Below are 144,179 nucleotides of genomic sequence, written 5' to 3' on the forward strand. Positions count from 1 at the left end.
TGCAATCAAAACAGGTTACTATCTCTCTACTCTTTTGCGCAATCAAATAAAACTTGCAAAACCCCTTTAATTTACTCGTTTTATTTAATTTAATTGTTTTTGTTTTCTGTTCTATTAAGTAATGCTAGTTGCTAAGTTGAAATGACGATCCATGTGGAGATGATCTTATTTATCACATTATTACTTGTGAACGATTTGGTACACTTGTCAAAATTGTTCATCTAATAGCTAGGAATCTATGTAGTACTTTTAATCTGACTTTTTGTGTATGATTTATGCATTCAATATAATTTTTAGTTTAAATTCCTTCTCAATGCTTTGCTGGCAATGTAGTGTTCCGCAATTAATCTTTTGATTTAGTCTGAGCCTAGTCAGCTTGACTATCTAAAGGACATGGTTTAAATTATGTATAGGTATTAGGTGCTATCATCCTAAAGATAGTGGGTAGGTCTATATTCATGTATAACTATCCGAGCTTATGTCATAGAAACAATCAACTATTTTGTCACTGATGTATCAGAGGTCAGTTGTATCTCTAGAACTCGCGTCGTTAACCTTAGCAGGAGACGTATGCTGAGAGATAGGTGGAGGTAAATCTGATGCATAAAAAGTATACAATCGATTAACTGGAAATATACGAGAAGTAGGTATTGAATTTCAATCCCATCACAACTTTATCTATTTTGTTTCTGTTTTCTTTGATTCATCTCGCTAAAACACTTTTATAAACATTTGTTAAAAAAATGTGTTACAAAAATAAATCGAGCTAAACACGGTCTCTATGAATTCGATATTTTATTTTTTCATAAGAACCGGCATACTTACTAGTATGCCGAGGAAAGAAGAAATCCTTTTTATGACAATAGATGTCCCCTTTTATTTATACAACTTAAAATGAGCGTTTCTTTTCTGATGTATCAACTAAACTCATTAAAGTGAGGAATTTTTAGAATAATGTTATTGGAACACAAATGTTTTACACACATACAAACCCATGTTTAAAACTAATTAAGTACTACTTAATTAGGAACAGAATCCCACCATATCAGACCAAGTATGCTTCCTTGCAACTAAGCTTCCTTTTTCCTGCAAAACTAATCTCAGGAGTTCCTTTCTGTTTTCCTCAATAACATCCTTCATCTTATCAATGGCGTCTTCGTAAGTAACAGCTCCATTACCATGAATCATATGCAAAGCCAATACATTCAGTTTCCCTTGCTCGTATTCTCGCTAACAGAACAGCAGAGCCAAAATATTAGTCACTACGAAAGACTACAAACTAAACATAGAATCGCGAGGAAGGAATGGAGAATGTAATGTATCTCCTCCAAGAAGGCGCGCGCGAGTTGGAAAGCATTCACGACATACTCTGCAAACAAGATTTTTCACTTTGATGGAGCTTTAATCTACCATATAGAATTTGTACATATCCGATATGCACTTCAAACAGAATACCGACCCTTCGCTTTTCCCTTCCAGTCCAAAGTATCAATAGTAAGTTGGGGGAGAAAGAGGAGTATTTAAGATTAAATTTGTAGTATGTTGATCGAGTAGAGAAGAAACAAGATTGGTTTTCCATGTCTTAGACGGCAAATCAATCAGTTCACTAACATAAATTGAGCAAAATTATGTGTTACATGTCTGTGTTGGCGAGATGATATCACCTGTTATTAGCAAAGGATGGTCCATCAACAGATACACCATTTGGCACTTTGCTTCACCACATCCTTGGCACTAAAGATACTTTTCCAAACATAACTTGGGCTTGTTCCAATTTTCGCACCAAAGAAATCGGTGCGTGGAAAGTTAACACACTTATGAGTTGCACTTTAACTTGTTTACATAACTTTATTGTAAGCGGATAACTTTATTTTTCAAGGGAAACCTCTGGGTTTGAGGCAAGGAAGTCCTCAAGCTTAAGGAATAAAATCCTCCAAGTGCGAAGGGCCCAGCTTAGCTCGGCCAAGTTGTGGAGTGAACCAGGATAACTTTTGTAAGCGCTTCTTAATTAAATGAACAAAATCATACAAGTGAAGATAATTAGTGTAAATAATAATCGATTATTGTTAGTTAAATTTATAGGGAATTTAGTTAAAAATGCAGTTACTTGCATAAGAAGTCATCATCATGTATATACCTTGTTCGTACACCACAATGAACTAATGAGAATCAATGTATCTTTTCATTTCTTTTGTGCTCTCACTCTCACAAATTCTTTGCTCATAATATGGTATTAGACACAAACCTTGTGATTCTCTCTGATTTTCATTGATTTCATCAACATTCTCTTCGTTTTTCATCTATCTTTCTCTGAATTTCTTCGAAATTCTTTGAACCATCTCTTCTCAATGTTGCAATTTTTTGTTTTTTTCATCTGATCCTTGTGAATTTTTCTATAAATTGCTTTTATTTAGGAATTGATGGAGTATAAATCAGTAGTATAGATGGCATGGCATATTGCATCCAAGTCAACGTACGTAAGGCCTTTCATAGTTCGTACTAACGATGAATTGAAGGAACTGTGTAGATCTGGTCAAACCATTCAATTGATTGATAACATGTAAAATTCTAATGCGACTTAGCTAGTATATTATCTTTAGTAGCTTTTATATCTTTTGGGTAATATTTTGCCTTAAAAGTACAAGGGCAGTGGATCCTTTTTTTGAAATAAGACAGAAACTATAATGAGTTATAATCGTGTTATGTTTTCTTTTTACGTACCAAATTAGGTGGCACATCTGATTGTGTCTTTCTTTGCCCTAATTTAGATACGTGTTTAGGCTTAGAATTAAGTGTTTTTTTTAATTAAAAGAGTATATGATTTTAAATTTTATCTATAATAGTCCTTCCGCATATTCAAAATAGTTCATGGCGTTGAAATGCTTTGTTAATATTGTTATATCGGTCTCTCGATATACTTTATTTAGTGTCATACTAATTTTATAAAGGAGAAAACTTAGGTACAATTCCTTAGGTGCTTTTCGTATGGTTCTTAATTAAATTTACCATGATTTCCTCAAATCCATAATTTTCTCAAAGTTTGTTATATCCAAAAAATATGTATTTTTAGTTAAGAACCATACAAAAAACAACTAAGGAATTGTACCTAAGTTTTCTCCTTTTATAAATACTTATTTATTATCATATATGTCTCTATAAAAAAAGAGTTATTATCGGTATTAAAAAACCATTTTAAATTAGCGACTATTTTGACTGACCGGAATCAATCAAGCACTATTACTAAATTTCAAACGAAAATGTTCTAAAAAGGCTAAATTATACCAAAAATCTTTGAGAATTGTTGTTCCCACATTTGGTTTGGCCGTTAACTGCCGAGGAAAACTTCGGCAGTTAACTGCCGAGGAATTTCAAACCTGAAATTAAATAAGGAAATACACCTAAATTTTCCTTAATTAAATTTAATTCTTTAATCCTTTTAAGGAATTAAACATAATTATTTTTATGATTTCATTCATATATTTTGTTGCCATAAATGAAGAAATATGAGAGATGAAAAATATCTGCAATCGGTCGTTAATGGACCTAATAAGTGTAAAAATTAAGCATTTGAATATTGTTTTGCAAATTACTTAAAAAAAAAAAATTGTTCACAATTATTTTAATGTAGAAAATATAAAAACATATTATACCTTAAAAAAAATCGTTGTGCACAATTATTTTAACAATTTTTTATTATTATTTTTATTTAAGTAATGTGGAAAACAATATTCAAATCCTTAATTTTTACATTGATTTAAATGTTATTCTTAATAAGATATATACGAATAAGTATAATATTGCAATTGTTTGAAACGTACCAAAATAATGATTGAAACATTCAAAATCAATAAATATTAGTATTAATGACAATTTATAGTTTTTGTCAAAAAAAAAAAAAAACAGGGTTGAGGTTTCCTCGGCAGTTAACTGCCGAAGTTTTCAGTTTTTCTCAGTAGTTTACTGCCGAAGTTTTCCTCAGTAGTTAACTGCAGCCGCTTCTATTATTCGACAGTTAACTGCCGAGGGACATTTGAATAATTTACTCGTATTTCTCGACCAATGACAATGTGTGAACGGCAATTCTCAAAATCTTTTGAGTAATGATAAACAAACACACAAATTGTGACACAAAATCTCCTCTTCCTCTTTCCCTGCATTCATCCTCCATCTCAACATCTCCGTCCTCGCCACCATCCTTCATCCTAGCCAGCAACCACCACCTCAGTCCTCACCACCACCATAGTCCTCGTCAGTTACCACCATCTTACCACCACACCTTTCGTCTTCTTCACCACCGTTGTTCTCGCCGTTACGACGTCCTCACCACCGTTGTTCTCGCTGTTACGCCGTCCTCACCACCATAGTATTCGATCCTCAAAACCATTGTCGTCCTTCATATCTGAAAACGGAGTCGTCCTCACCTCACCTCACCTGTCACGGTCATCCATCACCATTGTTGCGGTTTACCGGAGGTTAAGTGAGACATAGGAGTTGCAGAGGACGGTGGAGTCGACAGCTGATACACGGTAGCTGGAGATCGAAGTTGCATAGAAGAGATATATCTTTTGAACGGTAAATACGGTGTCGTATTTGTGTCCACTTATCCTCCCAAAAAATTAGATTTTTATGCAATTGATTGTCGCAAACCGAAAAGTCTATCCTCCCAAACCAAACCACTTCTGTTCTGTCGTTTCGTTCGTTACCTCCCTCCGGTGTAGTTCCATATGCTTCATGCGTGTGGAACCCAATGGCATCAACGGTCTCTCTCTCAAACACAATCGGACTCTGTCACACCAAACACCACCACAATATAGTTAAACTAAACTACACTTCAAATATACTTCAAATCAACACATTTTCGCGTCCAAAAATTGGACATGATGATCATAGATGCTTTCGGTTATATTGTCTTTCTGGACCTAGAAAGGAAAACAATCAGAAAAGTGATTATGATGCAACTTCCAAGGTTAGTTAACTTTGTTTTCTCTTCACTCAATGTTATTGAGCTCGTTAAAATCTTTATTGGAATAAAACATTTGTCTTTTTGTTGGAAATTCCGCTTTCATTGCGGTCTGTTTCCCCTAGCTGCTTAATTGTGACATTTGGGTTGCCTTCATTGCAGCCTCCAATACCTTCGTTATGTTGGTTGTAAGGGTAGATTTAGTCCCGAATTATCTAGAAATACGACATGTGTGGTGTTTGTAAAGCTTGGTCAACACTCACCTCACAAGCCGGTTTTGTAAGATTCAGTTAGGTCCAACCCAAACTATAAGATTGTTTCACGCTCTAGTTGTCTTAGTCCTGGGCGCAGGATGCGTGTTAGGAGTACCGCATTGGATGAGATAAGGTCTGAACATGAGTTTAATTAGGCCCGACCCAAAATTCTAAGACGGTATCAAAGCATACCTTAGTCTGTTGTTGGGCTTCCTGCATCGTACACACTTTAGATAATTTTATTTTGGAGACACTGTGACAATTGTATTTTGGAGACTTTTGAAAAATGTCAAATGAAATATTGAGATAAGAATTACTAGATATGCAGACCTTTAATAACACAATGATATCTCAAGAATAGAAATACTCTTCTAAAGAGCACAGGGTTTCGATGCTGCTAACTCATTTCTTCTTCTGTGAGAACTTGTCATACAGTGTGAGTTAAGTTTCTTAGAAAACCACACTTACAGAATCTATTTTTCATTCTCTAATACTAATAGTACGAGTCTCTCAAGCACATGACATCTAAACTTCCAGTACTCCTTCCATTTGACGCATGTTTTTCAATTCAGAGTTTGTGCTTTAGCAGCGCAAGCCCACGGTGTGGAGGGTCTATGTTAGGAGGAAAAAAGGGGAAGCTAGCCAAGAATGATCAGGTGGTATAGAGGAGAAGAGGAGCGAGCTTTAGCGCGAGGGAACTTTGTTATATGAGGTAGTATGGGGAGGGAACTTTCTTTGGTTGACATATTGATTCATTTCTATCTACTAGATCTCCCACCCGTGCTGCCGCACGGGTCATATATAATGTGTAATAAAAGAAAGTAGAATATAACATATAATATATGTAGATGTCGGAGAAAGTCAAGTACAAAATAAGCTCCAAGGCTATGATATATAGCGTCTAATAAAATAAAGCATAATATGACCTATAAAATCTGTATATGCCGGAGAAAGTCAAGTACAAAATAATCTCAAAGGCTCTCATATTGTTTTTAGATGTCCATACATTTTGGAATACTTTGTATACAACATTGGTTGTATTATCAATGCAATCACCATTTTCATCAATCATGAGTATTTTCAAACCATTCCTTGATGATACCCTCGAAATTGCGACATATAATTGGCCGTGAGAGAATACTTCACGATTGTAGAAAAAAATGCACGCCAAAATGAAAAAAAAAATCAACTGAGAACAAAGCTGACAACAAAAAGTTCTTTTAAGAGTGAAATTTACCCATGGAAAAGAGCTAAAAGCAATTGAAAAAGTTTCAATTCAGTAATCCTTAAGAAATCCTTAAGAAAATTGATCTTTTAAAATGTATCAACTTTAAAATGAGCACATGAGCATTATGTTTTAAAAGAAACCTTCTCAACCTTGCGTTTAGCTTTGAATGATATAAAAACTGAATAAACATGCATCTGCATAATCATATAAAAGATTCATATAATTCAGATATCATCTCTAATACTGATACAAACTGATCAACTGGAGGATAACACCAAAAAACAGCAAAAACAGGCCGTCCAACCCCGAAAACAGCAGATGACAGCAGCCAGCCAGCACAGAAATTGCTGCTGACAGCAGCATACTCACGGCTGACAACCGCACCAAAACAGCCAAAACCACCCGAACCAGCCAAAAAAACAGACCTGCAACCAAACAGATACTGAAAAAATAAACAATTAGATACAAACAACACATTCATCTCTGTTCACTCTCACACTCAATTTCACATTTCTCTTCTCTTTTATCTCTGTTCACTCTCACTCAATTTCACAGTTCTCACGTTGATCTCCAATGAAGTGGCAGAATTAATAGCTGGTACACTTCATAATCATTTACCATCAGTATTGACATCCATTCCAAAGACCAGAAAAAACTCAAATCAGCTTATCATTGAATGATATAAAAACTACAAAATAAAAAATAGAAAAGGAAGAGTAAGATGAGAAATTATAATTTGTCAAAAGCATCAAAAAAGTTGATTTGAATAAAAAGAATAGAAGAATAATAACTCATCAGTATAGATATCCATTCCAAAGACCAGAGATATAAATAAAATGTACAACGTGAAACATAATGAGGGAAAGTGTTTCTAAGAAAATTCTACATATGATATTATCAAATAAGAAAACTGAACTAATATAGAGTTCAAAGAGGTGGTACAATGATTGGTCGAGTTTTAAAAGCCATATACATGACATGAATAAGTAAATCCTGTGCTTTTTGAAAGTAAAACATAGGAGAATGGGATCAGTCAAAGACTCCTTGTTATCATTAACATTTGTAGCTACTGAAGGAATCTTGCTTAATTTTTTGCTACAATGTTCACCATGATATAAGAAACATAATTGCAATATATCAGGGAAAAAATCATACAGAATCACGTCGATATTCAAAAAACAAATATTGCAGATTCACACATAAACATCAACAATACTTCATTTTTTGCATGTGTGTGTGAAAATTGAAATGGGTGTGAAAATTGAACAAAAAGAACAGGATCTAAAATGGTGCGAATGCCTAATTAACAAAGAATAACTGTAATAGACAATCTCAAGGCGAAGGGTGTTTGATCCAAGGCAAAAAGTAAGCTAAAATATTAGTAAAACACAAAGTTGCTTAGATGTGGGTGCGAAGTGCAGCAAGGCGTAAACAGTGATGCTAATAAGAGGTTGAAAATTGTTAGAAAACGACTTACTATCATCACTCAACAATAGCTATATGACATTGTAGCTTCAAGTAAACATCACTGCAACAACAACAAAAAAAGAATAAAGAAATACATTACTAATAAACAATCAATTAACCAAACCATCAATTGTCAGCATACTTAGACGTTCTTGTGATTTTTATCACTACCTAAGAGAGAAGAAAATTTGAAATAAAATTTATTTACATAGTTCATGATAGCACTTAATTTATTTACATTGTTTATCATAGCCCTTTATTTTTAAAGAAAACTTGATGCACTTTAATGGCACAAAGAGTAGGTGTTCCATGAGAGTCATGTGGAGAGAGGAATTTGTTTATTTTAGTACCAAAGTTTCTAGATGAGGAAAAGTTAATTTACAGAGAGAAATTTGTTTTACCATTGTTGCTTATGTCTTCCACATCTAGTAGTTGTTGCTTGTTCTCATGAGTATTTATCAAGGATGAAACAAAAACCAAAACACTATAAGTAACAAAATCAAAGTAAAATAAAAAGCAAAACATAGTGAGAAAACTCACAAAAAAAGGCCTAATCACATATTAGAAATTCTATAAAACAGAGATCAAAACCCCACTTCGTTCTTCAACTAATTTTAACCGATCTAGCAAATGTTTTTTTTTTTTTTTAATCGGCATATGTAAATTAGAGCCACACAGCAGAAGTGCTAATAAGGCAAGCTGCTCCAATACAAAAGAAAGCCACTGTCCACTGTTACAAAACAGCAAAAGCATAGGCCAGTGCAGAAAAAAAAACACAGCAACAGGAAGCACCAAATAACTCCAAATAACAAATGTACACAGGCACTCCTTAAAACCGAACCAGCAATAAAAAACCTACACTAACAGCTGAGGTATCCGAAAAAACACAAACACCTATAGCAGATCTAGCAAATGGGTTGGTTCAATATTTCACAAATGAACAGAAAAACCAACAGTTTTGATTTGAAAAAGTTCATTCTTTTCCTCTAGAAAAAAAAAAAAAACATATTTCTTGCAAATTTTTAGGTTGAAAAGAACACAACTGAATTAAAAAACTCCAATATCTGGAAACCCCAATTGCTCTATTCTGGTCTTTGTCAAATAGCTCCATTTCTTCCCAAAGAAAACTCTGGTTTTAAATTCAATTTGATATAAACCATTTGAGAGAGACTACCTAAAACTGATGCAACGTCCATCTGAAAATTGCAAAAATTCAGCTAGTTGTTCAAACTTAGAGCATAATGAAAGAAGAGAGAAGAGTAGTGAAAGTGGTGGGGGATCGATAAGTGCAATGTCAATCTTGGAATTGTAGGAAAATTAATTTCTCATAAGCCAATAAAATAAATGTCATCGGAAAATGCTAAAAGTATGGGTGCCGTTTTTTTCATTGGAACAGTATCCTAGGGCATTTGAAAGAAGTAGTACATAATTAGAGGGAATAATTAAATGGCTTAGAAATAACGGTGGAGATGCATTTGGTGCATAAATCAATGGTCATTATTCAATAGCGCCAAAATAAGTAGGATTAGGGTTGGCACAATTTGTTAACAATGCTATTCATATTAGAAATAAGTATGATTATCTGTTACTGTTAGTTTTCTGGTTTCTAACAATATCAATCGACAAGCTGATCCGTAGAGCAAAAGAAGGGAAATTTGATGATCTAAGAGAGGATTTTTTATTTGATTGTAATGACATAGGTACATAGTCGACTAGTTATCACACACCAGTCCCACGGGGATGACACATAACTGAATCTTTCAAAGCGAATACTTTAGCTACAAGAGTGTAGATGTGGTGTGATCCCTAGAGTGATTTTTGTGATGTATATGTTTGTGCCCTTTTTATGTTTTTCCAAGTTGAGTTGGTTAGCCTTTGTTTTTTTCTTAAGTCAGTGTGTGGATGGAGGATTTTGGAGAGGAACGGAGGACTTATTTTTCTTTTCTAAATTAACAAAGATATAAAATGTTTCTAAAACATGAATTATGTGCGATTGAAATGTTATATGATCATCTGACATGTAACTCTTTAATTCTTGTAAAATCTCAAATATATACCAAAATCTAGACTTAGGCTTCCAAAACCCTTCATCCAAACATACCTGTTTTCCTTTTAAAAGTTAAAGGGGGAACTTTATTTGTATAATTATATGAATATTTTGTATATTTGATGGGGTTTTTAGCATAATCATGTCACTGGTTAGTTGTACTTAATGTGAAAATGTTCTTCAACTCCTTGGTATTTCTATATCTATTCATTATCCGGATTTGGTGAATTACATTACCGATATCAGTGTATTAATTGGTAGTTGTGGTTTTGTTTGTTATTAAATTTTAATAAATATGATTCTTAGGTAACTCGATTCGGAAACCACCAACCCATAAGAACAGAAATAACTGAGGCAGCTATGGAATTGAGGCCAAAATAAAGTAAACAATTAAACTGATCCTATGATACTGATAATATATAAGGATAGCAAAAACTATTTGGTTGAAAGGGATTGAATGTTTAAAATAATAAACAAATATTCACCTATTCAGAGATACCAGATACAAATTTTTGGCATATTTATATTGCTTGATTGAGGTGGGGAAGAAACAAATTTCTTAACCTAGCATTTTGACCATTATAAATCGGGTCAAGTTTTCATTGAGTTTTTGTCATTTGGCTTAAAATGAAAATTGCTTCATTTAATACACACTAACAAAAGTGCTCTGCTAAATTAGTTGTCTTTCATAACATGACAAGCCATAATAAACTGGCTATTAGAATTTTTATGCACTAGTAAAAAGTCCAGTGCAATATTGCAGATGTAGGAAAAAAAGGATGAAAAATAGAAATGTGAAATTCCATCACATGTCATTAGAGGAAGACATATTTTAGAATCGATAGAAAACAAAGTCCTTGTGTTTTATTGCTATTAGAGATCAATTCTTTTGCAACTGAACTGCTTATAAACACAACCAATATAAAAACAAAGCAAACTCATTTCAGCAAGAGCTTTGTTGTGTTTCTTGTCATTATTTTATCGTGCTCTGAGTTGGCTTTCAATTCGTTGTGCCTTCAGAGTTTTGGTGTTGCCCTTACTAGAATTAGCCTTCTAGAATGGATACAATTTGGCTAGAATTAGGTTCAACTCTTGATTCCTCTGTATATAACTGTTTTGTTTTACTCTTCCTTCATCTCATTTTTACAAGCAGGACAGTGGCAGTAAGAATAGAAATGAAATGCCTCAAAATGCTGATTTTCATCGTCATTATTCGAGAAAGGAGAAGAAGCCTTTTCCAGTTCCCATTGTTGAACTGTGACGGGCAGCTAGGGAGAGGATAAAGAAGATGAAAGATGAGCCAAGGAGAAAACCAATGCCGGCGCCAAAGAATGGATTGCTAGTGAAGAACCTTATACCAGAAGCATATGACGTGTATAATGCCAGGATCACTTTGATTAATAATTTGAAAAAACTGCTCAAAGTAGTACCCGTGCATGCTTGTGGGTAATTATATTATTCCTTCCTATCCTCTAGCATACTATTGACAAACTACACAAAATTTCATGTTTTGGTTTTGATTGAGTAGCTGTGGTAATACAGACCGCTGTTGTTTCTGGCTTCATAAGATATTCCAGATACTTGATGTAATCAACAAAAATGTTAGACCTGCCAATAAATTTTCTCTATTTCATTTAAGTTTTGTATATTATTTTCACTGAATAAACATAGTTTAATGCCTCCTACTCAAAAAATGTGCTTTGATATCCTTACTCATGTTGGAAAAATTATGCAGGTGGTGCAGTGAAATCCATGTAGGCCCTGTTGGACATCCATTCAAGTCATGTAAAGGTACACAATCGAACATCCGCAAGGGCATTCATGAATGGACAAATGCACATGTGGAAGACATATTAATACCGATTGACGCATTTCACCTCTATGATCGTCTTGGAAAGCGGATTACTCATGAACAGAGATTCTCCATCCCTCGGATTCCAGCAGTGGTTGAGCTCTGCATTCAAGCTGGCGTTAAAATTCGAGAGTTTCCCACAAAAAGGAGAAGAAAGCCAATAATTCGTATTGGGAAGAAGGAATTTGTGGATGCTGATGAAAGTGAACTACCAGATGAAGTCCCAGATAACCCTACGCAACCATTGATAGCTGAAATACCGGATTCAGATATAGTTGCTCCAGTGAACAAGGAGGAAGTAGTCCACCTTGCCGAGGAAACACTCCAAGCATGGGAACAAATGAGGAAAGGCACCAAGAGACTAATGAGGATGTACCACGTGAGGGTCTGTGGATATTGCCCTGAAATTCATGTTGGCCCTAGCGGGCACAAAGCTCAAAATTGTGGGGCACACAAACACCAACAACGCAATGGGCAGCATGGTTGGCAATCTGCAGTGCTTGATGACTTGATACCACCGAGATTTGTGTGGCATGTTCCTGATGTAAATGGACCACCACTGGAACGAGAGCTTAAGAATTTCTACGGGCAGGCTCCAGCTGTGGTGGAAATGTGCATTCAGGCTGGTGCTGCTTTACCCGAACAATATAAATCAACCATGCGCCTTGATGTCGGGATCCCTTCAACTCTTAGAGAAGCTGAAATGGTAGTTTGAGATTTAAGTGTAAATGCATGTTTTATGTAGAAAGTCAAAATGAATGTACTTGGAAAATACTAGAATAACATTATGTGGGTAGTTCTGGTTGGGGTATTTTTTTCTCCCAGTTAAAATACACTTTGTGTCATCTACTGTCCTCACCACATTGTAGAAGACCAACAAAATTGGTGTCAGATTGATGGAGCAAAAATAACTTGATCCAAGCTTCCTTGCAATCTTTTCCTGTCAACTTTTTAAGAAGGCTAGGAGGGTACCTGTTTGGAAATTTTTTGCTTGCTGGACATTAAAAAAATAATTGGTATGCCATGATTAATCTCAATTATGAAAAGGCTAGTACTTTGTTATTGTAATGCTTCAAGATCCACTTGTTGTAAAAGTATGACATGGCTTTAATCTAATTTCTAGGTAAAGGTAAATCTTGTAACATTCTTTGGGTCTTTTCTAAAATAAAAACCGTATTGGTGAAAAGACAAATAGTGTCTACGGAGTACAGAGAAGGAAAAAAAACGGGATATAAGATTGGTTTGATGGCTAGAGTGGGAGGTTAAAGAGCCGAGTGATGAGGATGTCGATTGTTCAATGAATTTCATCACTAGTTCTATTAAGGGCTTGATTTAGTTTGACTTCTTTAAAAAAAAAGACTGGATTTATTCAAATTTAAGGAGTAAAATTGACATGTCTGCGGATATATATTGGTCGATTCGCTACCATTTCACCGTCTTGTTAATTGATTTGAAAGAAATCATGCAGTTTTCCATGCATAAGGTGATTCTTATGGCTCGTGAGTTTTAAAACTAAAGTGTAATGTAGAGGGTTTTGTTTTGGATACTATATAGCTGCTTGTGGTGTTTATTGCAATATAATTAAGTAACATTTATCTATAAAAAAAAAAAAAGTGATAGAAGTGAGATTACTAGATTATGTAGACGATTGAGCTTAAAGTAAAGACATGTTAGACCAACGTCTGGATTCGATCTACAACCACTTAGGTTGGTTGGTTGTTTGGGATCAAAACATAAATGTTTTCGTGGTTGTCTTCCACATAAATAATTCATCCATCCACAAAATTACACAATAACATTATTGTCTTGCCAACGATTGTTTTAAGAGAGCATTTTAAGCTTTCACGATAACGTGGTATTCTGCCGTAATTTCATTTTATGTGACGCCATACCAAACGCACATTTTGCCTATTTGTAAATTTCATGAATAAAAAATGATGGGTCTTTATAAATTCGGTGATCAAAATGTCGATATATTTTTCCTGCAGACAATATTATATTTGCATGATCATGGATCGAGAAGGAAAATATATTCATATTAGTGTTACCCCTCCGTCCCATAATAACTGAGTCGTTTTTCATAAAAAAATGTTCTAAAATAAATGAGTCATTTCACTTTTTAATATATTATTAATTTTTTCCTTTTATAACTCTAATTAATACTACTTTCATCACTCTCAATTCAATATATTTCACTTTGCATTTATGATAGTGGAGAATAGACCAATACTTAACAAGAGCACTTAAAACCATTTTTCTCTTTCCTTCATTTATACATTTGTCTTAATATATGTGATTTGAGCAAATGGCTTAGTTAATCCGGGACGGAGGGAGTATTAGTTTATTCTTGTTCTCATTTTTGTTTTTTTTTTTTTTTTTTTACATTCAATGTTGTATTGATCTTTGAAAGTGACATTTAAATTGAAACAAAATTTTTCTTCAAAAGAGACACTTAAGGTGGAATCTATCTCAAAGATGATGACATCTCTGCACTACAAGGGTTATAGTAGCCTAAGTTGCAGTAAAAGTCATTAAAAAATAGCTAAAAAGGTCTGAGCTCCCTGTTGATTTAAAAAGACAAACAATATTTATACAACTATTTTATGATAATTTTTTGAAAAATTTCTCTCTCATATTTGCACGTTCTTATCTTATCTTTTCATTTTTCTTTCTTCATTGTTTTTGACTAATAAGAAAAGATAAAAACATAGTTGTCATCAAAATTATCATTAAATAGATGTACAAGTATAAATTATCATTAAATAGATGTACAAGTATCTTTGTTCATTTAAAAATTTCAACTAAACTCATTTTGACGAGAAAATATATACTCCCTATACAATACACGGTTTTGGTTGCCTTTTTCACATTCAATTATACTTTTACAAAAGTTTGACTATAAAAAATGTTTTTTTTTTGTGTTATTCAAAAAAATAAGTTTTTTTTTGTCAAGTAGTCTAATGGTTAGAACTCACACAATTTATTTGTGGAGAAGTGAAGTATCCTACCAACTGAGCTAAGCTCACATGGATAAAAAGATAAGAATTTTTTATTACATTTTTTATATTGTTGATGTTATTGAAAAATATATAGTTTATAGCAATTAAAAATAGCACAAGAATGTGGGTGTTTTTTTTATTATAAAAAATAAAATAAAATAAATAAAAGAACAAAATTGGAAGAAAATATAAAAAGCTACAAGCTAAAAGCTCAAAAGCTACTTGAAGAAAATAAAAATAATAAAATTCTTTTATGTCATGTGTAATTTATGAAGATGATCGTTAGTATAAAAATAATGTGTTTGGTAAAAATAAAATACCACACAAATTTGATTCTGAATGTGTATTGAAGATGATTTAAGTTGCTAACGATCAAATCTTATGTGCTACGTATCCCTCGTGTGCTACGTATCCACACAAATTTGATTCTGAATGTGTATTGAAGATGATTTAAGTTGCTAACAAAATAGGTCTACTTGTTTTGTTCTAATCATACTGTTTAGCAACTAATCATATCCTATTGGGTCCACTCATCCATGGTATCAAGAAAATTAAGTGGAATTGTTTATTAAAAAGCAAGCTCCAGAAGTGTGCATGTGCTTTGAGTCGGGGAGTAGGGAGGATTGGTGATGCATATAAAAAGAATATTCACTGCCTTAAGCAGGGATCAAATCAGCTTGTGTAAAATACATTTGATCCCATTGTTCAATGGGCACGCTGTTCTCATAATGAATAAGAAAACTAAATCAATGCACTCCAAGTTTACAGCCCTAATATAAACACCTGGAAGCGTCAAAAAAATTGCCCTCCTTAAGAAGGGATTATTTCCTACTTATAGGAAATTATTCGCATTTCTCACATTTTATTATCACTTGCATTTAATATTTCTAATCAACGATGACTTCACTTCTTAATGAGGTTCCTGATCACATAGGGAAGAATGCCTCCATGGTTAAAGTACTCCAATTCCACCTGAAAATATGGGCAGGTTAACAAACTGGCGCAAGGAAAGATATAAATTTCTGAGACAAGTTTTTCAAAATGCTGAATAAATGCTCTATCCTGAGAAATCCCAATGATGGATCACATTAGGATATAAGTTGCATCAGCAAAACACATACACATTAATCAATGACATGCTTCAATTACCTCAGTGTCAAAGCGAGCTGTGCATGTGAAAGATTTTCCGGTATCAGTTGTGACGGTGACATCTTGGCCAGGCTTTATCTCGCTGATTTTGTTTGGAAGGTCAATGGTATATCGTTCGTGACCAGTCAATCCCAAGGTGTCAGCATCCTCACCGGATTTGAAGCAAAGGGGAATAATACCCATTCCTACCAAATTACTACGATGAATTCTCTCAAAACTTTTGGATATCACAGCTTTGACTCCCTGTCAAAAAAATAACATCAGATATGTCAGGAATATTGGTATCCCAGATGTATTAAGAAAACCATATAGTCGTGGAAAATCAAATAACATGCTATAACAAATGGAGGGACTTACCAATAGCATGGGACCCTTGGTGGCCCAATCCCTGGAACTTCCACTGCCGTATTCAGCTCCAGCCAGCACAATGGTGGCATGCCCTGAAGCCTTGTATCTCTGTCAGATGAGAACAAATCCAAGGGATCAGAAACTTAACAGCGCTAAAATCAAAGGCATCTATCCCACCAATTCTTTTTTATGTCCTTTTGAAGTATGGAGGCTAGTGAATGCATGTTGAGTTGGGGTCCCATGAATACAGCTTCTCAGCAGGAACTTGTAGTTCGTTCCACATAGGGTTACCCTTAGTAATAGCTTCATATGTTCTTCTGACATGTCAGGTAACACGCTGGATTGGACAGTCTAGGAATCAAGCAAAAACCAAGGTTAATTTTTCTGTACACATCATCATATCAGGAGAATATTCAAGCAATATTTTTATTTTTATTTTTTAAAAAAAGGAGAATATTAAAGCAAGCAATTTTTTTAGGAAAAAAAAGTGAATGTCAAAGCAACTGGGATTAAGGCAATATTTGAAAGGAGAGAACCTTAAAAATTAAAAAAGAAAGGGGTTAAAGAAGTTTTTGGTCTCTATAAATTTTTAAATTTCGCTTCTAGTGCCTCTAAAAAATTTAATCTATTTTTGGTCCTCCAAATATTTTCCGTCGCCACTTTTGGTCTCTGCTTTAAGTCAAATCATGTGTATCATTCTAAATTATGAATTTTTTTTTACAGTCATGTTTAGTAGTACATTATAGAATTCTCTCTTTCAAAAGTAGAATTTTTTAACAAGGATGAATTTAAATATGAATTTTTATGTTTCTTGCGGTTAAAAATTCATATTTAATACGTGTTTTCTTAAAAAGTCTAAAACTTTCTGGAAGAAATTCTTATAGTATTCTAAATATTCCTAGAAGAAAAAAAAAATCATTCTGAAATATGAAGGATACACATGACATGGCTTAAAAGCAGGGAGCAAAAGTGGTAATAGGAAATATTTAGAGCAAAAATTTAAGAAATTTTTTAGAGGGAGCAAAATTTGGAAATTTTATAGGGACTAAAATTTATTTAACACAAAAATAAAAGTAGATATGGTAGAAAGCATTGGATTGAGCTCGAGTTCGATACATTACATACAACATGGAGCTGAACACATAAAAGAAAAGGTTGGACATGAAACAACTAGCAGACAGTATAAATACACATGGTCATGATTGGGTGGCCCTGTTTAGTTGTTACTTTAGTTCGGGAGATATAAGGTGGTTGAGGTGGGGGTGTTAAGGAGTGGAGGAATAAGGTTGTTGTGGGTTCAACCCCTACCCACAACAAAAAACTAACACAAACAATTAACATGCTTAACATTTGCCATTCGAAAAAGAAAAAAAAAAAGACTATCAATTCTTGTGATTAGCCTCCAATAATTTTAACACTTGTCAGTTTTGTTTTGTCTGACCAAGTCTTTTAATCCTTGGCATTAATAATCTTTGAAGCAATAACAAAAATAAGACAACAAGAGAATATGGAAAAAACAAAAACTGGAAACCATTCATATATTACATATAATAGACATTTAAATGAATTAGGCATACATACCGTGCCAGCAAGAGCATAAGCAACAACCAATGGAGGCGAGGCAAGATAGTTAGCGCGTGTCAAGGGATGCACTCGGCCCTCAAAATTACGGTTCCTGGACAGCACAGCAGATGCTACTATGTCTGCACCAAACCATACAAGACTAAATCAACACAACATTTTAAAGCAGAATATGATCTACAAAATACAAACAAGAAAGAAAAAAAGAGTAAAGAATGCATAAAAATCAGCTTTAGATATAGACATTAAATTTCATATGATCTATCAGATACCATTTTCTGAGATAGCAGAAGCAACTGATTCGTCAAGATCCCCTGAATTGCCAATACATGTGGTACAGCCGAATCGAACAAAATTGAAACCTTGCTCATTCAGATATTTTTGTAGACCACTGTGCAAAAATTAAACAAACAAATTAAAATTCAGTATACATCTTTGCAAACTTGTGAAGACTGAAGAGGGAAAAGTACATTATAAATCTATGCTACAAATGACAGAATTAATGATCTAATATTAATAAGCGTGAAATACCTCTGAAGTAGATACTTGGTAACAACTCCAGAACCAAGAGCAAGACTTGTTTTTACCCAAGGCTTAACCTGACAAACAGTGAAAACATCTACAGTTAAAATCAAGATGAGGACAGCATACACGGAGGACAATGTCTTTTTATTAGTGGCAGGAAAGTGGAGCACATCAGAGTAAGGTTGTTGTGTTGAAAAACAGCAATAGCTTTATTACGTAATATAATCAGTGGCTAACCTTCAAACCTAAGTCATGCGCCTTCTTTGCAACAAGACCAGCTCCAAGCATAACACTTGGGTTTGATGTATTTGTACAACTTGTGATTGCAGCAATCACAACACTGCCATGTTTTAGCTCAGCTGGCTGCCCATGGAAATCGAATTTTGCAACTTTGCCTTGTGCTTCTTTTGGTATAGCAAACCCCTGTATTCAAAGCAAACATTAAGGATGACTACATTAATGCATGTTTTGCGTTTCCAAATGAGTGATGTGTCTTCATGTTGAAGGTCAACGAGTTGAAACAATCAGAAGTACTAGTATTAGAAAAAGAATTTGTTCATTGCATTCTAATTATTACAACAATCATAGGAAGTGAGAAAGATGACGAGACAGAAGAATGGTCAGGAAATTGGACTGACTTCCAGTAAATATCAAACGCTTCATATTCTGTTTTAAAAAATAGGTGATTTCTTTTCCCTTAACATAATGTTTTCCTTTTGAATTATTCAAGTTAGCCAAAAGTTATTTACTTTTCTGAACAGTGAACCAATTTGCATAAGATACAACAACTTTAACTTGGCTTTGTGATTATATCAACTTGGACATACTAGTATGCTAGTCAATGCAGACAAACACAGTTAGAAAGTGACACCAAAGTTATCCTGTTTAGCATATTCTCGCAAAGCAAAAACAACCAAATGAGCAGACAATAATGTTTTTTCTTACTGAGAACTAATACAAGATATAATAACCAACTATCAAAACATCATTTCTTGAGAGACATGAGAAAAAATGTTTGATTAATACATCATTACTGACCTTGAATCCCACTTTGTTATCAAGACAAGAATGCCAATCGGACTTCATTTCTTTCAAAGGCACCCGATCATGAGGTCTGGCATTAGTAACATTTAGCATGAATTATTATATAGATGATACAATAGTCACATTAAACTATTAGGAAGCGTGTAAAAGGGCAGTATCTTACCTCTTTGGTCCTGAGATACATGGTTCTGACTTCGTCAAGATTCAATTCAAGATATGATGAATAAGCTTTGTCTTGTTGAGGCTGAATTAATACAAAAACAAATCAGCATTCTATAACCTTAACATATGCACACATTTGTTTTGTTCAAATGGAGTGTGTATTCATCTGGTATTACCTCATTATAGTCGACAAACAATTTGTTTGCCCTGAGATAGGCCTCTATCATTGCCACCTACATTTGGCCAAAAATAAAGGTTAAGTAGTCATTTAAGCATTTCGCACCATTCAGAAACAATAATGATCGGGTACTCACAGTTGATGAGTCATTTATTGTTTATTTTAATATGTTTTTTAGTTTAGTTTTATTTAGATTTTATATATTTTTATATTAGTATTATTTCCTTTTTAGGATAGTTTACTTTAAATTGCAATTTATTATATTTCAGGGAAGAATATTGGATGGATTGAATCTTGGAGCAAAAGAAAGGGGTTTGGAGCAAATTGGACACAAAAATATAAAGATTGAGAGACAAATTATGTCTCCCATAAGTCAGAAGCCTGGCACGGCCCGTGCTAGCCTTGGCACGGCCGTGCCACCCTCCAGAGCACCTTTTGCTGCTTTTGCTTGGATTCTAAGCTATTCTATTTTGGCGCACAATCTACCGTGGAATATTCTTGGAATATACTTGCTTAGATTTTAAGTCAATTGTGTACTATAAATAGAGTAGTTAGCCATCACAAATATTCATCTTTACTTGGAATACAATAAGTGACAATTGCTTTTCTAAATAAAGTTCTTTTCCTTTCCTTTATTTTCATGTCTTTTACTTTCATGCTTTCTCTCTTCTCCCCCATGTCTACGATGAACATGAGTGAGTAGACTTCTTCTTGTCTTGGGATTGTTGGATAAGTCTAAATGACATAATCCTAATCAAACCAAGCCCTAAGCCTTAATCTTATGTAACCCTAATTTCTTATCTGAATTCACCGTCTTAACATGGATTAACCATTATCAAACTGTGGAAACGAAAGTGGAGGGTTTGATAATTGTTCGTCCATTATTCCAAATATCAATTCATAAAACGAAAGTGGAGCTTTGATATTCGAACAAGTGAATTCAGACAAGGATTGCAAAGTCAGCGAAATAGGCTTTGCAATCTTTGAGACATATAGTTTCGATCTTCAAGGGAACTAATAACAATCAAGTCAGCGAAATAGGCTTGGTTGTTAGAGGAACCAAAATCCAATAGTAATCAAGTCAGCGAAATAGGCTTGGTTGCTAGAGGAACTTAAGAGAAACTGTCTTGAGAAATTAGGTCTAACATAACATTATAAGCTTATGGTTTTGGTTTGAGAATGACTTGTTATTTAGATGAAACCAACGATCCCAAAGCTCTTTTATTATATTGCTTTTTAACCGTTTAAAAACCCCCAACTTACAATTCTCTTCTCTCTTCTAATCATCTCTAAAGGTTAATTAAATTGAACTACTCCCTGTCGGAACGATACTCTTTTATACTACTTCGGTAAGACCGTGCACTTGCGGTTTTATCTCATCAAGTTTTTGGCGCCGCTGCTGGGGAGTAAAACTAATTTGATTAACTCTTTCTTTGTGATTAGAACTCTTTTCTCTCCCCTCTTCTTCCCTTCTTCTTTTTTTTTTTTCTTTTCCTACACTTGATTTGGGTGGCTTAAAGATAATAGATAACATGGCTGAGGAACGCACTCTTAAGGAGTATTCGATCCCTTCTTCGGATGAGCCATGCACTATTATAGTCTACCCAACAGTTCAAGGTAGCAACTTCAAAATAAAACCTGCACTACTTATTCTGGTGCAACAAAACCAGTTCTCTGGATCACCTTCCAAGGACCCAAATTTACATATCTCAACCTTTTGGAGACTTAGTGTAACTTGCAAGGACGACCAAGAAACCGTCAGGCTACATCTCTTCCCTTTTTCTCTAAAAGATAAAGCCAGCAATTGGTTCAACTCTTTGAAACCTGGTTCCATTACCTCATGGGACCAACTGAGGCGAGAGTTCCTTTGCCGTTTCTTTCCCCCATCCAAAACTGCCCAACTTAGGGGAAAGCTTTACCAATTTACTCAAAAGAACGGGGAATCTCTTTTCGATGTGTGGGAACTTTTTAAAGAAATACTTAGACGTTGTCCCCATCACGGTCTAGAAAAATGGTTAATTATCCACACCTTTTATAATGGTCTAACATCTAGCACTAAATTGACTATTGATGCAGCTGCAGGTGGTGCCCTAATGAACAAAGACTTCACAACAGCTTATGCGTTAATTGAGAACATGGCTCTAAACCTCTTCCAATGGACAGAAGAAAAAGCAACCATCGATCCTTCACCCTCTAAAAAAGAGGCAGGTATGGATGAAACCTCTTCCATTGACTATTTATCTACCAAGGTGAATGCATTATCTCAAAGACTTGATCGCATGAGCACACCTACCTTCTCACCTCCTTGTGAAGCATGTGGCCTATCTAGTCATTCTAACACCGATTGCAACCTAAGTAGTGTTGAGCAGTAAAATTTTGTTCAGAATGGCCAAAGAGTTGTTCAAAAATCTCACATTGAACTTTTAATGGAAAACTATTTTCTTAAACAATCCGAACAACTCCAAGAGCTCAAGGATCAAACTAGACTTTTGAACAACTCTCTTGCTACTCTCACAACAAAGATAGACTCCATCTCCTCTCACAACAAAATTTCTGAAACTCAGCTCTCCCAGGTAGTTCGTAAAGTTGACCACCCCAATAAAATGAATGTTGTTACACTTAGGAGTGGTAAGCCACTCGAAGACCCCATAAGGAGAACCGAGACCAATGACAGTGAGAAAGAAATCCGCGAACCACCATCTAGGGAAACCAGGGCAGAAAGAGAGGAACCACGAGTTGAGGAAAACACGCCACCTCCCTTTAAGCCAAAAATCCCCTTCCCACAAAGGTTTGCCAAATCTAAGCTCGATGAGCAATTCAAAAAGTTCATGGAGATGATGAACAAGATATATATTGATGTGCCATTTACCGAGGTCCTAACCCAAATGCCCACATATGCTAAATTTTTGAAAGAAATCCTCTCTAAAAAGAGAAAGATTGAGGAAAGTGAGACGGTTAACCTTACGGAAGAATGTAGTGCCATCATCCAAAATAAATTGCCACCAAAGCTTAAAGATCCAGGTAGTTTTTCCATACCCTGTGTCATAGGGTCGGAAGTTGTGAAGAAAGCTATGTGTGATCTAGGAGCCAGTGTCAGCCTAATGCCCTTATCACTTTATGAGAGGTTGGGAATAGGGGAACTTAAATCAACAAGGATGACCCTACAACTAGCAGACCGTTCTGTTAAGTATCCAGTTGGAATCATAGAAGATGTCCCCGTTAAGGTAGGAGAGGTATATATCCCCGCCGATTTTGTTGTGATGGAAATGGAGGAAGACAATCAGGTACCAATTCTTTTGGGAAGACCTTTCCTGGCCAATGCAGAAGCTATCATTGATGTAAAAAAGGGTAAGCTTGCCTTCAATGTAGGTAAGGAAACTGTTGAATTTGAACTTGCTAAACTAATGAAAGGTCCCTCCATTAAGGACTCTTGTTGCATGATAGACATAATCGACCATTGCGTGAAAGAATGCTCTTCAGCATCAACTACACATGATGGTTTGGAAGTATGCTTGGTTAACAATGCAGGTACAAAACTGGAAGGGGAGGCAAAAGCTTATGAAGAACTGTTAGATAGAACTCCTCCAATGAAAGGTCTAAGTGTGGAGGAGTTAGTAAAAGAAGAACCAACACTTCTACCCAAGGAGGCACCGAAAGTAGAACTCAAAACACTTCCATCAAATCTAGGATATGAATTCTTGGGCCCTAACTCCACTTATCCTGTTATTGTAAATGCAAGTCTCGATGAAGTAGAAACTGAAAAATTGCTTTATGTCCTCAAGAAATATCCTAAAGCCATAGGTTACACCATTGATGACATTAAAGGAATAAATCCTTCATTATGCATGCATAGGATACTTCTTGAAGAAGACTATAAACCCTCCATTGAACACCAAAGAAGACTAAATCCCAATATGAAAGAAGTTGTGAAAAAGGAAGTCTTAAAACTCCTAGATGCAGGTGTTATTTATCCAATTTCTGACTCCAAATGGGTTAGCCCCGTGCAAGTTGTACCAAAGAAGGGTGGTCTCACAGTTATTAAAAATGATAAAAATGAATCCATTGCCACTAGAACCGTCACCGGTTGGAGAATGTGTATTGATTATAGGAAGCTTAATAAAGCAACCCGTAAAGATCACTTCCCTCTCCCTTTTATAGACCAAATGTTAGAAAGGTTAGCTAAGCATTCGCATTTTTGTTACCTAGATGGCTATTCTGGATTTTTCCAAATACCCATTCACCCTAATGACCAAGAAAAGACAACTTTTACATGTCCCTTCGGGACCTTTGCTTATAGAAGAATGCCTTTTGGTCTTTATGGATGATTTTTCTGTGCATGGTTCTAATTTTGATGATTGTTTGACTAACCTTGAAAAAGTTTTGGAAAGATGTGAACAGGTGAACCTAGTCTTAAATTGGGAGAAATGTCACTTCATGGTAAGAGAAGGAATTGTCCTAGGACACTTGGTTTCCGACAGAGGTATAGAGGTCGACAAAGCAAAAATCGAAATTATTGAAAAAATGCTACCTCCCACCTCAGCCAAAGAAATTAGAAGTTTCCTAGGACATGCAGGGTTCTACCGTCGTTTCATCAAAGATTTTTCATCAATCACTAAGCCGCTAACCAGCCTGCTTCTCAAGGATGCAGACTTTACCTTTGATGATTCTTGTTTGCAGGCATTTTGCAGGTTGAAGGAAGCACTAATTACCGCCCCAATCATACAACCACCAGATTGGAACTTGCCTTTTGAAATAATGTGTGATGCAAGCGACTATGCGGTTGGGGCAGTATTAGGTCAAAGAAGGGACAAAAAGATGCATGCCATATACTATGCCAATAAGACCCTAGATGGGGCACAGGTAAACTATGCCACGACAGAAAAAGAATTGCTAGCAGTTGTCTACGCCATTGACAAATTTCGGCAATACTTGGTGGGATCAAAAATCATTGTTTATACAGATCACTCGGCCATAAAATACTTGCTAAACAAAAAAGATGCCAAACCGAGATTGATCCGATGGATTTTGCTCCTCCAAGAATTTAACCTTGAAATAAAAGATAAAAAGGGCGTAGAAAATGTTGTCGCTGACCACTTGTCCCGACTTCGGGAGACCAATAAGGATGAGCTACCCTTGGATGACTCATTCCCAGATGACCAACTATTCTTATTGGCACAAACTGACGCACCTTGGTATGCAGATTTTGTTAACTTTCTTGCAGCAGGAGTACTACCACCCGAGTTAAACTACCAACAAAAGAAGAAATTCTTCAATGATCTCAAGCACTACTATTGGGACGAGCCCTACCTCTTCCGAAGAGGCTCAGATGGGATTTTCAGGCGATGCATTCCTGAAAACAAGGTAAGTAGTATTCTAACTCATTGTCACTCCTCTTCTTATGGCGGCCACGCCAGTACACAAAAGACTTCTTTCAAAATTCTTCATTCTGGTTTCTGGTGGCCATCACTTTTCAAAGATGTGCATCTCTTTATCTCTAAATGTGACAAATGTCAACGCACCGGTAGCATTACAAAAAGAAATGAAATGCCTTTGAATAACATCCTTGAAGTGGAAATTTTTGATGTTTGGGGTATTGACTTTATGGGACCTTTCCCTTCCTCTTTTGGGAATCAGTACATATTAGTAGCCGTTGACTATGTGTCCAAATGGGTTGAGGCCATTGCTTCCCCCCACTAATGATGCACAGGTAGTTATAAAAATGTTTAAGAAAGTCATCTTCCCTAGATTCGGAGTGCCACGAGTTGTGATAAGCGATGGAGGGTCTCACTTCATTTCAAGACATTTTGAAAAACTTTTGCAAAAACTTGGAGTGAGGCACAAAATTGCGACACCCTATCACCCCCAAACTAGCGGACAAGTGGAGGTCTCAAACAGACAAATTAAAGCTATCCTTGAAAAAACTGTTTCCACCTCTAGAACAGATTGGTCAAATAAGCTTGACGATGCCCTTTGGGCCTATCGAACGGCTTATAAAACCCCCATTGGGATGACCCCTTTTAAACTTGTCTATGGGAAATCTTGTCACCTTCCTGTTGAGCTCGAGCATAAGGCCTATTGGGCAATTAGAAACCTCAACTTAGATCCCAATTTAGCCGGTGACAAAAGAAAACTTCAATTAAACGAGCTAGAAGAACTTAGGATGGATGCCTATGAGAATGCCCGCATTTACAAAGAGAGAACTAAGACCTGGCATGACAAGAAAATCATCAAAAGGCACTTCAAAAGTGGTGACCTTGTGCTGCTCTTTAACACTAGGCTAAAGCTCTTTCCAGGTAAACTGCGATCACGATGGTCCGGTCCTTTCCAAGTTCGCACAGTCTACCCTTATGGGGCGATTTAAATCTTTTCTGAAGAAACAGGATCCTTCACGGTTAATGGCCAACGGCTTAAAATCTATAATACCGGAGAAGTAAATGAAGTAGTGGCTGATTTCACCCTTAGTGACCCACCTTAAGGATTTTCATCCTCACCTTCGTCAAGCTAGTGACGTTAAAAGAGCGCTTCGTGGGAGGCAACCCACCATTTTAATTGCTTTCTTTGTTTTCTGTTATTTCTCTTTATTTTGTAGGTAAGTGTCCGAGATTGATTAAGAAACGCAAGAAAATCAAAGTTCCAAGAACCAGAAAGGTGGCACGGCCCGTGCTTGATTTGGCACGGCCGTGCCAAGAAACACAACCACATCTTCAATAAAGTTGGCAGAATGATGGCACGGCCCATGCTACATCTGGCACGGCCGTGCCAACCTGAAGGCCTCCGGAGTTTAAAATTTCGACAAATTGTGAGCTTTCCGCACCCTTTCTCATTTTTTTCCTTATTTCTTTCGTTTCTATCATTTGAATCATTGAGGAAAATGCTTCTCCTAAGTGTGGGGGGAGCCTACTAAAGTGTCTTTAGTCGTAGTGTTTCCAAACTCCCTTGAACTTTATTCTTTTGTTTCGTTTTATTGTGAAAGGCATGTTTAAGTAGCTAATTTTTATTGAAAATATCGTGACACAAAAATTTTCATTGTCTCCTCTTATTTTGTTGATTCTTGTACATGAAAGCAAACTCTTGTGTTTTTTTAGTCTTCTTGATATACCCACATCTTGTTTTAAAGTGAATAAAGTTCTTCAATGAGAAAAACACAAAGTTGCTTCCCTTGAGTAAATGTATGAATAGGTATTTGAAGGAAACACGTTTTAATCTTAGTGGTGCATTAACCTTTAAAGATTCTCAAAGCGCCAGTAGTATAAGTGAGTATAAGGAAATTCATAAGAAGCCAAAAAGCCAAATAAATTCCAAGATCTCATCACTGAATCTAGATTGGGGAAGGAGGTAGGCCCTCCGACTTCCTACATGAAGGTGATTGTTATCTTGAGAAAAAACTTTAAAAAGCATCATTGAATCTAGATTGGGGAAGGGGGTAGGCCCTCCGACCTCCTACGTGAAGATGTTGTTCCTTAAATAAAGAACTTAAAATGTGCAAATGGCAAAGAACAAAGATTCTCAAATACTCCCATCTCTCTTATATGAATTGTAGAAGGAATCTTTCTTGGTTAGTTTAGTGCTAGGATTAGACCATGTTTCCTCATAATACCTATCTTATACAGGAGCAAGAAAAGGGTTGGACTTCACACACACACACACTTGAAACTTGATCGTTGGGTTGAATAAAGATTTCAAGAAATGCTTAAGTTTGTGATTAGTGTACATTTGGGATTTAAGCCCTTGAGGAGACATGTGATTTAATTGAATTGTCATTTGAATTAACTATTGATGCTACTATGTTTATGCCTTTTGCTTGAGGACAAGCAAAGATTCAAGTGTGGGGGAGTTTGATGAGTCATTTATTGTTTATTTTAATATGCTTTTTAGTTTAGTTTTATTTAGATTTTATATATTTTTATATTAGTATTATTTCCTTTTTAGGATAGTTTACTTTAAATTGCAATTTATTATATTTCAGGGAAGAATATTGGATGGATTGAATCTTGGAGCAAAAGAAAGGGGTTTGGAGCAAATTGGACACAAAAATATAAAGATTGAGAGACAAATTATGTCTCCCATAAGTCAGAAGCCTGGCACGGCCCGTGCTAGCCTTGGCACGGCCGTGCCACCCTCCAGAGCACCTTTTGCTGCTTTTGCTTGGATTCTAAGCTATTATATTTTGGCGCACAATCTACCGTGGAATATTCTTGGAATATACTTGCTTAGATTTTAAGTCAATTGTGTACTATAAATAGAGTAGCTAGCCATCACAAATATTCATCTTTACTTGGAATACAATAAGTGACAATTGCTTTTCTAAATAAAGTTCTTTTCCTTTCCTTTATTTTCATGTCTTTTACTTTCATGCTTTCTCTCTTCTCCCCCATGTCTACGATGAACATGAGTGAGTAGACTTCTTCTTGTCTTGGGATTGTTGGATAAGTCTAAATGACATAATCCTAATCAAACCAAGCCCTAAGCCTTAATCTTATGTAACCCTAATTTCTTATCTGAATTCACCGTCTTAACATGGATTAACCATTATCAAACTGTGGAAACGAAAGTGGAGGGTTTGATAATTGTTCGTCCATTATTCCAAATATCAATTCATAAAACGAAAGTGGAGCTTTGATATTCGAACAAGTGAATTCAGACAAGGATTGCAAAGTCAGCGAAATAGGCTTTGCAATCTTTGAGACATATAGTTTCGATCTTCAAGGGAACTAATAACAATCAAGTCAGCGAAATAGGCTTGGTTGTTAGAGGAACCAAAATCCAATAGTAATCAAGTCAGCGAAATAGGCTTGGTTGCTAGAGGAACTTAAGAGAAACTGTCTTGAGAAATTAGGTCTAACATAACATTATAAGCTTATGGTTTTGGTTTGAGAAGGACTTGTTATTTAGATGAAACCAACGATCCCAAGGCTCTTTTATTATATTGCTTTTTAACCGTTTAAAAACCCCCAACTTACAATTCTCTTCTCTCTTCTAATCATCTCTAAAGGTTAATTAAATTGAACTACTCCCTGTCGGAACGATACTCTTTTATACTACTTCGGTAAGACCGTGCACTTGCGGTTTTATCTCATCAACAGTCTCGTCACTTCTTCCAGTTAGCTTGAGGTATTGTAATGTTACATGATCTACAGGGAAGAAACCCATGGTTGCTCCATATTCAGGAGACATATTGGCAATAGTGGCCCTGCAGCCAACGATAATTCACCCATACCATTGCCTGGAGCAAAGAAACCATGAAACCAGGTAAATAGACCGACACAATCTGATAATAAGGAGGAAATGCAATAGATCTTGATTACCATAAAATTCAACGAATTTCCCTACAACACCATGTTTCCTAAGAATTTGTGTGACAGTTAGAACCAAGTCAGTTGCAGTAACACCATTGCGCAATTTTCCAGACAACTTGAACCCAACAACACCGGGTAACACCATGCTCATAGGCTGTCATTATCACATAACACGCAACGTTAGTATCATCGCTGTAACTAAACTACAGCACATGCCTGTTTTACACATAGGATACAAACATGTAATTCTAATGAATGAACTGTCAGCATTCATTACATTACTTTGGACATAATCAACAGTCATTCGTTAATCATTACAGATAAATCAAAATTCAGAACTAAATGTACCTGGCCAGGCATTGTTGCCTCTGCTTCAATACCCCCAACACCCCATCCAGCGACTCCAAGCCCATCAATCATAGTTGTATGGGAATCAGTCCCAACCACACTGTCAGGATAGAGTAATCCCTCGTTGTTGAAAACAACTCGTCCAAGATATTCAAGATTGACCTGGCATCCAAGACATTATAAGTCCCAGTATCGATAACCAAATAATTATGGTGATGAAAAATATACTCCATGACATGTCTATATGCCCGACTCTGAACATACCTGGTGTACTATACCAGAACCAGGAGGAACAACGAGCATATTACGGAAAGCAGTGGACCCCCATTTAAGAAAAGAAAACCTCTCCTTGTTTCTCTGGAACTCAAGCTCCATATTAGCCTGCACTGCATTCTCTGACCTTGCTACATCAACTTGAACTGAATGATCAACAACTAGATCAACAAGAACCTGGCAATAAGTATTGGTCAGTCTCAGAGCCACTTATACTAAAGAAGAAGCAAACTTAGAAAATATACTACACAACTTCATCAAAAAGAAAGAAAGACTATACAGATATTTTCAATCTGATTCATAAGAGCATTCCTATCAGTTAAAGGAACGAGTCGCTCTACAGGTACAAAACTAAAGTTTTGAAATCACCAGTGTTTGTTTCAAGTTATATTTGTTGATTCCCGGGAATAAAATGATAGGAATATATATGCCTATGTTTGTTACAAGTTTACTGAATTTTATTCCCGGGTATAAAATGTTCCTGGGAATAGAAAATCTTTCCCAAGGAAAAGGGTGGGAATAAAGTTCCCGTGGAGATGGGAATAAATTCATAAATAGTTACCTATTATAATCCCTATTTTCATGGTTCCTAGGAATATTATAAAGTTAACCAAACATATTTTTCCTAAATACCTTGGAATAAAATTCCCATCTTTATATTCCAAGGAATGTTATTCCTATGAATAAATTTGGTAAACTTGAAACAAACACACGTGATTACCATAAAATGAAATCCAATATAAGGAAATCACAAAAAGGAAATAAAATGATTTATACCAGAGGATTGATCTTATTAGAATCACTGCCAAGCCTATTCATAGCATCACGCATACAAGCCAAATCAACAACAGCTGGGACTCCAGTAAAATCCTGGGAAAAGAAATAAGAAATGGTTTAAGGAACAATGCATATCATTTAATAACACCCATTCATGGATCACAATACACTGCATCCAGAATTGAACAAGGTACCTGGAGAAGAACACGAGCAGGCTTGAAAGGGATCTCAACTTGCTTTGCAGAAGTGATTTCCCAGTCAATAATCTTTTCAACATCTGCTTTAATAAGCAAATGCAACAGAGAAAGTCAACTCAGTAAAAGTGACACCAACAAACTCAAGCAACAGAAGATGATATGTGTTGGTCTTATAAGTGGAATCTAACACAAGCACCATAGAGAACGTGCTAAACAACTTAGTACCATTTGGATGCGCCCAAAAAATATCTCTGATATCATCGGAATCAGGATACTTCCCACAATAATACACATACTCATTCTCAACCAATGATTTTAAGAGATGATGCATGTTTGTTCTCGTACCCCTAATGGACTGCCTATACTTGTGACAAGCATTATAAATATGCTTGATAGTAGTTGAAGTTCTATTGTAACTTTTCCTTAAATTAGTATGAATTTGCCTCAGAGGTCTGGCAGTTTTATGACCTTTCAACACATCTTCCATTTCATGGTTGTGTCTACCGTAATCAACTTTGAGGCTCCAATCACAAGCAATCAACAAATAACCTCTCACACTGAACAAACATTCACATTTCACCGAACTAAATATTTTTCCTCTCGATAACTTCTTGTACTCGTTATATGAACCTCCTCTTTTCCATATCATTGTGCCAAATGCATTTATGTTATTTCCACCTATATATGATTTATCAATAACTATTGAAAATCCTAGCTTCCTTACTTACTCTCGAACCCACTCCAATAAATCGTTCTGTGTAGAAAACTTTTGTTTGGTGGTAAACTGTTATCAATGATCATTAGAAACAACAACAGGTCCAACAGATGGATGAGCATCAGCTAAAGGTACAACAAGCATAGGAGCATCCTCTACTTTCGCATCGCTGAAAGGAATATCAACTTTTGGTGGGGGATCCTCAACTTTGGCATTTCTGGAATCATTTATAACTTCAAGTGAAATAGTCGGCAACAATACTGGAGGTTCAATGTCCGGTGCCAATTTGTGGGAGGCATCAACGGGAACATCCATTACTGAAACAGTGCAAAATCATGGTCAGGAAAACTGGGCAGTTTTTTTACTGGTGCTATTCGGATTATACAATCTAAAACATACTGTTGGTTTCGGATTTTATATTCCGAATGATGTCAGTACAATTTGGTTGACATGATCAAAAGGAAAGTCTTAGAAATCAAATGAGGGAGGTTTACATGAACATTACATTTTCATTCAGACAAAAATGATGTTGTAAACGCCCTTTGATGATCAAATTGCTACTCCAAATCACGTTTTCGACCAAAATGGTGTGTTTTTTAAGGTGTAGGGAATGTTTGGTGATAAAGGAGATCAAATTGCTACTCTAGACAAGGATGAGTCTTAACCATGCTTGCCTTCAATTTTTACGATGTTTGGGTTGTATAATCCTACTAGCTTTCAAATTCTAAATTCTAAATAAAGGGTAATTTTAAAGGAAAAAAATAAGGCTTAAAGTGAAAAAAGTAATAATCTAACAAAATTTAGAGAGTCCTACTAAATACATGTTTGATCCACGTTAAAAATATTGAAATTCTTCACATACGGCCATTTTAAATAACTAAGCCATCAAACAACAGTAAATGGACCCCAATCAAATGACTTGCATCTTTCTCCATTCTCCTTCAACGTTTCATAACATTTATACACATCTTCAAACTACCCTTTACATCCACGAGTCCTTTCACTAATTCTTTTCCTTTTTCCTAAACTTTACCGACAGATCACAATAAGTTTTCCAATGAAATTATTGAACAATTTCGATGAACAATTGTAAATTACTAAACTAATGGATTGCTTATTAATTAAATTAATAAAATGGAATATGCTTGTACCTATAATTTTGGAGGAAAACAATCACATGGTTGTTAACGTTAACAAGAACAAGCTGGCATACAAATACAACAAATGCAACTTTGTCAATATCATTATAGTACTAACACTTGTTTCAATATCAATCAGAAAATAATGTGGATAGTGTTCATCACAAATACTAATATTAAATACACACAACAAACCAAAGTCTTCTTTTTAATTGATTGGTCCTAATAATGCCACTTGACACCATGGTTTTAAATTCGATGTCCCAGCCATTTTCTATAAAATTTAGAGATCTTTGCAAAGTGCAATATATCAAATAATGGTAGACTCATTTGTCAATAATTTATTACAACACAAAATAAAAATTTATGATACAACTACAATCACAATTTAAAATCATGTCTTACACGACACAACCAAAAAAATTGTTCTTCTCCCTTTCAAAATTATTCATTCCATTAACTCAGTTAAAGTTAACTGTTGCTTGGTATTTTTCAACTAGAGTTAACTCCTGCTGACACTTTTAAGATCGGTTCAACCAATTTAAAAAGTGATTGAACCGATCTTAAAAGTGCCAACGAGACTTAACCCAGCTAAAAAATACCGATCAAAAGTTAACTTTAACTGCATTAAGGAAATGAACAATTTTGAAAGAGAGGAGAATAATTTTCCACAACCAATGATTTCAAATTTCATCACCAACCCAATTTCTCTTCTGCTTAGGTCCAGTAGGCCCTTCTTCACCTATCAATTCATTGGGCAATTTCAAGCCAGGAACAACCTTCTCCAACTTCTCCAACTCATCACCTAAATTATAAGTAATTTTAGGACCCCATTGTCTAAAAAAATTCACCCAACCTGGCTCAACAATTTGATTCCCCAAATACTCCCCAGAAACAATTTCAAAATTAACTCCAAAATCAATAACCAAATCACTCTTCTTAGTTTCATTCTTTATTCCAATATCACTAGTACCTTGAAGAACCAATCCAGCTTTTGGATAAATAGCATGACCATTTAATGAAGAATAAGCCACTGGTTTATTTCCACTTTGAAATTCAACTTCTGAAGAATCAACCCATTGACCATTACTATGTTGTGAAAAATAAACTCTTTTTAACTCTCCATTGAAATTACTTACCCTTAAAGTTACATGCTCCCAATCACCAATATGTTCACCTATCTTACCAAGTGAAATGTTATCTATGAGTCCAACTTTTAATGTGCCAGGTCCATTAAAAGGGTAAAAAATCCACATGGCCAAATCAGTAAATGTTCCACCAAATATTGGTTTTACATGAAAATAGCCTTGACAATTTTTGAAATCACCTTTTTTGACTCTTTCTCTATTATCTTTATCTTTTGGAAGATCCAACCAATAAGCACCATCGTTGCTTCCACCTTGAGGAAGATTTGAGCCTAATGGATCAATTTCCATTGGATTTGATTCTTCTCCTTTTTTATAAAGCAATGCCCCATTTGTGAAGTACCATTTGATTGAACATGGTTGAAACTTTTCATTTGGATGCAAGTACATGAAAGGAGAATAAGCTTGTGCTAGTGCCTTAATTTGAGGTAAATTAGGCATTGATGAAAAATTCATAAAGTTGATATTTTTCAAACAAGAAATAGGAAGAGGGGTATTTGTAATTTCACCAACATGTGCTAAAAAAGTTCCAACAAGAACACTAGGAGCTTCAATACCTCTATTGATTGGTCTAACATAATGAACATTGAAACCTTTTTCATCAATTTTTTTATCTTTACCCCAAATCCATGAATTAATCTCACATTGATCAGTGAGATCTGATCTCACACATTGGATTCTATCAAGTGAAGGTTTTTCAGGTGTGGTTGTGACAATATGCCCTAAAGGGCTATAACCATTAGGTGCTATTGGTAACCAAATGTAACCATCTTTATCTTGTTTGATTTTTTCTGACTTGCTACTCCAAACAAGTGTGTAATCAATTGGTTTTTTCAATGCTCCATTTGACTCATCTTTGGCAACTAGAACCCAACCAAAGAGAGGTTTGTTGTTTGGTTGACTATAATGTCCTAATGTGAAGAAACCCTGAGGTATTCCTGTTGGTTCAAAGAAAGTTGCTCCTAAGTCACCTTGTCCACCTTCTAAGGTTGTCCAAATTTTGTTGAATGTTGATATTTGTGACACTTTTAGTTCACCTAGATCAATGATTCCATTACCAAATCCACCACCTATACAAACACATATACAAAGTTATCATTAAGAGAAATATATTAGAAATTAGAATGACGCAATTATCACTGCTAGAACAAGAGAATTATCGACAGATGTTTATCTTTTCTGTCGATAATTTCTTGTCGGAATTTGGTGACAATACTATCAAGAAGAAAGTGAAAGAGATGAGTACCTTGTGGCCAAGATGGTATGTTAGCTGGAAGCTTAAATGTGGTGTCAATGGGAAGAGGCTTTTTCTGGTTAGAAGAAGATGAACTGTTCCCCATGATTGAGCTTACTTTAGATAAGAGATTGAATGCTGTGTGGGGCAAGTGTGTGACTAATTGGTCGTTATATATAGAGAAACAGCGAATGCAAGAAGCATATACCTTCACAATCATTTTGGCGTGTTAAAATAGTAATGATATTTTTATATGGGTTTTTTTGTGTTTAGTTTTTCTTTGATATTAAATAAGCAAAGTCCTAGCAAAATGTACAAAATAATTTGGATATAAAATTTAATATTTGTGACTTTTTTAAAGCCAAATTGAATTTAATATGTAAAGTACTAGGAGATACTCCTGATGACTAGGTAAGATAAACACAAATAAAAGAGTGGCACGAGAATATGAGAGTTCGTTTGATAGTTAGGATAAAATAGACATGATAGACATTTATATCATATTTAATTTAATTCACTCTTTGATGAATTAATAGTAGATAGATGGCCTAAAACATGTATTTAATATCATATTTAATTTAATCCATTCTTTGATTAATTAATAGTAGAGAGATGGCAAAAAAACATGTACCCTCGATATACCCATGGATAAAATCTGCCATGAGTATAGGCGGATGGGTTGTTTAATTGGGAGTACTAGCGTGAGGATACAAGGTGAAGACACCACATATTTGGAGTCAATCCTTAGAAACGTATAGTTTTCTCCTGAGTATAAACAAGAAATAATATATGAAATGTGATTTTAGCAAGATGCGAAGTGTTTTTTTTTTACCAAGGTGAAGTGTTTCTAGCTTAGAGGTGAAAGTTGGAGATCATATCACAAGGTACACAATTTATATATTTTGGATCTGTAGTACAAAATGATGGATAAAAAGAAGTAGATGTATACCATTGAATCCAAGCTGAGTGGTTGAAACGGAGGAGTGCCTCATGTATATTGTGTGATACGAAAGCACCGCTAAAGTTGAAGGGCAAATTTTATTAGACAGTTGTAAGATCGGCGATATAGTACCAGACAGTGTGTTCGACAGTAAAGAACCAACACGAACATAAAGTAAGTGTAGCAGAGATGAGAGTATTGCATTACATATTGGTAAGACTAACTTAAGGGCGCATTGAATAAAAAAAAAAGCTTATTATACAACATCATATAAAGTTCACAAAAAAAAAAATACAAAAAATATTGTAATAATACATACCAAAGTGGTTTTGTGTCATGATAATTTTCATATTTATATTAAGATTTCATCTTATATCTCTACTATTATTTTAAATAAAATGCAATAAATTTTTCCTGTAAAAAAATAAATAAACGTACTAGTATACAAAAATTTTAAAATGTTTGATGGAGCGTGACCCATGTTTGGTCCACCTTCTTAGCCTCGTCCTTAAATATATGTCTTATATAAGAAAGTTTTTAAATCTTTTAAGCACATTTTTGAAAGGGAGCTTCTACGGTACACCTCACAAATTGAGGTGTACCGATACTCTGTTTCATAAATTTATAAATTAATGATCATTTTATGAAATAAGTTGTTATTTGTCATTATTTATATTTTAGAAAACACCATTTCATGAGAAAAAAAACATCATTTCATTGTTTATATGAGTTATATTAAATTTTTAACATTTTTTCATAAAAAATAATTAATATTCTTCATTATGAGCAATAAAAATTTAAAAAAAGTAAATTTTATTTCATCGACGCTTTTGGTAAATAAGATTTAATTATTATAATTGTCAATGATAGAAAATAATTATTTTTTCTTCAAAAAACAATCAATTTAATTATTAATTTAATGTTTGGTGTACCGGTACACTCAAAATATTAGATGTACCATAGAATTTACCTTTTCGAAGCCAATAAAATTGTTACGGATTTTCTACTGACAGATAGGATAACTTGTCAACTAAAAAAAAGACCAGATAGGATAATGTAGTGACAAATATATACTATAATAATCACCGATCTTTTTTTTTTTTTTTGAGCAAATCATCAATCGTTATACTTAACTTTATTTTGTTTGAGCATTATAAATATGTTTGATGAACAAAATAATACCAACCTTTGCTAATTTTATATCTTATGCTTTGGTCCATAATCAACTATATATAGTATAATAATGAATGATAAACGTGTAGATCAAAGTTTGTTTTCCCATACGATAAGAAATATCTCGTTGACAAAGGTAGCTTGTCCCACCCTTCCTAAACCTAAAAGCATATCTGTGAAATTTACACGTCTCTCTCTTTCAATTATTTCTGTGGTTGTTGTTGTTCATTATTTATGTTATGAAATAACTCACGTTGCATCTTAAATATATTAAACTTGTAGATCTAGCTGCCAATGTTGACTAAGCAAAACAAAGCATGAGTAACATTTTACTATATATATTTTTTTTTTTTTTTACTTAAACGCATTTTGGTTCCCTATGTTTGCCAACCGTAGCAATTTTTCCTCCCTAACAAAAACAATGCAATTTTGAACCTTTAATTTTGCCAACTATGTTGAGAAGCCGTCACGTGTATCAAAAAATGGGTCATAATCGCAACTATTTTGTAAAGATAAGGACCAAAAAAGCATATTTCCCTAAACATGGCAAACTTAGAGGGTCAAAATTGCATTTTTTTTGTTAGGGGACCAAAATTGCTACGGTTGCAAACATAGGAGGTCAAAAGTGCATTTAAGCCTACTTTTTTTAACAAATCAAAATGAGATTTCCATATAACAACGATGATATATCATGCACAAGGAGTGCAAAAAGAGTACCACTGACAAATATTTTACTATATATACTAAAAGAGTCAAAAGTGCATTTAAGCCTAATTTTTCTAGTTTACTATTTCATAGATAACTATGTTATGAAAAATACTAACATATATCTTAAGGCACTTTAATTAGCATTACCTTGCGTATAAAAAATAAAAATAAAAATAAAAAGACAAGGTCGATTCGCTCCATCCATCTTTTAAGCCTCTCTATACTACTAGAAAAAGCAAAATTAGTGAGGGAAATTAGTGACGGAAAAAATGAAATTCCTCACAAATTCCATGGTCGCAAAATTTAGTGACGGAATTAGAGAGGGATTTCACGTTTTCCCTCACAAAATTTCCCTCGCAAAATTTTTGATAAAAAAACATAAGTTAAGAAATCCAAAATGAAAATTTTGTCTTGGAATTGAGCTGGTTTATTTCAAACAAAAATTAATATTTTTCAATAAATAATTACTATTTATAAAATCTATAACATATATTAATCACAACAATACCTAGGTACAAGATATTTTTCCTTAAAAAAAAAAATACTTAGGTACAACAATGTTATTATGGTTACGAGATTTATAATTATATATTATAGATTATTATTGATACTATATGTAGACAAACTTATCCCATGAAAAATCAATCATTTGGTTGTTATAAGGGTCCGTTTGTTTAATATTCTTACAAAATTCATTTTTTGAGTTTGATTAGAGATTTTTTTTTTTTAAATAAACTATGATTCTTCTGTTTGTTTAAATTATAAAAATATTTTTTTATATACAGACACATTGAAAATAACTGGTTAATGAGCTTTATCAAGAACTAATCGTTTGAAAGAATCTTAATTTATTTTTTATGTAAAAATTTTATCATTTTACGTCATGATTGAACTTCAGATTACCAAAACGCTTTTTATATGAAAATCGGAGAATTAACAAAAAAAATTATTATAAAGGCATATTTAATATATATACTACACGTATTGAGAAGGAGTGGAAGTTTCCAATATCATAGGAGTTTCACACACATATCCACCACGGTTTGAAGTTAAATAATCATCACATGAAACAAAACGCGCTCAAATGTTTTTTGATATGTGATGGAAAAGTCAAAAACTTATTAAAAAAAAGTGAAAAACAAACAGTATAATGAGCAGAAACTAAGGAACATGCCTAGAAACAGATGTCACAACACAAGCATGTCTTACACAATGATTAAACCAAGTAGAGGACAAACCTTGTCGAATAGTCCAGCTGAACCCATCATGGCCAGTTGGCAAAAAAGGTATCATCTATTTTATTTTGCTTTTATATAAGCTAATTAATAACATGGTATATTTTTATTTTGGCAAAAGAACATGGTAGAATCAGATCCTACATTTGTCACACAACAGCTTGTATTTTTAGATGAATTTTCTGAATTTTTTTTTTTTTTTTTATGTATTGTTTTGGATTAGGAGTGCACATGATATCTATACAGATACAAAAGTGTGGTAGATGAATAATAAGTGCGTGATCAAAGTGTTATTTGTTGAGAATAATTCAAATCGGTTAACAATTGTTTCATATACTTACCCTCAAAAAAAAAAAAATTTGTTTCATACACATAGTTAGTTAAAATTGATATTTTTTTTTTGGCACACATCAAAGACCTCTCAACATCTTAATGCCTCTACAACCCTACTTATGTCACAAGCTTGCGTTACCAAACTCGGTGGTTAGTTAAAATTGATTGTAATTAGCATATGACATTGTATGAGTGCAACATTGCTGTTTTACTTTTAAAAAAAAAAAGTGCAACATTATGATACATTTATCAAATTTCACTTTAGTTCGTTTAGAGGACCAATTCTTGTCTAGTGAACCGTCTTTGGCTTTTCTCTCTGGAACTCTTTATTTTGGCTCGTTCTCACTTCACTCAATATTGATGCTCCGACTTGGTTTCTAATGAGTACATTTGCATTGCTTTGTTCCGTATTGATGTAGTTGTGTCCAAATCCTGCAAAAAGGTGTGGAAAATAGACGTAATAGCTTCTTGGCATAGTTCTACGATATTAAGAATATTTATATATATAATTGAAGAGGTTTTGTATTGAATTACTTGTAGAAGAAGTCAATAAGTACTATGAAAAATAACAGTAATTTGACACTTATCGTTGGCTCACTAATACTCGTGCAATAGTAGACCTCGCATCAACTATGCAATATGCATGGTGAAACAATACATGAGTGATCCTAGTAAATATATTTTGATTGTATACAAAGGATCATGAGGTACATCAAAGGCACATTGGCTTACAGACGTGGGCGGTTCTAAGGCCCGGCGAGCCCGGGCACTTGCCCAATTTTTTTGCAATTTCTTATGTAAATTCTCCTGAATATCTTATATAAACCCTTATAAATTGGGCAATTTCATTGAATTTTTTGATTATTTGCTTCCAATTTCTTATATAAACCCCTATAAATGTGTTGCAATTTTTATTTGCCCAGACTTTATAATAATCCTGGCTCCGCCACTGCTTACAGATTGTTGTTTCCTAAGACATATTTTGGAACAATATGCTGATGGGATACTCAAACGTAAACTGGTGCTCAAAGAAGCAACATGAAGTAGCTTTGTCATCTTGTGAGGTTGAAAACATAAAATGCAGCATGTTAAGCTTTGTGGATAGACCCACTCTTGAAGGACATGAAAATTGAAGTGCATAAATCTTTGCAACTGCATATTGATCACAAATCAGGTATTAACTTAGTTATGAATTCGATTTTCGATGCCGGAAACTAGATTCCACTTTCTTCGTGATCAAGTAACTGAGGAAATTGAAGGTGATACAATGTCCAACTGAAGCTCAAGGTGATTACATTTTCTCAAAGGCTAGTAAAGGCTTACAAGATTGACAAATTAAGAGTTGGATTGTGAGTAACATTGTTGAAGAAGCAATGGTTTGAATTATTGGAAGATGTTGAGAATAATTCAGACTAATGCATTAGGATCAGTTAGGTAGTTAACAATTGAATACACTTCTTATTCTCTCATACTTGTGTGTAACCACTCATAAAAATCATCCAAGAGATTAACGGTTAAGATGATCTTCATGCTTGGTCATCTTCTTCAACTGTTTTTTTTTTTTTTTTTGGTTTTGTTGAGGGGTTCTTCTTAAACTTTTATTCATTTATTTTAAAACCTTATGCTTCATTTATGGTCAAAGAAAACGAAAACGATTTGTGTGTTAATAAAAACACATTGATTAATATAAGTACCGTAGGGATAATGTTTTCCTTAAAGCGTGCACAAATACATCACCTGAATTAGTCAATATTTTAGCAAAATCAATTAAACAAAGAAAGTAGAAACAATAATTAGTTTACTATTCTCTCAAAAAAAAAAAAAAATAGTTTACTAGTAAATGTGGTGGAATAAGCAATTTACAAAAGTTGATACTAGAAGATATAGAAGAGAGAGGGAAAAAAACACAAACTAGAAAATAAGATTGTATTGAAAAGTTGATACAAATGCAGATCAAACAACGGATTTCAATAATCATCATTCTCTCACGAATTTATAATGTTTTCTTACTATAAATTCATTGTTTGATCTCCACATTTGACTCTAATCTCTCTATTGACAAAATGTAAACTAATTAAGGCTACGTTTGGATAAACAGCTTATATAGATGCTTATAGCATTAGTGCTTATAACATTAGGGCTTATATCATAAGCTCTTATACTTAATAAGCTATTTATGTTTGGATATGTACACTAAAAAGTACTTACATAAATTGAAGTGTTTAGATGTGACATTACATAAGTAATTATCAAAATTTTAAATATTTTTAACAAAAAAATCAAAGAATTGAACCACAATTATCAAGATTTTTTTTGATAAAATTAATCAAGGCGTAAAAAAAGAATATTATAATATATATATATATATATATATATATATATATATATATATATATATATATATATATATATATATACGGGTTAATAGGTCTTTACCCCCTGTAATATAGGTCATTTCCGGTTTTCCCCCCTGTAAAATATTTTTTTTGATTTACCCCCTGTAATTTATTTTTTTGTTTTGATTTACCCCCCTTATAGGCCAAACAAAAACGAAAAATTCTGAAAAATAAAATAAAATTTGTTTTTGTTTGGCCTATTATGGGGGTAAATCAAAACAAAACAAAAATTACAGGGGGGTGAATCAAAAAAAATATTTTACAGGGGGGAAAACCGGAAATGACCTATATTACAGGGGGGTAAAGACCTATTAACCCTATATATATATATATATATATATATATATATATATATATATATATATATATATATATATATATTAGTGTGCAGATTGTTTTTTGGTGATACAAGGTAAAACAGAAAACAGAAAAGAAAAGAAAAAACCAGAAGAAGAAAAAACAGCTACAGGGTAGTTAAACAGCTTCTATTGCCGAGCGAACTGAACTCGAAGTGCATCATCCTGCAGCAGAGGCAAGATACCATCAGGTGGTTCTGCAAACTCCTGCCAAGCTTCGTTACAGTTCGCGCCCATCTTCGCCATGAAATCAGCTGTGGCATTCGCCTCCCGCCACGTATGACTCAGTTGTAAATGCCAATCGCGAGCCATCAGGTCCTTTATATTGCTGATAATGGGTGCAAAAAGGTGCCAAGGATTCACCGTTGTGTTAACCAGTTGAATGGCCAACGTGGAGTCGGAGTAACAAACAAGATGCCTATGCCCCTGATCCCACGCAACTCGCAAACCATGATAAAGAGCCAGCAACTCAGCCTGAAGAATGGATGAAAAACCAATGTTTCCTCCAAAGCCATATATCCACGACCCATCATGTCTTCGTAAAACTCCTCCAAAGCCAGAGATGCCTGGGTTACCGAAGCTGCTACCATCAACGTTAAGTACCGTAGCCGAGCTTTCCACCGGATGCCAAGAAGTCCACCGTCCAATTTCATTTGTTGGAACAGTAACAGTAAACATCTTATGAATGAGAGCTGAGAGCTTATACACCTCCATCTTTAGCTGATAGATAGTAATGTGTTCATCCTTCATACATAACAAATTGCGTGCTCGCCAAATCCACCAGTAGGCTGACATGAACAAACTTTTGTTATCACTTTCACTACCCCGACGTAACCAAGCTGAAACCGACTGCTCCATAAAAAAAATTGATGTTATCAAATCCAAGAGACAACCATAACTGCCTGGCAAAAACGCAGTCCCGGAAACAATGCATAATATTCTCATTTTCCATAGGACACCTTGGACAAGAGGCAGAATGAAGCATACCGCGGTGCTGAAGCATACCTCTCATGGGGAGAGACTGGTGGCAAGCATTCCAAGAGAGGAACTTTATCTTCTCTGGTGCAGCAACCCGCCAAATCCACTTCCAAGACCCTGCAATAGCCAGCATTACATTCGAATTGACATGACTAGTTAGCCATTGGTACCCTGCTTTTACACTATACAAGCCTGCCATTATGCCCTTCCAGGTGAAGTTATCAACTATGCTAGAATTTAAATTCACAGACAGAGATTTAATATCATTCACAACGTGGTTTGGCATAATAGTATATAATTTTTCCAGCTGCCAGCGCCCCCCTTGGTAAACATCTACCACTTTCAAATGTAAATCATGGATATCAACGTACAATACCATATCAAATAATTTTCCAAACTTCGTCCATGGAACAAACCAAAAGGGAGAAGAGCCATCACCTAGACGAAACTCAAAACCATCCCGGAGAGCTGATTTGGCTTTCATAAGTGAATTCCACACCGGGGAACCTTGAACTTTTGGCATGTCAAGGAAGAACTTGTCCCCCACATATTTATGTCGCACCAATTGAACCCATAATTTATCTGCTTTACTGTGAACATCCCAAACCAACTTACCCAACATAGATGTGTTCGATTCTCTAGCCTTCCGAATACCCAAACCACCATCCTTCCGAGGCTTAGTAATTTTGTCCCACCCCACCAAATGGATTCCCCTCTCTGCGTTACCTTGCCAAAGAAAGTTTTGAGACATTTTGTCGATTTGCTCACAGATAGAGGAGGGCAGCCATGAAACCTGCATATAGTAAGTGGGGATGGATGTTAGGACAGATTGAACCATCGCTAATCTGCCTGCCTTATTCAACAATCTATTCTTCCAAGAAGCGAGTCTATGTTGTATTTTCTCAACCAGAAAATCATAATCACTTTTAACTAAACGCCCATGAATCATAGGGAAACCGAGATACTTCTCCAAGGATGTTGTGCACCGTATACCTGTAATTGCTTCCATGGTTGAAATCTTGCTTCGCCTAGTGTTAGCGGAAAAATACGCCCTTGATTTCAAAGCATTCACCTTCAATCCAGACCTTTGAGCAAAATTCGTTAAAATACCATCGACCAGGGAAGCTTGAGACGCAGTCGTTTTCGTAAATAGCAGAACATCATCCGCAAAAAAGAGGTGTGATAGAGAGGGCCCATTTTGATGTATACACATGGGTTTCCAACGACGCTGCTCCACTGCCTGCAAAATAGCATGAGATAAATGCTCCATGCAGATAACAAATAAATATGGGGAGAGGGGGTCCCCTTACCGAAGACCTCGATTTGGAGAAAAAGCCGGCTGACGTTGACCATTCCAAATAATGTAAAGATGGGAAGTCGTGACACAATACATAATCAAGTTAACGGTAATAGCCGGAAAACCAAACTTATGGAGACACTCCCGTAAAAAAGCCCAGTTGATATGATCATAGGCTTTTTCTAAGTCAATCTTATACACAACATCCCCTTTCTTTTTCTTGGATTTTCTCATAGAATGAATCACTTCCTGCAGAATAAGTGCATTATCGCTTGTTCGTCGTCCAGGTAAGAAACTACTTTGATAAGGACCAATGATTTCATCTAAAAACGGTCGTAACCTATTCACCAACACTTTTGTTATAAGCTTCTATATAGTATTACACAAACTTATTGGACGAAACTCCTTGAAATTTTTGGGACAGTCCACCTTAGGGATTAAAACAATGAGAGTTTCAGCAATCACTGGATCAAAATTGTCTGTAGTAAATGCATTTGCAACTAGTCTCGTAACATCATCACCCACTATATGCCAGTACTGTTTAAAAAATATACCTTGAAATCCATCCGGTCCAGGTGCCTTATACGCATGCGCATGCATTTGATTGAGGGCCTTGGTTACTTCTATTCTCGTCACTGGTTCAAGAAGACAATATGTCGCCTCCCGTGACAACTGCGGGATGTCAATATTTTCGGTAAGAGTGTTACTAGTAATTGGCGGAGAGTTACTACAAAATAATTGTTGGAAGTAACTTCGAGCTTCCTCTCTCAAAGTAACATCATTCGTACACCAAATTCCATTAGGGAGTTGAAGGCCATGAATTTTGTTGCGCTTCCTTCGAATAATAGATTGTGCATGAAAAAACTTTGTGTTCTTGTCCCCCAGCTGAATCCACTGCTCTCTAGACCGTTGGTACCAGTGAAGTTCTTCCTGACAAAGAATTCTATCATATTCAAGGCGCAACTCTTGCTCCAAATAGACCATCCTCGCAGAATCTACTCTTTCAAGAGATAATTGAACACCCTTTAATCGCTTCTCCAATATTGCCTTTCGTTTCCTTATACTCCCAAAAACGCCAGCATTAAAAGTAATTGAGTCATCTCGAACCTGAGTTAAAGCCGCTATTGGGCAAGGTCGTTTAGCATCCCAAGCTTGTTGAACAATATTTTGATTGTCAAGATGAGTAATCCAAGCTGCCTCAAATCTGAATTGCCTCGGACCTATCGTAGGAGTGCGACACGCAGTACGTAGTAACAAAGAATTGTGGTCCGAATGGAATTTGCAAAGAATCTCAACATATGCTTCAGGAAAAGCTAGGCGCCAATTCAGATTAGCCACACCTCTATCAAGTCTCTTCGCAACTCTCCTTTGCCCAGCACAATTACGAGCCCAAGTAAATTTACCACCGGTTGTAGCGACATCCAATAAATTACAATCATCCATTGTTCGCAACAGTAAATCAGCCCGAGTCTGATTGAAATGGCCTCCCCTCTGTTCACTAGGATGTATGATTTCATTAAATTCCCCAAAAAGGAACCACAGACCATTTAGATCAGACTGAAGAGTTCTTAAGTAGTGCCATTGTTCCTGTCTTTGAGAATAAATTGGACTAGCATAGATACCTGTGAGAAACCAATAGTCCCCACCGAAAGAAAGTTTCACCGTAATTGTATCCATGTAGATGTCCACTATCTCAGTTTTCACATTACTCCCATCTTGTTGCAACATCCATATCCCCCAGCCTGGCCGCGAGCTTCTACTATCTCCACCTTTGAATATCCAACCTTGTTCCAAAAGTTAGTAGTCCTACTATAAAACCCATGAGTTTCCATGACAATTAAGAAGGATGGGTGGTATTTTTGAATAAGTTCCTTCAAATGTCTTTGAGCAGTTTTATTAAGTGCCCCCCAAAATGTTCCAAGAGAGCACTGTAACATCCTTAAAGCCTAACATCATAAAAAAAACAATTAAATAAGGGATGTAGGCTCCATGGTCCCTCCTGTTAGCACGTATCATGCATTTCCTCCTCCCCATTGGAAGGAGTTTCAAGCACCGTCGCTAGCTCTTCATCGTCTGAACTCAATACCTCATGGTCCTTTCTCTGCTGTGACAGATTCAAGAGAATTCCATTATCCTCTTTGCTCCGTGCCTGCTTAGTCCCCAGAGCAAACTTAGCGGTTATAGTAGGACTATTATCAATCCCTCTTAACCCTTCAATCGGTTCTTTTACACGCCCTTGTTGAGCGTGCATCAAGTCTGATGTTTTATTCAGGGATTTTTTAGTGAGTCCATTAGATTGTTGAGTAGCTTTAGATGGACTCCCCACATTTTTAATCATACTTGGTCCAGATTTCAAATCTTCTCTTCTTAGCCTTAACCCACTTTTTAGTATTCCCATTCACCATAGTCCCCTGAACATGTTGTTCATAGTTAACGTCCTTAGCGGGGGTCTTTCCCTTATTCCTCATATCTGCCACTTGTCCTCTTTTACCTCCAATGTTATGGGTCCCACCATTACGCTTCTTTCTTGTAACCACCAGCCAATCCCCATGCATTTCCATCGTGGCATCTTCCTTTTCCCTGTTATTACTCAAAGCCTCTTTTTGGTTCTCCATGGTGTTCGCATCTCCTTCCTCTTCCGTTGTCGGGTGATCCCCAACCTCAACTCTAGTCTGCATCACCTCCTTTGTAGGTTTGTTCATGCTAGTCGGTGATGGTTGTATCGTAGACATCGTTGGTTGTTGATTGAGTTGACCCAATTGCACTCCCTGCACACAGTTCCTAGTATAATGTCCATAACAACCGCATGACGAACAAATGATATGCAAACCCTCATATTGCACCTTATACCAATGGCCGTTAACCCACACCTTTCCAATGACTGGTTGAGTTAGGTCAATCTCAACGCATATTCGAGCAAATCTTCCGCGTTCAACATTCAAAGTATTCCTGTCTACCTTCACTGGTACGCCCACCGTAGCTGCAAGTGCTAATAGAAAACTCTCATCGTAGTAAAGGAGGTTAAGCCCGGGGAACCGAATCTAGACCATTGTCTTTTCCACTTTAGCCGTTGGAGCAGCAAACTCGGGAGACCATTGCGTAACGGCAAGATAGTGATCAAACACCATCCACGGCCCCTCTGTCACGATCTTTTCTCGATCACTTAGCATGTCGCACTTCACCATATAGAACCCTTGGTCCACATCCATGATCTCAAATTTTCCCTGAAGCTTCCAAAGCCTCGTCAATCGGTCCTTCAAACTCTGATACCCCACAATTTTTCCCAGTAGTTTCACCACCAAAGCTTCTTTCCAAGGATTACACAGGTCCCTGAAATAGCTGTCCTCGAGGTGAACTTTGGGGAGTAGCCTGTTCCCCCCCTCGTACGTGATCTTCACCAATCCCTTCTCAACCAAATTCACTTTCTCCTTGGCAGGAGTCTTTTGCTGACCTTCTGTCAAAATATCCCTGAAGGATATCTTCTGAAACTGCAACAGCTGCATGAACATGGTTGTCTGTCGCGGCGTTGTCCGGCGACTTCTCTTTGACTTCAGTGTCCATACGATGTGCGGCGAACGTAAACCCTACCGAAGAATTCGGAGCGCTCATGTTTTTTTATTAGTGTGCAGTTTGTTACAAAAAAAGACAAGTTAAATTTGTTTTTTTATTCAGTTTCATTTTGTTACGTAACAAAAAAAAATAATAAAAATCTTCTTAAAAAAAATAATAAAAATCCTAGTTACGCGTGTTACTTTAGTAAGATAAGTATATAGCAATTTTGTTACTCATGCACCACCAAAGATAACTAACATTATAATTAAAATATTCCTTCAAAAAAAATTATAATTAAAATATATGTTTTGAAAAAGTGGATCCAGAAAGAATCGAAGGAGGTTACATAAATTCATATGCTCCTTGTTAAGCTAGGGTAAGCTGAAAATTTAGGCTTATTAAAATATGGCATAAGCAGTTTATGAAACTATGATAAGCTATTTTTATTTATTTACCCAAACACCTTTAAAAAGGCTTATGGGTGTAGATAAGCCCACATAAGCTCAAAATAAGTCAATCCAAACGGGACTTAAATGTAAAAACTGAAGTTAAATTCAACCATAGGGAATTGTGGTCTAAGGAAATGAAAGGAAAAAAATGAACCAGGGAAAATCGAGCTAAATCTGTTTGTAAGCCTGCAAATGTTATTACACAAAAAGAGTGCATATCCCGGGGAGGATCGACATGTATATCTATAAGATGATGGGCCTGTTCGGATTGACTTACTTATTAGAGCTTATCTACTGGCGTAAGTTTTGTGAGACTATCTAAGAAAACCGCTTATGACAATTTTCACGGGCTTTTTGCGGCTTATTTCACAAGTTCTCCAATATAGCCTAAAAAGACAGCATATAATATATACAAAAATAATTAAACTTTATTTTACCTTTTCTAAAACAAATAGCTTACACAAGCTTATGCATATGCGCTTATCATGATAAGTGCTTGTGCTATAAGTTTAAAAAAGTTGTTTATCCAAACAGGCCCCATCTCCCATAATGACTTTTCTAAATTGTGTCAATAGATTGAAGTTGGTAGTCATTTCATTAACATAAGTGAATTTCCTTTTTAAATACAAAATTTATTTTAAAATTAAAAGATAATGTAAACATTTAATGAAAGAATTTGAGTGGATTTAGTCCTTTATTTTAAAAATAAAAGATAATGTAAACCTTTAATTAAAGAATTTGAGTGGATTTGGTCCTTTTTGCTTTCCATTTTAGCATAATACTCCCTCCGTCCCAAATTGTATATCATTTTAAAAAAAATATTTGTCCCAAATTGTATGTCACTTTACAATACCAATGAAACATTAATGTTACTTTTCCTATTATATCATTAACTATTTATTACTCTTTCTTCTTTCAATTCATTCATTTATCTTTCCTATATCATTTATTAAGGATAATTTTGTAAAACAACTCATAATATCTCTTTCCCACACAGTATTAATTACATTTCTTAATATGTGTGAAATGCCCAAAACGTCATACAATTTGGGACGGAGGGAGTAATTTTTAGGAAAATACTAACAAGTACCCTTGTTAAGAAGTTTAAAAGAGAAATTTTATCTTGGAAATGGTGTATTCAATATATAACTTATTCTACTTAAAAATAGCAAGACCCTAATTTTTAAGGTTCAATGTTGTAGCACAATAACTTTACCATAGTATTTTCATTGTCAAATAAGTCATTCATTGATTTTGATGGATGTTTTCAATCAAGGGACTATTTTTATTGGGTGGAATCTCCTGATAGAAGTTTTGTCTTGGAAATATAAAATATTATTTTTGATCAAGTAATGATTACACAACTCTTTCATAAAAACTTACTTATTTTGAATGCTTAACCAAATACCCTTGGGGCACTAGTCAGCATTCTCCATTTTTATTTTACAAAATTGAGAAACTAAAATGCTACTTTACTCAATTTATTTAGGTGTCCCCTGCAATGATGCAAGTCTCCCTTGGTCCTGCATGCATCTGCTGCAATTGATAAACAGAAGGTAACCCCTCGCACTTCCAACCATCCAAACACATTTAATCAGCAGCTGAGTACTTTATAAACTTAGCATCACCTCATACATGAACTCATACTTCAATCTTTGTTCATGTTTCCCATACAGACATACTTAATCTGAAAAAGTGATGAGGATAGATTTTAATTATGTCAGAAATTGAAGAATTTACTTTTAAAAAAATCACAAATAATGGGGGAAACTAGAGCAATGAACACTTTAAATTTGTTCTTACCTCCAAATATTCATCCATCCCATATTTGGAACCTTCTCTTCCGAGGCCAGACTGTTTAACTCCACCAAATGGAGCCACCTACATCATCACACACAGATAATAAATCCACCGACAAAATATCCCATTTCTGCTTAATCTCATTTGATAAGGAATGAGATTCACCTCTGTTGAAATTACTCCTTCATTAACACCCACAAGTCCATATTCAAGAGCCTCAGCCACACGCCATGATCGTGGAATACTGTTTGTAAATACGTATGAACCCAAGCCTTCGTATTTACCAGTATTGTTCCATGGTTATAAATATGTGGAAAACATTAAACCAAGAAAGATCAGATATGCCAAAGTTGATAAGATTAGGGAAGAAAAATAACTTGTCTTCCTGGCTACACAAAGAACCAAATTAGCAAATAGAGCTGCAAGAACTACCTGCATTAGTATCGTTAGCAATTCTGATAGCATCCTCTTCAGTTTTGAATCTCAAAAGGGGTGCGACAGGTCCAAATGCTTCCTGTCTAGAGTATCACAAATATGTGAATCAACAGAAACAGTCCGCAAAAAATTAGCAATAAGGTTCCAGCTGATTAATTCAATGCAATGAGAAAAAAAAAATGTCAATATTTCAGTAATGTATAATACAGGCATTGTACATCTACATCACACCACTGCAAAGCTGAATTGATTTAAAAGCGTAAGTTTGCATAAGAGCGTTGCACAGTTCTACTTCTACCTAACTCAATTGTTGTTTGTACTTTGTAGAGGCTAACCTTGTGCATATACACAAAAAAAATATCTATGTCCCAGTTACAACAAGTTTATCATCATAAAACACAGTAAAAGTGACATTTTTATCAATTACCACAGTCAAAGAAACCACAATTCATAAATCAATTGTTTTTAATGGTTAATGTTTTTATAGTAAGTATTATGTTGGGGGCAAGGGTCCAATCCTCTTTATTGCACTCCTTAACTCCTTCAATCCAACCACCAAGTCAAAATGAGGAATACAAGAATTATAGTAATGAATATGCTGTTAATATTTCTCAAGTGTCTAGTTTGGAACAACTGATATTGACACGTATTCGTTTCATCCTACAGCCATTTTACAGTATCTCCATCTCCGTGTCTCTCTTTCATTCTGTTACAGAACCTTCTATCTCTTTCTAATTTTTCAACAGTATCTACCATTACCAGTACACTATTCTAATAATCTGATTGAGAATGGCCTTAACTGTAATGTTATGACCAACTTTTCCATTTAGTACAATTAAATCAAGAAAACACAGGAAACAATGTTCGTAAGTTTGTGCATATCTATTATTAACCTGTAATTCTTCAATACCAATCATGTTAATATTATTGCTGACTATCTAAGAAGGATTTATTTTTATTTTTTTACGGTAGACTATCTAAGAAGTTGCAGGTTTAAATTCACTAATATAATGCAAGGGGCTCAAAATATCAAATGTGTAGCAAAAGCTTCCATATTAGAAGTCCGGATATTACCCAAGCTGTTAGGTATGGACGTTATGTCAACATCAGTTAGTCTAGAAATTAAATAAAATATCATGTGAAAGTTGCTGGTCAAAACTGAAAAGCATAACGTAAGATACAAGCCAGAAATACTAGATAACATCTTAAAAGCTTTACCTTGATATATCCATCTCGTTGTCGACATCAGTGATGACTGTTGGTTCATAAAAAGTTGACCCAAGGCTATGTCTTTTACCCCCAAGAATAACTTTTGCCCCCTTCAAATAAAAGCAATTGAATCATCAGAACTATTACCTTTTTTATTTGATTTGCTTATCCATCTTTCTATAGTCTCTAAAGAGAAAATTAATGGTATACCGTATATGTACATTTGAGCAAACAAAAAACCAGTTTAATTAAATTTATATTTTTCTGCTCAAGTATACATTCCAGGTATAGAAGAACAAAGAAAGATTGGGGAGAAATCATTAAAAACACATTGGCAATGTAACCAACCTTGCCTGGTGCGATAACTAAGGTGTTGTTCAAGTATAACTAGAGTAGAAAAAAATCATCACAAAAACGCTGACGAAACCTAGAATTTCCCTTTTGCAGGGATTAAACATTTTGTATGGATACATAAGTGCACTACTAATAAACAATAGTGATCTAGAAGGGGATCTCAGATTGATGGTGTAAATTTAAATTTGTATATTCAACTCTTAGCTTCGTCGTATAGACTTTGAGAGATCAAGATGCCATATAAGTCTGGGAGGATGAAATGGAGAATCAGACTGGTAGAATAGAAAAGATGGCAAACCTTTGATGTAGCATCATGAATCAAGGATTCCACCTGTAAGGAAAATCATAAGCAAACCAAGAGGCATTGAAGTATCCATGAGTTGGAGGAAAATCCCTGTAACGGTGCATATAGAAAATCAAATACTAACAGAAACACGAACCTTTTTTACAGCAGCTTCATTGATCAGAGGGCCCTGTTTAGAGATTAATATAAAATAGGGTTACGTGATGGTCTCATAAAGCTTTAGCTCGCACATATTTCTATCAAATTTGAGAGATAACTCTAAAAAAAAATAGGGACAATAAAAAAAGATTTCTACAGGAGTATAAGAAAGGAATTATCATATATTAATTTGTGAAAATCACCCACTGAGTGAGAAAAATGGAGATGCAATTTGGAAATTTTCATTGTTGGCATAAAGGAAATATGGATTATTAATTTAAAAAGATACCTACCTGAGATACACCTTCACTAAAACCATCTCCAACTTTCATACTCTGAACAGCATCAAGCAATGCATTGGCAAATTTGTCATATATACCTTCACAGGAATTGGTCAAATAAAAAAATGCAAATGTTTTAAAGACTGAAACAAATAATGTGTCTAAATGGACTATGAATTAGTGTGAGATAGAAGGATCCAAATAATCAAGAGGTCTACACTAGCAGTACTAATAAAGAAAATCTCTTATAAGAATGTTGGTTCAATTTCCCTTTAATCTTTTCTTCTGCTCTCTTGTTTGCATTTTAAAAATAATTCTTTCAAAATAATTCTGAATTCCATGTCATAATTAAGTGACAATTAATAAGCAAACACTTGCTGAAATCCCAACCATTAAAATTGGGGTAATACGGGGCTACAAAATACTAAGTTATCCGAGAATCCTGAAAATATTTCGTAATGTTAATTATAAGGCACATTATACGAACCAGATAGTATGTGTTGCAACACATTCCCACATCTTACACCAATTAGGAGAAGGAACTTAGAGCAAAAAGTTTAGAAAATAACAGTTGATACTTAAATAATCTACATATAGTATATTATGTAAATATAAGAACAACCTATTCTCTCTTATTCAACAATCACAGTTTCAAATCTCCGATAAGTATTAATAAATTGGGGAATCATCGACACAATACAGTCAAACAGAGTTAAGGGGTGGCAAATCAGAAAAATGCATTACAATAGTAAAATTGATAGTTTGATATTGTTTTCAACTAACCTTCTTGCACAAGAATTCTATTTGCACAAACACATGTTTGTCCGCTATTACGGAACTTTGCTGCAAGCTGCACACACAGGAATTCATCATTACTAGTTGACCAAAGCAGAAGGCCTGAGAGAATCCTAAATTCACAACATGCACCTCAACTTTCAATTTTACCAAAAAACCATATTCAATTTTTATCACATTATTCATCATAGGGAGTTGTTAGCATCCCATGCTGAATTGTCCCAACCACATATCTACACATTCATTCCCCTATATTGAAATTCAAAACATTTGACTAATAAAACAACTAATCATCGATCATGATTACTTTTCAAGAGAAAAGATCTACAAATTGGAAAGAAAAGAAAATTAACAACAAAAGGTAGTTCAATTATAACTTCAACTCAGCAAGATAGATAAGAATTTGAAGCTAAGATAATAATCATATACTTAAACTTCAGCAGTTTACAATTATATCGAGCCAAATCTAACTGAAGATGATACATAATGTCTAAAAGAACACAACACAAATTTGACTAGTTAAAAGGTATGTATTTAAGAATTGGGCTGATTGACACTGTTATTCTAGGAAGTAGAAATCAAAGATAAAATTAAAAATATACAAATATGCCCAGAACATTCACTGTTATTCTAGGTATGTACTTATAGTGGCTTAATATATTTAGCTACTTTTACCCCTCTGACAAAACCAGCACCTGCGATTAAATTTGAAACTAGCCCGTGCAGAACCAGAACATTCACTTCAAAATTTGTAACTTCCTAGCCCAGCAAACAAGCTAACACCGATATCGATTGTTTAATGTTAACACTCACATTGATACCAACACATAGACACAAACTTCCATTTCTGGTAGGTTTGCTACAGGAACTGCTAGGGGTTTGTAACTTTGCAATTTACTCGTCCTTGCAGAAGAAAAACATGAAGTAGACATCTCATTTACAGAAAAAAGATTTACATTCTACCCTCGTCCACTTTCCAGCATTGGATTAATCAGATGCATTTCTATGATTTTCATATAATTATTGAGGCAAAAAAGTGAGAATACGAGAATTATCCACAACTGAGTTATCATAAAAAATTCGGGTCACTACAATACACACACCAATGTATAATAACAGCTTACAGAAACACATCATTACAGTCAACATGTGTCGTCATTCTTTGTAACTTACTGTTCCTTTCACTGCAACATCCAGGTCAGCATCATCAAAAACTATGCATGGAGCATTGCCACCAAGTTCTAGAGATACCTAGAATTTTAAAAAACACATATATAAGGGATAAAAATCCATATGAATATAATGATTTTTAGATCTGCATTGAGAAAAACTCAACCTAGGAAATATATGGTGACTATTAAAGTCTACAAAATAAATAATGAGGAAACAAACACTAAATTTGGTTACAATTAAGAACATCTAATCATACTTTTTTAACCGTCTCAGCAGAACCTGCCATCAATTTCTTTCCAACAGCCGTTGAGCCAGTGAATGTAATCTTTCTTACCTATAGAAAATGATAATTTCTTTCTTAGATGTTCAGTTACAGTTAAAGGGTAATTGCTTCTTAATTCAATTGGTGATAGAACCTGTGGACTTGCGATTAAAGCGTCTCCAATATCAGGAGCATTTCCCATAACCACATTCACAACACCCTGCATCATCAAATAATAAACTTCAGGCTCAAAATTTCAGTAAGATTTATGCAATATAGTGGAAGAAAGTAGAAACTTATCCTAAGAATCCAACTTAGTATTTCTCTTCTACAGATCCACTTCAGATTTATGTTATGTATGCTCCATGAACGTTAAACACATTTTACAATAATAAACTACAAAGACCTGTGTATTTGAAATGGGACGACAATGTTACAGTATACTACTGTATGAAAGTTAGTAAAAGATACAATCAAGGAAACTGCAATAAAAGCACATAACTAATGTAGTTATGACATGAAGACATAGAACACTAGAATTTTTATATAATCCTCACAAGCTTCAGATGTACATTTTTAAGCTTGCATGGATATTTTCAATTAATGTAATCGCTAAATTACCAATCACCATAACAGAAAATTATTATGTAGCGCTGGCACTACTGATTGAAGGCAAGTCTCGTGTCTGACACGAAACTGACACATGGTCACATTCAATCACTTCCGTATTCTTAAATTATTACCGAAAGCTACGTGTAGTGTCGTGTCTGTGTTTGTATCGATACTTCATAGGTACCAATAAGCCAAAAATGCAATGACTACTTGTTACAGTCATAAAAGTGGGTTTAAGAAACTACCGCAGGTATTCCAGCTTGAATAGAGAGTTCTGCTGCAGCTAAAGCAGTCAGAGGCGTAAGTTCAGAGGGCTTTATGACCACTGTACATCCACATGCCAGGGCTGGACCAACCTAATGTAAGAAAAGACAAATTTTGAAATGATTGTTATTCACTTACTCCTGAAACAATATCAAGTGAAAATGGGTATAATTTGGATAGCGAAGACCTGAATCTAAACACACCTTTCGGGTAATCATAGCAAGGGGAAAGTTCCAAGGTGTAATTGCACCTACAACTCCTACAGGCTACAAAAACCGAGAGGTAAAAAAGAGTTGTATAGTCAAATGTCAGGATTTATGAAACAGAAATTGATTATTAAATATTAGAAAATAATTCATCTAGAACATACATTATAAAAGGCAATTGAAAGCATCCTTTCTTACAGCATTCACAGACTATATTATTGGAAGTCAGGACAAGTTACTCAAGACACACAAATATATAGCTACAGTTCGCTATAACCTAATCCCATTTTCTTTTAACAAAACAAGAATATACTTTACATTTGCTGAAAAAATGCCTCCTTGGACTCTACTTGACACATGACCTCAAAATAGAACACTTAGCACTACTCAGACAGTGCCATGTTTTGGCTACAATTATTAGCTATGTTTCAACAACAAATCTTACACCCATGGTATCCATGATTTCCATTGAATTACTAGTAAGTGAGCCTACATTCAAAATGCCAAAGCAAATCTTACACACATGAACTAACCTTTTTAATCACACATTCGCGACAGTGTGGAATCCCTAACAATGTAACACTAAAGCTTTGACATGATTTGTAACACTAAATACCATGCACCATTTACATCCCATAAAAAAAATATAATGGAAAGAATTGATGAACCATAACTATAAAGTTTCTCCACGAAATTGCTTCATATGAAATATGAAATTAAGACGCCAAATAAACCTTGAAACTTACCTGCTTTAAAACAAATAACCTCCGATCAGATAGAGGTGCAGGAATTATATCCCCATATATACGTTTTGCCTCCTCTGATGCAAACTCAATAAAGGCAGCACCATAACTTATCTGCAAACAGTAACTTAATAACATAAATCCAACTTGAGAAAGAACAAACAAAGAAAAGGAACAATAACTGGAAAAGTACAAAATAACATAAATTCAACCGTCTTGTACCTCACCCAGAGACTCTTTAAGAGGCTTTCCTTGCTCCAATGTTATAAGTTGTGCTAACTCTTCTTTGTGTGCCGTTAGCAAATCAAACCTTGAAATAAATTAAGAGAAAATTAGTCTTTTACCGTTAGAAGCTGCTTTTCTTAATGCTTGATAATACAAAGTCACACAAGTTGCCGCAAATCCTATATTTTGTGAACATGGCAAACATGCAAAGGTGGACTAAGATTATATTAGAGAAGCCTTAGCTCCTCTTTTTCACATTTCTACTTCTCCTTAAGTGGTTGATATCTTAACTAAGCCTATGATTAGAAAGCAGCATTAGTTTCTTGTCGACAACTAACTGCTGGTTAACCAACTAGAATCAATTTGAGGACTGATGCTAATGTAATAATCCAGCATGCGGATATGTTTAAGACTTTCATATTTATCACGTGTCTTTTAGGCTATCATAACTATTATTTCATTATATGTTACAACTGTATTATTTTATATAGACCTAATCTTTGGAATTTATTTCCTATCCTGTGAATATGCAGTAAATATCTGTTACATTTATGGAAGAAAAAAAAAATCTTGTAAAGATGCTGAATGACTATTTAATGGGGATGACCCCAGTCTTTTCCAAACAGAATCCCTAATTATTTTATATGTTTTTGTTATTTTCTGACACACAAAGGCTTAGATAAAATACACGACAGCAGCTAAGTCAAATATTTCCATCGAAGCAGGTTGTTCATGAAATGAGTAGACAACAATCATACCATTTCCTCAAAAGTTTACTCCGCTCAGAAGCAGTGATTTTGCTCCATGCTACACAAAGACGAAATCTTAGTTATTATAGTATTGTGAATAATCAAATGATACCAACAGCAGAATTTTTTAGTTATTCATCATTTGTTCTAGTAAAATCGATGCATATGTATGAACGTAATTCTAGAACCAATGGAACATCAATCCATCAACAAAAACGAATCGGGAAAGGGTACAACTGACATGCTAAAACCAATTAAATTAGGGCAATACTTTCCAATGAGTGTAAAATTGATTGAAATGTGTATAACTTCTCAGTTTATGCTGGTCACTCTAACAAACAATAATACAAAAAAGAGGTGAACTGCGTCTAATATGTATAACTTCTCCGTTTATTCACTTACAAAGTTGTAAATCTTTTAAGGCATAGTGTGTCTAATATTTAACCTAATTTGAATTAGCCAAAGCTAATGCTTTGTCTTACAGAAAGAGATGTTATTCCTGATAGGTCTGCAAGCTCATAAGAAAAGAAAACAAAAGAATGAACTGAGATTATCCAATTCTTACACTGAACTTTCTATTGCGCAACACAACAATCTCAGACACATAACCAAATTCCCTCCAGATGTTATGAATAAATAAATTGAAAAAGAAAAAAAATCAGTACCTACCTAAGCTATTTGATAAATATATACGAAGTATCTTACGCAAAAACATATACAATAAATCATCTATGATAGTATATCTTAACCCTCTCCTATTTCTGCTTCTAGTCTGAAATACATGATATTATAGCATGAAAATGTGAAGTTTCTTACATCTATATGCATCAAAAGCAGAGGAAATTGCATCATTTGTTTCCCTTCCACCCATGCATGCTACATCTGCTATAGATTCACCAGTTGCAGGATTATAAACCTACAATAGCATTGCATATACAAGATTATTATGTCTTACAGACAGTGCTACCATGGAACTTATAGCGATAAAATAAGAGAAGAATAAGCAGCAGCAAACAGACTATGACCAACATTACTAATTGAAAGCAAATCAGCACAGCCACCCCCCACACCTTTAAACTTTGCAAAAAAAAAAAATTGAAGAAGAAATGGAGTCAAAAATAACAGCAGCTATGGGCTATGGCATACCTTTATGGTTTTTCCATCATAAGCATCCCTCCATTTCCCTCCAATGAGGCCTTGAGTTCTCAACAGCCCAGAATTGTTAAGCTGGGAGGCAATACTATGTGCATCCGTGCTCATCTGTCATTCAAAAAAGACCCTAAACTCATTCAGAAATAACAAGAACATCCCAGAATAATAGTTATAATGATGATGAGTAGACACTCATTTTGTTTTATAAAGGTATAACAGTTGTGTCCCAACGTTTTAGTTGCATAGCAATCCTTATTCTTGTAGAAACAAGTGCAACCAACATGGCAACCCTTGGCATTGCAGAAAGTTATGATCAAATGAAACCGATGTGTTTCACAATTACAGACTCAATATGGTTGCAGAAACCACAAAAGGTTTGATAATGCTTGCAGCCATTATTGAGTTGTTCATTTTAAAACTGAAAAGTTGTTTCTTTAGTCATTTTTTGGTCTTAACCCTTTGGTTCCCAGGAGTAGGGCCCTAATCATCCGAAATTCGGTCAGGAGGTACGTAAAGATTGGTCAAGGATTGTAACAACAAGGATTCGACGTCTTTTCTCCAAAAAGTTCGTCTTAACTGGAACTCATTAACCACTTGAGTCCTATGAAGCACTAACATAGACACGGACACCGGATACGGCACTGATGCTGACACGCTGACGCCGGTAATAGTTTGAGAAAATGAATTAATTAAATGTAATCACATGTGTCGGAGCTACAAAGCTTGAGTCAAATTTATTTGGTCCTTCGATCATAAATATAACATATCAATTGAGTGAATTTCAAATTTTGACATCAAATTAGTTCAGTGAGTCACACTAATAATAATACCAAACACAAAAATCAGCAAGATCCAATTCAAACTTCTCACTCTTGAAACAAACAAAAGTTTTACATTTTGAATCACGATTCAGGAATACCATCAAACAAAAATAATTAAAAAAAATTACTGTTATATACATCTTTGGATTAGTGGTGAGTTTTTTCTTCTTCTTAATACAACTTTAAATTGTAGTTTTCGTCGAAATCACAATAACACATCATCAGTCGTGATTACGTCAAATTCACCGTCAATGCACATAAATGTACAACATGATTTTTTGTTTAAGAAATAAATGTACAATATGATTGTGATGTACCATGAAGCACATATATTTCTTGGATTAAACGTATCCTAGTGACGGATACATATCATGTCAGACACGACACCGACATCTATAATTACATTGAATTATGTCATTTTTCTCAGATCAGTATCAGTGTCAACGTGTCCGTGTCGTATCCGGTATTGGTGCCTGTGATTCATAAGTGATGACAGTTATATAGTAAAGTCGCATTTATCAATCTAATATAATAATAACAATCTGAAGAATTGCATATAAATGATATGATATTGACAGTGACATAAAAAGAAGAAAAAAAACATAAAAATTACGATGAGAGAAAGAAAACAGAAAATTCATTGAACACATGGGTAACTTCATTTCAGAGAGAGAGAGATCGTGCCTTGCGAGTGAGAGGAATTTGCATGAGAAAATTGGCAGAGAGAAGATGAGAAGAGCGATAGAGAAGAAGCGCCTTTGATGATCGGAGTGCGTTCCTCATGTTGCCACCAAACTTTATTGCTGCCATCACCACTGCAATCGTGTCGCTTCCAAATTATATCTGTTCTTGTTGTTTATAGAAAGGAATAATAATTAGTTAGTTTTTACACTTAAAAAAGAAAGAATGTAATGTATTCTTACATCATTCATGTTATCGTGTCATTCAAAAAATTATATTTTAACAAGGGATAATTGTTGTTGACACATTGCATAAGGCTAAGACACATAAGTAATTTACGTTTTTGCCCCTTCGGCAGTTAACTGTCGAAGAATTCAAAAACCGGCTGCAATTAACTGCCGAGGAAATTCTTGGTAGTTAACTGCCGAGGAAAACAATTATGCAGACAGTGGGTTCTGCATAATTCTAAAGAATTTCCAAACTATTTTTCGGCCAGTTTTTATCTGTAATTAAACCAGAACATTTCCAAAGGCAATATAAATCATACAACATTGAAACTCGGTCATAAACAAGAAAAATACAATATCTTTTACAATTGTCCATAATTAAATCAAACCGACATTTGGTTCAAATTACACAAACGTTTGAAATTCATCAAAACGTTACAAAGTGTTCATAATTAAACAATTCATTACACATCATTAAATTAAATCCCTACTTACATTCAACGCAATTGCATATGGAACGAACATACATATATAATATATTATCTTCCACCATATTCCGAAAACATAAATCCGACGTCGCTATCGTCGCGAATAAGCCAAGGCATATAGCTTGCCGTTTTTCATGTGTATTCGTCTCTATCTTCTCCTAGGCCTATGCATGGCATTTGACCAAACAAGTGACGTGTATATTGATTTTCACCAAGATGTTCAAAATAAGTGTTAAGTTGTGTCTTCAAATCATCAAGAGAGTTCGTCGGTGTTATCATAACCTTAACCGTCTTTTTAAACGCGGAGTACCTAACATGCCCTTCAATTTGTGCAACCTCAGACATGTCTCACTTACAAAAGCTTTAAGAAAAGAATCATAGATTAGAACAAAATTAAATGAAATGTAATGATGAATAAATCAAGTGCGTAAACATTAATAACGAATAAATAAGTATTGGACTAGTTTCACCACATAAAAGTCATATTATCATATATATATATATATATATATATATATATATATATATATATATATATATAAATTACATAATGTTAATTATATATTGGCCAAAAAAATTGGCGTTACAATTTCGACCCCAAAATATACGTCGGTGTAATTTCTACCAAAAAAAAAGGACTAACACAGACAAAAAATCACTCATTAAAGACCAAGTGATTGGAGAAGATCAAGTGACATAGAATCTTCCTCATCTTCCGCAATAACTTCAAATTGTTGCTTTGGTTTTTCCGGAGTGTCCAACAAAATAGGCACCGGTTTGTTTGACTCATTTTGTGGTTTCGGCGGTTTGTTTCCACTTTCAATAGCCATGAGCTTTCGGAACAACTCATGTTGATCCAAATACTCATCTTCCCAAGTCACCACATCTTCTTTCTTGTGATTGTGCCACTCCGTAGATGATGGAGGTAGTGGACAATCATTCTTCAAATAAATAAGCACGAAATGATTCGGAATTGCCCCAAGGCACAAGATGGGAGTTTTTGATTACCCGGCGGTGGTGGCCCTCTTAGTGGGAAAAAAGATTCCGAGTTTCCAACTTCAAGATTTGTCAACACGACCTTTTGTAATAATTAGAAACAATGTGTCCCATGTCCGGAAAAGTCAACCACTTATCAACAAGATGTGCACAACTTTTTGTATTTGCGGGAGGATGTAAGCCATTTAAAATGTAGTTATATCGATCTTCACCCGCAAATACTTCAACATAATCATCTCCATGATCTTTCAACTCTTGAATAAGATGTGTACGGATCATTAGATGAATTTTTTCGGTCAAGCCCATGAACTCGGCTATAGCCCGGAATCCACAATGTTCATCGCCAATAACATCCACCACTTTTTCAATAAATGGAAGCATGAAGCGTGGCATATAATCAATAGGCCTCATAACCGGGATAGCCTTAAGCTTTGGATACCGAGTAGGTGGTGGAAGTGGGTTAAGCGATGTTTTACCAAGACGAGCACCTTTTTTCCTTTTATATGACGATGTTGCTGGTGATGGTGACGATTGACTATCCGAATTTTAGGAATCAACAACCTCCCACGAAGAAGGGATCCGACTAGTGATGTAATTTTTCCTTTAGACCTCGCAATGTCGACTTTTTTCTTGGCTCCCTTGGTTGGTACTTTTCGTGGTGGTGGAGACATCATGGTGGTTTCAGGAAATGTCAACTGCCGCAAACCCTCTTTAACTTCAAGCTTCATTTGGAAAGGGAGTTTCTTGAGACGTTCTACAATAGCTGTAACGCTCTATTTTATTATTTATTTATTTTATCGAGTTTAGTGTCTTTTTGTATAATTTATTTGAATAATTGTGATGTGTTGTATGTTGGTAATTATTAGTAGTTATTATGAGCATTATTAGTGATAGATTATAATTAAAATAGATTAATGAGGCATAAGGGCAGAATTAGAATAAGAGAGATTAAGTGAGAAACAAACTCAGTTAGTGATTATAAATAGATGAGACCATTAGAGAATTAGGGTTACAATAAATTAGAAACTGCTTTTGGGAGAAAAATGGAGAAAGTGAGAAGTCAGAGAAGAGAAGAGGAGCAAATATGTACAGTCCGAATTCAACCTATCTAAGATAAGGGTGTGACTAGCTTTCTCTAATAATGGGCTGTATGATTCTAAAAAGGGGTTTAACATGTTGTTTTGTTAGTTTCGATGTTATAGAAATTAGGGTTAATTTGCAAAATTGATTGTTGAAATTATGATGTTAATGAAATTAGGTTTTGAATTTCAATTTGATTTTTAAAAGTGTAGGTAATCCAATGAATCATGGTGAAAATTGTTATTGAGGTTGTAGAATAATCATAGGTTAAGTTTCCTATCAAATTTGGGATTTAGGTAGATAAAATTTGGGTTTTTGGGTGAAAAAGTGTGTAGAAATCGTAACAGCATGGGAAAACTCGCTAGAAGTTCGCTATTGGCGAAATCCTCTGTAACAATTTCGCTAATAGCCAGAGTTTCGCCATTAGCGAAATTGCACAGTGACAGCATACCCTGATTCATGTTCTTGTATCTTTTTCACACGTTTCTGTTTTGAATTTGCTTTCGGTGTAAACATGAAAATTTTAGATAATTGTGTTAGCTTTCCAGTGGCTTTGATTTTACTTGAAAATGATTTTTGGTTTTTGAGTTATGATGAAAACACTCCAAGGAGGTCTTGGTGAAATTTTACGAAAATTCCGCATAACTATTTCTAAGCCAACCAAAAACTTATGGATCGTCTCCAAACTTCAAAACTTGTGTACTATGAGTTCATTTAAGGTGTTTAATAGTACTTAATCTATGTTGTGATGGATCTAACTTGGTTTGACATGAATATCTTTGTTGGATGAATTATTATATGAATGTATATGTTGATGAATATGATGTTATATGATGTTGAATTGTTATATGAATGTATATATTGATGAATATGATGTTATATGATGTTGTTCATGATTGATGAATTATTATATGAATGTATATGTTAATGAATATGATGTTATATAATGTATATGTTGATGAATATGATGTGGAATTATTATATGAATGTATATAATGATGAATATGATGGTATATGATGTTGAATTATTATAGGAATGTATATGTTGATGAATATGATGTTATATGATGTTGTTCATGATTGATGAATTATGAAGTCATAATGTGAAATCGTTGTTGTTGCATTGGTAGTGTCAATGCATAATCATTTTAAACGAAGAGGACTTGATGCTCTATTAATTCTAAGTGAAGAGGGCTTGATGCTCTGTTAATTTTAAACGAAGAGGGCTTGATGCTCTGTTAATTCTAAGTGAAGAGGGTTTGATGCTCTATTAATTTTAAACGAAGAGGGCTTGATGCTCTGTTAATTTTAAGCAAAGGGGGTTGTAGCCTGTCAAATCGAATTACGACATTAATGAAGAGAGCTTGATGCTCTAATGGTACCACATGCATATTATAGTTGTTAAGTTGTCGTTGTTTTTGCATCGTTGAGTTGTAGTTGTTGTTGCATCGTTGAGTTGTCGTTGTTGCATTGTTGGGTCGTTGTTGTTACATTGTTGAGCAAAATTAATTGATGATTTGTAGTTGGAATTATGTGAATTACTGTTGTTTTGTGTTGTTAAATTCTCTTACTTGACTCATTATTTATTAGTATTGTTGATGATAAATTGTTGTTTTATGTTGTTGAATTCTTTTATGGAATTATTTCTTATTATTATTGAATGTGAAATATCACCCCTTATGTTTGAATGTTACCTCTACGTGGGTAACGTGCAGATAACTAGGAGTAACCGCTTATGTGAGTTGATTCCTCGTGTCGTCTTAGGAGTCACTCTGATACGTAACGGGATGGGGACTTTAATGTTTATTTCCTTTGTTACGTATTTTTCTTTATGAACTTATTGTTGGATCAATTTTGTTGGATTTAATGACATTGTCTATGTTGAGGCCTTAGGGCCAATTTTGTTGAAAGAATAATTATTTTCCGCTGCGACGTTGTTGAAAATTATTGGAACCAGATGTTTTAAATAAAGAGTGGATTTTAACTCTATTTGTGTTAAATATTATTTTGAAGAACGAAATGTGACATCCTGTTTGGGATGAACTCTAATCTATTTTATATTATTTATATGTTGGGAAAACGAGGTGTTATAATAGCCTTCAACTCAACCTCGACAGAAAAACCAACTTTGTTATTTTCTTCGCCCATACGTAACATATGTCAATGGTGGTATATCTCATCCAATAAAATTGGCTTCTCTTCAAGGAGCTTAGTAGCAATTTCGCATGCACACGGTAGCCCGTAAGATGTCCTTTGAACACAACCACAAATGTCATTGTCCATGCACAATGTTTTCCTACAACGTGTCTCTTCCAAAGCAATGTTGTCCAAAGCATATCTAGACACATGACCACCTAACCCCGAGTACAAAGTGACATCTTTGAATCCATGTTCCAACACGCTAATGCTTTGACCAAAGGTTGTTTGTATCGCAGTGAACTGAAGCAACAACAAGTCATGTATTTTCTCCCAACAAGTACCCAAATCACCCACACTATTGTCCAAATATTTCTTCAATAAAGCATGAGCCGATTCGACCCTATTGGTGGTCCTGCAACCAAGATGCAAGACATGGTCTGTCCATGCCCTCACAATTTTGTCCTTCAATTCATTCAAGGTGGTCATGACATAATTTTTGAAAAGTGGGAAATCACTACATGAATCTTGGAACTCCACTAATTCATTTGCATATAACTCTTGAGTGGGCGATTCAACCATAGCTTTCCATGCCCTCATTATCTTCTTGACAACATCGCGATTACTCACCTCTTTCCCATCCTTTTTTCCCAAAGGATATTTACAATCTAAGACGCACCTTTGTTTAACATTTGCTTGCACATGAAAGTAACAATTCATTGCATAACTTTTGGGGAAAACATTTTCAACCGCTTTCATCAAAGACATATCCATGTCGGTCACAATCACCTTAGACATATTCATCTTTGACGTAAGATGTAACACCCCGTTATCCCAACAGCTAATTTTTAAATAAAAATAACCAAGTATAAATCAGAGTTCATTGCAAACGGAATGTCACACTACTTTTCAAAATTTCTCAAATAGAAAAGAATGCTATTTATTAAAATCAACTTTGATGGATAAATTAATACTTCGGAGCGGAATGTTTTTCAATCATTTAATAATAAATACCACCAATAAATTCTGGCGCAAAGGCCTCAACATGAAAAGTCATCAATAATTTGTTCAACGATAATAAAAGCTCCAAAAACATGTTCCAAAATTTATACATAAAGGAATGATAAACATAGCAACCATTTCCCATCCCGTTACGTATCAGAGCCCTAAGACACTTGAGTCACCACTCCTACTAATCTTCATTACCTGCAAGTTACCCATATGAAGGGCAACATTTCCAAGCAGAAGGGGTTAGATTCACAAACAATAATAATAGATATATATATAATCATCAACTGCATTTAACAACATAATTAAATAATATAATTAACAACGTATATTCAACATTAATATTCATACTTCTACAACTTTAATAACACTTACTAAATCAACCACCAACGACAACAACAACTCAATCGACAACTACGTCAACGACACATTCAACTACAACGACAATAACTCCAGCAACGACCACTACAACGGCATAATCAACAACAATGACAATAACTCCATCAACGATCACTACAACGGCATAATCAACAACAACGACGACAACAACGACAACATCTAAAGGCTTGTGGTACCATTTTCAACGGGTTGAATGACTAATCATTCCGGGGCATAAGCCCCCAACAATTTGAATGATGATCATTCCAGGGCATGAGCCCTCAACAGATTGAATGACAAGGCATTCCAGGGCATAAGCCCTCAACAGTTGAATGATTAACATTCCAGGGCATGAGCCCTCAACAGATTGAATGACAAAGCATTCCAGGGCATAAGCCCTCACTAATTTGAACGACAATATGTAATGAACTCGACTTTGTGTATATCAGCATACAACTCAACTACGACAACGACAACAACTGTGCATAATAACTATGACTTACTCCCCAACTTGGTCAACATCAACAACCTATGACTCCGTTACTTAGAACGACAACTTGCAACTTCTACAACTCGAACCTACACCTTGTGTATTCTAATGGAATGCAGTTAAGCATAAACCAGCAATCAGCAACAATCATATTCAATCAACAGCAACACAAACAGTATACAAACAGCGTGATATAACAATATCTTATGCAATTCAACAATGTCTAACATTTCCATATAATCCAAGTAATGCGTATACAATTATATCATATTAGAAATAACCTCAATTCATCATAATCAGCTTCACAGATCATCATTAATATCCTATACAACTTTCATTGCTATCCCAAAGTTCAAATCACAACATGGATTAAATACTCTTAAACACCTTAATTGAACTCATAGTACTTCTAGTTTTGAGCTTTGGAATTATCCCAATTATCCCATAAGTTTTGGATTAACTTAGAAATGGTTGAGCTGAATTTTCATAAGATTTCACGAAGACCTACTTGGAGTATTTCCATCATATCTCAAAAACTAAAAATCATTTTTAAGTCAAACCAAAGCCATTGCAAAGCTAACAAAATTATCTAAAACTTTCATGTTTACATCAAGACCCAGTTCAAAGCAGAAAAGGGTCAAAAATAGTGAAATATGAAGGATCTCGTTCATAAAAATCGTGTCGCGATTTTAGAAATCGCGGTGCGTTTTTGTGTCCAGAACCACTGAACATTCTGCCATCAAAATCGTGGCACGGCTGCAAAAATCGCAGTACGGTTTGACAGTATCAGGTCCAGAAATCTGCTTTTCAAAAAGTGCGATTTTCACCATTTCGCGCATAAAATTCCAACCGTTAATCGGATTTTGATGCCGTTTTCGCCTACACTCTCCTGACACTTGGCTCTATCATAATCTACAACTATTTCAAGTCTCAACCATCCCAAAAATCATTTTCCCAAACCTCACATAATCTCTTATTTGCAAAACGTTTATATTTCGACTTTTCAAACAAAACCTCCAATTTCCATCGACCCAAAACTGATTAGGGACTTAGTCCGTGATTAATCTACAGTCTAAACATCTTTTATCACCCTAATCCATCAGATTATCTACTTCTTCCAACGATTCAATTCTACACGCTAACCCTAATTCCCAAATCAAGAACAACCCTCATGTTAAATCAATTTCAGAATTTACATACACTACAATTATTGAAAGTTAGTCTCACCCTTACCTTGAATTGATGAACAAAGCTCTACAGAATCCGATTCTTCCCACTTGGCTCTTCTCTTAGCTTTCTCTTGGTTTTTCTCCCAAACTCTGTTTGTACGTGAAACTGTTTCAGACTTCTATTTTCTAATTCCTTAATAAATATAACCTCCCAATATTCCTTAACTCCTCTTAATTCTATTAATTCTAATTTAACCCCAAACTTCAAAATAATTCCTAATTCTCACTTATTCTATTAAATAATAAAAATAGCCATTTAATAAAATACACCACACCACAAAATCAACATAAATCATTTAAAAATCATATAAAAGACTTGAAATCAACTAAAAATAATTTAATAACAATTAGGGCGTTACAACTCTCCCCAACTTAAAGAATTTTCGTCCTCGAAAATGTACCTCAGATCAGACAATCGCCATCTGCTGTCTGAGTACCAGATAAAGCAAACACCCTTCCACTTGCCTGAGCCTTCTTAGGCTTCTTGCACTGCGAACTGAGATGACCTTCTTCGTCACAATTGAAGCAAACAATATCACCACGCTTGCATTCAGCTATCGTATGCCCTTTCTTCCCACATCGGAAGCACTTTTTCTCATCACCATTGCAAACATTACTCTTGTGGCCTTTCTCACCACACTTGTAGCAAACAATCTCAGCAGGAACATCTCTCCTCTTAGGTCTCCTCTCATCATTCAATCTTTGCTCCCCTTTGTCAACAGGAGCACTATAGGGCTTCGGACGACCTTGCTGACCCTTGTTCCTCCGCTCATTCCTAACCTTATAGTGAGCTCTCGTATCCTCTTCGTAAATCCTACAGCTGCTTACCAATTCAGAAAATTGTCTGATCTTCTGATAGCCAATGGCCCGCTTAATATCAGCACGCAGACCATTCTCAAACTTAATGCACTTGGAGAACTCAGCAGTCTCGGCAGTGTAATGTGGATAAAATTTAGCAAGCTCCACAAACCTTGCAGCATACTCAGTTACTGACATATCTCCCAGCTTCAACTCCAGAAATTCAATTTCTTTCTTACCTCGGACATCCTCCGGAAAATACCTGTCCAGAAACTCTCTCCTGAACACAACCCAGGTTACAACAGCACCATCTTGCTCTAGGATGGGTAGAAGACTCACCCACCAGTCATCTGCTTCTTCAGCTAACATATGCGTGCCAAACCGCACCTTCTGTGCTTCGCTGCACTACATCACTCTGAAGATTCTCTCAACCTCCTTAAGCCACTTCTGAGCTCCATCAGGGTCATACCTCCCCTTGAATGTTGGTGGATGGTTTCTCAGGAAAGTTTACAACATTCTTACTCCATCGTTACCAGCACCAACTTGTGGATGTTGTCCTACAGCTTGAGCTACAACCTCAAGCGCAGCAGCAATAGCAGCATCATTTCTTCCAGCCATTTCAAAACTCTCCACCACAAAAAAAAAAAATCAGAACAACAAAAGACAGTTTTAAAGTCGACACACTACACTACGTGGCTCAACACGACTCTACTACTCGGCCGGACGGACCAACCTGCTCTGATACCAATTGTAACACCCCGTTATCCCAACAGCTAATTTTTAAATAAAAATAACCAAGTATAAATCATAGTTCATCGCAAACGGGAATGTCACACTACTTTTCAAAATTTCTCAAATAGAAAAGAATGCTATTTATTAAAATCAACTTTGATGGATAAATCAATACTTCAGAGCGGAATGTTTTTCAATCATTTAATAATAAATACCACCAATAAATTCTGGCGCAAAGGCCTCAACATAAAAAGTCATCAATAATTTCTTCAACGATAATAAAAGCTCCAACAACATGTTCCAAAATTGATACATAAAGGAATGATAAACATAGCAACAATTTCCCATCCCATTACGTATCAGAGCCCTAAGACATTTGAGCCATCACTCCTACTAATCTTCATTACCTGCAAGTTACCCATACGAAGGGCAACATTTCCAAGCAGAAGGGGCGAGATTCACAAACAATAATAATATATATATATAATCATCAACTGCATTTAACAACTTAATTAAATAATATAATTAACAACGTATATTCAACATTAATATTCATACTTCTTCAACTTTAATAACAGTTACTAAATCAACCAGCAACGACAACAACAACTCAATCGACAACTACGTCAACGACACAATCAACTACAACGATAATAACTCCACCAACGACCACTACAACGGCATAATCAACAACAATGACAATAACTCCATCAACGATCACTACAACGGCATAATCAACAACAACAACGACAACATCTAAAGGCTTGTGGTACCATTTTCAACGGGTTGAATGACTAAGCATTCCGGGGCATAAGCCCCCAACAATTTGAATGATGATCATTCCAGGGCATGAGCCCTCAACAGATTGAATGACAAGTCATTCCAGGACATAAGCCATCAACAGTTGAATGATTAACATTCCAGGGCATGAGCCCTCAACAGATTGAATGACAAAGCATTCCAGGGCATAAGCCCTCACCAATTTGAACGACAATATGTAATGAACTCGACTTTGTGTATATCAGCATACAACTCAACTACGACAACGACAACAACTGTGCATAATAACTATGATTTACTCCCCAACTTGGTCAACATCAACAACCTATGACTCCGTTACTTATAACGACAACTTGCAACTTCTACAACTCGAACCTACACCTTGTGTATTCTAATGGAATGCAGTTAAGCATAAACCAGCAATCAGTAACAATCATATTCAATCAACAACAACACAAACAGTATACAAACAGCGTGATATAACAATATCTTATGCAATTCAACAATGTCTAACATTTCCATATAATCCAAGTAATGCGTATACAATTATATCATATTAGAAATAACCTCAATTCATCATAATCAGCTTCACAGATCATCATTAATATCCTATACAACTTTCATTGCTATCCCAAAGTTCAAATCACAACATGGATTAAATACTCTTAAACACCTTAATTGAACTCATAGTACTTCTAGTTTTGAGCTTTGGAATTATCCCAATTATCCCATAAGTTTTGGATTAACTTAGAAATGGTTGTGCTGAATTTTCATAAGATTTCACGAAGACCTACTTGGAGTATTTCCATCATATCTCAAAAACTAAAAATCATTTTTAAGTCAAACCAAAGCCATTGCAAAGCTAACAAAATTATCTAAAACTTTCATGTTTACATCAAGACCCAGTTCAAAGTAGAAAAGAGTCAAAAATAGTGAAATATGAAGGATCTCGTTCATAAAAATCGTGTCGCGATTTTAGAAATCGCGGTGCGTTTTTGTGTCCAGAACCACTGAACATTCTGCCATCAAAATCGTGGCACGGCTGCAAAAATCGCAGTACGGTTTGACAGTATCAGGTCCAGAAATCTGCTTTTCAAAAAGTGCGATTTTCACCATTTCGCGCATAAAATTCCAACCGTTAATCGGATTTTGATGCCGTTTTCGCCTACACTCTCCTGACACTTGGCTCTATCATAATCTACAGCTATTTCGAGTCTCAACCATCCCAAAAATCATTTTCCCAAACATCACATAATCTCTTATTTGCAAAACGTTTATACTTCGACTTTTCAAACGAAATCTCCAATTTCCATCGACCCAAACCCCAAAACTGATTAGGGACTTAGTTCGTGATTAATCTACAGTCTAAACATCTTTTATCACCCTAATCCATCAGATTATCTACTTCTTCCAACGATTCAATTCTACACGCTAACCCTAATTCCCAAATCAAGAACAACCCTCATGTTAAATCAATTTCAGAATTTACATACACTATAATTACTGAAAGTTAGCCTCACCCTTACCTTGAATTGATGAACAAAGCTCTACAGAATCCGATTCTTCCCACTTGGCGCTTCTCTTAGCTTTCTCTTGGTTTTTCTCCCAAACTCTGTTTGTACGTGAAACTGTTTCAGACTTCTATTTTCTAATTCCTTAATAAATATAACCTCTCAATATTCCTTAACTCCTCTTAATTCTATTAATTCTAATTTAACCCCAAACTCCAAAATAATTCCTAATTCTCACTTATTCTATTAAATAATAAAAATAGCCATTTAATAAAATACACCACACCACAAAATCAACATAAATCATATAAAAGACTTTAAATCAACTAAAAATAATTAAATAACAATTAGGGCGTTACGTAAGAAGTTTACGCAACATTTTTAAAACCCAAACAAAGTTTTCCTCTTTCTCATGTGTCACAAATCCAAATCCAACCGAATATGTCAAATCGGTCGAAGTGACCCAAACTACCTCAAACATTGGCATCCTGTACATATTGGTTTTGTAGGTGGAGTCCATAACCAAAACCGTTGGAAAATTGTTAAACAACTTAACGGATGTTGGATGAGCCCAAAAGATATCTTCGATTGTAGTACTTTCACTTTGTGTTCTTGAGTAATAAGTATAGTTGTGCTCCTCCAACTTCGAGATTAGATATTGCAACGACTTCTTGTCACCTCTATTTGTCTTCCATATTTGTTGACGTTCATTGTACACTTGCTTCACATTTGTCATGAAATGTGGTCTTTTTTTCTTCAAATGTATCAAAATATTTCTTGGAAGCATCTTGCTCATGGTCAAGTCACGTACAATCTTCTTGTCGTCCTCCTTTAGTCTACCAGCAAGAATGTGTCATTCTAAAGCAGGCTCCATCGCATGGTTATGAACTCCATTAAGAATGTTCAATCCCCATTCCTTTGTTTGCTTACTTTGATATCCACTAATCATGAACAAGCACCCACATTTTCTTGAGCCCGTTCTCGCATGCTTCGGTTTTTTTTTTCCGGCACTTTGTGAGCTCCACTCCTTTCACACACTAGGCAGAACATTGGATTGATCAAGCTTGATCTTTGTGTAACAATTGTAAATCCCGCCTTATTTGCTTGACGACGTGCCCACTCAAGCAATTCTTCTCTATCTTTCGACTTAACGTCGTCCGAAAAAAACATAGCCGTGTCGACCTCGTGGGCTTGAAGTGGGAGGACACCGGAGCCACCAACATACTTTGAAGCTTCAACATGGACGGAAGCTCCATCAATGTTTGGTTTCGCTTAACTTTAATAAGCTAGAACATGCGGCTGTGAACTTTTTATGATTATTAAAATTAAGTTTTGAAATATATTAAAAATAAGTTATTTTAATTATTTTTTTCATTTTATGCATGCAAGAACGGAATTTAATGCAGCTAAATTTTTTCCTTATTATACCACTCTACTCCAAGTTGTGGGGTATTTAAAATTAAAGAAAAAAAAAACAGAAAAATACCACGCAAGTCAAGAAGTAGTTGTATTTAAATTTTTCGAAAAAAAATAATGGAAAGTACCCCGCAAGACCAAGAGGAGTGGTATAATAAGGACAAAAATTTTGTCACTTTTGAGGGTATACCGCAAGACCAAGTAGAGTGGTACCAGAAATTCTAAAAAAGTAATGTATTTATGCAATTTTTCGAAAAAGTATGGTAGTTTTTGATTTTTTGGCAAAAAGTAGAGTAGAAAAAAAAATCGAATAATTTTTGTAAAATGTAATAAATTTTGTTTCTTATAATACGATAACGTATATAAGACTGAGGTTAGGTTCAGTTGGGTCGACTACAGACCTTCTGGGATCACAGGCGTTTTGAACTCCTACCAATAGCTAGTGATAGCTTCTCGGACTAGAGGAAATCATAATACCTGGCACAGTGATACCAGACTGTGCAGGACTATCTATAATAAGGTGCAGCGATCGAGCCAGAATGGTTTGAGTGGAGATTATATATCTACTCATTGCAAACAATCATGTTATGGCAGTTAAGACGACCTTACACTCATAATAGAGGTCTCCATGGAGTAGGTCTAACCAAGATGGTAATAAGAAGTCAAAACTATAACCTTTGAATTGATTATGATAAAGTGTTAAGCGATGTATGTTTTGACTAACTTTGATGTGTGTTGTTGCCATAAATTTTTGTGTTATCAATTGATTTATATTTTATTGTGATTATTTAATTTCTATGTGGTTATTTGATTTTTGCAGGATTTAATGGTGAAAGAAATTACATGTATAATTGTTGTATATATTTATTTATTTGAAAAATAATATATGTAACTATAAAAAAAAATTATGTATTATCATGTAATATTATTAGCATTTAGTTAACCTTGTGTGCAAGTATTTCACCCTTACAATTTTCAAATGATGCCAGGAGAGTCGCTAATCACTCGGGAACCCGCATGATTGAGTGTTTAGTGGAACTAAGTGATGCGGTTTGGGAGCTGGATAGGGCATCCCAAACACTGACTTTCACCGGGTTGGTTAGGACAACCGAAGGAATAGGAGGTTTAGTTGTGTCAAACTGCAGGTCGTGATGTACATTTGCAAAGGACGGTGCCTGGTCGTCTCAAGTCCAATATTGATGCTTCTTTTTCACAGTCTACAAATCATGTAGACATTGGTATATTTGTGCGCGATGATGATGGCGATTTTGTTCTAGCCAAATTCATGAGTTCTTCCCTTTATGTTTTGTTCATGTTAGTGAAGTTTTAAGTTTGTTTAATGTTATAGATTGGTTGAGTGGCATGCAGATGGACAATGTCGACTTTATGGTGGATTCTAAAACAACCAATGACGTTTTTCACTCCAACATATTTGATGTTTCAGAATTTAGTCATATCATATCGGGGTGTCATAGACTCTTTTATTTTCAATTCACAGACTCTAGGGTGGAGTTCAACATGCGACAAGCAAATGCAGTAGCTCATGCATTGGCTGGAGAAGTCGTGTTATCGGCTAGTCCCAATATTTATTTTCATATCCGTCGTTGTATTAATGATATTATTATTAATGAAATGATATAAACATCTTTTCTTTCAAACAAAGTTTAAAATTCATAAATATATTGGGTAATTAGTTACATTATACATGAATATGACTAAGTAAAAATATATATTATATTATGAAAATCATATTCATGCATCCTAAAGTTTGACATTTCAAAGTTTCTAAAACTTATCTTTTTCTAATTGTAATAATTAATCAACGGTATATTTTATGTGAAATAATTATATCGCATTATTTTTATTATTAATATTATTTGTTTTAAAGTAAGGTCATGCATTACATATGTATTACCTTTAATGGATAATAGAATATATTCATTTCTATGTTGATAAATATCCGTCAAACTCACATAACAATCCATCATCTTTAGATTTGCATAATAATATAATTAATATAATGTCAGAAACACTACGGTTTGGTGATGGTGTTACAAGAGAGAACAAAAAACTAAAGCGCAAGATGGATGATGCTAACATTGATGCTGATTCAGATGTGTTACTATCTCTGAGTGTAGGAGGAGGTGGAAGTGGAAGATCTTCATTCAAACCCCTCAAGAGTCATGAGGAGCAAAGGGAATATCCATGTAAGTTTTGCAACAAGAAGTTTCCAAGTTCTCAAGCCTTGGGAGGACACCAAAATGCCCATAGGCGAGAAAGGGTGCTTTCAAGAATTGAAAAGGAAATTCAATTAAGAACTTTTGGACTTGGTGTTCATCACTTTTTTCCATACTCAAATCATCATCAATATCCATTCATTGTCGCAGGGTCATCACCTCTTTATCATGGAGTTGGATGGCCTCAATTTGTTTCACCTGCAATCTATGGCAACTCAATTGGGATGATCATTAACTCTGCTTGGCCTACTCAAACTCCATTGAATAATAATGTGGGATTTGAAAATTATCAACATAATGATCACCTGCAGGTTCCTTCGTTTAATGTTGCTCTTAACAGTCATGTCGTAATGGTAAATAACAATCATTACGAGCCTAATGACAACCAAAATTCATCCTCATTTCCTGATTCATCCTTCAAGCTTTAGTGTCTTAGTCTAATCTATGTCCAATCAGTCTTTTTTACTATTAAAATAATGTTAGTGACATTCACTTTAATAATATCTTTTCAATATTCAATCCCTTATTTGTTGATATTTCAACAAGTCATGTCACTTTATGTGAGATCTATTATGTGTGAACTTCAATCAAAAGAGAGAAAATATTGAAAAGATCGAAGTATTAGATTGATGAGTGTTATACTAGCTTATATCTTATGGTCATTAAGTTTTTGTGGCTAGCTTTTATTATTTGTTGGTCAAGTTAATTGTCCTCGTTTGAAATAAAATATTTAATAGTTGTCACATTTTCAGATATACTATGAACGATCTTATGAACAAGTTTTAGATTGATGGGTGTTATACTAGCTTATATCTTATGGTCATTAAGTTTTTGTGGCTAGCTTTTTTTATTTGTTGGTCAACTTAATTGTCATCGTTCGAAATAAAATATTTAATAGTTGTCACATTTTCAGATATACTATGAACGATCTTATGAACAAGTTTTATTTAATGTATATAAAATTGGATAAAATAAAATCATATATATATATATATATATATATATATATATATATATAGTTTGATACAATATGTGACATAATAAATTCGACCATACACATAATCTTAAACATATATTAAGACGAAAATGAAATGGAACTTCTTCGATCGGTTTGCAAAACATTACCAAGTCCACAAAATTATTGTTATGACGCAACATCTTTTAATTTTTAATGCGAGTCTCTCACAAGCATGAACTTCATATGCTTATGTTTTTGATTTTAAAGGATTTAACTGATGCAGAAAAAACTCAAAGGACCAACCTGTTACATTTAATTAACTTAAAGGAACTAATTGATACGAACAAAACTTACAAAGTTCATGCTTGTGATTTAGGATTTATTTGTTTTGTATTTCTGTAATGAGTATTGTTTGATTATATCATTATTCGGTTGACATTTCGTATAGAAAAGATCGAGTGTGCACTTAGGGGTTGATATGTTTGTTTGTTCAGGGAGCTGATCAATAGTTTACATTGGGTTGTTTTGTAATTGTCATCCAGCTTGGTAAAATAACTAGGGACAAGGGTTGTTTCCTCTTGCTTTTGTTAAGCCTTTTTGCTCTATGCTGGTTGTTTGTAATCTTCGTAATTGATGCATTTTGTATCTTTGATCGTAGGCTGCATTGTGGTTGGAAATGTGGAGCAGATTACTAGAGTTTTAATTGATCCAGCAGTGGCTGAGACTACCCACTTTCAAGAATAGATTAATTTCCCTTTCTTGCATTACACTTAAGATTGTTGACATGATGTACATGATTTCATATTGTTTCTGTGTTATACAGATGGTTGAAAATTTTCATTTGCAGTCTAAGTTTGTCTAGAGGACTGCGTTACTTTGATAAGGTTAGGGCTCCAAACGTGTTGATTCTAAAACAGTGTGAGTTCAACAAAATTGTTCCTAACCAAATTGTGTCCAAGATTCTGCAAACAACCAAGCGTGCTTTGTTCTGGTGTGTGCTAAGATTGTTGGTTGTTTCCACACTAATAAGTGGTGGTTTCCATATGTGACTGTGGTTTGTTGATGAAGGCAATGGGTGAACAACATCGATGTGTTTATTTATAACAAACCACCTTTAAGGTTACCACCAAGTAAGTGATTGTTTGATTGATTTGTTGTTCAGAATACAACAGAAGTTGTGTTGTTTGGTTTTAACATATGTGTAGTTGTAGGTTGCGCGTGGTTGTAAAGGATGAGACCGGAGTTGCAAGCTTTGAAATGTTTGAGTATTTGCTTTAGGGTATCACTTCCTTGAATCACAACAAAGAGGTGGTGTCATTGTTCTCCCTCCGTTAAACGCATTGTAATTGTATAGTTTGTTGAATTCTGCTCTTTACCCAAACATTTTTACTCATTCCAAAGAAACTGACCAAAATACCTCTACGCATGTTAACTCACGCTAGTGTTAAATTTGCGTGAGTTAACTCGCATGGAGATTTACACAGGGTTTTACACTAGCGTGAGTTAACTCATGTTGTGGGAGTTAACTCACGCAGGGGCATTTTGGTCTTTTCACTTGAGAATGAGCAAAAACATTTGGGTAAAGAGCAGAATTCTAGTTTGTTGATATTCATGTATTTGTGTCATGGTTTTTAATCCATTTGCTGGGGCTGAAGTTTGCCTTAAGTTAAGTTGGGTTACAAATTCTAAAGGAAAATAACGTGGTTTTTATTGTTAAGAATGTTTGTCATTCCATTAACATAAACCATGATGCTATTGAAGTTGTTTGTTTGAGCGACGATGACGATATTATCGAGCTGTGTCACAGTTATGGCAAAGGTTGTACCCCCGTTAAGGTATAATACAATTCCTTTGGTGCATTTGTCATGGTTTGGTTTGAGTGTTTTTTGTTTCAAGGTTGCTTACCTTTGTGTCATAATATATGCTACAAAGCATGTTCAAGCCAACCTTTACCTCAATTACACCTTCTCCATCGTTGCATATTGAATCTTGTCTTCAAGAGGCTTCTGCCATCGATGCTGGACAGAAAATTCATACTAAAGATGCAGAAAGTTCTTTTCATAATGTGGAATTGGTTGGACCATATAATGTAACTGAACCTGAAGGGGATGGACCGATGGATGATATGCCTTCTCTTCCTTCCATATGAGTACTTATGGTCTGTTACGTCTGTTGAATAATAGTAGATGCCTTGGATTCCTATTTGAAAAATATGTTTATGTTTTTTAAAATTGCTAAGTCATTTGTTGATGTGTTTTGTTGTTGCCTATTATTTATATAATTATGTGTTGTGACAAGTTCACTATGTCTGTCAATTAATGTGTTTGATTGTTGGTAACTATGGACAAGGATATTATATATGTTTTCAACAAAGAATCTTTAGTGCTTGGTTCTCTTTTGTTATGTTTGAAACAAAAGGCATGATGTAATCTATTTGGATGCATCGTCCTGCAATATATAATCAAATGTAATGTGTAACGTGTTTGTCATTGTACCGAAATTCCCAAGTTATGCCCTTTTTCGTATGGTTTTTATCTTTTAGTAGTGATAATCGGTGTCCTTTGTATCTGGTATGTGATGGAACATGTCATTGTAGGTTGTGGACCACTTCTATACATCTGAATACTTGGTGGGCTTCATTTTGGAATGATAGGGTATTTTTAAGCTTATTACGTAATGGTCAACAACTTATGTATTATGTATTAATAATGGAAACTTGAATACAAAAAAGGGATGTGTTCATGTTGTAGAACGCCAATCAGTTTTCATCTGCAAAATAATTATTGACCTTGTTGTATTCCCTATGTATCTCCTTTAAATTAGAATTTAAAAATAAAAAATTAGTGTTTTCCATCTTCAAGATAGTGTCAACCGCACTTCCACATGACTTCCTTATTAAAGTCATCAGCGTTTTCAGTTTGCAAACCGTAAGTTTAATTACTATCTATCAAAGAATAAAAAATGGCCAAACTATCGTATAATGCATTTTGGAGTTTTAAAAATTATTTGTGAAAGAAAAACAAGTTACTTTCCACTCTGTTTTCTACTCTTCAAAATAACACCGCTTTAGATCATTCTTCTCGACTTAACTTCATAGTGTGAATCATATCAACTTTCTCACATATTACGACTCCGTTTTAGCCAAGCTAGTGCCGAAGTAACACATTGGTGATAAAGTCAAGGCAGGCCACAAAATATAATTTCATTTCGTTAATATGCTAAGGGGACATTTTGATCATGTTAGGGATCAATGTAAAACTTCATTCAATTGTTCTATTAGTTTGGATGTTTAACTATATACATGGAAGGTGATTTATCAAAAAATATGAATATATGAATATGTGAATATGTATTTGGGTAGACTATATATTGGGTCTTACAAACGTAGACCAATCTAGATTGGTTATTTCAATATGCTTTGGGGTCCAATTTGTTTGTTTAAACCTTAATTATCCCATATGACGTATAATAGGTTGGTGGATTTTGTATGTATTGTTGCAGAATACCATGGTTTACTATTTGAGTCGTGCCCGAAGTCGTAGTGCCTGTTAAACGTATTGTCATCGTAGATAAACAGTAATATATTATTTATAAAGTGTGGTTCAATTTATCTTCAAGAGTGTGTTTCAATATTCAAGAGTGTGGTTCAATATTTAATTGTCATGTGGTAGCTAATAGAAATGGAAAATAATATTTTAAGTAAGGTTCAATGGTCGTAGATTGGTCCATATCGTATGGTTTTATGTTTGGCAATGATATAGTTATGCTAATTGGGGGTCTATGCCATACCAACTAGAAGATTTGGTGCTACAACACGATAACAAATTAATGCACCAACAGTTTCTTGTGTAAAACAACAAGTATCATATCATATTCTTCTTGGTTGTCCCTCTCTTATCCTGCTACTTCCTTCATTTCTGTTTTCACTTAATCTTTTTTTCTTCTTTCTCGTTAGTGAGTTAAAAACTTTAATGGCATATTAAGACATGCATGCCATATTTATTTGCAATTCACAAGATAGTTTGACTTTTTATCCAATCCAACTTTCCTTTCTGAGAGAAAGAAAGAGATAACAAAGAGAAGCAATTTTCTATCCCAGGTCAAGTCCAACCAAAATTTGATACTGTAAAACTGCAAGATGCTATAATGCACAATTTTGGAACACTAACAAAATTAAGAAACAAAAGCAATGATAACATTAAAAGACAACGTCTCTTCTTATATGTGTATGGTTAATGCTGTGTTACTTGGTATTTTACTGTTGAATGCATCAATTTATCAGTAAAGGCAATAGTATTTGCGCAAAGTACAAACGAAATTCGTTGAAGGCTTGACGTCCTTTTTTGTTGGCACTTTTTGTAATATTTGTCATTTATTGGTATCATTAATTATTTTAAGGTGAGAGTATCGTACCAACTAAAAAGTGACAGTCAAAAACTGAATTTAATGTCTAGGTCCTAACAAAAATGTTATTTTATTTTATTTGAAGTTCATATAGTCATCATTATATGTTTCTACGTAACAAATATTTCATTTTCATTCTCGCATTTGGTTTGGACTCTTCTTTATTCATATATAGAGCCATACTTATTTAACTTTCTTTTGAAAATTATAATGTGAAGATGTCTAAAACTTTTGTACACATAGTCGAGCACTATCTAATATAACATTTAAATTTTATATACTAATTTATGAATAAATAGAAGTGATTAAATATTTTCTTTTTTCAGGTTCAATGGTTAATGTCTGATAAAAAAAAGTTATCTTAGAGTTTGGTTGACTACGAAATACTCTTACAAAATTCATTCAAAATTTAAATTTAATTTAAAATAAATTAATTTAAAAATATAATATAACATTTATTGGACGATGACTACATACTCGATCAAACTCTAGATACTAGATCATTAAAAAAAGGTTAAACAAAATGTCATAATATAATAAATGTGAAATATTGAAAATGGGCTATAAAACCATCTAAAAATACCATGTGCTACAAATCTTTTTTGAAAATATTTAAACCATTTTTTTTATCTGACTAAAAAGAGATTATATTAATCAGACAAGGCTTGATAAAAGAATAGATACAACGAAAACATCTCAAAGCAAATGGAAAAGAGGAGAGTAGTAGACTGATGAACAAACAATATGATTGAGCCTCCAAAAGTGGTGATCAAAGTCAAAAGTAACATGTTTGAACTTCAACCACCAATAAGATTGAAACTAATGCCTGCAAACTCTTCTCCTTATGCTGAAAAATGTGTCAATTATGCTCCGTCCATACAACCCAAACCACCGATAACCAAATAATATTAAGAGAAAATATTATTAGGGAACCACAAATCCCAATATGAGAGCTAGCAGATACCCACCACGTACACAATTTAGCCAGCCATTGTACAACCATGAAACTTAAATTGCAAAAAAATGAGGTTTATAGCTAATGAGCCTCACCCAAATTTTAACAATAGGAATAAACTCAACCGACAACACGATAACAAATTCATGCACCAACAGTTTTCTGTGTAAAACAGCAACAAATTTACAGTGTGATACTTGGTTGTTGACAACTAATGTTAATTACCGTGGTTTTCGTTAACTAACGCGACGATATGTTTGCATGACTAATCTAACACAATTATATGGTGTTGCGGCGTTAGTATATATACTACCATTCCGGCATTTCTACCGGCCTCATCTTACATATATCATTGTGTAATTATATGTGTCGATATCCGAAAATGATGTCATGAAGAAAGATGTATCAGTGTTGATTTATTTTTTGTTCTGACCACACTTCCCACTTTAGATATTATTTCATTTCCCATGTCTAAGTGTGATATGTCAATCTCATCATTTATATGAGTTACTTCTAATATTAGAATGTGATGTATCACACTCACTCAGTGAAGGTGTGATTGACTATTGCACTAGGGTCCGTAGCTTTTGGGATGCCAAAGGGGAAAGTGATATACACAAACTATTTTTGGTTTTTTGAATTGCCACTATTATCAATATTATTACATGTATCTAATGTATTATGAATATTATAAATTATGTATGTATTGTTGTGCTTCTATCATGAGACTGTCAAAAGTTATGAGAGTGGTTTTCAAGTTGTTGCACGTGACTCTTTGTCTATGACCCACATATTTAGCTGTGTGTTAGACTAAAGTATATGGAAGCATCAAAATTTATGAGTTTTATGTTTTTATGCCAAATCTGCCATTTTTCATCTGAATAATATATATTGTTTCAACCCCCTCCAGTAACCGATTGAGTCTGAACCAGTTTGTATACTTTAGTCAGTCTACTTTGAATCTCCTTTGTGTCAATTACTTTGCATAAATTGATTAAGTTATATTGACCATAACACCACATGTATGCCTTTATTTCTTACGCTACAAGTATTATATTTTTATCTCTTATTTTTTAATGTTATATTGATCCAGTTTTTGTATTTGTGTTTGTTTTCATGTTCAGTTGGAGGGCAAAGCCGATATGGTCAGTTCTCATTGAATCTTAATGAACAATCTTCCCATAATTCTTCTTCGAGTAAGCTTGCATTGTTTGGGTTATTAATGTTGATCATTTTGTGTTATGGCAAAGGAACCAGTTTTTAATTTTTCATTTAGAAATTAGAATGTAGACTTCCTCCAATCATGTTCTTTATTATTATTGAAAGAGGCGGCAAAGTTACTGAATATAGAATGGATAATCTCGAACTAATATGTAATGTGACTTCGTCAATAAGAATAATAATTTTTAGCTTTCTTTTTCATCTAAGAATGAATGATAGGGTAAAGGAAAAAAAAAAAGAATGTTATATGATTGTAAAACTTATTAGGCTAAAATGCACTTTTCACCCCTTAAATTTTAAAAAGTTGCGATTTTGACCCCTATGAAAAAAAATGACAAAAGTGACCCCTATATTTAGGGAAATATGCTCGTTTGACCCCTAACATGAGGGAAATATGATCTTTTAACCCCTTATCTTCTCAAAAAGTTGCGATTATGACCCTTTTTTTGGGACGCATGGCGTCTTCTCAGCAATTTTGGGACGAAAGGGGGCAAAATTGATTTTTTTTTTAATAAGGGACCAAAATTGCAACATTTTGAAACTTAGGGTCGAAAAGTGCAGATTAGCCCTCTTATTATTATGTCGCTAAAAGATATAACGTATGTAAGAGCCTTTGGAATTTTAATAAACCATTAAAATATAATAAAATAAAATAAAGCACCTATTATATTAGAATTTACAAACCCAAGAGCGCTTAGATGAGATGGAACGCGTCTCTTCTAACTTAACCAAGGTCGTGAGTTCGAATGCAGCCTTGGGCATGCAGCAGCGCAGAGGATACCTGATTTACACACAAAAAAAAATATACGGTATCGTAATTTTTTTTTTTGGGTAGAAGTTTATTTATACGGTATTGTATTATACGGTATCGTATTATGTTAATGTAACGTATAATGAAAGATTATTTTAGAATTTGTGAATGAGCCGTGTGATCACAACAAGTGAATGCGTAAATTGCGTTATACACATTGTATGTAAGCTTTCTTTGGAGGTGTCGCCTTCCACTTTACACCAAACTGCCCAAGTCAACTTTCTTCAATCACACACTCTCACACTAACTCTATTCCCAATTCTCTTCATTTTCTAGGGTTTCAATTTTCAATTTTCAATCTGAGATCGATTAAATTCGATTCCGATTCATAAATGGCGTCTTCCAGCGCAGCAGCAGCAGAAGCTCCTGGATCTGCTGATTCCACTGCTCCAAGAAGAAACACAAAACGACCCAAGTGTAATGTCCTCTTAATCTCTACGATCCTTCTAGTTTTTGGCTTTTTCAGCTCATTTTTCAGTGACCCTTTTTTGTTTTTTTTGAAAGTTTTCATTTTTAATGGAATTTATGCGTTTCTTTGAAAAGGGTATTGGCCATGTTGATTTTCTTTTGTGATGTGTGTGTATGATGTGATTTGTTGATAGTTTTGATTTAATCGAGGTGTTTCTTTAGAGTTAAATTGAGTGGATGTTGTGAAGGAAAGGGATATTGTGCTTCTTGATGTTCTTTTGTGGTGTGTTTGTGTCAGTGTGATGTGATTCTTTGATAGTCTGTGTATTGAGTGAATAATAATGGGTATGTTCCTGCCAGAATTAGCCGGGGGTATGTAGGTTTAACCGCTTCTCGAATGCAGAGAGGCGGATGGGGATTCGGGTTGTATTTGATTCGCCTCCTATGTAGTATATATATAGGCCTGATTAGCTCCGAAAGGTCTAGGCTGGTGGGCAGGGTCTCATGCTCTCGGATTTCTACCCACATGATTAGTCCCGCAGTAACCGAGCACTGATTGCTCTGGCTGAGTCAGCAATGATACTGACCAGAGCTGTACATGACTAGGAGGGCCGCAAGGACTTGGGAGTGAGCATACTATGCTCGGATGCAGGTCACGTAGTTTGGGTGTATGCCTTAAGATGCGTAGGGGAATTGGGCTGAATCATGGTCTAAAATCCATAAGTACATGGTAAATAGTCCTTTTAGTCCTTAAACGTGTGAGTGGTTGCCGCAGAAGTCCTTGAATGTATTAAAATTACATAAATTTAACATTTCTTTTTTTAGTCATTTTGGTCATTGAATGTGTCCGTAGTTAGCTGATTTAGTCATCAAATGTGTTCTTCGTTATTTGATCCATGTAGCCGACCCCACTTAGTGGAATGGTTGTTGTTAATGTTGAATGTGTTTTTCGTTTGTCAATTTGATCCATAAAGTCTTTTTTAGTAGTTTAGATCTATAGTCTATACGGAGAATACTTGTATTGGTATTTTGATTTTGTAATTCGTATTTGTTTTAAAAAGCATTTGGGGTGCATATTAGTTGTTTATCGACTAGATGGATAGTATGTGCTCATTTACCAATAATTACTGTTTTATTTCTTATTTTGGGTATGAAGAGTAATCTGAACTGACATGGAGTTTATCTCAAAATTTAATATCTTCTAGATTCAAAGTTTACTCAGCAAGAACTTCCAGCTTGCAAGCCTATTCTTACGCCTCGAGCGGTAACACTACTAGATACCTTTTTGAATTCATTGCTCATGATTATATATACGACTATATGTGTCTTCAAATTGTTATTGATGCAGTGGTAAATTTGTACTTAATTTAAGTGTCTCCCTGCAGGTTATTTCGGCATTCTTGCTTGTCAGTGTTGTGTTCATTCCTATCGGAGTTGCTTCGCTAATGGCTTCAAGAAAGGTAAGCACGAGTACTATAATGAATTGAATTTATGCGTACAGTTACAGATACATGTAAGGCTGAGTATGCCTTTCACTTACTTGTACCTATCAGGTTGTTGAAATTGTTTATGGGTATGAGTCAGACTGCTTACCGGATGGCACTAAAGACGAGATAGCATACATTCAGAGTCCTGAAACAGATAAAACGTGCAACATAACACTGAATGTAAGTCTCCTTGACACCAGTCTAGCTCTTTCCCATAATTCATGTTCAATGAAGTTCACATTGCGGCAATCTTATAATCTTTTCTTGAACTGTGTTCTTATGAAAAGGTGACCAAGCACATGAAATCACCTATTTATGTATACTATCAGCTTGACAACTTTTACCAGAATCATCGCCGGTATGCAATAACTTTTCTTTGGCACATATCAGACATTCTTGTTATTTTTCAAGCATTAACTTTTTAATTCAATTAAATTATTTGTCAAGCATATAGTCTTAACTCTATTTAAACATCCTAATGAAATTTCATATAGCCTATGTAAGACTGGAATCCCAGATGGTGGCCCAGAGCAAGCAACCCAAAAATGAATAGTGGTGCATTGGGTAGTTGAATGAGTGCTACAACAAAATAGCAGATACAGAACATATTATCTTTAAGACTTTAACACTAACAAAATAGCAGCACTAACATACAGATGCTTAAAAAAAAATACTCAACGTATTCATCATTAAAAACATCTATTGAATTCAACTTTCTTATAAAATTGGTTATTATATTTTAATGAATATAATTTATTTTAAAGTCTTGGGTAGATGTAAACACAAGCTTAATTTTTTTTTGTTATTTTACATAGTATATAAGGATTTATTATACTCAATTCACTTTATCACATTGATTTATGTCAAGTAATTTGGTGGAGTTGAACAAGTGGCCTGGAGGGAAATGTACCAAAGGTCTGTGCAGGAGCAGTAGGTTTCATATGCCTAACTGCCTTTGGACAGAATTGTGGAATTAAATGAGCATTAAAAGGATGAGAGGGAGTGGTTTGATTGTAAAGAATTAGTTGAGTAAATAGATAGGTTATTAGATAACCTACTAATTCAGTAGAGATGAACACATGGCCTGGAGCATGGTATCTAAGGTGCTGTGCACGAACACTAGGTCCCACAGACCTAGCGTTTTGTTTGAGGGAGTTGTAGAATTAGAGGGGGGATGAAAGGATAAGAGGAAGCACAAGAAGTTGGGTGTGAAGAATCTGTATAATCTCCCTCCTTTCCCGTTCTTTGGGACCTATCTTATTCCTCTCTTTGGACTCCATTTCTCTTTGCATTTGCATGCATTCATCTTGTATTTGCAGTAGTCTATTTTTACCCTTTATATATTTGTAATAATTGATCCATCATGCATGATTTTTCATATACATATAATCATAGTTATCTTCTATAATTTAGGTATGTTAAAAGTCGAAGTGATGAGCAATTGAGGAGTCGTAAGGGAGAGAACTCAGTAAGTGCTTGTAAGCCTGAAGATACTGCAAATAATAGGTCAATTGTACCTTGTGGTCTCATAGCTTGGAGTTTATTCAATGACACATACAGCTTCTCCGTCAACAATACAAATTTGACGGTGAACAAGAAAGACATTTCCTGGAAGAGTGATAGGGAGCACAAATTTGGAAAAGATGTTTTCCCCAAAAACTTCCAGAATGGTTCTATAATAGGTGGCGCACAACTTAATGAATCGATACCAGTAAGTAGCTTCATGATGTCTTGTTTTGATGAATTAGTTTCTATTTTCATGTATACTTATCTCTCTTCACAAGGCTCAGCTATAATGTTTTAACCTCTATAACACTGACACTTCAAAATGAAGGTGTGTCTAGTGTCTGACATGACACTGACACATGTTATTACATTTATTTAATTCATTTTCTCAAATTATTATCAGTGTCGGTGTTTCATATTTTATGTGTATTACTCATATTGTAAAATATAGAAATGACTTTTCACATGTAAATTTTTTCCGATGTGCCAAATACCTTTTTCATCTTAAACTTTCAATACCTTCCAATATTTATTTTGTTCACCATGCTCACCTTTTGAATATTTTATGGAACAGTTGAATGAGCAGGAGGATCTTATTGTCTGGATGAGAACCGCTGCCTTGCCCACTTTTAGGAAGTTATATGGAAAAATAGAGGTGGATTTGAATCAAGGTGACCTCATAGATGTAACACTTAAAAATAACTATAACACTTACAGTTTCAATGGCAAGAAAAAGCTCGTACTGTCAACTACTAGCTGGCTTGGTGGGAAGAATGATTTCCTTGGCATTGCTTATCTCACCGTTGGAGGATTATGCTTCTTTTTGTCGTTGGCTTTTACCATTGTATATTTTGTCAAGCCAAGGTATGTACTTACATTCCCTATTTTGTCGAGGCAAGAGAGGATCTTGATACACATTATGCATTTTTTCTCTAATGTCCATTGTATAATTTAAATTTCATTGATATTTTTATTATTTTAAAAAATAGGAGAATGCTGTTGTATTAGTTGTTATGTTGGGAATATATATTTTCCTTCACCGGGGTTTGAACCCGGTCCTTTAACTCTTCCAACTCCTTTAACTCTCAGAACAGTTTGTTTCAGACTTTCAGTACTTTTATCATTAGCTAAAAACGATTTCTGAAAATCAAATTCTCTGATTCTTCAACAGCCACTTGAAGTGGTTGTTTTGAATTGTTATTGTTATTTCCTAATCCTAACCTATTTTTCTTTCTTTGTAGGCAACTTGGAGATCCATCATATTTGTCATGGAATAGGAACCAAGGAGGCCACTAAACAAAAATACATATCGTGCTATGTTTGTTATTTCCAATTTTCAATATCACAAGGCTTGGTTATTCTATAGTGGCAGGTTTAGCTTTTGTACATCTACTTAACTACTTACTGGTAACACTTGTGTATTTTAGGTGTTTTACCACCCTAAAAAAAAACAATTACTTTTCTTTCTTTTTGCATTATGCATCAGAATTAAAATATACTGTATGTTCTAATATATAAGTACCAGTGCCATGAGTCCCATCTTGTGGAGTATCTGAAACAAATACTCCCTCTCTCCATGTGTATACTCAATCATTCCATAAAAACTATCATAACAAATACTCCCTCTCCCTCTCTCTGCTTTCCTTTTTCCTTGATGTTTTTAGCATTTCAATTTTGTTCTCAAACTATTGATATTTTAAGAACTCAGTACCCAACTAATATTTCTTTTCAACTTTATATTTATTGATTTAGAGAGTTGATGATTATTCACCCTCAACCAATGAGAATTAAATAGGAGTTTTTATTGTGTGTATGTGTGAAATATTAATTAATGATTCTTAATCTAGATCTTAACTTTTTATATTAAAAGAAAATGCAAGGGTGTTCATCAGTTTGGATAAAACTGAACTGAATCGCAATCCTAAAAAATCCCAAGTAGGGTTCATTGGCCGGTTTGGTTCGATTTTGAGTGATTTTGTTTCCCAAACCGATCAAAATTATACATTGGGTTGGGTCGGATTTAAACGTTGCCCAAACTGAATAAAATCGTTAATCAACGGTTTGGTTCATGAGTTTAAATTGACAATGTAATAAGTTTATTTTTGATAGAAAAATGAAGATTGACTGAGTTGGTAAAATGTCACTCATCCGTAAGGTTGTGGGTTAAATTTGTGCTGCCAGCGCTAGAGCATCTTTGGTTAGTGATATGTAAATAAATATATTAGCGATTGCTGAACCTTCAGGCCTGCTCCGACTCTAGTTAGCCCTTAGATTCCAATTCATCATACTTGCAGGAACATGACTAAAAACATGGTGACAACTTTAGCCACTCTAACAAGGAAATGAGCCAATACGTTCGCTTGACGCCTAAATACTGAACTAGGTAATTGGACTTAAAATTGAGAAGTTGTCGACACACGCGTATAATCACATTGTACTCTGTAAGATCTTCTGAACCAACACTAATAAAACCAACAACTAGTTTCATTTTCGGCAGCTTCCTGATGTAAAAAACTAAAATAGAAATATTTCCATTAAACTTGAAATTGACAAAAATTATATTGAACAATATCTTAGAGTAACTTTCAACTATGAGATGATCAAAATGCTCTCTAGAAGTCATGTCTATACCCAAATACAACCCCAAACAATATTATAATATATTTTTAAATAATAATATTATTTTTGAAAGATCTCCAAATAATAATATATAATGAAATGTTCGCATAAAACTATTTTATACTGTTAAGAATTTATTATTTCAGATTAAAATGTTGAAATATAAAAAACATCCTATGTATTTGTGTGTCAAAATGAAATTTATTAGTTCATGGATTTTGCTACCTAGTCACGTCTATCGTCTAATGTACATGAATTTTGGTCCCATTGACTATTTGATTCTTCATGTACTGTACTTTGCGACATTTCATTTGCCAGCAAAAAATTTAATAAATTGTGAGGTATTAAACATGAACACCTCTTTTATGAGATTTAAAAATTGATTTGTGACGTTATGAGAGTCTAACTTCTTCGAATAAAATGGAATTGTTAGAATATAAAATTTAATATTAGTTAATAATTTATATTTTAGGATTGACAGGTGAAAAAAATTCCACATAAAGTAGGTTTATGGGTGCACATGATGTCAGGTATTGAGAAAAATGTAAAAGAATTTCATAAAAATAAGAAAAAAAATGACTCACAAAAAGTAAAATATAAATTCAAAAAAATGAACTTTTTGAACAAATAAATATATAAATAATTGAATTTAACTCGGTTAATAAAAAAAACAAAATTCACCTAAAATAGCAACCAATATATATATATATATATATATATATATATATATATATATATATATATATATATATTATTGAATAAATGCATCCTAAAAATTTATATTTCTTTTAAGATCCATTTTATAAAGTAAATAACTTTTGTAGACCACATGATCTAATTATGCCTATAAATGTGATCCTAACCATTTATTTTTCAAGTGATAAATCAAAGGTTCAAAGAGTGTTTGTGTATGGGTGCACAAATTTAATAATTTGTGTACCCTAAATGCCACCTACTAACGTATAGACGAACAATGTTCGTCTGCTTGCTCTTTTTTATTGTATTCCGTTGTGTGTGTGTGTGTGTGTATATATATATATATATATTATTTTAATTAATTTGTTTAATATCTATATTATTTAAATCAGACTTTCAGTATTCAATTTAATCTTTTTAAATTTGAATTTGAAAAAAAATTATAACATAAAAGTTCATCTAATATAGGTAGTTAGTTTTCAAATTCTTTACAATTATGGTGTAGATTTGAATTTAAGTTTGAAATTGAAAAATAATTGAGTTGATAGGTAAAATAGGTTTGATCGGGAAGCCAACACCATCACCCACCACGACCCTTGCTGATGGCGAAGGATCAAAGAGAACAATATCAAAGGAGGGTTGATCGTGCTAGAGCAGAGGCGGCCGACGAAAGGAAACACAACAAAATAGGGTAGATCTCACCTTCAAACATGTTTAAGAACATAGAAGACACCAAAGTGGTATGTCACGGCAAAGCAACAAGCTTGTCGACGGCCAATTGAAGCAACCTCATAAAGGATGAAAGGTGATGACAGGAACCAACACACCACGAATAAAAAGGCTACATCTTGTCTTTGGTTGTTTGGATTTTAGGGGGATGGAAATCACGGGCTAAAGGCTTGGTTTGGGTGGTGCTTGTTAGGTGAGAGAAGAGAGAATTATTTAAATTTATTTATGTTGGTGGTGTGCCGATTTCTATAAGTGTCACCACCTTTCAATCTTTATGGGTAGTTGCAATTGACGCACGCGAGCTTATTACTATGCCGCGACATACCACTTTGGTGACACCTATAGGAACTAAAGGACCACCAACATTTTTCTTCTTCTTATTCCCTTTATATTTCGTAATTTATATTTTAAAACCGTAAATGACTTGTAATGTGAGAAGAGAATATTAAAAGTACATTCTCATCGTGTAGTTTATTTGGGGCTTAAGCCCCTTTTATTTACAAAATAAAAATAAACAAGGTTATGTCTTTTTGAGCATATTGTATTATATATGTAGGGTGTTGGAAAAAAATGTGTTTCACAATAAACCTTAATAAGTTTTGATGATAACAAGGTATTAAAAATTGTCAATTGGTTATTGCTAATAATTGTTCAAGTGTACAGGACCAAAGGCTAGTCAATTAATTTCAATAGGTCTTGGAAGAACAATGAAGAGCAAAGGAACTCGAAGCATCTGAAGAAAACTGCGTCTGAAGCTAAAGTGCGTCTGAAGCTGGAGTGCTTCTGAAGTGATGACGTCATCAGAAGCAGAAGCTCACCAGAAGCAGAAGGTCATCAGAAACAAAGTTTTCATCAGAAGCAAAATCATCACCAGAAGTTACATTTGAACAGTAAAATTCAAACTGAAGATTCAAAGTAGCTGTTTAACATTTCAACCTCGTCTAAGAAGAACGAAGAATTGAAAGGAAGGTATCAACGGTCAGTTGGAGAGCACTGAGTACTTGTCCTTCGTTAACAGAGTTGACAAAGTACAAGTGTACAACCACTACCTCCACTACTCTGTTTTTGTCCACGCTACAAGACAAGACAACAGCTATGCCTGCAGAATTGTTCCTTCAAGATGGGAATGAATTTGAAGCTTATTCTTCAAAGGACTACACCCAAATCAGGCAAAGGATTACTGGTGGATGATCAAAGGAAATCAACGACTCTTTAGACGTGCTAATCCTCTCAACGTCTCTTTCACACCTCTATATAAAGGAGTGAAGACTTGAAGATTAAAGATAGAGATATACAAGTTAAAAAGCGCCAAAACTCTGTCAATTTGATTCTTCAAAGCACATTGAATTTCTGCACTGATTTGATACATCTTAGAAATTCACAAGTCTAGAGTCTTTATTGTATTGTATTGTGAACACCACTGATTGTATATCAAGTGTTCAAGTCAAACATATTTCCCTGTATTTTTGTTTGATCAGAAGACTCTTGCCTGCGTGCTTGAGCATTAGAAGACTCTTGCTTAGTGCTTGAGCATTGGAAGACTCTTGCCTGTGTGCTTGAGCATTTTGAGAAGTCTCATACTTAGAGAGTATTGAGCATTTGTAATCTTTGTGATTATAGTGAAATCTCCTTGGAAGTGCAAGGGGGACTGGACTACTTCCGATTTGTGGAAGGAACCAGGATAATTGCTTGTGTCTTATTCTTCTTTTCTCTGCTTTGATCTTTTCCGCTGCATATCTGATTCTGATCATTACATCAGAAGCATTCCCAAACTGCTTCTGAAGTATTATCAGAAGAAGTATTTTTTGAGAGAAAAAGAAAACACAATTCAACCCCCCCTTCTTGTGTTTTTCTCACCTTGAATTGGTATCAGAGCCTGGTTTGTTATCATAGCACTTAACCGTGTGACAGATCAAGATCCAAGAAAAACATGTTTGATGGAGAGGAATCAACTACTTCTATAAAATACAATAGTGTCAAACATGACTATGATACTGCTGAAAGGAAATCAGATTCTGGAAAAGCTCCAAAGTTCAATGGAGATCCATAAGAGTTTTCATGGTGGAAAACCAATATGTACAGCTATATCATGGGATTGGATGAAGAACTATGGGATATTCTTGAAGATGGAGTTGATGATTTGGATTTGGATGAAGAAGGAGCTGCTATTGACAGAAAAATACACACTCCTGCTCAGAAGAAGCTTTATAAAAAGCATCACAAGATCAGAGGGATTATTGTTGCTTCTATTCCTAGTACTGAATACATGAAGATGAGTGATAAATCCACTGCTAAGGCAATGTTTGCATCACTCTGTGCCAACTACGAAGGAAGCAAGAAGGTTAGAGAAGCAAAGGCCCTAATGCTAGTTCATCAGTATGAGCTGTTCAAGATGAAGGATGATGAGAGTATAGAGGAGATGTACTCAAGATTTCAAACTTTAGTATCTGGACTGCAAATACTGAAGAAGAGTTATGTTACTTCTGATCATGTTAGCAAGATTCTGAGAAGCTTGCCTTCTAGATGGAGACCCAAAATAACTGTCATTGAGGAAGCTAAGGATCTAAACACTTTGAGTGTTGAAGATCTTGTCAGTTCCCTCAAGGTACATGAAATGAGTCTGAATGAGCATGAGTCCTCTAAAAGGAGTAAATCTATTGCTCTACCATCTAAAGGAAAGTCTTCTAAATCTTCCAAAGCTTACAAGGCCAGTGAATCTGAAGAAGAATCACCCGATGGAGATTCTGATGAAGATCATTCTGTGAAGATGGCTATGCTGTCCAACAAGCTTGAGTATCTGGCAAGGAAGCAGAAGAAGTTTTTGAGCAAGAGGGGTGGCTATAAGAACTCCAAGAAAGAAGATCATAAGTGGTGCTTCAATTGTAAGAAGCCTGGTCATTTCATTGCTGATTGCCCTGATCTTCAGAAGGAGAAGTCTAAAAGCAGACCCAAGAAACCAAGTTTCAGCTCTAGCAAATTCAGAAAGCAAATAAAAAAGAGTTTGATGGCAACCTGGGAAGATCTGGACGGTGAATCTGGTTCTGATAAAGAAGAAGCAGATGATGATGCAAAAGCAGCCATGAGGTTAGTGGCAACAGTATCATCAGAAGCAGTATCAGAAGCTGAATCAGATTCAGAAGATGAAAATGAGGTATATTCCAAGATCCCCAGACAAGAACTTGTTGATTCTCTAAAAGAACTCTTATCACTATTTAAACACAGAACCAATGAGTTGTCTGATTTAAAAGAAAAATATGTTGATTTAATGAAACAACAAAAAACAACTCTATTGGAACTGAAAGCTTCTGAAGAAGAACTCAAAGGGTTTAACTTCATATCAACAACATATGAAGACAGACTCAAGATTCTTTGTCAGAAGCTACAAGAAAAATGTGATAAAGGTTCAGGCAATAAACATGAAATTGCCTTGGATGATTTTATTATGGCTGGAATAGACAGAAGCAAAGTAGCTTCTATGATCTACAGCACATACAAGAACAATGGCAAAGGGATTGGATATTCTGAGGAGAAATCCAAAGAATATAGTCTCAAGAGCTACTGTGATTGTATCAAGGATGGATTGAAATCCACCTTTGTGCCTGAAGGCACTGATGCTGTAACTACTGTTCAGTCAGAACCTGAAGCTTCTGGTTCTAAGGCTAAGATTACATCAAAGCCAGAAAACCTCAAGTCTAAGGTTATGACGAATCTGATCCTAAGACTTCAAAGATTAAAATTCTGAAAAGATCAGAACCTGTTCCTCAGAGTCTGATTAAACCAGAATCTAAAATCCTAAAGCCAAAGGATCAGAAGAACAAAGCAGTTACTGCTTCTGAGAAAACAATACCCAAAGGTGTTAAACCTAAAGTATTAAATGATCAGAAGCTACTTAGCACTCACCCCAAGGTACAAGGGAGGAAAAGTAAAACCTCCAGAACTAACCCAAAAGGACCCATGAAGATATGGGTACCTAAATCTGAATTGATTAAAACTGCAGGTGTGCCTAAGGGCAAGAGAGAAACAAAGGTCATGGTACCTAGACAGCGGGTGTTCAAGGCATATGACAGGAGAGAAAGCTTTGTTCCTTACCCTTACCATGAAAGATGGAGGAGAAGTGAAGTTTGGTGGCAACCAAACTGGAAAAATCATTGGTACAGGTACTATTGGTAATTCCTCCATCTCAATAAATAATGTGTGGCTTGTAGATGATCTGAAGCATAACCTATTGAGCATTAGTCAATTTTGTGACAATGGGTATGATGTCATGTTCAGTAAGACCAACTGCACACTAGTTAACAAGGATGACAAATCCATTACATTTAAGGGAAAGAGAGTTGAGAATGTCTATAAGATTAATTTCTCTGATCTGGCTGATCAGAAGGTAGTTTGCCTTCTGTCAATGAATGATAAAAAGTGGGTATGACATAGAAGGTTGGGACATGTTAATTGGAGATTAATTTATAAAATTAGCAAGTTACAACTTGTCAAAGGATTGCCTAACATTGATTATCATTCATATGCACTTTGTGGTGCATGTCAGAAAGGAAAAATTGTGAAAAGTACTTTCAAATCCAAAGACATTGTATCAACCTCCAGACCCTTAGAATTACTCCATATTGATCTTTTTGGACCAGTTTACACTGCATCCTTATATGGAAGTAAATATGGATTAGTCATTGTTGATGATTACAGCAGATGGACTTGGGTAAAATTCATTAAAAGTAAAGATTATGCATGTGAAGTGTTTAGCAGCTTCTGCACTCAAATACAATCTGAAAAAGAATTAAAAATTTTGAGAGTCAGAAGTGATCATGGTGGAGAATTTGAAAATGAGCCATTTGAATCTTTTTGTGAAAAACATGGGATTCTCCATGAATTTTCTTCTCCTAGAACTCCACAACAAAATGGGGTTGTAGAGAGAAAGAACATAACTTTACAAGAAATGGCCAGAACCATGATCCATGAAAACAATCTAGCTAAACATTTTTGGGCAGAAGTAGTTAATACTTCGTATTATATTCAAAATAGGATCTATATCAGACCTATGTTGGAGAAAACTGCATATGAACTCTTTAAAGGAAGAAGACCCAATATCTCTTACTTTCATCAGTTTGGATGTACTTGTTACATTCTAAACACTAAAGACTATCTGAAGAAATTTGATGCCAAGGCTCAAAGAGGAATCTTTTTAGGTTACTCTGAAAGGTCAAAGGCCTACAGAGTGTATAATTCAGAAACACATTGTGTTGAAGAATCCATGCACGTTAAATTTGATGATAGAGAACCTGGAAGTAAAACTCCAGAGCAAAGTGAAAGTAATGCAGGTACAACTGATTCTGAAGATGCATCAGAATCTGATCAACCTTCTGATACTGAAAAGAATTCAGAAGCTGAATCAAGTCCAGAAGCTGAACCTATTCCAGAAGCTGAGTCAATTTCAGAAGTAGAACCTAGTCTAGTAGTACATAATGAAAATGCTTCTGAGGACATTCAAGATAACACTCAGCATGTGGTTCAACCAAAATTCAAACACAAATCTTCACATCCTAAGGAGCTAATCATTGGAAGCAAAGACAGTCCTAGGAGAACAAGATCTCACTTCAGACAAGAAGAATATGTGATAGGATTGCTTTCAATAATTGAGCATAAAACTGTTGAAGAAGCTCTCTCAGATGATGGATGGATATTAGCTATGCAAGAAGAGCTAAATCAGTTTCAAAGGAATGATGTGTGGGATCTGGTACCCAAACCCATTCAGAAGAACATTATTGGAACAAAATGGGTATTCAGAAACAAGCTGAATGAACAAGGAGAGGTAACCAGAAACAAAGCTAGACTTGTTGCACAAGGATACAGTCAATAAGAAGGCATTGATTATACTGAAACATTTGCTCCGGTTGCAAGATTGGAAGCAATCAGGTTACTTCTATCCTATGTAGTTAATCATGACATAATATTATATTAAATGGATGTCAAGAGTGCTTTTCTTAATGGTGTCATTGAAGAAGAAGTGTATGTCAAACAACCTCCTGGATTTGAGGATCTTAAGCATCCTGATCATGTTTATAAACTTAAGAAATCACTATATGGCTTGAAACAAGCTCCCAGAGCTTGTTATGATAGACTAAGTAATTTCTTAATTAAAAATAATTTTAAAAGAGGACAAGTTGACACAACACTCTTCAGAAGGACTCTTAAGAAAGACATTCTGATTGTGCAAATATATGTTGATGATATAATATTTGGTTCTACTAATGCATCTCTTTGCAAGGAATTTTCTAAGTTAATGCAGGATGAATTTGAAATGAGCATGATGGGAGAATTGAAGTTCTTTCTTGGAATTCAAATCAACCAAAGCAAAGAAGGAGTATATGTTCATCAAACAAAATATACAAAGGAGCTTCTGAAGAAGTTCAAGCTAGAAGATTGTAAAGTGATGAACACTCCAATGCATCCAACCTGCACCTTAAGCAAAGAAGATACTGGAACTATAGTAGACCAGAAGCTATACAGAGGTATGATTGGTTCTCTGTTATACCTCACTGCATCTAGACTTGATATTTTATTCAGTGTATGCTTGTGTGCAAGATTTCAATCAGATCCTAGAGAATCTCATTTAACTGCAGTGAAAAGAATCTTCAGGTATCTGAAAGGAACAACTAATTTTGGACTCCTGTATAAGAAATCCCTAGATTACAAGTTGATTGGATTCTGTGATGCTGATTATGCTGGTGACAGGATTGAAAGAAAATCAACCAGTGGAAATTGTCAATTCCTGGGAGAGAATTTGATATCCTGGGCAAGCAAAAGACAAACAACTATTGCTATGTCTACAGCAGAAGCAGAATACATTTCAGCTGCAAGTTGTTGTACACAACTACTTTGGATGAAACATCAGTTGGAAGATTATCAGATTAATGCTAACAGTATTCCCATCTTTTGTGATAATACTGCTGCTATTTGTTTGTCAAAGAATCCAATTCTACATTCTAGAGCCAAGCATATTGAGATCAAACACCACTTTATCAGAGACTATGTTCAAAAAGGAATTTTAGATATACAATTCATTGATACTGAGCATTAATGGGCTGATATATTTACAAAGCCTTTATCTGTTGAAAGATTTGATTTTATAAAGAAAAATTTGAACATGTACTTTGTGTCTGATTAAAAATTTGCTTGTCTCTGAATAAGAAGTTTGGTTCTGAAGTCTATTCAGAAGCATCTGGTCCATCAGAAGCTCTTAACTGAGGTTCTGAGGAAAATGTGCTTCTGAAGATGACGTCAGCACTAAAACTTCAGAAGTTGTATTCTTTACTTCTGAATAGCAAGGCTAGTGGGATCGTTGGCAGTTACTTTTAGTAACAGCTGTCCTGTCGCGTCATTTTTCGGAGATCAAGGCTATTTGATTAGCTTTTGACTCACTAATTATTTCACGACTGAACATTTAATTTTATTAAGAAAAGGGGAAAAAAGTTCAAACTACCCCTATTTGAAAAGATTTAGGGTTCGGGGGTTAGTTACATAAAAGGAAGGTGTTAGCACCCTTTATGTCCGTAGTACTCTACGGGAACCTCTTGGTTTTATTTAATTCAATGTGCTATAACTTGCTTGTTTTTGAAAAGAAGGAATTAATGTGATGATTAAAAGAAAAAGAAAGTGAGACCTAATTTATCTACATTTTTTATTGTTTGAAAGGACATGGTCCTCTGCCTACGTACCCGTGAGGGATCAAAACCTCGTAGTTCGGGGTAGAAAATGACGCTTGATTGGTTTTGTGTTTTTTATTAGTTTTTGAAAAAGGTTTTAAAGATAAAAGCCAAGTGGCAAATAAGAATTTGTTTGTGTTTTTTTAATTTAAATGAAAATAAACTCAAGGTAGAATTAAATTGATTGATGTTTGATTAAGAAAAGAAAATAAAGATGCGGTCACTTGATTTGGATCAAGGTTTATTATAAAAAATATTTTTTGTGATTTTTTTTTGGTTATTTGCATGTTTTGTGATTTTTTTGAAAATATTTAAACTAACGGAGCATAAAGAATAAAAGCGTGGCTACCCTAAGTTAGAAATATAAAATCTATGACTATTACATAAAAACCTAGTTACATTCTAAGGTCTGCAATAAAATTAAAATGCTAAGAAAAATAAATAAATACGAAAAAGAATAAAAAAAGGTCCAAACACATGGTGGGGTGCAGTGGTAAACAGGGGTGTGCAGAAAGCAGAAAAAAAAAAAAGGATTGGGCTCAAGGAAAATGAACCGGGTTGCGGGTCATGGGTCATGGGTCGTGGGTTGACCCGTTTGGGGGGTATATAAGGGCTGTTGGGCCCTTTTTCTTTCATTTTTCTTTTTCCTTTCTCTCTCTTCCTCACCGGTTCTCTCTCTTCTTCCCTGTTCTCTCTCTAACTCTCTTCTTCTCCGGCGGAGTGGGGTGGGGGTTCCGGCGGCGGTTGGCCGGCCGGTGCGGCGGCGCCACCGCGCCGGAACCCTAAATTAATTTTTTTGCTTTTTTTTTTTTTTTTGCCTATCTTCTTCTACTTCCTTTTCTACGCCTATTTCTAACCCTAGATGTTCAAAAATATACACACAGAGACCTAGATCTAAAGGTAAAGAAAATACTACCTCTTTGGTTTTTTCGTGAATCCGGTTTTGTGATGGTGTTGGCTTGCGCTGCTGTGTGCTTGGGGTCGTGTCGCTCCTGTGTGTGTGTGCGTGTGTTGTGATGCTGTTGTTGTTTGTTGCGGTTCTGTGCGTGTGTGTTGTGTTGCGATGCTGTTGTTGTTGTTGCGGTTCTGTGCGTGTGTGTTGTGTTGCGATGCTGTTGTTGTTGTTGCGGTTCTGTGCGTGTGTGTTGTGTTGCGATGCTGTTGTGGTTGCGCGCCTCTGGCTTCTGTTGTTCCCGTATTCTATTGTGTGTGGCTTCTCTGTTTTTCTTGTTCTGCTGCGTTTTTGTTGTGTGTTTGATTGTTGTGCAGGTCTCTATTTATAGAGTGAGTTTGAAGCTTGAATTTGTTACTGATGAGCACAAAATCAGTGGCTTGTGGAGGAGAAAAAAGGAAATGTGTCTGTTTGTTACTGGATTTGTTTCAGAGGAAGCGTGAATCCGGATTTGGATTAGAACAGCGTATGCGTGATGTTGTTATCTTGAACCTGGACACTTTTGGACTTTTTGGACTTTTTGGGACTTAAAAAGAAAAATTAATAATAAAAGGATAATGTCTACATTTTTGGTTTAAAATAAAAAAAAAAAAAAAGAAATTTAATCTAATTTTGGACTAAAATTAAAATTTAGAATTCTAAACTAAAAAAAAAATTAAAAGATGGAAATAAATAATTAAAGACTGAGAGAAGAGGGCCCGATTCGGAATTTTATGAGGTATTTCAAAATACCTCCCTGCCGAATTTTTCACTGAAATGCGAGTCTGGTCCGAGTTCGGAGACGTGTGTCAGTGGAACTTTTAGGTCAAAATTTGGGGTATGACAGATGCCCCTATTTAAGTTTCTTCGCTCAGAGATTCGAAGGTAAAATCTTCGACTCGACGAGCCGAAGATACTTAAATACAAAAGTGCACCAATTTTGACCTAAGAGGTTTATGAATGCTCATGATTTAATTATGAATGCATGATGACAGTGACGGCTCGACTGGAATAAAGACACTAGGATACCCAAATTCTTCGAAGAAAGGGATCCGACTTTACTAGGGAATCTGGTTTCACTGGGGAAGATGGTTGTTCCTCATTGTCTCGTCATCTCGAAACAAAGTGCAAAGGTTCAGACTTCAATGTCCATTTGTGGACTTGGTTTTGAAAATGAAATAATAGAAGGATACAAGCTTTTTGTTGGTTGAAATTGGCCACTTGTCACAGGCTGTTCGTTGGTTGGAACTGGTCGCTGAGCATAAAGATAAAAGTTTGACATGAGTTGTTCGTTTGTTGGAACTAGTTGCTCGGAAGGTAAAAGACATTGGCATAGGCTATTCGTTTGTTGGAATCGGTCGCTGGGCATAAAGATAAAATATTGACATGAGTTGTTCGTTCGTTGGAACTGGTTGCTCGAAAGGGAAAAACTGACATAGGCTATTCGTTTGTTGGAATCGGTCGCTTGAAACATGAGTTGTTCGTTGGTTGGAACTGGTTACTTAAAATAAAGACACAAGCTGTTCGTTGGTTGGAACTTGGTCGCTTGAAAAGTTTGGATTGGTGACATCTCTAGAACAGCTATGCTGGGGATGATACCTGGAGTTTGAAGTTGACATCGAGATCAACTAGCGCCATGACTAGTACGGCCTTCTGCCGGGGATGTCACTTCGAAACTAAAATTGAATTTGACTTTGATTAGTGACATGACTTAGCACGGTCTTTCACCGGGCATGACACCTTTGAATTTGAAATTGAAATTGACATTGATTAGTGACATAACTAGCATGGCTTTACGCCGGGGGTGACACTTTTGGATTTGAAATTTGAAACGGAAGACGCTCACTCGTAGAAACTTGCGGCTTGACACAATGGTAAGCTTTGACTGATGCAATTATGTGTGAATTGATGTTATGCATATGTCGTGTACGCGTAAACGTATGATTATGTGAAAATATTGGTGAATGCATGATTGTATGAATGTATGGATATGTGAATGTACATGACACGTGAATCGATGAACTGAGACAAGACAGGTAAGATGGGAGTCGGACCGACATTGCATTACAAACACTCGGCAACCTTCCTTGGAGATGATATTATTGTGAGCAAATCGAACCGTTGATGGTGTAAGAACCTGGCACTAGGTAGCCACCGATGCCTCCTGGGGGGTGAGCCCATTGTCGACGAAAGAAGTCTGGAAGAAGTCGCCATTTGTAAACCGGCACAGAGTGTCCTTCCATTGGTATGCTTCAGCAGTCATACCTTTGGTTTTATTAAACGAAAATCCCTAATTTTTGCCTGGACCGCCCTTTCGGGTTTTCAGTCCACCGGGAATATTTTTTGTATTTGCCCCTAATTTTTGCCTGGACCGCCCTTTCGGGTTTTCAGTCCACCGGGACGCTCTCTGTTGCCTAAGTCGCCTTTTCAGGTTTTCAACTTAGCGAGCTTCTTTGCTTTACTTTTGTATTTGTTTACTCTGAGACTTTCCTTAGTGTCGAGCCACGCTTTTAGCAGGATCTAACCTCACTTGAGTTGATATATGCCTCTTTTACTCCCGAGTGCCAAACTGTATCTATTTGTTTATGCTTTTTATTATATAATGTTTTTAGAAATCCATTTCAAAATATTATCATCAATAAAAGAGGAAAAATTCGTGAAACAAAACAAATGAGAATCAAAAGAGAGGTAGAGGCTCAAAGTTTATTAATCGAATGACGCTACGCCAATGGCATGACTTCATGGAGTTATTTACAAAGTTTGAAAAGAAATGGTAATTTAAAATGGAAAGGTACATTGAACTTCATAACCCTATCGTTCTCTAACAACTTTTGAAATCCCGTTATCTTGCGGCTCGAATACTTTTGATATCAGGTATGCCCCAAGTGTACCTGTGTTCGACTGGATGCAGTTACTTTGTCTCTTTTTTTTTTTTTTTTTTTTTTTTTTTTTTTTTTTTTAAAATCCTTAATTTTTGCATAGACTGCCCTTTCGGGTTTTCACTCTATCAGGATAATGATCTCTGTTTATTGTCTCTAATTTTTGCCTGGACCGCCCTTTTCGGGTTTTCAGTCCACCGAGACGCTCATTTTTGCCTAAGTCGCCCTTTTCGGGTTTTCGACTTACCGAGCTGTTCTTTTAAAAAAATTTTTAGACAAAGTATTTCTTGACTGCATCTGTGTTCACAGGTCGTGGAAGTTCTTCACCGTCCATGGTTTGTAGAGTCATGGCACCACCTGAGAAGGCTCTTTTAACAACATACGGACCTTCATAATTAGGAGCCCACTTGCCTCGGGAGTCTGGTTGGAAAGAGAAAATCTTTTTGAGCACGAGATCACCTTCTTTAAACTCACGGGGACGAACTTTCTTGTCAAAGGCCTGCTTCATCCTTTTTTGATATAATTGTCCGTGACATAGGGCTGTCATGCGCTTTTCTTCAATTAGATTCAACTGGTCGTATCTATTCTGAAACCATTCAGCTTCCGATAAGTCAGCCTCCATTAAGACTCTCAATGATGGAACTTCGACTTCTACAGGGAGTACTGCCTCCATGCCATATACCAGGGAAAAAGGAGTTGCCCCTGTTGATGTGCGTACAGAAGTACGATATCCATGTAATGCAAAGGGAAGCATTTCATGCCAATCTTTATAAGTCACCACCATCTTCTGGACAATCCTCTTTATATTCTTGTTCGCAGCTTCGACAGCACCATTCATTTGAGGTCTGTAAGGTGAAGAGTTATGGTGCTCGATCTTGAAATCATCACACAATTCTTTCATTATCTTGTTGTTTAGATTTGTTCCGTTGTCGGTGATGATCCGGTTGGGGATGCCATAGCGACAAATGATATGATTCTTGATAAATTTGACCACTACTTGTTTGGTCACGTTGGCATACGATGCGGCCTCAACCCACTTAGTGAAGTAGTCAATAGCCACTAGGATAAAACGGTGTCCATTTGAAGCTTTGGGCTCAATCCTTCCGATCATGTCAATGCCCCACATAGAGAAAGGCCACGGAGAGGAAAGCAAATTGAGTGTAGTTGGCGGCATATGAATCTTGTCGGCGTATATCTGGCACTTGTGACACTTTCTGGTATGCTTGTAGCAATCTGATTCCATTGTCATCCAGTAGTAGCCTGCTCGCAATATCTTTTTAGCCATTGTGTGCCCATTAGGATGAATTCCGAAGGATCCTTCGTGTATTTCATGTATCAATAAATCAGCTTCATATTTGTCTACACATCTGAGCAAGACCGTGTCAAAGTTTCTTTTGTACAAGATATCCCCATTCAGGAAGAAATTACTAGATAATCTTCTGAGAGTCTTCTTATCTTTGTTGGATGCTCCAGGAGGATACTCTCGAGTTTGGAGAAACACCTTAATATCATGAAACCAAGGTTTATCGTCGAAAACTGCTTCAGCGGCAAACACATAAGCGGGTCTATCAAGGAATTTGACACTGATTAGTGGCACGTCATTGTGATGATTCACCTTGATCATTGAAGACAAAGTAGCCAAGGCATCCGCCATCTGATTCTCATCCCGAGGAATATGATGTAATTCCACTTTGTTGAAGAAGGTCAATAAGCGTCTTGCATAGTCTCGATAAGGTATTAGTCCTGCGTGAAGAGTTTCCCATTTTCCTTTGATCTGGTTGATTACAAGAGCTGAATCTCCATATATTTCGATGTTCTTGATTCTTAGATCAATGGCTTCTTCAATACCCATGATGCAGGCCTCATATTCAGCGATGTTGTTTGTGCAGTCAAACCGGAGTCTTGCTGTGAAAGGGATGTGAGTACCCTTAGGAGTAAGGAGTACTGCTCCTATGCCGTTGCCGTATACATTGACAGCCCCATCAAATATCAAACCCCACACTGAATCTGGATCAGGACCTTCTCCGAATAGTGGCTCGTCGCAATCTTTCATTTTTAAATACATAATCTCTTCATCAGGAAAGTCAAACTTGATAGGTCGATAGTCTTCAAGTGGTTGGTGAGCTAAGTGATCAGCAAGAATACTGCCTTTAATTGCCTTCTGGGAACGGTACTCGATATCATATTCAGATAGTAGCATCTGCCACCGTGCAATCCTTCCTGTCAAAGCGGGCTTCTCAAATATGTACTTGATTGGATCCATTTTAGATACCAGCCACGTAGTGTGATTAATCATATAATGACGGAGGCGTTTGGCAGCCCAGGCTAGAGCACAACACGTCTTCTCGAGCATGGAGTAGCGAGATTCACATTCAGTAAACTTCTTGCTTAAATAATAAATGGCGTGCTCTTTTCTTCCGGTTTCATCTTGTTGTCCGAGCACACAACCCATGGAATTTTCTAACACTGTTAGGTACATGATCAAAGGTCTCCCTTCAACTGGAGGGATGAGAATCGGTGGTTCTAGCAAGTACTTCTTTATGCTGTCAAAAGCCTTCTGGCATTCTTCGGTCCATACAATACCTTGTTCTTTGCGGAGTAGTTTGAATATCGGCCCACAAGTTGCAGTCATATGAGAAATGAACCGGGAGATGTAATTTAGTCGTCCAAGAAAACCCCTTACTTCTTTTTCTGTTCTCGGAGCAGGCATCTCTCTGATGGCTTTGACTTTGTCAGGGTCTACTTCGATGCCTTTCTGGCTGACGATGAAACCTAGAAGCTTTCCGGATCTGACACCAAAAGTGCATTTGTTGGGATTTAAACGAAGTTTGTACTTCCTCAGGCGCTGGAACATCTTCTGTAGATACTTGACATGGTCTTCTTCAGTAATCGACTTGACTATCATATCATCCACATAGACCTCAATCTCTTTATGTATCATATCGTGGAAAAGAGTAGTCATACCCCTCTGATAAGTAGCTCCTGCATTGATTAAACCGAACGGCATTACTTTGTAGCAAAAAGTGCCCCAAGGTGTAATAAATGATGTTTTCTCTCTATCTTCGGGTGCCATCTTGATTTGATTATAACCGGAGAATCCATCCATGAATGAGAAGACTTTAGACTTGGCAGTACTGTCAACCAACACGTCAATATGAGGTAAAGGAAAGTCGTCTTTTGGGCTAGCTTTGTTTAAATCACGGTAGTCAACACACATTCTGACCTTACCATCTTTCTTTGGAACAGGCACTATGTTAGCTAACCATTGGGGGTAATTTGATGTGATGAGGAAACCCGCGTCGATCTGTTTCTGTACCTCTTCTTTGATTTTGAGAGCCATGTCAGGACGTGTTCTTCTCAACTTTTGTTTGACTGGCGGACATTCAGGTTTCAAAGGTAGGTGATGTACCATAATATCAGTGTCTAGACCCGGCATATCTTGGTAGGACCAGGCAAACACATCAACATATTCTTTGAGGAGCTCTATCACCTGCTTTTTAACACTTGTTTCGAGCGATGCCCCAACCTTGATTTCTTTCTTGTCCTCTTTGGTGCCCAAATTAATCACTTCTAGTTCGTCCCCATAAGGCTGAATGGTCTTCCTCTCTTGTTCGAGTAGTCGAGAGATTTCGTCAGGGATCTCTTCATTCTCTTCTTCCTCCGCTTCATACACAGGGAACTCAAAGTTGGGAGAGATCATAGGGTTATGTTGTTCAACGGGTTCGTCGATTTCTAATCTGCACATGTGATGGATGATTTTTTTAGAAAAAAAGATACATGCAGATTTTTTTGAAAATTCATGTTGGGTTTTTTGTATTACCACTTTTCAGAAAAGCATAAAAGAAAATGAGACAAAACATCGGGAAAAAAAACGACATTTTTATTTTATTGATGATAATTTCTTGAAATAAAAAGCCCTAGATAAGTTCACTTTCGCTTGGGGCGGGGCGAAAGGATTTTTTTTGAAAAGAAAAGCATAAACTAGACAAATGCATTACTTGGACAAGTGAGTAACAAAAGGAACATCTACGGCAACCCAATTGTGGCTGGATACTCCTGGCGTTATAAAACCTCGTGGCACACTTTCAGGACCATCTTCAATGATTGCATGGATAAAGCCCGAACTGTGGAAAGTGCCCTTCTTTGCTGTGGACAGACTAGTAGATGGGAAGAAACCCAAACCTTCTCGGTGCTTGTTTTCTGGAAACTCTATTAGCTTTCCCCAGCTTGTGGACCCTCCTGCTTGTATGACCTTCTGAGCATCTTTTAGAGACGAGATAGAGGCTTCATTCTTCTTGGTATTCTTATCTTCTATAGTAAACCCTTGAAAAGGTGTCCCTTCTACATCGTCCGCCCCAATGAAAGAGAAAGATGACAAATGACTTACCAATAAAGCCTCTTCACCGTTTACAGTTACTAGCTTCCCATTCTTCACAAACTTCAGCTTTTGATGCAGCGTGGATGTGACAGCCCCTGCCTCGTGAATCCAGGGTCGACCCAGTAGGCAACTATACGAGGCTTGAATGTCCATGACTTGAAAATTAACTTGGAAAACTTGTGGCCCAACTGTGATGGGTAGAACCACCTCTCCAAGGACATCCTTCCTCGAGCCATCAAAAGCTTTCACCATTACCCCACTTCGTCTCAAAGGTGCACCTTGGTAAGTGAGCTGGGTATAAGTTGTTTTGGACAACACATTCAAAGATGATCCAGTATCCACCAGCACATTTGACAAAGCATCAGTTTTACAGTTCACAGATATATGCAGCGCCCGATTATGGTTTCTTCCTTCTGCTGGGAGCTCTTCATCACTGAAACTCAAGTTGTTGCATGCAGTGATGTTCCCTACTATTCCGCCAAACTGACCCACCGTTACGTCATAATCCACAAAAGCTTGTTCTAAGACCTTCATTAATGCATCTTTATGGGCCTCAGAATTTAGTAATAAAGACATTATGGATATTTTGGATGGAGTCTGCATTAGTTGGTCAACAACCCTGTACTCGCTCTTCTTTATTAACTTGAGAATCTCATCGAACTCTGCACTTGTACCAGCCTCTTTGGGTTGATCCACTTCTTTGGCGACATCAGCATCTTTAGTCCGAACCTCCTTGTTTACTGTAGCATCAATCCTCTTTGGGAACACTATAGGGACAACGCGTCCATTTCTCAGAACTCTACTGTCTTCAACAATATTATCCACACTAGACAGAAGCGGTATTGGAACCTCACGACCCTCTTCAATCATGGTGGCATTGTATTTGTATGGAACGGCCTTTTTAGAAACATATGGCAGTGGACCTGGTAAGCAGATCACCAGAGGGGTGATAGTTGACTTTCGACTGTCATAAAATACCTCCAAAGGTCCTTCGGGAGTTATTACACACACATCATCACACTTCCTTTCGACCACAAGCTCTCCTCGGTCTAGAAGCCCTTGAATATCATTTCTTACTTTCTGACACCCTCCGGAATTCACAAGGCATATTTCACAGAGATCATGATTATGTTCAAAAAGGTCAATTTTGCATAACTTGGCATGTAACGGGACCAAGGGTGTCCTAATATGTTGAACATTCTGAATGGGACGAGTCTTTTGACAATCTTCGATCATGTTGACTGTTGCGGCACCATGATTCGGCAATGGGTTTGTTTGAACATTTGGCGCCGAGTCTGTGAAAGTTATTTTTCCATCATTGATCAACCTCTGCACTGTGCTTTTAAAGGCATAACAAGTTTCAATGTTATGGCCACGGCCCCCTTCATGGAAGTCACAAGTTTGGTCAAGTCTATACCAAGATGGTAGTTTTTCTGGGATAGGAGGAGCTGTTCTAGTTTGGACAAGGTTTTTCTTGAGTAAGCCGGGAAGTAATTCTGCATAAGTGACTGGTATTGGGTTAATCGGCATTCTTGGTGGTCGAGGTTGTTGTGGGCGTTGTTGATAAGGCTGTTGTTGGAAATTTTGTTGAGGGTATTGTTGATATGGGTATTGTTGGTATGGTTGCTGTTGGAAATTTTGTTGTTGGACATTTTGTTGTTGAGTATTTTGTGGTGAAGGATTTTGTGGTAATTGAGGATATTGTGGTATTTGAGGATATTGTGGTATTTGAGGATATTGTGGTATTTGAGGATGGTTATTTGTTTGTTGAAAAGGGTGAGAGGTGGGTATGATGGCAGCAATGTGTTGATAGGCTGGATAAGTTTGTTGAGGCCCTCCATGAGTCACCATACCGACTTCTTGTTCTTTCTTCCTCGGGAAATGGTTCCCGGTCTTCTTGGTCCCACTGGCAGGAGTTGTATTCTTTACTAAGCGTCCTTCTCGGACTCCTTCTTCTAACTGTACTCCCATACCAACCATCTCCGCGAAGCTCTTTGGTGTACTCCCGACCATCTTTTTGTAATAAAAATGATTCAAAGTTTTTAGGAAGAGCTTGGTCATCTCTTTCTCCTCAATTCGTGGGCTGACTTGGGCAGCGGTGTCTCTCCACCGTTGGGCGTACTCTTTGAACGTTTCTTTATCCCCCTGAGTCATGGCTTGGAGATCACTTCGGTCCGGAGTCATGTCTACATTGTAACTGTACTGTTCCACAAAAGCTTCGCAAAGGTCACGGAAAGTTTGAACTCTTGTTTTGTCTAGGTTTGTGTACCACTTTGAAGCAGGGCCGGTCAAGCTTTCTTGGAAGTAGTAAATAAGAATCTGATCATCTTGGGCGTATGCAGGCATCCTTCTCACATACATTTTTAGATGTTCCTCAGGACAAGAACTCCCTTTGTATTTCTCGAAATCTGGAATCTTGAATTTGTGAGGTACCTGCACACTTGGTACCAAACAGAGATCGTACGCAGTCTTCCCGAATTTCCCTTTTTCATGGAGAGCTTTCATATCTCGGCGTAGTTCATCATACTTCTCTCGTAGGTCGCTTACTTCCCCGTAAGCCTCTGCATTCCCTGAATGAAAGATAGGCTCTTCAGCTTGCGGAATTGTATGCATCACAGGTGCTGAGTAGGTTATGGTGGCGGGAGTGGCCCTCATGGCAGGTAGGGGTACTTGAGCCGTGTACTGGTGAGTGGGCATCTGAGCTTCACAAGTGATAGGACGAAATATCTCCCCAGCAGTGAAAGGTGGAAACCAAGGCGTGGAACGTTGCGGAGCGGACTGCGTCGGAGTGTCAGCACATAGTGTCCAAGAAGAAGATGCCTCGGCCTGAGTTCTGATAGGAGGAGGGGGTGGAGGTGCTTGTGATCGGGCCTGCGCCTCTGTTGGGGCCTGAGCTTGAGTTTGAGCTTGTGCCAATGCTTGCGCTTGTGCTTGAATCTGTGCTTGAGCTTGAGTCTGAGCTTCCGCCATTGTTTTTATTAATTCAGCCATCTCGTCCATCCTAGTCTGCATGGCTGTCATTTCTTCACGAAGTACCCGATTTTCCTGCTCAAGATAATCCATCTTGTTTTTTACGTTTGCCCGAGTGTAGTGAGTACGGGTTGACTTGTAGATGATACGTGGGGCCACCTTATGAAACGAGTTGACTCTTTTTCTCTGGAAAAGGAAGTTTGTGTGAGACTTTGATTTGAGACTATGAAATGCAGGATGATGCATGATGTTTATGCAAAAATAGACGTATATTTTTTTTATCGAAGGACTTATGAAAGTATTTTTGTAAATATCATAGTTGAGAGTTCCATTGAATAATTCGCATACTATAAGATAATTCCCTTTCTAAACAACGAAGCCAAGGGATAGACTTTGCAAATAAATAAGATAAATATCTAACTTAAAGCTAAAAGCAAAAATAAAAGAAAAACTGGGAACTCTCAAGCTCTTTGAAGTAGACTATTCATCAGAATCTGAATGTGCATCTTTGAAGAACTCCCAACGCTCCCCCGCGCTGATAAATTGTGATAGCCTTGTGCTCTGAGCTCGGATCTGAACATTCTTTTTTACTATTTGCCGTCTCAGCTTGTGAACCTCATGCTCTTGTTGTTCTATCTCACCACTCATAGTTTCCATCTTGAGCATAGCTTCATCATACTTCCTCTTCCAAGTAGCACCCACACATTCCGATTGGGCCAACCTCTCTTGACATTCCTCCACAGTTGCGGGGGCCAATGGTAAAGCCGGCGCCGGGGTTGTTGAAGATAGGTACCTCGGCAAATGATATGGTAAGACCAGATCGGAAGCTCTATTGATGACCCATTGAGTGTAAGACCCCTGTAAAGAGTCTGATCTCCTCGCCAATTGGCTTCTATTGAGTGTGCGAATGGCATGCCATGCTTGGACAAATCTCCCTCTTTTGTTTGAGGGATCTTCATGGTTAAAGTAGTATTCACCCTGTAGGTAGATGTTATCTGGCTTAGCTTCCATTGGACATCCGAACTGACGTTTGGCAAGGATAGGATTGTAGCTGATTCCTCCTTGCGTACCGAGAAGGGGTACATTTGAGTATTCTCCACAACTGACAATGATGTTCGTGAAGTTATAAGTAGCACGGTACCAAGTTATGTCGGATGGGGTAAGGGACATGATTCTTTTGGGCCAGGAGAGATTTTCTGGGTTGGCTTGAAAGGAGTGGGTCTGAGGTAAGTGAGAGGTAAACCATTTGTATAGTAAGGGTGCGCAACCAAGGATAGCTCCACGACCTACCTGGGTTCGATCGTGAATGGAATGATATATATCAGCTAACAATGTGGGGACTGGGTTCTTTGTGAGGAAAATTTGAATGGCATGGATGTCAACATAGTTATCAATATTCGGGAACAATACTAGGCCATAGATGAGTAAAGCTAGGATAGAGTAAAAGGCCTCAACATTGTTTGTTTTGGAAAAATTGAAGGCTTGTTGGTAAAGAAATTTAGTAGGTAAGCTTGGGAGATTCCCTTTTAGGGTGAGTTTTTCTTTTATGAGGGAGGTTTTGAGATGGAGGGCATTTGCAATGGTGGCGGCTTTGGGAAAAGGTTCTAAACCAGTAAAAGGTACCTTATCAAGTACGGGTAGGCCAGTTAAGTGGGAATATTCTTCGAGGGTAGGCATAAGCTGGTAGTCGGGAAAAGTGAAACAGTGGTAAGCAGGGTCATAGAACTGGACCAAGGTCTCCAAGCACCCCTTCTCGATATTTGTCCAGAGGACACCAAGCAACTTCCCATGACGATCACAAAAGTTCTCCAAGTTAGTTACTTCAAATGCAAGCTTCTTTAAGTTCTCTAGATCCAATTTCCTGAATGTAAACTTCCTAGTATTTCTTCTTTCCATGCCTATGATATTTACAAAAACAAGTATAAGCCCTTCGATATTTTTTGATGAAAAAAGATAAAATTATGAATGAATGCATGTATGCATGATTATGCATAGGTTAAGCTTATCATGTTGGAGTTTAAAGGTAGTAACCCCCATTTGGTAAGGACTATGGTTTCATTTGTACCTGTATCACGGGTTCTATTAAGTTCCCAAAGTCATCAACTACTTCCGAACGTTATCAGGTTACAAGACTACTCTCGATCCAATAATATCCGTAAGAAAGTTTCATTTGAGTGTAGTATCGCGTATCAACTAATTCAAGACTACTCTTGATTAGCCACCGCACTACGTCCTAAAAGGCTAAGATGGGTTAAGGGTAACTAAAGGTCCTCAACTTCGACGGTCACTTGAAAATATAATGCCAACACGACTATTCATGCCAACATAGATTACTTTCAAGATTCCTCCATTGAGTGGGGTTGTACCATATGAACCTAAACACGAGACTTGACTCTCGGAAAGGCACTTTGGTTATACCACCGTCCTATCTTATGTTTCTCTCAAGCCCGGGTGTAGGGCTTTATCTCACCACTCATATTTAAAAAGAAAGGAAGAAAGAGAGAAGATAAAAGATATATACAATTTATTTCCATCTTTTTTTGTTTTTTTTTTTTTTGTTTTAAGCAAGTTATAGCACAAAGAATTAAATAAAGCCAAGTTAGGCTCAACCCTCTTAGGGGGGGGGGTCCCCAGTGAAGTCGCCATTTCTGTCGCGTCATTTTTCGGAGATCAAGGCTATTTGATTAGCTTTTGACTCACTAATTATTTCACGACTGAACATTTAATTTTATTAAGAAAAGGGGAAAAAAGTTCAAACTACCCCTATTTGAAAAGATTTAGGGTTCGGGGGTTAGTTACATAAAAGGAAGGTGTTAGCACCCTTTATGTCCGTAGTACTCTACGGGAACCTCTTGGTTTTATTTAATTCAATGTGCTATAACTTGCTTGTTTTTGAAAAGAAGGAATTAATGTGATGATTAAAAGAAAAAGAAAGTGAGACCTAATTTATCTACATTTTTTATTGTTTGAAAGGACATGGTCCTCTGCCTACGTACCCGTGAGGGATCAAAACCTCGTAGTTCGGGGTAGAAAATGACGCTTGATTGGTTTTGTGTTTTTTATTAGTTTTTGAAAAAGGTTTTAAAGATAAAAGCCAAGTGGCAAATAAGAATTTGTTTGTGTTTTTTTAATTTAAATGAAAATAAACTCAAGGTAGAATTAAATTGATTGATGTTTGATTAAGAAAAGAAAATAAAGATGCGGTCACTTGATTTGGATCAAGGTTTATTATAAAAAATATTTTTTGTGATTTTTTTTTGGTTATTTGCATGTTTTGTGATTTTTTTGAAAATATTTAAACTAACGGAGCATAAAGAATAAAAGCGTGGCTACCCTAAGTTAGAAATATAAAATCTATGACTATTACATAAAAACCTAGTTACATTCTAAGGTCTGCAATAAAATTAAAATGCTAAGAAAAATAAATAAATACGAAAAAGAATAAAAAAAGGTCCAAACACATGGTGGGGTGCAGTGGTAAACAGGGGTGTGCAGAAAGCAGAAAAAAAAAAAGGATTGGGCTCAAGGAAAATGAACCGGGTTGCGGGTCATGGGTCATGGGTCGTGGGTTGACCCGTTTGGGGGTATATAAGGGCTGTTGGGCCCTTTTTCTTTCATTTTTCTTTTTCCTTTCTCTCTCTTCCTCACCGGTTCTCTCTCTTCTTCCCTGTTCTCTCTCTAACTCTCTTCTTCTCCGGCGGAGTGGGGTGGGGGTTCCGGCGGCGGTTGGCCGGCCGGTGCGGCGGCGCCACCGCGCCGGAACCCTAAATTAATTTTTTTGCTTTTTTTTTTTTTTTTGCCTATCTTCTTCTACTTCCTTTTCTACGCCTATTTCTAACCCTAGATGTTCAAAAATATACACACAGAGACCTAGATCTAAAGGTAAAGAAAATACTACCTCTTTGGTTTTTTCGTGAATCCGGTTTTGTGATGGTGTTGGCTTGCGCTGCTGTGTGCTTGGGGTCGTGTCGCTCCTGTGTGTGTGTGCGTGTGTTGTGATGCTGTTGTTGTTTGTTGCGGTTCTGTGCGTGTGTGTTGTGTTGCGATGCTGTTGTTGTTGTTGCGGTTCTGTGCGTGTGTGTTGTGTTGCGATGCTGTTGTTGTTGTTGCGGTTCTGTGCGTGTGTGTTGTGTTGCGATGCTGTTGTGGTTGCGCGCCTCTGGCTTCTGTTGTTCCCGTATTCTATTGTGTGTGGCTTCTCTGTTTTTCTTGTTCTGCTGCGTTTTTGTTGTGTGTTTGATTGTTGTGCAGGTCTCTATTTATAGAGTGAGTTTGAAGCTTGAATTTGTTACTGATGAGCACAAAATCAGTGGCTTGTGGAGGAGAAAAAAGGAAATGTGTCTGTTTGTTACTGGATTTGTTTCAGAGGAAGCGTGAATCCGGATTTGGATTAGAACAGCGTATGCGTGATGTTGTTATCTTGAACCTGGACACTTTTGGACTTTTTGGACTTTTTGGGACTTAAAAAGAAAAATTAATAATAAAAGGATAATGTCTACATTTTTGGTTTAAAATAAAAAAAAAAAAAAGAAATTTAATCTAATTTTGGACTAAAATTAAAATTTAGAATTCTAAACTAAAAAAAAAATTAAAAGATGGAAATAAATAATTAAAGACTGAGAGAAGAGGGCCCGATTCGGAATTTTATGAGGTATTTCAAAATACCTCCCTGCCGAATTTTTCACTGAAATGCGAGTCTGGTCCGAGTTCGGAGACGTGTGTCAGTGGAACTTTTAGGTCAAAATTTGGGGTATGACATGTCCCATTAGCCAAAGGTTAGTTTTCTGAAAAGTTTCTGACGTGGTCTATTTGTATTGGAGTATAACAAAAAGGGCAATGATGTTTTATATGCTTTTAAACGTACTAACACACGCCCCCAATTTGTCATTAATGCTATGTTTGTTTGTCTCTTTTGAATTGCAAACGTTTTACTAAAAACACTTAAACAAACACACACACTACTCACTTCACAACTCACACTTTCATTTCATCTTAACCTTCTCTGCTAAGAAACTCTAAAACCCTAGAAATCCTTTTCGTCTTCAATCAATCAAAATGGCCTCATCTAGTTCTGCACCTGGATCATCTTCAAACATGCAACAACAAGAGGCTCCTGCCTACGAGATTAAAGGAAGAACCATGTCCTTCGAGGAATGGGATTTGAAAATTCAGTCAGAAAGTCCAGTAGATTTCAACTCATTGGCTGCTCACAACTGTGATGTTGGAAAATTCTACGAAGCTCAAGGTTTGGGGAGCTACTTCAACTTCTTGAACGGTCCAACTTATCAAACGCTGGTGCGTCACTTCTGGGTTAGAGCAAGCATCCATGATCGAGATGCTGCAAAGGTTGAAGAAGCTGAGAAAGTGCTTCTCAATCCAGAACTTAAAGGAAAATCCAGAATGGAAATGGGACTGGAACCATTTTCTCAGACTGAGATTAGGTCAAGCATCATGGGGATTCCAGTCCACATTACTGAGGATGTAATTGCTTTCCTCCTCAGAAGGCTAGTAGAAGGAGAATACAAAGCTGGCATTACAAAAGTCAAGGAGAGCCCTTGGAATGACATTGTGAATCAAACTCTCTTCAACAAAATCAAAAAATTTGTTTATTCTGATATGTCACCTCAAACCAAAATTATACTAAAAATTCAGAACGAAAATCTACTACCAAAAGGTGGTGGTAATGATCAACCTTCACTGGAGCACAAGATTCTTCTACACTTCTTCATTACTGGTGTAAAGGCAAATATGCCCAGATACATTTTTAGGCATATGGTTCAACAGCTCAGAGAGAGCCAGCTGAAAAATAGGTGCTGGGTGCCCTATGAGAGGCTTCTCTCTGAAATCTTCCACCAAGGAGGGATTATCAAACTACTGAAGGAAGTGGACTTCTTCACTGATGAACAGTTGGGAACTGTTAGAGGGAAAATCATCAATGGAGAAACTTTGAGGTCCATGCGTCTGATTGATGTAAAGGATCTTAAGAAGTTGAGCACAGATTTGACAGAATCTGATGCTAAATCAGCTTTAATGCCTAACTTTCCCCCCATCTGCAAACAAGACCCTCTAGTTGTTCAGATGAACTACATCAGGGATCATTTTGAAAGGACCAAGGAGAAAATCAGCTTGAAGGATGTACCTGAGCAAATGTATGGAGGAGTTCTTCCTGTTGCCAAGAGCAGGAAAACAAAAAGCAAGGCCCTTTCAAAGGAAGAATACTTGGAAGAAGAAGAAGCTCAAAGAAAACCTTCCAAGAGGTCAAGAAAAGATGATCAGGTTGAGGTTGCAGCACCAAAACCCAAGAAAGTTAAAACTGCAAAAACTGAAAGCTCAAATGTTCATGCTTCTGAAGAAGTTGTTATGAAGAAAAGAAACAAAGAGCCTGAGGTTCAAGCTGATGCTACCAGAAGGGAAGCTGCTCTTGATGCAATCAGAAGCAAAAGAGCAAAGGGTGAGACAAGCGTTCAGGAGCGTATCAAGGAAGCTGCTGAACAGCTAAGAAAAGAAGAAGCTGATCCTAGGTTGAAGAAGGCTGAGAAGCCTGTTTCTTTAGAATCACCTTGCTTCAGACTTACTCCTGAACAAGAGCAAGAAACTAGAGATTATGCTGCTGCTGAGATAGCAAGGAGGAAGGAAATGAGGAAACAGTATGAGAAGCAAATAGATGAACAGCTCAAAGCAGCAGGGTATGAGCTTGCTCCTGAGAAACCTGCAGAAATTGCTTCCTTGGCTGCTGAACTTGAAGAGGAAACTGTTAGGGAAGGAGCAAATCTGTTCAGGCAAGCCCTGAAAGGAAAGCATACTTCAGGAGCTTCTTCAGAACCAGCATCAGAAGCTGCTAAATCAGAAGCTCAGTCTTCAGGTATTCCTTCTCAACCTAAAGCTAAAATCAATATTCAGATTCCTGACCTTCCATCTTCACCCTCCTCATCTTCTTCCACTGACTCAGATGATGTTCCTCTGAGTCAGCACCTTAGTAAATTCCTTACAGGTTTCAAACCTACCAAATCTAAAATTTCTGATACCATAGATTTTGAGCAGACGCAAATCAATTTCTCTGAGCAGAGGATAAAAATATGTGAAAAGTTGAATTTGCCTGCTGATCATTTCTTTCAACCACCCTTGATTGAACCTGTTAGTATCCAACACCCAGAAATCAATCAAGAAACCAACCCACAAAATAACCAAACTCCACAAAGAGCCTCTGAAGTAGCTCCAGAAGTAACTACTTCAGAAGACCCCCAACAACAAGAAACCTCAACACTTCACAACCTAGAAAAACATTTAGGAGGAGAAATGCAACCAACCCCCACAAAGGCCTCTAAAACAGCCCCTGAAAAGAATGTTTTGGAAAACCAACAAACAAACCTTCAAACTGAAACTCAAACCGTCCCTGAGCAAATTGTTCCTGAACCTACTGTTCCTGAACAAGTTGCTTCTGACCAAGAGCAAAGTGTTCCTGAACAACCTGTTCCTGAACACATTGTTTCTGACCAACAACAAACTGTCTCTGACCTACCCCAACCTAACTCAGAACAACCAGAACAACAACAAGAACAACAACCATCAATCTAACTTCTCCTGAACAACAAACAGCTTCTGACCAACCTTCTACATCTCAAACAACCATCCCTGAACCTACACCTATTCCAGACACCATCCTGGAATCTGAATATATTGATGAAGAGCTTATAAGGTTAAATGATGAGATTCAGAGACTGATTCTTCTCAGAACAGTTCATGTACCCCCAATTCACTATCTTGATCAATGGATGGATCTGAAGAAGGATTTCAATGAGTTGCTGGATCAACTTAGTTCAAAATGCATCTCAACTCATTCTGATTTGCTGAAGAAAATGTTGGATGAACTTCATGAAGCTGCAAGAGTGAAAGAACTTGATTATGTGCCTCTGTTAGCCAATACTCTTTTCTATCCAGAGAGTGACTACATCTCAAGGGCTGACAGAATTCGTGAAGGGCTGAGAAGAAGACTGAGAGCCAAGGAAGAAATGGTAAACAAGCAACAAGAAGAATTCAAGAAGCAGTCTGAGCAGATTAAGTACTTAATGGAACAAGTGTCTAAGCTAGCCAAACCTTAGTTGCACACCAATTTTGCTTGTTTAGATTTTGTTTTAAGTATTATATTGCTTTGACTTTGTACTTTGACTTGTCTATCATTACTTCTGAATCAATTGATAATTTCTCATGCTAATTACAATTTTTCTTTGCTCTGATTATAATTGCTGTATTTTTTATTTGTTTTTGCTCTGATACGTATGTTAATTACAGTTTTACACAAACTCTTTCTTTTGTTTTATTTACTTTTTGTTGATGACAAAAGGGGAAGTAGTTGTATAGTATTTTTAGGCTCTGAGCCCCATTAAACTAACTTGATTAAGTTAACTTTTAATGAGCTTTGCTCTGAACCATTTTTTGTGTTCTGAACCTTTTGTTAAATACTTCTGATATTTCATTATCTTGTACGTATTTTATTGAAATTTAATTAATGAGTATAGAACTCAGGGGGAGCTTACAAACCTCACCTTAAAGATCTATTAGACTCAGGGGGAGAGCTTACAAACCTCTATCCCAGTAGTCAACTTATTAATTAGATCAACAACAATTGAACATTTTAAATACTATTGTTTGTGATCATCAAAAAGGGGGAGATTGTTGGAACAAAATGTGTTTCACAATAAACCTTAATAAGTTTTGATGATAACAAGGTATTAAAAATTGTCAATTGGTTATTGCTAATAATTGTTCAAGTGTACAGGACCAAAGGCTAGTCAATTAATTTCAATAGGTCTTGGAAGAACAATGGAGAGCAAAGGAACTCGAAGCATCTGAAGAAAACTGCGTCTGAAGCTAAAGTGCGTCTGAAGCTGGAGTGCTTCTGAAGTGATGACATCATCAGAAGCAGAAGCTCACCAGAAGCAAAGTTTTCATCAGAAGCAAAATCATCACCAGAAGTTACATTTGAACAGTAAAATTCAAACTGAAGATTCAAAGTAGCTGTTTAACATTTCAACCTCGTCTAAGAAGAACGAAGAATTGAAAGGAAGGTATCAACGGTCATTTTGAGAGCACTGAGTACTTGTCCGTCGTTAACAGAGTTGACAAAGTACAAGTGTACAACCACTACCTCCACTACTCTGTTTTTGTCCACGCTACAAGACAAGACAACAGCTATGCCTGCAGAATTGTTCCTTCAAGATGGGAATGAATTTGAAGCTTATTCTTCAAAGGACTACACCCAAATCAGGCAAAGGATTACTGGTGGATGATCAAAGGAAATCAACGACTCTTTAGACGTGCTAATCCTCTCAACGTCTCTTTCACACCTCTATATAAAGGAGTGAAGACTTGAAGATTAAAGATAGAGATATACAAGTTAAAAAGCGCCAAAACTGTCAATTTGATTCTACAAAGCACATTGAATTTCTGCACTGATTTGATACATCTTAGAAATTCACAAGTCTAGAGTCTTTATTGTATTGTATTGTGAACACCACTGATTGTATATCAAGTGTTCAAGTCAAACATATTTCCCTGTATTTTTGTTTGATCAGAAGACTCTTGCCTGCGTGCTTGAGCATTAGAAGACTCTTGCTTAGTGCTTGAGCATTGGAAGACTCTTGCATGTGTGCTTGAGCATTTTGAGAAGTCTCATACTTAGAGAGTATTGAGCATTTGTAATCTTTGCGATTATAGTGAAATCTCGTTGGAAGTGCAAGGGGGACTGGACTACTTCCGATTTGTGGAAGGAACCAGGATAACTGCTTGTGTCTTATTCTTCTTTTCTCTGCTTTGATCTTTTCCGCTGCATATCTGATTCTGATCATTACATCAGAAGCATTCCCAAACTGCTTCTGAAGTATTATCAGAAGAAGTATTTTTTGAGAGAAAAAGAAAACACAATTCAACCCCCCCCCCCCCCCCCCCCCCCCTCCTCCTCTTGTGTTTTTCTCACCTTCATAGGGGTCAGAGTTTCGAACTCTAAATTTTCCACTTATTACGTTAAAGATATATTTTTAACCACTATACTACTTGACAAAAAAAAATAAAAAAATAAAAAAAAGGTTATTATTCACTTCATCCTACAACGAGTGTCTGTTTAGTTTATAAATTAAAGAAAAATTATAAATATATGGAAGAATTTGAATAACTTTGTTAATGATGCACTTATATTTATATAATTTTCCGAGTAAAAAAAAATCTAATATTCATTAGAGGGTGTAGTTGAACAAATATAATATACTACTTTGGGAATCAAAAACAAAAAATGCCATAATTTTAGGACAAATTTGTTTCGCTAATCTGGGTATTAGAAAAGTGCATGTGGGCATATAGTAAAACCAAAACCCAAATAAATTTCCAAGATTCCAAATGGAGGAACAATTTGGCTGAGAAAATTGCTCTTGCCTTGCACACAATTGCTCTCAGAGACTAGTAAAAGACCATTATATCTCCAGCGATGTTGTTGAAGGTGTAATGGTCTTTTATTGTTGTGGGAGAGCAATTATTGTGTATGTGTGATGAACAATTGTCTTTGACAAATACATTCGTGAACTGAAGTTCACTTAGAACAATTTTTTTTCAAACACATGAAATTTGAACAGCTACTTTTAATAGTTTAACTCAAATCAGTTGAGCTACCTCGGCCAACGTATTTTTTACCTGTTACAATATAAGCTTATTGAATTGAAAGTCAACCTTCTTACTAGATTCCATATTAAGGTCTCCAAATTCGTTTATATTTTTGACAATTTCAAATCTGTATATTTATATCATTAATTTTTACTATACTATAAATATATATATATATATTTTTTTTTTGGAAAATGAAACAACCTCTGTAAATATATTAAAAAAATTACACTGACAATAATACAAATTAGTCCTACAAGACCATCACGGCAATTTTTAAAGGTCTTCTACCGTAAGGTCAAATCTAGTAGCTCAATCTTTTCATATGATAAAAAAATGGCATATCACATATACTCCTTTGATCCGAAAGCAGTTTTCTTGCTGTAACAACATGATGTTTGTAAGGCATGTGAGTCGTCCGATCAAAGACTAGTGGTTGAGATCAAACTGTGTGAAAACTAGCAGAATAATCTAAATTGTTGAATTAATGTTCAATGGCTGAGATCGACCACTGCGTGAAGCAGTTACAACGAAGGGATCCTGGTCCCTTTGATCCATCTTCTCAACTTAATCAACACTTTGTTCATAATAGAGATTAGAAGAGTTCGATTTGTTTTGTGTCAAGAGAAGTTGATCATTATGCTCTTATTCAATGTGGCCGCTCAACACCTTTTTCTCTTACTATTTTTAATTATGTTTCCGCTTATTTACTGCATATCGTAATAAGTGATGTTGGCGGTGTTCATCCATTTCAATTAAGTTAATAAATTAGTCTCTTCTATATATATAAAAAAAAAATCATTCTCCTTTATTATTTCATTTTAAAGTCGATTTTCCATAAAAACAATTTTTGCCCCTAAAAAGAAAAATCAATTTTTGAAAACCAATTCAACCTAAAATCAAATTTAGTCGCACTTAATTAATTTTCTCAGCTTTACCAACTTTTATACAAAAATGAAAAATGTGCTGACATGGCAGAATCTAGTATTGTTTATTACAAGTTTGAAGGTATAAAGAACACTTGATATTGAAACACCAACAGTTGATTCCATACTGTCTCACTCTCATCATCATGTCTCTTTCACGATTCATCATTCCTCTCTCTTGCATTTCAACTTCAGGTATCTCTCTTCTCTTTGTCTCTTTGTTTTTTTCTCACAATTTTCAAACTTTTCTATGTTCTTTGTGCTAAAGGGCCATGCAAATTTCAACTTTTTAGAGGGAATTTTTTTTCTTGTTTTATTTATTTTATTTTATTTTATTTATTAGAATTTGGTGATGCTGCTACATTGAACGATTACAGGGAAAATTTTGGTGTTTGCAATGATAAATTTACACAATTGAAATTTTGGATTTTCAACTGCTAACTCCAAAATGAGATATTTATATGTATTGCTTGATTAACGGTATCTAGGAGTTGAATTTAGTTTTACAACAATTATTGATAAAAAAATCATAAATCCAGAACATATGTGTTGAATGCGTGTCTGGTGTTTGACACTTGTTAGTGTCAAACACTACCACGGCAGTGACAAAAGACACTAACACACGTACTTACATTCAATTATACCATTTATTGATAAAAAATCATTAATCCAGAACATTATGTATTGAATGCGTGTCCGGTGTTTGGCACGTGTCAATGTCCAACACTGCCACGACACTGATAAACGACACTAACACATGTGCTTATGTTCAATTATACCATTTTTGAAACTATTACCGTGTAACTATCTAGTTGGTGTCCGTGTCTGTTTCAGTGCTTTGTAATTATGGGCAAATGAAACATGCATTTATCATTATATGAAGGGTTTTGACAGTTTTTCCTTCTTGACAGATTCTTCGATGATAACATCGACTGCGAAGAAGAATAAGAACACTGCTACAGCTCTGGTATGAAATGCAAATTTTTAAGTTTTTTCTTAATTATTTTTTATTTTCTGCAAGAATTAGTGTAAGGAAATAATAAAATGTGTGTTATTGCTTGTAGTGTTTTGAAGACACTAATGAAAGAATCAAGAACATGTTCAACAAGGTTGAACTTTCAATTTCTTCATATGATACAGCTTTTGTGGCAATGATTCCTTCTTCAACGTCGCCTCATGCGCCGTTTTTTCCTCAGTGCTTGAATTGGTTACTGGATAATCAACTCGTCGATGGCTCCTGGGGTCTTCCCGATCACCATCCATTGTTGATCAATGATGCTCTCTTGTCTACCTTAGCGTGTATCCTTGCATTAAAGCAATGGGGTATTGGTGAAGATAAGATGAATAAGGGTACTTTACTCTTCTCCCTATTAACTTTATTGGCTTTTTCTATTGTGCTTTGTTGGATATATATTTGATTATGTTGCTTCAGTTTTATAATATCTGTGTTATCTGACCTTATCTACATTTCAAATTCGATACTCATGTTGTATGTTTTAAATTTGAATTTTGGAAAAATTTGTGTTGTTAAGGGTAGATTTGTGCACGAAAGGTCCTACAAAAATTGATAGTTTAGTTATTTTTGGAATTCCCTAATTTTGCAGGACTTAAATTTATTGAGTCAAACTTGACTTCAATCAATGATGACAAACAACACCATCCCATAGGATTTGATATAATTTTTCCGTCATTGATTGAATATGCACAAAATTTGGGTATTAATCTTCCAATTGGAGCCGCAAGCTTGGAAGCAATGATCCAGAAGAGAGACAAAGAGCTCCAAAGGTAGTATTTTTGTTTTCTCTAGTAATACGTTTCAAGATATTTCAAGCATGGATGCAATGATTCTTTTAATAACTTCCAGATGCTTTGAAGTTAAAAGTAGAGAGATTTTATTTTTCATTTTGCCTAAATTCTTCAAATGGTTGGGCTAAACTGGTTAATGAGCTTCAGTTAAGGTCGAATTTATTGGTAGTATATAAGTTCACACCCCGACTGGAACAATTCTTGTTCAGACCTTACTTACCTCCCGACCGAATATCAAATTACCAGGATCCCCTAGTAACTAGAGGTTTAAAAAAACAAATTCCAATCTGACCTATTTCTGGTGCATTTGAATTAATACAGAGGCTTTCAAAGCGATTCAGAAGGGTGGAAAGCATATCTAGCATATGTATCAGAAGGAATGTTGAACTCATTAGACTTGAATACAGTCTTGAAGTATCAAAGAAAGAATGGATCTTTATTTAATTCACCTGCCACAACAGCAGCCGCTTTTCAGCACTTAAAGAATGCCGACTGTCTTAGTTACCTTCAATCAGTATTAGAAAAGTCTGGGAATGCTGGTATGATTTCAAACTTACATTTCTGTATACTCATTTTAGCTACTGACCTTTTGTGCATTAATTTAACCTTTTCTCCTTTTTATAATATTCAGTTCCGACGGTTTATCCTCTGGATGTCTATGCCCGTCTCCATATGATTGACAGTCTTGAAAGGTTGGGTATTAATCATCATTTCAAAGAGGAAATTCAAAGTGTATTGGATGAAACATACAGGTAAGATGCATGCACCTGTTGCATAGAAACTTTTCATTTTTATGAATCGGAACTATTCACACATTTAATTTGTGAAAAAAACAGATATTGGCTACAAAGAGCTGAAGATATATTTTTAGACCCTACAACCTGTGCAATGGCATTTCGAATGTTGCGTCTCAACGGCTATGATGTCTCTTCAGGTTCGATCGTAACATCTAAGTGCATGGTTGGTTTGTAGTTGGCAAGTTACGTTTAGAGTAAATGTACTTTTGTAAAACAAAATGGACTTTGAACTTTATGTTTGGTGAACCCTTTAATCTTCAAGTCCATTAGCCAAACCAAGTTTGGCTTCAAGCTATGTTTGCTTGGAAGCAAGATTCATGTTACTTTTTCATTCTCATTTTTCCGATCGACAGGTTTCGTTTACCATATTACCCTATATCTCTTATACGATTTGTTTGGTAATTATACACTCAAAAGTACTTTTGATAAGCATCATCCAAACAAATTAAATTTTTTCATACTTCCATTTGACAAAAGTAACCCAAACATAAATCACATTTGAGCAAACTCAGTTGCACCAAACTTTGTGCCAAACGAGGTTTAACGAAAAGTAAATTTGTAAACCTCAATCCAAACATGTGCTAAGTAGTTTAAAATTTCTGTTTTTTTTTAGGATAAAAACACCAAAGAAGCTGATCTGTGTGTTGTTTTTGTAGATCCATTTTATGAATATTCAGAAGATAAATTTGCCAATTCCTTGAAAGGGTACTTGAAGGATGTTGGTGCTGTTTTAGAGCTATATAGGGCTTCCCAAGTCATTATACATCCGGATGAATCAATTTTGGTAAAACAAAGTTCTTGGACAAGAAATCTTCTGAAGCAGGATTCTTCCCCTTACCAATTATACACCGATAAAATTCGCATTTATGTTGATAATGAGGTGGTTTATTGTCTCAATCTTTCATTCAATTTAACTACATTATACAATAATCCATCCTGAAAACGCAATGTTTTTGAACCTTAGGTCAATGATGTTCTTAAGTTTCCACATCATGCGAATTTAGAGCGTTTGTTAAACAGGAGATCAGTGGAGCATTACAATGCAGATGAAACAAGGATTTTGAAAACATCCTACAGGTTGGCCTCCACAAGTTTGTCTCCCATCTCAGGTTCTTTGTTTTTCATTCCTCTCTTTTCTGTGGTTAGATTCTTGATTGTTTGTATGGCACAGATCATGCAATCTTGCAAACCAAGAAATTCTGAAGCTAGCAGTTGAAGACTTCAACCTCTGCCAATCAATACAAAATAAAGAGCTGAAACAACTTTCAAGGTATATCTTTCTTTTGGTTCTTTTTAAAATTTCAGATACAAATGTCTTGGTTCTTATTCTTGTGTTTTGTACACTGGCCTAAAATCATGAGGGATCTGGGTTCATTTGTTTATGCTACCCTGATAATTTTCTCTATTTTATTACCTATTTAACTCAAATTCTATCATTCTATCAGTACATTATCTGTTAAGCTAAAGAATAACAATAAACCGGGCCAAACAGAGCAGTGGCCTATGCTTTGCTTTCTAGAAAATTTATCTAAATATGCATTTCTTCGATCTAGATATAACTATTGTCCATCATATGCAGGTGGATTGTTGAAAGCAAACTGGACAAACTAGACTTTGCGAGGCAGAAACTGGCATACTGTTACTTCTCCAGTGCAGCTACTCTTTATTCCCCCGAACTTTCTGATGCTCGCATATCTTGGGCGAAAAATGGGGTACTCACAACAGTTGTTGATGATTTCTTTGATGTCGGGAGTTCTGAAGAAGAGCAAGTGAACCTTATTCAACTGATGGAGAAGTATATTCCTAGTATTAGTTAATGCCGTGCCATCTCAAGTTCTTTCTCAAAATTTTCTGCACAAGTAGTAATATTGTTGAAATGGAACTGCAGGTGGGATGTAGATGTCAATACTGTTTTCTGTTCTGAGGCGGTAAAGATAATATTTTCTGCAGTTCGTAGCACAATTTGCGAGATTGGAGAGAAATCTGTTGAGCGGCAAGGGCGCAATGTGAAAGACAATGTTATCAAAATTGTGAGATGTTTTTTCATCTTTCTGCTTATATTTTTCTACTAATGCTGAATATTGTCCCTGCAAGACCTTGAGAAGGACCTCATGTTCTGAATGTAATGAAATGTTATGGCATGTTTGCTCAAAGAAAATGTTCATTTTTCACTTCAAATTGCAAAAGTGTATCTTGTTTTTACTTTATTTCCTGATTTCAATGGTTTGTATAGCAAAAACTGAAATCATTTTTTTATTGTTTTCACATTTTCTTTTTACAGATCTTTGAAATGTAAAAGCAAACTTAAAACTAGGAGGTATTTTGTTATTAACACTAAAAACAGATTATGTTTTCTCAACTTTAGTCCTGCCTGTTCGGATTGGCTTATTTGTGCTTATCTACTGACATAGCTTATTTGTTCTTATCTGCTGACATAAACACTAGTGAAACTGTTTGGTAGAACTTATAGAAACAGCTTATGACATGTACATAAGCTGTTTTTAGCTTATTTCCATAAACTCTCCATGACGGTGTTGACTTTGTTTTATATTTTATTATTGAAATAGCTTATACATAAGCACTTAGTTAAGTTGTTTATCCAAACAGGGCCTTGCTTTAATGACGTGAAAATATACATTGTATCATAAAGACATAACGGAGTTTTCCCGTTTAAGAATTTTCTTAATGGATTGAATTTGTTTGCTTTGCAGTGGTTAGATTTGATGCGCTCTATGTTTACAGAAGCTGAGTGGTCGAGAACCAAGACCATCCCAACAATTGATGATTACATGCAAAATGCATATGTATCATTTGCCTTGGGACCAATTGTTCTTCCAGCACTCTATCTTGTTGGACCTAAGCTTTCAGACGATGCATCCGAAAATCAGGAATTGGATCATCTCTTCAAAACCATGAGCACTTCCGGGCGCCTTCTCAATGATATTCAAGGTTTTAAGGTATATAGTTCATTCCTGCTCCGTTCATGACATGTCAGCTCAGTGGTAAAAGTTTGACATTATAACTTCAAAGGATTGTCATTAGTGCCACTTTAATTAATAATAATTTTTCCTTCCCCAATTTTTTTAAAAATGTCCATCACTGCTGTGCTGTAGAGAGAATCTGAAGAAGGGAAACTGAATGCTGTGAGTTTGCATATGGTTCATGGTAATGGAGTTGTTACTTATGAAGACACCACTGATAAGCTGAAGGGTGTTATTGAGGACAATAGAAGAGAACTCCTGAGATTAGTTTTGCAAGAAAAAGGAAGCTTTGTTCCAAGAGACTGCAAGGATTTGTTTTGGAAAATGATGAAAGTATTGAACCTATTTTACATGAAGGATGATGGATTTACTTCAAATGAGATGCACTCTACTGTTAATGCGGTACTTAAGGATCCGATTATTCTTGATGAATTGTTGGTAGATTCTAAGAGGCACCCTCCGCCAAAGGCAGTAGAGGTGTGATGCCTTAGTTCATTAGTAAAAGATATAATAAGCTAGAGCTGCAATTGCTTTTGGCAAAGAGATAAACTAAAAGGGTAGTCTCTTTTTTTGTGTTTTGTTTCATTACAGAATTATTCGATTTGTTTTAGATATTGATAGAAATGATTTTGAAGAGTGTTTTCTCATTCTAACAATTTTAGAGTATCTCATGTTTACAAGGAAGGCAAAACTTGTAGAAATAAGTTTGCCTCTTTAGAATCACAATACATGGTTTGATATACTGGGATTCTATTCCTAATTTCATTAAGGAAGATTTTAACCCCAATAGATTTGCTGGTTTGCTTTTTGTTTTTTACATGTTTTTTATATTTTATTCGTATTCGGAAAAAAAATCATATTTTTGGGTTGGTGCACATTATTGGCAGGCTTTGTAGCACCAATACTTCTGATCGAAGACGAGTCCAGTGTCCGACACGTGTCCAACATCTACATATTTGATTGCATTTAGTTATTTCATTTTCTTAAATTAATACTTGTGTCAGTGTAGTGATTGTGTCTGCATCGGTGCTTCATAGTTGATGGAGGCCGAGTTCCTTAAAAAAAAATTGAAGCATTGGTTTTTAAAGAATTGATTTTAAAAGAGTTGATTTGTATGTGGTGATGATATTTTAAAAGTGGATTGAGAAGAATCGATATTGTTTGGATGATAAAAGTATAATCCAGTTTTAATATTTGTGGTCTTCACAACCAAGTTTATTTTTTCAAAACAAAAGTTAGAATTTTTGCTTCCATCAGAATCAGTTTCCCATTGCCACCCAAGAATCAATTTCAGGGAAAAAAATTCCCCACTCTTAAACATGAATTTGGAAGTACATATCTTGAAAGACAAGATTTTGAACATAAATAATCTGCAGCCTGAAGAAGGCTGAAAGGCTAAGGATGAAACATTCATTTGATTGTTGAAGCTAGCCAACCTAAGATTGTTGATGACTAAAATCTGAAGTTGTTAAACTTCCATAGATAGTTGATGAGTTCACTAATAATCTTGCCAGCTAAGGATGAAATGTTAGCGTCGAAGGTTCCTCATATACCGAGGGATGGAAACAGGTGACAAAGGAGCTGGAGTGTTAGCATTGTTAGCAGAAGGTGCATTTTTGCTAGCGATGCAACCAAATCAGCACATGAAGATTGCATAGTTGCACGGTCCCAATCTACGAACAACCCTTGCAGTACGATGAATTAGAACAATGCATTTTGATCTGGACAAGCCTGAGAGGCAAGCATCTTAGACAAATGCAGACAAGACCATCATAAAAGGAACTATATTAGTGACTGATGCAGTTTGTATGCTTGTAATGGAAATAACTGTACAAACTCTAGGGTACTACTAATTTTAAAATGGCTTTTTCCATCCATCCCCAAACAGAGTGTCTTTCAGATCATGTTTCAAAAAGGGCTGTTGTTTATAAACTCAAACTTATTGATTCTTCAAAGGCGCGTCAAATTCCAAAGTTTCATAAATCTGAAGGAACCAAATGAGCAGATGCACGATTCCCTTGGATGTAGATGTTGAACTAGAGGAGCAAAATTTATTGAACAATATGAACTGCAAACATATTCAAAATTTAAAATGTAAAGACAAATTCAAAAGCTGGAAACAAGGTGAACTTCAAAACAGCTTTGTTTGTCTTCTTAGCAGATCTCTATCTTTTTCGGTAATATAATAACATATTTCTTTTTGTTATCTCTTCATGTTTTAATGTATCAACTAAACTATAGAGCACACTGTAATAAGTTACAGAAAATGGTGTTTAATACTTTGGTTGATGCCTTTCAAGTAAGGTCCAACCAGTAAGGTTCACTGGTTCAAATATTTTAAGCATCCATAGGTGGAAAGCACATAAAAATTCAATTGATAAAAAGAATGAAGTCTGCAAAACACTTATTTGCTTGTACAAAGTAATGTCACTGAAATTGTGTGCAAATTCCTATAAGTATCAATACATTTTTATTACATCCAAAGGGAAATAAAGGATATTGTTTCATAGCAGCAAAAAATGAGCAGAGCTTAGAAGACAACACTACAAAATTTTGCAGTATTCCCAGGCAACAATACAAAATTTGCTAAATTTCAGATAAGTTATGAATATTGTAAGAAACATCTCTCTAAGCAACACAATACATTATTTCACTCCAAAACAACATTAGCACCAAGTGCTTTCATTTTCTCTATTATCTGTTCTCCTTCTTCCTTTGAAACACCTTTCTTTATAATAGATGGTGTTTTTTCGACAATATCCTTTGCCTCCTTCAAACCTAAATCGGTAAAGCCCCGAACCTCCTTGATGACTTTAATTTTGGAAGCTGCTTCAAACGACAACAGTTTCAATTCAAATACAGTTTTTTCTGGTTTTACCTCCTCTTGGGCTGCAGTTGTGGTTTTTGTTGCCATTCCGGCCAAATTTGCAGAGCCTGCTTTCATATATCCCACATTAGGCATCTCCTTTATCCCCATTTTCTTCATTAAAATGAGACCCAATTCCGCACCTTCAGCTAGCGTTAGAGACGCCACTTCATCAACAAGCCTGAAAACTCTCTCTGATGGAGGGCCACGATTGTTAGTGGGATCAAATGTTGCAGGATCAAAATCAGCTGGGAGACTTCTTTGATCAATTTCCACTTCCTCTACGTCTTCCTCCTCCTCTTTTCTTGCAGCTTGACCAAAGTTTCTCGAAAATACATTTAATTTCCTAGCATTAAGCCCTATTGTGCTTTCATAAAGAGGTTGTCTATAAAAACCATTGTGTAAACGATGCCTTATTCTCAAAAGCAAGCTCATTCTTGGCTTGTAAAGATTTCTCTAAATTGACAAATCAGCTCATTCAACATGCATTACGAACTTCATTCCAGCACAAACCCTGAAAGCAGAATGCAGCAGAACATTTGTTTAAATATTATTATAGAAAGCTTATTGAACTATTGCATATTTTATATGGATTTAATTGTGCATAGGCATCAAACATTGCATAATGTCAGGACTATGACTAAATAAAAAAATAATGAAGATGGACCCACACCGTGCATATTCTCATGTTATGGATGATTCAATAGAAGTTTAACATTCCATGAAACATTTATAAATTACTCAAAGTCAACAGCACAGCAAAATGGAAATATAAGAATGATGACTAACCAGACAGGAAACAAATGATTTTCTTTTCGAAATCACATGCAAAACAAACACAGAGGCAATAGGGCTGGCCGACAGTGCTATTTTCTTTTCAAAACCTGGTAAGGAATCTAACAATAATAAATTTGGAATGTTCTCATTTGTGAAAGAATAAATTATTTTTTTAATGGCAAAGAATAGAATTGATTCAGATGTTACTCACTTTAAGTTCTTTGCTTTATATTATTACTTGACATCCACAAATATAAAGGTAGTGTCTGTAGGTGTCATTACTTAAATTTTAATAACTTGAAGTTCACAAAAGTTTGATAACATGCTCAACTTTGAATACTTTTAATTGCGGTATTCTGTTTTGTCGGCTGTGTTAAAAATGCAATGATCTTAACTAGCCTTATGGGACATTTTGATCCACTAATGAAGCAAACAAGACATTCACCATGTAAATGAAAAGGTAGAATGAAATCTACAAGTTGATACATGAAGATTCTCATACTTTGGAAAAATTCAGTTTGAGTATTATTCTTCTGTTAAAGAAAATCTTATCACAATAACAATAAGTTAATTTATTTTCCCTTCAAAACTTAAGCCAATGACAAAAAGCTTCTCTCAACTCTCTGTTTTAAATTTTAATGTATATGGCTATATGCATCTGTGTTGTCAAACGTCAATCGCGAAAAATAGCAATTTCTTCAAATTCTGCTATCCTACAATGCTATAGTGCTGGTATAGCCGTTATTTGACAACACTTTGTACTAAATCGTGTATGGCAGAACCATACACTATGCTATAGGGCTATAGTGTCACAATAGCCGCTATTTCGTAACACTGATAAAAACAACAGAGGTACCCTCCTCTCAACTCTTCAGGTCACGCTGCAACATAAAGATCCTGATTCACCGTAGTAAAAACTACACACAATTACACATTAATCATCTCAGCTGTCATCAATTTGAGATAAGTTGGCTCAATACACCTCAACCAAATTATCTTGAAATAATCAACACCATTGATTTGAGATTGGACAGAAGAACAATAACTGTGTCACACAATTAATGGGTGGAATCCTAACCCCTAACATATACACCCTCCAATCCCTACTATAAACAAAGAAACACTTTTTTAAGCTCATCGAATAACTGATGTATCTGGTCTATAGTATTTTATTCAATGAATCTAAAAATGGTTTTTTGCTTATAATAGTGACCAGAGGATGCACCACTTATCATATATCTTCTACACTAGAGACCTTCCAAGTAAAGAGTATTTTTTTGCTCTAAACAATTGAGAGCATAACTAAATACTTTCAACCAAGACAATTTCCTTTTCCATAGGTTCCCTCCACTCCACTTAAGTTAGGGCACGTTTGGATTGACTTGTTTTTTTAAGTTATGAAATGAAAAATAGCTTATGCAAATAGATTAGCTTTGATCTTCATTCATAATCATAAGTTTGTACGAATAAAAATTGTATCTTCATAAATTGATTTTTTCATACTACATAAAACTTATTGATATGCATAAGCTTGCACCGACAAGCTTATGAATAATACGTAAAAGCTTATTACTATGCATAAGCTGTTTTGCATAAGTTCAAATTTAAGTCGATCCAAACGTGCCCTTAATCTTATTCGAGATGAATCATACACTAAAATGTGGATACTTATATTCAAATCTTGGTTTTCCATGTGGGAGTTTAACTTCTTTAACCAGATACAACTCCCATTGATACCAAGAAAAAATGATTAATAACTAAAATTCATTCAAATCGAATCTAATCTTAATTCTTACAAACAGAAAAGAAATAACAACAATCTCAAACTCGAGAGAGAAAGAAAACCTGGACGGAGTTTCTAACTGTTTGCGGCGGCCGACGACGAACTCCGGCGGCGTTTTCCGGGCAGTTGAGCTGAGTCAGTGCAAGTTGTATGTGATGGAGCTGAAGCTTCGTTGAGTAGGGTTTTCGTGTTTTCTTTTTATTAAAATAAAATAAAATATGCTTATTCTTTTTATTTTTTTAATGCTGATGGGCCTCTTCAAAAAGAAGTGGATTGGGTATGGGATATCTATTTTTTTGTTAATATTTTACTATTTACACTCTCCATTTTATTTTATTTTATTTTATTTGCTATACACTCTTTGAATGATTATTATATTTAAATAACAGAATTGTACTTATAAAAATTATAGTTCTCTCTAAAAAAAAAATTAAGTTCATTTCCTGAAAAATTTCAATTAAACACAGTTTAATAATAATATTGGTTTTAACTCATTTGGGTTAGTTTGATAATATTGATTTGGGACCTGGGAGTATGCTCCTCCTCGAGGTTTAAGGTTCGATTCTCTTCAGTGTTAATTTAAGTGAGCTAATTTAGCTTCTTAAGAAAAAAATATTGGTTTTATATTTGCGTAAAACTTTACATGGATGGTCTAAATGATATAAACTTATCATCCTACGATTAAATTTAAAAAATATGTATCAAGTACAATGATATTGAATGGTGTAGCATTGATGTAACATTACATTGATGTAATTTGATCTTTCAACTATATATTTTATGTCGTAATATGATTATATTTTATAAAGTTAAATCAAAAAATGGTTTCATGTCCTCGTGAGCTTAGCTCAGTTGATAGGGACAATGCATAATATATGCAAGGTCTAGGGTTCAAAGCCCGACCATCACTAAAAAAATGGTTTCCTAATTCTATTGAACTATTAAATTATAAAATAAATAAAAAATTTAAGTTACTACAAAATATTTAAATGAATTGTTTTGATCCATCTATTATCACCTAATTCTAAATTCATCTAGTTCATCTATTTTTCCACCGTTAATCTTGTTTTGATGGTTTCGAACCCAACTTCCACTTCGTTATACTCCCTCCGTCCCAAATTGTATGTCACTTTTGAATACCAATGAAACATTAATGTTATTTTTCCTATTATATCCTTAACTATTTATTACTCTTTCTTTTTTCAATTCTTTCATTTATCTTTCTCATATCATTTATTAAGGATAATTTTGTAAAACAACTCATAATATCTCTTTCCCACATAATATTAATTATATTTCTTAATAAGTTTGAAATGCCCAAAACGTCGTACAATTTGGGACGGAGGAAGTATGATTTTAACTATAGACATAAGATATGATATTGTGACATGATTAATTTATTAAATCCTACGGGTTCACAAAATACTAAATACAACTAGGATTTGATAGTGATTTAACGAAGTCAGACTTAAAGTTCATTCAGAGACAAACAACTATTGATTGTTTGAGTAAAAAAAAGATAGAATATAATCGTTTATTATATCATTATAGAATATAATCGTTTATTATATCATGTTTCTTTGTGCTCACCATCAAACAAGCCATTAAAATCTCTTAAATATTCCAACCTAATGGATACAAAATGGAGGTAAGTACCAACCTCACCATGAAGGGGCCAAATATCATAAGCACATCATAAGAACGTTGGAATAGACAGACTTCCATTCTTTGACCCACAAAAGCCATTGAAAGTGACACACATACATAGACCTTTATCATTATTATTGCAAGACAGGATAATACTATCCTCCTAACACCAAAGATGGACAAGAATAAACTAAAGAGAAAAAAATAATTAATGTATCTATGCTGATTCGATCGACAAATCTAACCGGTGGTCAATTACTACAAAAATAATTCAAGGGCTTATGGCTTGTATGCATGTCATGCTCATTTTGTTATCATGATGATCAAGTTGGCTTTTGTTATATATATAAAAGAAATATCAATTTGGCTTAGCTAGGTATCATTATGTCATATGTTTATGTCATATATATGCGTAAGGAATTGTGTGTCACAAGCTTAAAACAAGTATTTAAGGATAATCATGTTGTGTAGAAAGTTTAAGTTAAAAGTTCCACATTACTTAAAAAAGTAGAGGTTAAAAATTGGCTAAATTATGTTTTTGTTCCCTTAACAATTTAATTAGTATCGTTTGGACCCTTAATTAAAATTTGATTGGTATCTTAACTTCTCTCTGTTACACATTTTTGTCATTTCTATTAGTTTTAATTAAAAAACGTTAGGTTTTCTTCATTTTCTTCTGGAATTTTTCTCGGATTTTTGTTGTTGAAGGTTGATGAAGATGATATGAAAATGAAGAAGAGGAGAAGAAGATGAAGAAAACCTAACGTTTTTGAATTAAAAATAACCGAAAGGACCAAAATGTGTAAGGAGAGAAAATTAAGATACCAAAATAAATCAAATTTTAATTAAGGGACCAAAGCGATCCTAATTAAATAGTTAAGGGACCAAAAATGCAATTTAGCCTTAAATTTTTTATAAATGAGAAGACAAATAAACCTATTGTCTTTATATTTACGGTTAAAGTGTAGTGTCTCACTAACTTGTCTGATTGCTATGAGCTCGATGTGGATGATCCTTCAAATTGTCCCTATGACATAACAACTCACACAAATTGAAAAAGGATGAAGGAGAAAAAATATTTTGTTCTATTTTTTTAAATAAATAAATGATGTGTATTTTTCTTTATGTATGTGTGCCTAAATGATTTAAATTTATGTCTGTGACCAAACAATAACCATCCACTCATAAGTTAAAAAGTCTTGCTAATTTATACTCTAAAAACACAAGTTAACAAATTTAAAATAAATAGAAAGTTTGTATTAAAAAAAAATTAAACTTTTTAAATAATTGAATGCATGACTCTTAAAACAATATTTGTATATTATGTTCCTTTAAGATTTTCTCATTCGAGTCTCATATATAGGACATGTTTGATTCGTAAAAACAATAAGTATTGGACATAACAATACATGACAATACAAGAAAACACATAACTATACAGGAGAGAGATAATATTTGTTATGTTGGAACATAAAAAATGTATTTTGATATTTTTGATAGTTTGTATTCTAAGGGTATGTTTGGTTCGAGAGTTTTGGAGGGGAGGGGAGAGGATGAGAGGGGAGGGGAGGGGGGAGGAAATATTTTAAATTTGATGTATTTGGTTCAATTTGTAGAAGGGGAATGGACAAATCTCTTTAAAATTTTATTGCATTGCCCTACTTATCCTTAAATTAATTTAAAATCTCAATATTAACCTTGTAACAACTTTAATTATTATTATTATTATTAAGTTATATTATCCTTGTAACAACTTTTATTATTATGTTATCTATCACTCTTATTTGTTACACACTTGCATGTAAAAATCACTCTTCCAACACTGCTACTACTATGTTGCCGTCAACCGCTGGCTTCATACCTCCTCCAACGTGAACTATGAGTAATCCATTATCTCATTGTCTATATCATGTTGTTATCGATTACATCGTTATTGTTTCATTCGTCAATGAAATCGTAAAACAAGCATTTATGTATATTTAATTAAGTTTAATGATAAAACAGTAAATTAATTTAAAAATTCATCCCCTCCTCTTCTGAACCAAACACATTTAATTAAAATATCTCATCCTCCCCTCCGTTGAACAAAACGGACCCTAAACAAAAAGTTGCCCTATGTTTTAGTGATGGACAAGAACATCTGATTTTTTCCTGTCCTTGCTACCTATTTTGTCGACTCACATGTGAAGTTTCTTAATCAAACAAGTGCAACAAAATTTTAAAGTCTTGTCCTTGTTTTTAGCATATCAAACTCACGTATAAGCAAATAATATTTTTTAGATACATTTGCTGTGAATTCATTAAAAATCAAATCAATAAAATAATTATGTGTAGAGTAAATTAATCAAGCAACTAAAATAAAGTAGGTGACAGTTATAAACACAAACAACATATAGAATAACAGAGAAGAAAGAGAAAGAGAATACACGAAAATTTATTTACCCATTTCAGTTAATTACTGACCTGCTCTGGAGGAAAGAGCAGCTCTCTGATCCATTATAATGATAAGTAACTTTACAAAAGATTCCAAAGAGTTACAAGAGTCTGTTTCAAACCTAATTCTACCCAAAGTCCTGGATCTCTTCCCGTGACCAAGAGACTCAATCCTATAATAATGTTTCTCCAAAGTGAATCAATGGTGATTCAATCTCACCCGTAGTGTTTGTTGCCAAGAGAATTATCTACAAACCTTAGCTTTGTTGTTGGCTTCTAATCCTTGTTTTCTACTCTCTACTTACTTTTTCATCTGATACTTGATATGTATTTATAGAGAAATAAAACCCTCAAATTTAGAACAAATCTCACGCTGAAGATACGTTTTTATTTTTCTCCTTCGGCCCAAAATTGGGGGTAGATTTTTGCACAACGGAGGCCAAAATTTTATGAAACAAATGTCTCAAAACAGCATCCGAAATCGGGAGCCGATTTTGATAATTTTCTGATCCTCAATTTTGAGTCAATTGCAACAACATTGAATAACTGATGTCCAAATACATCACTTATTTAATACATGAAAAAAATAATCTTATTATATATAAGATTGTACGGAGTACCTTAGGTTAAAACACAAAGTTAATATTTGACTAGTTTAAGAGCATCGGGTTCTTTTTTAGTAGACAAAATGTTGACTAATTGTAATGTGTGGACCTAATTAGAAAGAACTTGTTCTACTGATGCGACCCTTGCGACCCACAAGCAACAAATCACAGTTTTTGTTCCTTTATCAACACAAAATTAACGCAGTTTTTGTTCCATTTGTATATTCTATTTTCTTTCTTTTTGTATTCTAAAATAGAATTTGGCATTCAATGTATTGAATATTGTAAAAAGTAAAGGACATTCTTTCATAAACTTGGTTATATTCACACTTTATAAATATCATAATGAACAAAAAAGGTATAATTACTGTGCACTTTCATATTTTTCAAGAAAAGAATTATTGTGAAGTTATTTTTTTTGACAAAAACAAAATGATATTCATTCATTCAAATCGAGAGATTATATCATTCAACACCGCTAAAAACGTAAAGGATGAATCTGCGAACAAACTCACAACATCCAAGTTAATAGCATATAACGGCATAATGCGTACAAAAATATATGATGAAATTAAAGTGACCGGAATATCCATTGCCTCTGGATCTGCAACGCTGACGCCCAAATCTTTGATTGAACAATCGATCTTTCAATATGAATCAAATGAACACCGCACGAAGACGGGAAATCAAACAACGCCGCACAAGACGACGAACAACAAATCACCACACTTAGATCTTGAAATTACAAAGAAAAAAACCTAGATCTATGTGAAAATCACTTATTTAGATTGAAATAAAGAGAAAAAGATGAAGAGGGGTGATTTCAGGTCAAGTATTGACCCAAAACCACCCTTCAATGAAGAAATTGTAAGAGAAAACCTAGAGAGAGAAAACTAAAACCGGCTTGTTGGAGAGGGTTATTTACAAAGAATCCATTAAAGCATTGAATTAGATTGAATTTGCTTTAAAAGGATAAATTAAATTGAAATCAAGTGTATGAAATATACAAATTGAAATAAACATTTAACAGATTCATGGAGATACATAAGATTGGTTGCCAAATTAAACTACCTCAAAACACCGGCCCAAACATTTCATTGCAGTAAGTCTGGTAAGCCAATTCTGAAACTCTTCTTCCCAAAGGCACAAGGATGTTCTGATATGGATGTTGAAATACATTGAAGGTGCTCGAAAAAAATGTTTGATTTATCAATACAAAAGACATACACATATCTGAAAATTGTTGTATACACTTCAAACAAGGCTGAAACACACCGGAAAAAGATGTAAATGTCCATCGGCAGTTAACTGCCGCCTGTTAAAATCCATCGGTGGTTAACTGATGATGAAGTTATATTGATAAATTACTAGTGTTTCCTAACATTGAGTGAAGTGTGAACAACATTCTTCCACATATCTAGAGGACGACTCGAGCTGGCCCAAACATGATTCGAGAGGCTACATGATAGGCTCAACAGGGCAGTGGAGTAGGCATGTGGTTGGGAAGTGAAGTGTAATGTTGATGTTGTGATTTTTGCTTGGATCAAATCATATTTGATAAGGCTCAAGTAAAAAATGGTGATCTAATGACTATAGAAGATGAAGCACAAGGTTTTGTTGAAGCCATTAAATGGTTTGGAGACTTGGATTTTGACAATGAGTCTATTGAACCGGATTACAAACTAGTGGTTAATGGAATTTTGTGCAATACTAATCACCATTCAAACAAAAAAAGTTAAATAAGACTGAAAAAAAAAATTAATATTCAAATTTGAATGATTGGTCGATATTTTAGGATTCTGTTCCCCACCATCAATCATTGAAGGTTTTGACTGAAAAAGGATCCAATCCTCTCCCACCATTTGTTTCTTTTGTTAAAGGCCCTTAATTTGCACAGTCACATATACATCATTTCTGGCTTATGTTCTAGCAGTGCTTATTTAGGTTTAGCACTCTAACATTTACATCATTAGTTAAAAAAACAAAAAATGAAGAAGAATAAATATAATATAATACTTGGAATAGGGAGAGAATACTAAGCAAAATATTCTTAAAAGGAATCTAAAACACTTAAAACTTAAGCCCATTTAGCCAATAAGGACATGCAACCTGAACCTAAAAGAAGTGAAATATTTGCTCCTATTTGGATCTTGAAATTGTTTTGCATCCTTGGACTCATAAAATCAGCTGCAAGTAGGTCAACTAGTGCCATGTAAATCAAGATTCCAGCTGAAGCAGAATTGAAAACACCTTCAACAATTAGAGAAGTTGGGCTATTGTCTTTGTATACACTTGATACTCCCATCCCAATTGCTATCCCAATTGGTGTTGTTAAGGAGAAAAATGTTGCCATAATTGCTGTGGATCTAGACTCAAATTTGGCCTGCACACAATATGGCATAGTATTAGCTTTTAGTGCATGCTGATTTTAATCACTAATATTAAATTAGTTCGAGAGGAACTAAACTCTAATCATTTAAGCAAAGTCTCCAGGTTCAAGTATTGTAGATGAAAAACTGTGGTTGATAAGGCAGACTCTGCTAACCAAGATCTCTTATAGAGGTTAATTACCGGTAAAGTAGAGGATATTTCGCACCAATCGTATGGTTAATTTTTTTTTTTAATCTCTCAAATAAATGTAGAATCTAATATAATTAGGCATGTAGAGAAAATTACAAATAAGCAAAATTAATAATCAGAATCGTTATTTTGACACAAAAAACCAATATTATATGTCGGACATCATATACAATACACTTCGAGTTAGCGTTTTTAATCTAAGAAGAAAAGAAATACTACTAAAAATATTATTTCCTCCGACCTCATTTATAAGATAAAGTTCACCTTTTAGATTTATTCAATAAATAATGTATTTAAATCCTCATGTAGACTAGATGCATAATTTTTTTTTTTTTTGAAGGAGTAGATACATAATTATTGAATGAATATAAAAAGTTAATTTTCTCTCATAAATGAGACCAGAATATTAAAACCTTATAAACTGTGTCGAATGTCGGAATGTGTAAAAAAAAAACATTTACAATTTTAAAATCATGAGATATTGTCTTTTTTGTTGGTACCTATTTGAGTGTTTAAATTTTTGGGTTAAATATGTTTTTGGTCCCTACAAATATACGAACTTTTCATTTTAGTCCCTCTAAAATTTTCTTTCAACTTTTAGTCCCTGTAAAATTTTCAATCTTTACTTTTGGTCCATCGTTTAAAGTAAACTCATATGTAGAATTCATATTTTTAAATAAAATTTTGCAGAAAAATGTATAATATTAGAAGGATCTCTCCAAAAAAAATTAGAATTTTTTACCAAAACATGAATTAAATATGAATTTTTATATTTTTGGTGGTAAAAATTTCATATTTAATTCATGTTTTGTTAAAAAATTCTAATTTTTTTTGGGAGTGATTTTTACAATATTCCATAAATTTCTTCATAATTTCATTAAAGGAAAATTTTAGAGGGACTAAAACGAAAAGTTGATATATTTATAGGGACCAAAAACATATTTAACCCTAAATTTTTTAAGGGACTAAATTAGGTGCCACATTTTTTTTTTATACAAAAAATTAAAATGAGTCTTTGGTCTTAATTTTTATTTTATTCTTATATCTAACTTTAGAACTGTTGGACTCATATAGGATGAGCAAACAGCTCAATTCACTAGTGACTTTTAGGTTTTTCTCTCTTGATGGAGTAAGAAGTTTTGTTAATTTTGTACTACTGAGTAGGAGGATGTCGTCATAATGGCAACATTTTGCAAACCTACTTTCCAAACTGCAATAGTAACATCCACATGCAACTCACTTTTCTTGAACTTGAAACTTTTCCATTTTAGGAAGTTTAATTATAGATGCATTTATTCACTTTCTTAATACCTTAGATGATTTAATTTTGCAACAATGAGGAAGACTTCCAAACATTGAAAGTAAACAAAATTGGAAAATTTAATCCCAACCCAAAAGGGACTTGCATATCCACTAAAATATGAATTTAGATTCTATGCTTTCTCACACAATTAGGCAATTGACAATTTGGACTATAATATTTGCTAAAAAAAATTGGACTATAATATCAAAACAACTCGTTTTCTAACTTTGTATTTTAAATCTAATTCACCTAAATCTGAATTTAAATTGTCTAATCTTGATCTAAGTGTTCGAATTGTGCGACTATGTTGAATGCACAATAAGAGATTATTCAATAATTAGAAATTAAAATACCTGAGATATGCAGCCACCAAGCCCCATTCCCTCAAAAAATTGATGGAAAGACAAGGCCACTAGGAGAGGCTTTATGGTATCAATGCTTTGTGCAGTTCCTAAAGATATTCCAATAATCACTGAATGGACCACTATTCCTAGCTCTAACACCTAACACAAAATAGAACCAAATTGAATATTAATCGGGCACACAAATAAAAAATTAAACAATAAACAAGTCTTTGAGCTCGATTAATAAGTTTCGATTAAATAATAACTATTTGTGTTTGACATAATCATTTGTTAAACTTTACTTAATTTATAACTGAACTCAGAATTACTACGGTCCATTTTTATCGGAGAGTTAAACAAAACCAAAATACGCATATTTCTATTTTTGCACATAGAAACAATTTAGTGAGCTTACTTGTGATATGATCCTCTGCCTAATTAATTCAGGTGATATGGAATCTTGAGAAGAGGTAGCTGATCCATGAGCATGACCATGTGTAGCATGTGTATGAACATGTACATGACCAACATGTTCATCACCTTTTTCTTCATCTGCTGGAACTTGTTTAGAAGGATTAAAATGTCTCTTTTGATAATAGCTAGATGCAAATGAATCAACCATCAAAGTTGCTATAGAAGACAACATAGCAACAAGTCCAGCAAGTGGAAAATCACCCCAAGGTTTTTCCTTAAGACAAGGCGAATTCAAACTCTCGAATGCATCCGGAAGTATGTGAATAAAACCGGTTGCCAAAATTACACCGGCCGCGAAGGCTTTAATCATGAAAAATATGTCATTTTTAGGGCTTAGAATTGGAATTCTTTTGCTCAATAATGGAAGGCTTACACCAAGAGCACCACAAACAAGGACAGATGCAATTGAACCAAGTTTGTAATGAAGGGCTTCATTTTTTTCACTATTTTCTTTGGTTTGTTCAGTTTCACATTTGCATGAATCACATGAAACAAGAATTGGGAGGATAAAAATCACATAAAAAAATAAAAGCTTTAAGGTAGTAGTAAGAGAACTCATCATTTGTTTTTTGTGTTTTGGTTTTTGGAATATTGAGGAAGAGAAAAGAGGGTGTGAGTGTATGAGAAATGTTTATACTAAGATTGTTGTATTTAAAGGGTTGCAAAAGTTTGTCAAAAAAAAGGGGGTTTGCAAAAGTTTATGTATTGAATTTTTATTTTTATTTTTAAGGAAAGTTTGTGTATTAAATTGTTATTATCTTATTTGGATCGAAAATTTACTATATATAAAAAAGGTCAAAAGGGAAGAAAATAAAAGCCACTCTTAGAGGCTCAAATCGTGAGCATCTTAAACAGCCTAGTATACCACCCTATCAATCAAGCTCAGCATGTTAGATACTTCTTCTATATTTTAGCAAAAAAAATAAAATACTTTTATGGAAGGAAAAAAATAGACAACCTTTCTATGGAGTTTTTAAATTTCATTAATGGCATAGTTTTACTTATTAATTATCAAACTTTTATTTATTTATGGACTCAACCAGTCTGGTGGAGTCAACGCGATGCTGCTGTATCAAAAATTCCAAATAGTTTCTCGGAAGATGATAATATGTCACTAACAACACCTTTCACTTTCGAAGAATTTAAAGTGGCTGCGTTCTCAATGCAAGCTGAAAAATGTCCGAGTCCGGATGGTTTCAACCCTGGGTTTTACCAACATATTTGGGAGATGTGTGGCCATGAGGCTTACCAAGCAGGTTGCGAATGGCCTGCAAGTGGCACTTTTCCTCCGCATTTGAACTCCTTTAATATTGCTTTAATTCCTAAGGGCGATACTCAGACCTCTATGAAAGATTGGAGACCTAGCGCCTTGTGCAATGTGGTTTACAAAATTATGGCTAAGGTGCTTGCTAACAGACTCAAGCTTGTCCTCGATAAATGCATCTCTGTCTCTCAGTCTGCTTTTGTGTCGGGGCGTTCTAACCATGACAATGCTTTAGTT

At 35.2% G+C, this 144,179-nt stretch overlaps 12 protein-coding genes, 1 non-coding gene and 1 pseudogene across 14 annotated transcripts; 4 read left to right on the top strand and 10 right to left on the bottom strand.

Moving 5' to 3' along the window:
• Nucleotides 1-4,130: 4,130 nt before the first annotated feature.
• LOC25486983 (APO protein 2, chloroplastic) lies at nucleotides 4,131-12,876 on the top strand. Its single transcript, XM_039830628.1, has 3 exons — nucleotides 4,131-4,966; nucleotides 11,110-11,402; nucleotides 11,692-12,876. Exons 2-3 carry the CDS (start codon nucleotides 11,245-11,247, stop codon nucleotides 12,521-12,523), a joined length of 990 nt encoding a protein of 329 aa, XP_039686562.1. The 5' UTR covers nucleotides 4,131-4,966; nucleotides 11,110-11,244; the 3' UTR covers nucleotides 12,524-12,876.
• Nucleotides 12,877-15,599: 2,723 nt separating this feature from the next.
• On the bottom strand, nucleotides 15,600-16,435 carry LOC25486984 (aconitate hydratase, cytoplasmic). The gene is made up of 3 exons (XM_039830629.1): nucleotides 16,314-16,435; nucleotides 15,957-16,199; nucleotides 15,600-15,779 (listed from the first exon to the last, which is right to left on the bottom strand). The coding sequence occupies exons 1-3, from the start codon at nucleotides 16,320-16,322 to the stop codon at nucleotides 15,711-15,713; spliced, it is 321 nt and encodes a 106-aa protein (XP_039686563.1). The 5' UTR covers nucleotides 16,323-16,435; the 3' UTR covers nucleotides 15,600-15,710.
• Nucleotides 16,436-17,738: 1,303 nt separating this feature from the next.
• On the bottom strand, nucleotides 17,739-30,769 carry LOC120575811 (aconitate hydratase, cytoplasmic-like; annotated as a pseudogene).
• Nucleotides 21,693-21,799, bottom strand: LOC120578821 (small nucleolar RNA R71). Its single transcript, XR_005644630.1, has one exon. It is a non-coding gene; the product is annotated as a small nucleolar RNA R71 (small nucleolar RNA).
• Nucleotides 30,641-31,334, bottom strand: LOC120575781 (uncharacterized). The gene is made up of 2 exons (XM_039831059.1): nucleotides 30,911-31,334; nucleotides 30,641-30,765 (listed from the first exon to the last, which is right to left on the bottom strand). The coding sequence occupies exons 1-2, from the start codon at nucleotides 31,332-31,334 to the stop codon at nucleotides 30,641-30,643; spliced, it is 549 nt and encodes a 182-aa protein (XP_039686993.1).
• Nucleotides 31,335-32,829: 1,495 nt separating this feature from the next.
• On the bottom strand, nucleotides 32,830-35,091 carry LOC25486985 (uncharacterized). Its single transcript, XM_013608818.3, has 2 exons — nucleotides 34,931-35,091; nucleotides 32,830-34,754 (listed from the first exon to the last, which is right to left on the bottom strand). Exons 1-2 carry the CDS (start codon nucleotides 35,022-35,024, stop codon nucleotides 33,223-33,225), a joined length of 1,626 nt encoding a protein of 541 aa, XP_013464272.1. The 5' UTR covers nucleotides 35,025-35,091; the 3' UTR covers nucleotides 32,830-33,222.
• Nucleotides 35,092-42,879: 7,788 nt separating this feature from the next.
• LOC112419417 (uncharacterized) lies at nucleotides 42,880-46,062 on the bottom strand. The gene is made up of 2 exons (XM_024777071.2): nucleotides 44,764-46,062; nucleotides 42,880-44,277 (listed from the first exon to the last, which is right to left on the bottom strand). Exons 1-2 carry the CDS (start codon nucleotides 46,060-46,062, stop codon nucleotides 42,880-42,882), a joined length of 2,697 nt encoding a protein of 898 aa, XP_024632839.2.
• A 3,535-nt stretch (nucleotides 46,063-49,597) lies between these two features.
• On the bottom strand, nucleotides 49,598-60,749 carry LOC25486986 (succinate-semialdehyde dehydrogenase, mitochondrial). Its single transcript, XM_024776746.2, has 20 exons — nucleotides 60,543-60,749; nucleotides 59,032-59,145; nucleotides 58,702-58,801; nucleotides 57,895-57,943; nucleotides 57,134-57,221; nucleotides 56,915-57,025; nucleotides 56,166-56,228; nucleotides 55,944-56,054; nucleotides 55,241-55,306; nucleotides 55,081-55,158; nucleotides 54,825-54,902; nucleotides 53,640-53,706; nucleotides 52,869-52,954; nucleotides 52,574-52,606; nucleotides 52,432-52,464; nucleotides 51,789-51,889; nucleotides 50,568-50,653; nucleotides 50,301-50,407; nucleotides 50,139-50,216; nucleotides 49,598-50,022 (listed from the first exon to the last, which is right to left on the bottom strand). The coding sequence occupies exons 1-20, from the start codon at nucleotides 60,666-60,668 to the stop codon at nucleotides 49,984-49,986; spliced, it is 1,614 nt and encodes a 537-aa protein (XP_024632514.1). The 5' UTR covers nucleotides 60,669-60,749; the 3' UTR covers nucleotides 49,598-49,983.
• A 15,079-nt stretch (nucleotides 60,750-75,828) lies between these two features.
• On the top strand, nucleotides 75,829-76,473 carry LOC25486990 (zinc finger protein 3). Its single transcript, XM_013608823.1, has one exon. It carries the CDS (start codon nucleotides 75,829-75,831, stop codon nucleotides 76,471-76,473), a length of 645 nt encoding a protein of 214 aa, XP_013464277.1.
• An 8,040-nt stretch (nucleotides 76,474-84,513) lies between these two features.
• Nucleotides 84,514-89,412, top strand: LOC25486991 (ALA-interacting subunit 3). Its single transcript, XM_013608824.3, has 8 exons — nucleotides 84,514-84,811; nucleotides 86,008-86,066; nucleotides 86,188-86,262; nucleotides 86,356-86,469; nucleotides 86,577-86,647; nucleotides 87,703-88,000; nucleotides 88,370-88,659; nucleotides 89,037-89,412. Exons 1-8 carry the CDS (start codon nucleotides 84,727-84,729, stop codon nucleotides 89,089-89,091), a joined length of 1,047 nt encoding a protein of 348 aa, XP_013464278.1. The 5' UTR covers nucleotides 84,514-84,726; the 3' UTR covers nucleotides 89,092-89,412.
• A 12,648-nt stretch (nucleotides 89,413-102,060) lies between these two features.
• Nucleotides 102,061-110,799, bottom strand: LOC120578375 (uncharacterized). Its single transcript, XM_039831060.1, has 3 exons — nucleotides 107,357-110,799; nucleotides 103,636-107,116; nucleotides 102,061-102,078 (listed from the first exon to the last, which is right to left on the bottom strand). Exons 1-3 carry the CDS (start codon nucleotides 110,797-110,799, stop codon nucleotides 102,061-102,063), a joined length of 6,942 nt encoding a protein of 2,313 aa, XP_039686994.1.
• An 11,544-nt stretch (nucleotides 110,800-122,343) lies between these two features.
• Nucleotides 122,344-128,635, top strand: LOC25486907 (ent-kaurene synthase TSP4, chloroplastic). The gene is made up of 14 exons (XM_013608736.3): nucleotides 122,344-122,477; nucleotides 123,194-123,249; nucleotides 123,347-123,632; nucleotides 123,887-124,067; nucleotides 124,410-124,627; nucleotides 124,720-124,840; nucleotides 124,925-125,022; nucleotides 125,542-125,765; nucleotides 125,850-125,962; nucleotides 126,057-126,155; nucleotides 126,465-126,680; nucleotides 126,774-126,915; nucleotides 127,597-127,842; nucleotides 127,999-128,635. Exons 1-14 carry the CDS (start codon nucleotides 122,429-122,431, stop codon nucleotides 128,347-128,349), a joined length of 2,400 nt encoding a protein of 799 aa, XP_013464190.2. The 5' UTR covers nucleotides 122,344-122,428; the 3' UTR covers nucleotides 128,350-128,635.
• A 1,618-nt stretch (nucleotides 128,636-130,253) lies between these two features.
• LOC25486908 (50S ribosomal protein L7/L12) lies at nucleotides 130,254-133,487 on the bottom strand. Of its 2 annotated transcripts, none has more exons than XM_013608737.3 (2): nucleotides 133,355-133,487; nucleotides 130,254-131,246 (listed from the first exon to the last, which is right to left on the bottom strand). In XM_013608737.3, the coding sequence occupies exon 2, from the start codon at nucleotides 131,165-131,167 to the stop codon at nucleotides 130,517-130,519; it is 651 nt and encodes a 216-aa protein (XP_013464191.1). In that variant the 5' UTR covers nucleotides 131,168-131,246; nucleotides 133,355-133,487; the 3' UTR covers nucleotides 130,254-130,516. The 2 variants fall into 2 exon arrangements, with proteins under 2 accessions (XP_013464191.1, XP_039686564.1); XM_039830630.1 differs by lacking the exon at nucleotides 133,355-133,487 and adding an exon at nucleotides 131,522-132,014.
• A 6,230-nt stretch (nucleotides 133,488-139,717) lies between these two features.
• On the bottom strand, nucleotides 139,718-143,301 carry LOC25486910 (zinc transporter 1). Its single transcript, XM_013608739.3, has 3 exons — nucleotides 142,620-143,301; nucleotides 142,214-142,363; nucleotides 139,718-140,360 (listed from the first exon to the last, which is right to left on the bottom strand). The coding sequence occupies exons 1-3, from the start codon at nucleotides 143,238-143,240 to the stop codon at nucleotides 140,055-140,057; spliced, it is 1,077 nt and encodes a 358-aa protein (XP_013464193.1). The 5' UTR covers nucleotides 143,241-143,301; the 3' UTR covers nucleotides 139,718-140,054.
• Between the last annotated feature and the right edge of the window lie 878 nt (nucleotides 143,302-144,179).

Source organism: Medicago truncatula, chromosome 2 (genome assembly GCF_003473485.1).
Source record: "Medicago truncatula cultivar Jemalong A17 chromosome 2, MtrunA17r5.0-ANR, whole genome shotgun sequence".
Classification (NCBI taxonomy): Eukaryota; Viridiplantae; Streptophyta; class Magnoliopsida; order Fabales; family Fabaceae; genus Medicago; species Medicago truncatula.

Bases quoted from the DNA above. Each gene is read 5' to 3' on its own strand.
- LOC25486907 (XM_013608736.3), top strand. From the start codon at position 122,429: ATGTCTCTTTCACGATTCATCATTCCTCTCTCTTGCATTTCAACTTCA. The intron at 123,633-123,886 runs GTACTTTACTCT...CTAATTTTGCAG, and splicing joins TGAAGATAAGATGAATAAGG to GACTTAAATTTATTGAGTCA. The intron at 127,843-127,998 runs GTATATAGTTCA...GCTGTGCTGTAG, and splicing joins ATGATATTCAAGGTTTTAAG to AGAGAATCTGAAGAAGGGAA.
- LOC25486908 (XM_013608737.3), bottom strand. From the start codon at position 131,167: ATGAGCTTGCTTTTGAGAATAAGGCATCGTTTACACAATGGTTTTTAT.
- LOC25486986 (XM_024776746.2), bottom strand. From the start codon at position 60,668: ATGGCAGCAATAAAGTTTGGTGGCAACATGAGGAACGCACTCCGATCA. The intron at 56,229-56,914 runs GTAAGTTTCAAG...CGGTTTTTGTAG, and splicing joins GGTTATTTGTTTTAAAGCAG to CCTGTAGGAGTTGTAGGTGC. The intron at 50,408-50,567 runs GTAGTTCTTGCA...GTAAATACGAAG, and splicing joins TGCTAACGATACTAATGCAG to GCTTGGGTTCATACGTATTT.
- LOC112419417 (XM_024777071.2), bottom strand. From the start codon at position 46,062: ATGTTGCAACAAGATGGGAGTAATGTGAAAACTGAGATAGTGGACATC. The intron at 44,278-44,763 runs GTGGACTGTCCC...GCTATTTTGCAG, and splicing joins TCATTGTTTTAATCCCTAAG to GCAGTGGAGCAGCGTCGTTG.
- LOC25486985 (XM_013608818.3), bottom strand. From the start codon at position 35,024: ATGGGGAACAGTTCATCTTCTTCTAACCAGAAAAAGCCTCTTCCCATT. The intron at 34,755-34,930 runs GTACTCATCTCT...GTGTTTGTATAG, and splicing joins CATACCATCTTGGCCACAAG to GTGGTGGATTTGGTAATGGA.
- LOC25486990 (XM_013608823.1), top strand. From the start codon at position 75,829: ATGTCAGAAACACTACGGTTTGGTGATGGTGTTACAAGAGAGAACAAA.
- LOC25486984 (XM_039830629.1), bottom strand. The intron at 15,780-15,956 runs GTAATTGAAGCA...CCATATTTTCAG, and splicing joins CAGCTCGCTTTGACACTGAG to GTGGAATTGGAGTACTTTAA.
- LOC25486910 (XM_013608739.3), bottom strand. From the start codon at position 143,240: ATGATGAGTTCTCTTACTACTACCTTAAAGCTTTTATTTTTTTATGTG. The intron at 142,364-142,619 runs GTAAGCTCACTA...ATTTTGTGTTAG, and splicing joins GGCAGAGGATCATATCACAA to GTGTTAGAGCTAGGAATAGT. The intron at 140,361-142,213 runs GTATTTTAATTT...TATTGTGTGCAG, and splicing joins TTGGTGGCTGCATATCTCAG to GCCAAATTTGAGTCTAGATC.
- LOC120575781 (XM_039831059.1), bottom strand. From the start codon at position 31,334: ATGATATGGAAAAGAGGAGGTTCATATAACGAGTACAAGAAGTTATCG. The intron at 30,766-30,910 runs GTACTAAGTTGT...TTATTAAAGCAG, and splicing joins TTTTTGGGCGCATCCAAATG to ATGTTGAAAAGATTATTGAC.
- LOC25486991 (XM_013608824.3), top strand. From the start codon at position 84,727: ATGGCGTCTTCCAGCGCAGCAGCAGCAGAAGCTCCTGGATCTGCTGAT. The intron at 88,001-88,369 runs GTAAGTAGCTTC...TTTATGGAACAG, and splicing joins AACTTAATGAATCGATACCA to TTGAATGAGCAGGAGGATCT. The intron at 88,660-89,036 runs GTATGTACTTAC...CTTTCTTTGTAG, and splicing joins GTATATTTTGTCAAGCCAAG to GCAACTTGGAGATCCATCAT.
- LOC25486983 (XM_039830628.1), top strand. From the start codon at position 11,245: ATGAAAGATGAGCCAAGGAGAAAACCAATGCCGGCGCCAAAGAATGGA. The intron at 11,403-11,691 runs GTAATTATATTA...AAAATTATGCAG, and splicing joins GTACCCGTGCATGCTTGTGG to GTGGTGCAGTGAAATCCATG.
- LOC120578375 (XM_039831060.1), bottom strand. From the start codon at position 110,799: ATGGATTATCTTGAGCAGGAAAATCGGGTACTTCGTGAAGAAATGACA. The intron at 107,117-107,356 runs GTAATGCATTTG...TTTTTCTAAAAA, and splicing joins TTTGTTACTCACTTGTCCAA to AATCATCCATCACATGTGCA.